The following is a 144,179-nucleotide window of genomic DNA, read 5'->3' as shown; positions in this document are numbered from 1 at the left end:
ACATGTGCAGACACCACTACCATTTTTTCCCCTTTCTTAGGCTTGCCTCTAACGACCAGCCTGGAAAACCATGGTGACATATTCGCCAGGACCATCACTACCAGGACTATGGGAGCTAACAGGGCATCCCTGGTTTGTGTGGGAGAAGCTCTCAAGGCTCCCAAGGCTTCTTCACCAGGTTCCCAGACTCACCACCCCCATTTCCCCTCCCGGACTGTGCAGGGTGGATGGCAGCCAACAATAGTGGTGCCTCCCACAGACTCCTGCAGGTTTCAGTCCACCTTGTGAAGGTCATTGAAAAGAAAGATGCTGGAGTTGTGAGACCAATGTCCCCCGCACTGCCCCCTTAGATCATCAGAGAGGGCTCAGCCTGCCGCTCTGAAGGCAAAGGCAGTGACCTGTGGAACCTCCCTAGGGGCCTCCATATCTCAGTAAAGGACCTAGCAGTGACCTCCCGGGCATTCTCAGCCTTGGCAGCCCAGCTCACTGAGCAGGCCCTGGTCACCAGACACCACTGGACCAATGCCAGTTTAGAGAGGCCTGGCCAAGGGGCTGTGGGGACCTTGATGGCTTAAGGGTAACACAGATCCCCCTAAGTCTTCTCTTCCTGGGATGTGTGAAACAGTTTGCAAACTAGCAAGCTCTGGGTTCACAGAGTGCTGTCAAAGCTCATTGCATTAAAATACTACTGGGCAAACATTTTTGTCTAGGAGCCTCACATCTCTCCTCTGTAAGGATTTTGCCCTCTTTACAGGAAAACAGCCTGTTAGTCAAGAACTCTTTCAGTAAAACACTCTTGTCATCCATTTCCCAGATTATGCTTCATCTAAAGGGTCCTTCAATTTGATAGTTAATTCACCATAATTAAATACCCTTATTTCATGCAGGTGTGGGGCTGAGGATAAAACTAACATCATAAATACAGCTTCTGGGTGCCTGGGTGGCTCAGTTGGTTGACTGTCTGCCTTCAGCTCAGGTCATGATCCTGGGGTCCTGGGATGGAGCCCTGAGTCGGGCTTCCTGCTCAGCAGAGATCCTGCTTCTCCCTCTCCCTGCCTGTTACTCTGCCTACTTGTGCTCTCTAGCTATCAAATAAATAAAATCTTAAAAAAAGAAAATAAAATCATACACATATCCATACAGCTTCTGTTCTAAAGAAGATTACACTGGATGCCTTCACCTCCCCCCATCCCATTTTTTCCAGGCTTCGCCACAATCCTGGTGGCCCCTTTCTGCCTCTACTATAATTCTAAAGAGCCTTTATTTACTTAAAATCTAGACACTCCACACTTTGTTTTCTGATTAACCACGTGATCCTTCAGGAGTGGTTTTCCATCACATCTAATACTACAACTCAGAAATCCTGTCTTCTCTTGTGGTGTGGGCTCTGACATTCTCTGTGGGAACAGGCTAAAGGGAAAACTAATGCTTGTATCGAATTCTATTTTACAGATGGAATCCCAGTTAATCAGTAAGTACTCCCGGAGTACTGCAAGGCCTTGGAATATTGCCAGTTGGTCATTTGTTCAATTGAATCTGGATTAAATGGATACATCTAGAAGAATACAGAGTGCCAAATTTGATAAAATAAGCAAAATAAAGCTTGAATAAATAAGTAAACATTAAAGAAATTGAAGTGATGGCCAAATATCCCCCCTTCCAAAAAGCCAAGAATGTTTAACAGATGAGTCGTACAAAGCTGTTCAGCTTATTGCATGAGGCCAGTGTAATTATGATGCCAAAATCAGATAATAACAGTAAATGAAGAAAAACATGTATGCTCATTTTATTTATGAATGTGGTTTTAAAATTATTTCAAAAGTAACTAAATACAATAGTACTTTTCAAAATTACATTTTTTAGAGTTCGTACATTCCTAAGAATGTAGGTATGATTTAGCACCGGAAAAAAATCTATCAATGTTACTCACCATAGTAATATGCTGAAATATAGAACTGAAATCATTATGGCAAACAATGAGGGGGAGAATTCTATTAAAGTAAGTGGTATCTGCCATGAAAAATTCATAAGTATCTAAGAAATAAAAGCACGTTTTTCAGCCTGGTGAACCAACAACAAAACATTACATAGTAAACTAACTCTAAATATGTTCCTGATAAGATCATAAATAAGACAAAGGTGACCCCATGACCAACATTGATTGACAGATTATTGAAGGTCCTGCAAGACATTATATATATTTAAAACAAAAACAAAAAAAGGACAGAGACAGCAAAAGAAAAAGAATGCAAGGGAGAAAATAATTAACTCAGTATAGCAGATATGGGAATGAGTGACACAACCTACATGATCCCCTCAACAGACACAAAAAAATCACTGGACCAAATCCAGTGTCCATTTCTCAAAAATGAAAAACAGAAATGAACTTCCCCAACTTGATAAAGAGCCTCTCTGTAAAACCTATAGTTAGTATTGTACTTAATGTTAAAAGTCTAAATTTTCACCCCCTGAGATTAAGAACAATGCATGGATATCCACTTTGAACACTTTGATTCAGCATTCATGGATGTTCTAGACAATATAATCAGTCAAGAAAATGAAATAAAAGACAGCCAGATTGTAAAGAAAGACGTAAAATTCTTTAATTACATACAATGTGATCCTGTTAAAAAATTCCTAATAAAGCCACCTACAAAATGGCTACATGAACTCATAAAAGTTAGCAAAAGCAAAGAACACAAGATCAGTTTACAAAAACTGATCTTATTTCTATATACCACAAATAATCAAACTATTCAGAAAAGAATTCCATTCATAATAACATCAAAAATAACAAAATTCTGACAGTAATATGGCAGTTGGTGGAGCAGAAAAATCCTGAGCTCACCTCCTGCTAAGGATGAACAGAGTCAACAGCTACTTGTAAGGCAATTTACTACAAAAACAACCTGAGACTGACACAGCAGACATTTCACAGCTAAAGGAATGCTTCCAGATTCATTCTTTAAGGTCAGTTTTACCCTGATACTAAACCCACACAAAGATACTACCAAAAAAATTACATACCAATATACCGCAGACATATTGAATACAGATGCAAAAGCCCTCAACAAAGTCTTAGCAAACCACATGCACATTAACAGGATCATTCAACAAGATCAAGTAGTATTCATTTGGAGATGCAAGGATAGTTCAATATCTGCAAATCAATCAATATGATATACCACATTAACAAAATGGATAAAAATCCTAGGGTCATCTCAACAGATTAAAAAAAAATTGAAAAAATTTAACCCTTGTTCATGATAAAAGGGTCCACATATAGGGAACAACAAAGTCCATATATAGGGAACATACCTCAGTGTAATAAATGTCATATATGAAAAATTCACAGCTAAAACCCTACTCAGTGTAAAAAGCTGGCAGCTTTTCTTCTAAGCTTAGAAACGAGATAAGGATGTCCCCCTCACCAATTTTATTTGACATATCACTGTAGGTCCTAGCCACAACAATCAGAAAAGAAAAAAAATCTTCCAAATTTGTAAGAAGAAGTAAAATTGTCACTATTTGCAGATGACATGACACTACATATATAAAACTCTAAAGACTCCACCAAAACTACTAAAACTAACAAAACTCAAAATGGACAAAAGACCCGAATGTAAGACCTAAAACCAAAAAAACTTCTAAAGGAAAACATAAGCAGTAATCTCCTGGACATTAGCCACAGCAATATTTTTCAGAATATTTCTCCTCAGGAAAGGGAAACAAAAGCAAAAGTAAACAATTGGGACTACATTAAACAAAAGAAAAAGGAGTCTACTGAACAGGAGAAAATATCTGCAAATCATCTATCTCATAAGGGGTTAAGACCCAGAATATTTCAAAAACTCAAACATCTCAAAACCAGAAAACAAAAAAAATAACCCAAATCCAATTAAAAATGGGAAGATGACCTAAATAGACATTTTTCCAAAGACAACATACACCCAAAGACACATGATTAAGTGCTCAACACCACTAATCATCAAGGAAATGCAAATTAAAATCACAATGATGAGTGAAATAAGTCAAGCAGAGAGAGTCAATTATCATATGGTTTCACTTATTTATGGAGCATAACAAATAGCATGGAGGACATGGGGAGTTAGAGAGGAGAAGGGAGTTGGGGGAAATTGGAAGGGGAGGTGAACCATGAGAGACTATGGACTCTGAAAAACAATCTGAGGGTTTTGAAGGGGCGGGGGGGTGGGAGGTTGGGGTACCAGGTGGTGGGTATTATAGAGGGCACAGATTGCATGGAGCACTGGGTGTGGTGCAAAAATAATAAATACTGGAGGAGTCAAGATGGCGGAGAAGTAGCAAGCTGAGACTGCTTCAGCTAGCCGGAGATCAGCTAGATAGCTTACCTAAAGATTGCAAACACCTGAAAATCCATCGGCAGATCGAAGAGAAGAAGAACAGCAATTCTGGAAACAGAAAAACAACCACTTTCTGAAAGGTAGGACCGGCGGAGAAGCGAATCCAAAGCGACGGGAAGATAGACCGCGGGGGGAGGGGCCGGCTCCCGGCAAGCGGCAGAGCAACCGCGCACAAAATCAGGACTTTTAAAAGTCTGTTCCGCTGAGGGACATCGCTCCAGAGGCTAAACCGGGGCGAAGCCCACGCGGGGTCAGCGTGGCCTCAGGTCCCGCAGGGTCACAGAAGGATCGGGGGTGTCTGAGTGTCGCAGAGCTTGCGGGTATTGGAACGGGAAAGCCGGCTACAGAAACAGAGCCGACAGTAAGCTCACAGCTCGGTGTTACCTTGAACCGATCGCAGGCTCGGTGAGCTCGGAGCGCGGCCGGAGGTCAGGCAGACGGGAATACCTGGGCGCTGTTCTCTGAGGGCGCACTGAGGAGTGGGGCCCTGGGCTCTCGGCTCCTCCGGGCCGGAGACCAGGAGGCCGCCATTTGTGTTCCCGTCCTCCGGAACTCTACGGAAAGCGCTCAGGGAACAAAAGCTCCTGAAAGCAAACCCGAGCGGATTACTCACCCCGGCCCCGGGTAAGGGAGGTGTAATTCCGCCTGGGGCAAAGACACTTGAGAATCACTACAACAGGCCCCTCCCCCAGAAGATCAACAAGAAATCCAGCCGAGACCAAGTTCACCTACCAAGGAGTGCGGTTTCAATACCAAGGAGAGCAGCAGAATTCCAGAGGAGGAGAAAGCCAAGCACGGAACTCATGGCTTTTTTCCTGTGATTTTTTTTAGTCTTGCAGTTAATTTAATTTTTTCTTTTTCATTTTTTTTTTTTTTTTTCTTCTCGCCTTCGGGTAAAACTTTTTTTTCTTTTTTTTTAACTATTACCTTTTTCTTTTTTAACGATTTTTTACTAGTTTATCTAATATATAGATTTTTTCTTTTTTACATTTTTCCCAGGTGTTTTCTTTTTTAAAAAAAAAAAAATTTTTTTTTCTTTTCCTTTTTCTTTTTTTTTTCTTTCTTTCTTTTTGAACCTCTTTTTATCCCCTTTCTCCCCACTCACGATTTTGGATCTCTTCTAATTTGGTTAAAGCATATTTTCCTGGGGTTGTTGCCACCCTTTTAGTATTTTACTTGCCCCTTCATTTACTCTTATCTGGCCAAAATGACAAGACGTAAAAACTCAACGCAAAAAAAAGAACAAGAGGCAGTACCGAAGGCTAGGGACCTAATCAATACAGACATCAGTAATATGTCAGATCTAGAGTTCAGAATGACAATTCTCAAGGTTCTAGCCGGGCTCGAAAAAGGCATGGAAGATATTAGAGAAACCCTCTCGAGAGATATAAAAGCCCTTTCTGGAGAAATAAAAGAACTAAAATCTAACCAAGTTGAAATCCAAAAAGCTATTAATGAGGTGCAATCAAAAATGGAGGCTCTAACTGCTAGGATAAATGAGGCAGAAGAAAGAATTAGTGATATAGAAGACCAAATGACAGAGAATAAAGAAGCTGAGCAAAAGAGGGACAAACAGCTACTGGACCACGAGGGGAGAATTCGAGAATTAAGTGACACCATAAGACGAAACAACATTAGAATAATTGGGATTCCAGAAGAAGAAGAAAGAGAGAGGGGAGCAGAAGGTATACTGGAGAAAATTATTGGGGAGAATTTCCCCAATATGGCAAAGGGAACGAGCATCAAAATTCAGGAGGTTCAGAGAACGCCCCTCAAAATCAATAAGAATAGGCCCACACCCCGTCACCTAATAGTAAAACTTACAAGTCTCAGTGACAAAGAGAAAATTCTGAAAGCAGCCCGGGAAAAGAAGACTGTAACATACAATGGTAAAAATATTAGATTGGCAGCTGACTTATCCACAGAGACCTGGCAGGCCAGAAAGAGCTGGCATGATATTTTTAGAGCACTAAACGAGAAAAACATGCAGCCCAGAATACTATATCCAGCTAGGCTAACATTGAAAATAGAAGGAGAGATTAAAAGCTTCCAGGACAAACAACAACTGAAAGAATTTGCAAATACCAAACCAGCTCTACAGGAAATATTGAAAGGGGTCCTCTAAGCAAAGAGAGAGCCTACAAGTGGTAGATCAGAAAGGAACAGAGACCATATACAATAACAGTCACCTTACAGGCAATACAATGGCCCTAAATTCATATCTCTCAATAGTTACCCTGAATGTGAATGGGCTAAATGCCCCTGTCAAAAGACACAGGATATCAGAATGGATAAAGAAACAAAACCCATCTATATGTTGCCTCCAAGAAACTCATTTTAAGCCCGAAGACACCTCCAGACTTAAAGTGAGGGGGTGGAAAAGAATTTACCACGCTAATGGACATCAGAAGAAAGCAGGAGTGGCAATCCTTATATCAGATCAATTAGATTTTAAGCCAAAGACTATAATAAGAGATGAGGAAGGACACTATATCATACTCAAAGGGTCTGTCCAACAAGAAGATTTAACAATTTTAAATATCTATGCCCCCAACGTGGGAGCAGCCAACTATATAAACCAATTAATAACAAAATCAAAGAAACACATCAACAACAATACAATAATAGTAGGGGACTTTAACACTCCCCTCACTGAAATGGACAGGTCATCCAAGCAAAAGATCAACAAGGAAATAAAGGCCTTAAACGACACACTGGACCAGATGGACATCACAGATATATTCAGAACATTTCATCCCAAAGCAACAGAATACACATTCTTCTCTAGTGCACATGGAACATTCTCCAGAATAGATCACATCCTCGGTCCTAAATCAGGACTCAACCGGTATCAAAAGATTGGGATCATTCCCTGCATATTTTCAGACCACAATGCTCTAAAGCTAGAACTCAACCACAAAAGGAAGTTTGGAAAGAACCAAAATACATGGAGACTAAACAGTATCCTTCTAAAGAATGAATGGGTCAACCGGGAAATTAAAGAAGAATTGAAAAAAATCATGGAAACAAATGATAATGAAAATACAACGGTTCAAAATCTGTGGGACACAATAAAGGCAGTCCTGAGAGGAAAATATATAGCGGTACAAGCCTTTCTCAAGAAACAAGAAAGGTCTCAGGTACACAACCTAACCCTACACCTAAAGGAGCTGGGGAAAGAACAAGAAAGAAACCCTAAGCCCAGCAGGAGAAGAGAAATCATAAAGATCAGAGCAGAAATCAATGAAATAGAAACCAAAAAAACAATAGAACAAATCAACGAAAGTAGGAGCTGGTTCTTTGAAAGAATTAATAAAATTGATAAACCCCTGGCCCGACTTATCAAAAAGAAAAGAGAAAGGACCCAAATAAATAAAATCATGAATGAAAGAGGAGAGATCACAACTAACACCAAAGAAATACAAACTATTATAAGAACATACTATGAGCAACTCTACGGCAATAAATTTGACAATCTGGAAGAAATGGATGCATTCCTAGAAACATATAAACTACCACAACTGAACCAGGAAGAAATAGAAAGCCTGAACAGACCCATAACCAGTAAGGAGATTGAAACAGTCATTAAAAATCTCCAAACAAACAAAAGCCCAGGGCCAGATGGCTTCCCGGGGGAATTCTACCAAACATTTAAAGAAGAACTAATTCCTATTCTCCTGAAACTGTTCCAAAAAATAGAAATAGAAGGAAAACTTCCAAACTCATTTTATGAGGCCAGCATCACCTTGATCCCAAAACCAGATAAGGATCCCACCAAAAAAGAGAGCTATAGACCAATATCCTTGATGAACACAGATGCGAAAATACTCAACAAAATACTAGCCAATAGGATTCAACAGTACATTAAAAAGATTATTCACCACGACCAAGTGGGATTTATTCCAGGGCTGCAAGGTTGGTTCAACATCCGCAAATCAGTCAATGTGATAGAACACATCAATAAAAGAAAGAACAAGAACCATATGATACTCTCAATAGATGCTGAAAAAGCATTTGACAAAGTACAGCATCCCTTCCTGATCAAAACTCTTCAAAGTGTAGGGATAGAGGGCACATACCTCAATATCATCAAAGCCATCTATGAAAAACCCACCGCAAATATCATTCTCAATGGAGAAAAACTGAAAGCTTTTCCGCTAAGGTCAGGAACACGGCAGGGATGTCCATTATCACCACTGCTATTCAACATAGTACTAGAGGTCCTAGCCTCAGCAATCAGACAACAAAAGGAAATTAAAGGCATCCAAATCGGCAAAGAAGAAGTCAAATTATCACTCTTCGCAGATGATATGATACTATATGTGGAAAACCCAAAAGACTCCACTCCAAAACTGCTAGAACTTATACAGGAATTCAGTAAAGTGTCAGGATATAAAATCAATGCACAGAAATCAGTTGCATTTCTCTACACCAACAGCAAGACAGAAGAAAGAGATATTAAGGAGTCAATCCCATTTACAATTGCATCCAAAACCATAAGATACCTAGGAATAAACCTAACCAAAGAGACACAGAATCTATACTCAGAAAACTATAAAGTACTCATGAAAGAAATTGAGGAAGACACAAAGAAATGGAAAAATGTTCCATGCTCCTGGATTGGAAGAATAAATATTGTGAAAATGTCTATGCTACCTAAAGCAATCTACACATTTAATGCAATTCCTATCAAAGTACCATCCATCTTTTTCAAAGAAATGGAACAAATAATGCTAAAATTTATATGGAACCAGAAAAGACCTCGAATAGCCAAAGGGATATTGAAAAAGAAAGCCAACGTTGGTGGCATCACAATTCCGGACTTCAAGCTCTATTACAAAGCTGTCATCATCAAGACAGCATGGTACTGGCACAAAAACAGACACATAGATCAATGGAACAGAATAGAGAGCCCAGAAATAGACCCTCAAATCTATGGTCAACTCATCTTCGACAAAGCAGGAAAGAATGTCCAATGGAAAAAAGACAGCCTCTTCAATAAATGGTGCTGGGAAAATTGGACAGCCACATGCAGAAAAATGAAATTGGACCATTTCCTTACACCACACACAAAAATAGACTCAAAATGGATGAAGGACCTCAATGTGCGAAAGGAATCCATCAAAATCCTTGAGAAAACAGGCAGCAACCTCTTCGACCTCTGCCGCAGCAACATCTTCCTAGGAACAACGCAAAAGGCAAGGGAAGCAAGGGAAAAAATGAACTACTGGGATTTCATCAAGATCAAAAGCTTTTGCACAGCAAAGGAAACAGTTAACAAAATCAAAAGACAACTGACAGAATGGGAGAAGATATTTGCAAACGACATATCAGATAAAGGACTAGTGTCCAGAATCTATAAAGAACTTAGCAAACTCAACACCCAAAGAACAAATAATCCAATCAAGAAATGGGCAGAGGACATGAACAGACATTTCTGCAAAGAAGACATCCAGATGGCCAACAGACACATGAAAAAGTGCTCCACATCACTCGGCATCAGGGAAATACAAATCAAAACCACAATGAGATATCACCTCACGCCAGTCAGAATGGCTAAAATCAACAAGTCAGGAAATGACAGATGCTGGCGAGGATGTGGAGAAAGGGGAACCCTCCTACACTGTTGGTGGGAATGCAAGCTGGTGCAGCCACTCTGGAAAACAGCGTGGAGGTTCCTCAAAATGTTGAAAATAGAACTGCCCTATGACCCAGCAATTGCACTATTGGGTATTTACCCTAAAGATACAAATGTAGTGATCCAAAGGGGCACATGCACCCGAATGTTTATAGCAGCAATGTCCACAATAGCCAAACTATGGAAAGAACCTAGATGTCCATCCACAGATGAATGGATCAAGAAGATGTGGTATATATACACAATGGAATACTATGCAGCCATCAAAAGAAATGAAATCTTGCCATTTGCAACAACATGGATGGAACTAGAGCGTATCATGCTTAGCGAAATAAGTCAAGCAGAGAAAGACAACTATCATATGATCTCCCTGATATGACGAAGTGGTGATGCAACATGGAGGCTTAAGTGGGTAGAAGAAGAAAAAATGAAACAAAATGGGATTGGGAGGGAGACTAAACATAAGTGACTCTTAATCTCACAAAACAAACTGAGGGTTGCTGGGGGGAGGGGGTTTGGGAGAAGGGGGTGGGATTATGGACATTGGGGAGGGTATGTGCTTTGGTGAGTGCTGTGAAGTGTGTAAACCTGGTGATTCACAGACCTGTACCCCTGGGGATAAAAATATATGTATATAAAAAATAAAAAGTTAAAAAAAAAATAAATAAATAAATACTGTTATGCTGAAAATAAATAATAAATAAATAAATAAATAAATAACACAATGAGATAGGGCTTCACACCATTAGAATGGCTAGAATCAACAAGAGAAGAAAGAGGAAGTGTTGACAAGAATGAAGAGAAAAAGGAACCCACATACGCAACTGGTGGGAATGTAAATTGGTGCAGCCAGTGTGGAAATGGTATAAAGTTTCCTCAAAAAATTAAAAATAAAAATATACAACCCAAAAGTCCTCCTTGGGGTATTTGCCCTAGGTAAATGAAAACACTAGATCAAAAAGACAGATGCACCTCTATGTTTATCTCAGCACTATTTAGAAGAGCCAAGATATGGAAGCAACCTAAATGTCCATCAACAGATGATGAATAAAGAAGACGTAGCATTATATATTCAAGGGAATGTTACTCAGCCACAAAAAAAAAAAAAAGAATGAAATCTTACTGTTTGTAACAATCTTGGTAGACCCAGAGGTTATTAGGCTAGGGAAATAAGTCACAGAGAAAGACTACATCATTTTTCGTATATGTGGAATCTCTAAATAAATAAATATATAAATAAATAAGTAAACAAACAAACAAACATCAACAACAACAAAGCCAGATTCATACACAGAGAATAAATTTGTAGGTGCAGAGAGAAGGAGGTGGGGAGACAGGTGAAATAGTTTAAGGAGATTATAAGGTAAACTTGCAGTTACAAAGCAGTTAAATCACAGGAATAAAATGTCAACACAGGAAATATACTCACTAATATTGTTAACAACTTTGTACAGTGATGCAAAGTAACTAGCTTTATTGTGGTGAGATTTCATAATGTATGTAATTGTTGAATCACTATGTTGTACACCTGAAATCAATGTATGTCAACTATATTTCTACTAGACATACAAAAAATTGGGTGCTTGGCTGGTTCAGACAATAGAGCTTCTGACTCTTGATCTCGGGGTTGTGAGTTTGAGCTCCTTGTTGGGTGCAGAAATTACTTAAAATTAATTAAATCTTCTAAATAAATATGCATTTGGGGCATCTGTCTAGACTGGTCCACAGAGCATGTGATTCTTATCTCAGAGTTTTGGGTTCAAGCCCCACATTGGGCATGGAGCTTACTTAAAAAGAAGTAATTTAAAAATTTAAAAATTTTAAAAATAAGTAAATAAAAGACATACAATTTTTTTAAAGAATTGGAAATTTTAAAAAGGATAAAATACTTAGAAATAAAGTTAAAAAATGGAAGACTTGTACATCAAAATTTACAAAACACTGAGGAAAATTGGAGAAGATCTGAGTGGAGAGGAATATTTCAGGTTTATAGATTTGAAGACTCGAAATTACTAAAATGTCATTTCTCTCCAAACTGATCTATAGATTCAGTATAAACCATATCAAAATCCCTGCAGGCTTTTTTGCAGAAACTGACAAGCTGATTCTGAAATTTATACGGAACAGGAAAGGATCTAAACTGCCAAAAAAATTTTTGACAAACAAGAACATTTATTTTTAGTTCTTTGAACACATTTTCCTTTAATTCTATGAATATATTTATAATAGTTGCTTTGAAGTCTTGGTCTGCTAAGTCAACATCTGGACCCATTTGAAGTCATTTTCCACTGAATCCCATTTTTCTGAGTATGAGTCACACCTTCCTGTTTCTTTGCATGTCTAGTAATATTTGGTTGGAAACTAGACATTATATAATGATGTTGTAGTGACTTTGAATTGTGTTATGTTCGTCTGCAGATTGTTGCTTTTTTGTTCTACTGGGTAGTTTACTTGCCTGGACTGAAACTGGAAACTTTGTCTTTCCTAGGTTATGCTACTACCGCTATATCTATTCTCATCTTACAGTGTGTAGTAATTGTTATGTTAGCCTGTGGTACACACTGTGCCTCAATGTTTTTGGAAATTCTTGAAGTTACTGGATGTTTTGAAAGTAATTTCACAGTCATCCAAGGATATGGACAGACATTACACTTATATCTGAGAGATCACCCTCAAGTTTTCTTGCTTCTAGGCAACCCACCCTCCAACCAACTTCAAATCAACCTGCCATCCTCAGTCCTGTCCTCCAATTGGTTTTATTCTTAAATTTTCAACTTTATCTTGCCCAAAATGCATATAATTGGAAAATGTACTTGCTTTAAAAAAAAAAAAAGTGGCAGTAAATTCATGGGTGCCTTTTTAAGTTCTATCTTTCAAGCCTCCTTTTTGTTGTCTTCCCTGGAGTCAATCAATTTGGCTGTTGGCCAGGAATTTAGGCAGAGTTGATACTCAGATTTTTATCTTACTCTTTATTACTGTCCCACACAGAGTTTCTCCTTATACTTTCATCTAGTTTTTCAATGATGAAGTGTGATCTGGCACCTTGAGGTGATAAGGCAGTGGTTTATATCTGTGGGTTTCTAACTCTGTAGCCGTGGGGGTTAGGAATGAGGCCAAACAATTCTCAAGCCAAATCACAACCTTGAAATTCTTAACACTTCAGTATTTTTTAAGAGAAAACTTTTCTCTGGCTTCTATTTCAGATGCTCACAGTACCTTCAACCCAGTGCATTTTAAAATATTTTATCCAGCTATTATTGTCATCATTACCTCTAGTGTGATTCACATAATTACAGGACACCACACACATTTACTAAAAGGTTCCCCTCCTCTCTTTTACTTTAAATTTCTCATTTTTTGGTAAGTTCTTTTAAATGTTATCAGCACTCATCTTTTTTTTTTTTTTACTTCTTTTTAAAGATTTTATTTATTTATTTAACAGACAGAGATCACAAGTAGGCTGAGAGGCAGGCAGAGAGAGAGAGAGAGAGAGGAGGAAGCAGGCTCCCTGCTAAGCAGAGAGCCCAATGTGGGACTCAATTCCAAGACCCTGAGATCATGACCTGAGCCTAAGGCAGAGGCTTACCCCACTGAGCCACCCAGACACCCCCTATCAGTGCTCATCTTTAAAGGTATTGTTAAACTTACACTGATTTCTGTTAAAGGCAATGCTACACAATGTATTCACTTCTTCCTGGTTGAGACCATCGCATAGGTGAGAGTGGTCGGTGGGAACAGGCTGAATGGACTCGGGAAATGTAAACAGCTTAGAAAATTTGGAAACAAGAATAAAACCAAGTTAAAGTTGGTCTGCTTTTTTACTATTCCCATGACTAGTAAGGCTAAACAATGTAACTCATTAAATACAATTTCCCTCTCTTTTGAAGTGTGCCATTGTTGTGATAAGCACATTTTAACCCCCATCCCTTCTCCCCTCTGATTCCCAGTTTTTCTTAGCAAGGTCAGAGATTTGAGGTCTAGATTATTACTGTGTTACTATAGTTATACCATAGAAGTTCTTCTGCTTCATCTTCTTCTTTTTTTTTTTTTTTTTGCATGTGTATTTCTTGGCTTTGGTTAACAGTGTGTGTGGCCTGAGGTCCAGTTTATTACTATCTTGTTATATTAACACCACACATTGCCTCTTTCAAGATTAGTTATATGCCTAGATCAATGCCAACTCATCATACTTAGCTTTGTTTTTTATACTTTGCCACTCTTGAGTTCTTCTGTTGTATCTATCAATAATTTTACCAAGAAAAATAGGTCATTACAGACAAACTATTTTCATTTAACTCTCAGATGTAAAAACTTGGGTATAAAATTTGGAAAACACAATCTTTCCTCATTATTACTACAGACCTTATTCATTATCCTCTGGTACATAACATTGCAAAAGAATTCTGAGGTCAGCCTGATTTTTGTTACTCTGGAATTAAGGTTTTTTTTTTTTTAACCTCTGTGCTTATATGATTTTTTAGTCTAATATTAGAAATATTTTACAAGGGCCGCTGGGTGGCTCAGTGGGTTAAATCCTCTGCCTTCAGCTCAGATCATGATCCCAGGATCCTGGGATGGAGCCCCCCATCTGGCTCTCTGCTTAGCAGGGAGCCTGCTTCCCCCATCCCCTCTGCCTGCCTCTCTGCCTACTTGTGATCTCTGTCAAATAAATAAATAAAATCTTTTTTAAAAAATATTTTATGAACATATGTTTTGGGGTAGATCTCTTATTTTTACTGAAATGCAATGTGTTTTTTTCAATCTGGACCCTTAGAGTAGAGATTTAAGATTTAAGATTAGCTTAGGGAGCACTAAAGAACACTACTCAAATGTCAGTGGCAGGATAAAAACTAGATGAGGGAATTTACTTAGAAGGGGAGTTTAAGTTTACCCAAGGGAATCTAATAATAGGAAAAGAATTCATATTTTTAAATTTTAAACTTCAGGATATTTATTCTGCTAACTTTCTATTATTTGTACTACACTATTACCTGGTGACATCTGATACGGGGATGTTGGGGTTCAGAGAGAAGAGTCAAGAAAGAAATCTGCTGATGTCTTTGGTGAAAAAAGTTGATTTTATTAAAGCACCGGGACAGGATCCATGGGCAGAAAAAAAGCTTCACTGAGGTCATGAGGAATGGCTGATTATATACTTTCAAGTTGGGAATGGCCAGGGATAGGGTAAGTCTCTAAGAGATTTTGGAAGCAAGGTTTCCAAGACCTTGGGGGGCTAGCTATTGTTAGGAAAAGGTCATTTATCACTGTCTAATAAAACCTTAGTCATGAGACCCTTCAGATATATAGCAGTAGGCCATATGCTGGAGGAGGATTGCCAAAATGCATCTTAGGGGATAGAAATAAAGGAAATTTCTGAAGGAATTTTTATACATTAAAGGAGACTTACAGGATCCAGGAAGTCAGAATAATGTAAAGTTTGCCTTTGGCCCTTAGCAAAGTATTGGCATCGAGGCAGTTGAGTTCCTAGAGCAAGATCACTCTGCCAGTCTCAAGGATTTGTCAGTGGGCTGTAAGTTGTAAGGAAATTTAATTTTTTCTTTTGCTTTTGTTTCCTACGTCAATATCCTTGTTCTATAAGTTCAGTTAGACAATGTTACTGACCATAAGTTCAGATAAGAAATAGAACTAGATGTGAATTCTTGGCCTAATATTTAAGGAAGACTCAAATTACTTATTAGTTTTCAACATTTTAGAAATTTCAGAGGATAACCCTAATAGAAAGGAACAGTGGCAAAAACTGAGAAAGGAACCATATGAAGTTATGGAAAAGAGTTCTCTTATATTCCTTTGATCTCTCTCTCTTTCAAAAGAAATAAACCAAATCTTTGATAAACCAATGCTCAAATTTCAAGCTTATTAGTTAAGATAACAATTTAAAAAAAATTTAAAGCATAGGAATGTTGGTCTCTAGAGGCCATTTCTTTCAAAGACAGACACACACACACACACACACACACACACACACACACACTTCATGCCACCCTCAAAAAAAGGTTGTTACCATTGGCCAGACAGAGGGATATTTCCTTGGCCACTTCCACTTGCGACCAGTTAAAAAGATAAAAAAGAGATGTGGACACTTGTACCGTCTTTCATAATACCATGTAAATGGAATACTTAAAAGGGTTGTGCTGGCTCAGCCAGCTTTCACCTTTTCTCTCTCTCTGCCTTTTTTCTTTTTTTAAATATTTTATTTACTTAATTGACAGACAGAGATCACAAGTAGGCAGACAGGCAGGCAGAGAGAGAGGAGGAAGCAGGCTCTCCACCGAACGGAGAGCCAGAAGCGAGGCTCAATCCCAGGACCCCGAGATCACGACCCAAGCGGAAGGCAGAGGCTTCAACCCACTGAGCCACCTAGGTGCCCCTCTCTCTGCCTTTTTAAAATTCTCTTCCTCCCAAGGCTGTGAAGAATTCACAGCTGGCTAGTACTTAATCCTTTGCTGGCTCTCTTTTACTGCCATGGTCTTGTAAAGCATCTAGGGAGTTTTCATTTTCATATAATCACTGTTCTTTAGAGTGCCTACGATGTGCACAAAGCTAGACATGTGGTGAGCACTTTCTGATACCCTTTAAATAATAAATGAATAAATAAGCCCATCATCACCTAGATTTTTATTTCAGATGCCTGAACCACTTTGGCTTTTCCTTATTCTAAAACTACTTGCTTTTCTTTCTTCCATTGTTTTTTTTTTCTTTCTTTTTTTTTTTTTTTTTTTTGGATGTCTATATATGTTATTCTAATGTTTCCCAATGCCTCTGAAAGGAAATAACAATCCTAGACATATATCAATTTATTGTGCTATACATCTATATTATGACTAATTTTTTTAAAATATGGGTTGATCTATTACCTATTGAGAAAGGTATGTTACAATTTCCCATTATGATTGTGGGCTTGTCGATTTCTCCTTTTAATTAAGTCATATAAATCTTTGCTTTATATGTTTTGAGGTTATGTTACCAGTTAGCTTCCTAATAAAGTTTTCACCACCATGGGGTGATTATCTCACATTAATGCCTCTTATTTTATTTTTTTAAGATTTACTGATTGATTGGGGGGAGGGGTAGAGAGAGTGGGAGAGAGAGAATCTCAAGCAGAATCCCAACTGAGCAGGGAGTCTGACTCAGGGCTTGATCTCAGGACCCTAAGATCATGACCTAAGCCCAAATCAAGAGTCAGACACTTAATCAACTGAGCCACCCAGGCTTCCCAGTGCCTCTTATTTTAAAGTATATTTTTTCTGATATTAATACATCTATTAACTTGAATTTGGTTATTACTTGCATGAAAGGTATTTTTCTCTTTAACTTTCTATCTTTCTGCATCTTTATTTAAATGTGGCTCTTATCAATAGCAATTTTTAATGATTTTTACTTTAGAATTATAGATATACAGGAAGTTGAAAAGATATTATAGGAAGAATTACAGATTTGTAGGCAGTTTAAAAGATATTAGCTTCACTCAGTTTCTCCCAATGATTACATCTTACATAACCATAGGACAATATCAAAACCAGGAAGCCAACATTGGTACAACATGTGTGTAGTGATCTAGGCCATTTTACCCAGTTGTGCAAAACTATCATTGTTATCAAGATACAGAACTGTTCTGTCATCACAAAGACCTAAACAGCCAAATGAACAAGATGACTTAGCCAACTAATGTTAGGTAGCCTTTGTTTGGGTCCCTTCTCTCACTGTGTGGTATGGTGGCCTCTAAATGAAGTGGTGTATTGCAGACAGGAGGTAAAACTATAGTCACCAATATCCGGTTCTAAGGATTCAAATGATGACATTATGGCTCTGCCTCCCTCTGGGGTGACTGAGTTATCAGGTAGGTTCTATTTATGTGGTAGTAAAGAGGACTATAGGAAGCTTCTGGCTTCCATTATCTACACAGTGAGTGATTACATAGAAAAGAGTTGGCCCTCTTTACCTTAATCTCTAGGCCAAATCCTGAAAGGATAGAGCGTCTTGTCTCTACCTTTGGACTAGTCACTATATCTGGGAGATGGATGTTTTGACTGTCCAAACTGCATCCCCCCATCACCAAATCATACAAAGAGAGAAGGAGGCAGCTTCTAAAATGCAAAGAGGCTTCTGTTAGCAGAAGAGGGGTGTTGACAGAAATGACAACTGCCATTGTACCAGTGACTTTGATAGATGGCTTGGGGACGGTCATTCTACGCTTTCAGAGATTTATTCTCGGGCCCTAAACTTTCACTTCTACCAGGGGACTTCTCAGACATCCATCCAGAGCCCTCATCTCTTTACTGACTTTCAGGCATGGCATTTATAATGATCCGCAAGGCTTCTTCCCAAAGAAGTCTTACCAACACCACAACTTAACACATTAAGATGCAGCCTAATTACTTCCCCACCAAACCAGCTTCTCCTCTGCATTTTCTTATTTCAGGCAACGGTTATATCATGATTCGGCCTCCTAAATTTAAAACGCTGGAAACATTCTCCACACCACCCTTCCCCATCTCTGCAGATTTTCCCAAGTATTCCTAGGTAACATCCCTCACAAATGCCCTTTCCTCCCCCACCGTGGCTTTTGAATTCCAGCTCCCATTATCTTATGGCATCAGTCGTTCTCATTCTAACCCTATCTTCTCCATTCTGTATAGGGATAGCAGATTAACAGTCACAAAACATTGCTGGACTTCAACTCCCAAAGTAAAAAATAAATAAATAAATAAATAATAAAATCAATTTTCTCTAGTGTTTATAGGATACAGTCCAAAACACTTGGCCTGATATTTCAATATCTGCTATAATCTGGCTCCAATCCACTTTCCCAATCTACTTGATTATCATTTGCTTATATAGACTCTCTGATCCAGCCAAACAGATGTACTTATCATTCCCTACACATACTACAGACATCAGAACCTTCTTGTGTTCTTGCTTCTACTGATCCCCTGCTTTGAAAGGTTTCATTATTGTTTTCTCCTCATCTCAGTCCTCTTTTAAGACCCACCTCCAATTTCATTTCTTCCTGAAATCTTTCCTTCCAACTTACGCCATGTGCTAGCTCCCTCCTCTATGGGCAATCTGGCCCATTACTCATTCAGTAACAATATGTGAGGCCACCTTTCTGAAATCAGGTAAGTCACTCTGTGTGTCCCAAGCCCACTCTACCTTTCACCCAGCGCCCCCCACCCCAGATACTCCGAGGACAGGTCGTGCATCACAATCTTCAGATCTAAAGTCAGTTTTGTTGGCAAGACCAGATGCCTGGGTGTGGGTGAGTTTCTATACCCATGTAATCGTTGAGCTGCAAACTTTCTCTGACCCCAAGAGTGTTGGCATGGTCTAGTAGCAGCAAACTCCTATTTTACATTTCTAAGTTTTTCTTCACCTCTCCAATTCCTTCTGGAAAACAGGATTCAGTTCTGTATGGCAGCTCATTCTCTGTAACCCTCTTGTCATCCTGCTTTCCTATTACCTTGTCTTCTGGGAGATGCACTCCCAACACATTACTCTCCCAGATGATACCGCCACCCGAGGGATTGATTGCCATTTCTACTTCTGTTGCTCTAAGTTCCTCATCAGCAGAAATTTACCTTGTCCTTGGATCCCCAGCAACTTGCACACAGTAGGTACATGAGTCATGCTTTTGAACAACAACAACAACAAAAAAATCCCCACTAAATGAGATCTCCATGAACTCTTACGTTCATACGAATCAGGCCAATTTTGTCCTTCCTCTTTGCACACTACATAATGGCCTGTTAGTTCCCCACCAAGGATCAGTTCTCCTTGTTTCCATCCTGTCCAGATTCTCTTCTTCCCCTTCCTTATATGTCCATTCTATTAACATCCCAGAATGCCTCAGTCAGGCAAGAGTGACAGCATTTAGCACTTGCCGTCTTAGACTGGTATCTGTTCAGATGGCTCTGAGGGTGGACATGGTGTCATCATCTAATTTCTTAGACTCCCGATTGCATAGCTCAGTGCCCTAAAAACACCAGACACTCGATAAAGTTTTGCTGTTGATGATCTGAGTTTATTATATAAAACTGAAATGTTCTGTGGTCTTTAATGTTATAACGAAGAATTATCTATCAATGACTCAATATTGGTTTCTTATTCCTCAATATAACCCTGGACTGTGCCAGATTTAGATAATTCCTCCTGTTGTACAGTACTTCCCAGTATCCTCACCTGGGAATTTTAATAATTTGCATTTAATTATGACTAGAGTAACAAGAACAATTTTATTTGTAAAAAGGAAGGAGCTAGTAGCTCAATTTAAGGCACACAAAAACATTGATAACTAATAAGGTCCTCTCCTTTTGAAAGTTCTAAATAAATCAACCTTTATTTATCTTATTTATTTTCTCTCTTTTTAGGCCTGATGTAAAAGCCTATCGATATCCATTTGCTCTTAACTAACATTGTCATGTAAGGGGAGAATCATATCTATCATTTGGATCATGGAGTCAACAGATTACTAAAGCAGTCATTTAGTTTTAAAAAGTAGTAGAGACTCTGTTTATTTGTGGGCTATACCACAAAGGTCTAAGAAGGTTGCTTTTACTTTAATCATATTATTAGAGACCTTATTATAGAGTTAGTTCCAATTCTTTGGAAATAACAAAAATGAATGCATGCCTCCTGGAGGGAAAGGTGAAGCAATGGAATTATTTTAGTCTGAAAGGAAAAAAAACCTGAAAGGTGACTTGCCATCCTTCTTTAAGGATGTGAGACTTACTGTAAAGGGAACGGTGGCCTCATTTTACCCATCGTTGTGCAACGACTCGGAGAACTGGGGACGGACTGGGCCCTGGCAGTTTTGAAAAAGCCAGAGGTACTGCAGCTGTATTTACTGCCAAACTGGAAGTCAGACACACTGTCCTTCTGCCAAGCTGCCAGAACAGAGACATCAGATAAGTCCTTCCAACTGCCACAGAAATGGAGAGAGAGGACAGAATGAGCCAGACGGGAAGGGCTGGAACCCATCTTAGGCTGAGGCTGAAACCTCCATCTTGTACTGCCCGGAAAGGGCCCTCTTATTCCCGGATTCCTTGGTGTAGGAAACCCCCCCCCCCCAATATTCCTCCATGCCTAGAAATTAAGAGACACTCTCCAGCCTCAATTCTGTCCTATTTCTGTCAGACCTTAGAAGACTTCACTACACCATCAGTTTCAAAGCCAGTTTTGATATTAATTCATCCATCTCACTTCCAGCCTGGCCACAAATGCTCTTTATTTCCCACATTCCCTAAGAAAATGGAATTAAATTGCTTCGGGGGGAAATTTAAAACATACATAAAGAATGATGTCCTGACTGCAAAGTTTCCTGGGTCTAGAACAAGTTATTGAGAGATACTTTAGAATCTTCTCCCAGAACCAGCCTTGAAGTGCAAACATAAGCCCGGTTCTCAGCTGGCCTCTCTCGTGAGAGGAATGTCACTCACCACCCTCCGATGCTTCCGAATTTCAGTCATCAGATTGGAAATTCAAGAGTTTGAATGCCTGAATCCCCGAAGCCGGCCAATGGTGTTATTTTGTGGCCCTTGGTTGATTCAATTGATTATTTTATTAGCATTATCTAAGATCTAAACACTTTAAATCTAGATTTTATTTTCAGTATTGAACAGAGATCAACAACGCTGAATTCCGATTAAGAACTCTTGGAAATATTGTCCATACTCTTCTCGTTTCCAAAAATATCAGTAGATTTCCATTCATTTGCATATTGGACCACATTCTTCCCTCTCTTCTCTGATGCCTTTTTTCTATAATTATGTGTTTTTATTAAAACAACATGTAACTTTTGCTTATCCACTGGTTCTTCCCTTGTCCTTCAAAAAATGGGCTTTGAAAGGCAAACACCAGAACCCCCGATTCTGTATCAACTGTCCTGTCCCTGTCCTTCTCATACTCACTGGCCCTTCCTCCTTACCCTGTCCTCCTTATCCTAATTGCTCACTTACCATTTGGGTTTTGTTTCTTCCATTTATTAGATATACACAACTTTCCCCAATGACCTCTCCTTGCCAAAAGGAATTTTTCTATGTCCCTTTCCTCCTTAGTATCTCTAAGACAACTTACGGCTCGCTCCCTACCTGGGACTCTGCCTTGTGCTTTGTGACACTGCACTGAGTGATTCTTCTGTTTTTCTGGCAGTCCCTTCTCTATGCCTGTGCTGGCTCCATGTCTGTCTCACCTCTTACCTGCTGACATGCCTCAGGATATCGTCCCTCTGCCCGCTTCCCTTCCTACACATATTCCTTCCTGGAAACACAGCCATTTTCCAGGCTTCAATGACCAGTTTTTCTTCTGACTTCTAAATTTATACCTCCAGCCCTAAGCTGTTCCCAGGTCTAGCATTTTCAGTTGCCCGATTCTATCAGGAAAAGCTCAATTTTTTAATCTCAGAGACTAGGAAATATGAATTCATCTTTGACTCTTTTCTCTCACCCCTGCCCTATTTTTCTTAATAGTGAGCCATCTGGAAGCCCACTCTTCCGGAGGTGGGCTGTACCCTACTCAGGGCTACTCATGTGAGCACGAGTTCTGGAACCACGAAGAGTGGAAAAGTAGTATGTGTGTGTGTGTGTGTGTGTGTGTGTGTGTGTGTGTACGTGCATGCATGCGTAGGGGATCATTACCAATCCAGAAAAGGCTACAAAGAGTCTTTGCTCAGAGGACATAAGTAAGTAGAACCTTAAGAGGAGAAACTAGAAGGCTGAGAGGTAAAAATGTATGATCAATATAGAAAGTCAAATTGGCATAATTTAAGTTTAATGATATCAAACTGGTATGTGAGGAAACCCGTACTTTTGTAAGAAGCCAGCAGGCATGAAATATGATACAGCTACTTGGGATACAAATTTCAAAGTGCCTCTTACAAATGTAAATGCACATACTCTATGATCCAGCGATTTCACTTCTTTATAAATTCTTATTAAATATATGCCTTCATATGAAGAAAAGGGCACGCTTAAGAATTTCCTTACAACACTCTTAATATTAAAATATTGGAAATAATCTAAATGTCCCAACTAGGGGATGGTTTGGTGAACGGTGATGTATCTCTTACTCTGGAATACGACGTGGCAGGGATATGTAGATATGTACTGACAGAGAACCGTCTCCAAAGACAACACCATTGAGCAGAAGATAGGTCCCAGAGTAACACATACAATGAATCATTTGCTGGGATGGTACTCAAAGGGGACTTTGCCCTTCTCTGCACTATCATTTGTTTTAGTTCCTATTAATTATGTAATTATTGGAGAGACAAGGACAGTGGGAAATGAAGAGGGATAGGGAGGAAGAGCGAGAGAGAAAGAGAGGATGAGAGGCAGCAAACAGGAACCAGGGACTAAAGCAAAGACAGGAAGCAGAATAGCCAGAAATGAGCCAGGGCACAGACAGATCAAAGGACAGTTAACCAACTGGCTCTGCAGACACAGCCTCTCCACTGCAGTGTTCCTTGGACATGTGCTTCAGCACACTTGGCAGGCCCAGAACCGTCCTCAAAGGAACCAAGTTGTGTTGGAAAGAGTGGCCACTGAAGACAGAGTTGGACAATTGGTGCAGATCAGGTTTAGACCAGAGCCATGGTTGGCAAAAACAACAACAACAAAAAAGAGGTCTTGTCAACGGGCAGGAGGTTCCAGAAGAATCCATTAACAAGGCAGGCAGAACTCTGGCCAAAGGGTACATGTCCTGGGTATACAGAAGGCTCAAAGAGCTCTACACACTGAAGGTTAGATGTTTTTTTCTGTGGAGACTGAAATGCTTGCTGCTTTTTACCTCAGATAGTTCACAATGTTTTCTAGTCAGTTCTATTATGAGGTAATGCTCTCACTATAAAAACATCTTAAATTTCTCCCCAGTTCTTAGTGATCAGTCAGATTCCCAATCTACTTGGATTATTTTAATAGCCTAACGAATAGCTTCACTCTCTCTTCATTACAATGCATCCTACCTACCACTACGAAATTCATTTTCTTAAATTATCACTTGCCTCTTATCAGATATTCACTTCACCAAGAAATAGCAGTCATTCTCTTTTGCCCACAGTCCATCCCAACACAGTGTCAGGATCAAACTCCTCTGTTTTGCTCTACAAGTTGGCTACCATGAACTCCCTCTCTGCCCATAACCTGCATCGCTGTTTTCTTAGATCACTGGAAGAGAGTCCCCAAGTCTACTCCTTCGAAAGTCTACAGTCAGTGGGAGACCTGAGTAGTCCCCTAGCGTTTCTTCTCAATGTGGCTTAATGATTGTCTTTCAAAGAAAATTGTTTTCTCTTCTTCTAACTACCATCCTCCTTTTCCTGAACCGAAGTACCTGAGCCATTTACCCTGCCTCCATGACTGGAACCCGATCACTCCCACACTAGCCCGTCTTCCTTCTGTTCAATTCAGTTCTGTTCAATTCAAATCAGGTTCTTCATGCACTCCACTCTAGTGCCTTTGCCCCTATTAGCCAACTCCTGGACAGTTCTCCCCACTCCTTCATCTATCCAGATCCTACACATACCTCCATTAGGCTGCCTCTATCTCTACCACATAGCCTGTCCTAGTTATTGTACTAGTAATGTCCTAGTAGCCTATAGAGGTTGATCCCGTCTCTAAATTCCTGCAGTATTCATATACATCAGAAAATAACACTAATACAGATTTTACCATTCTTCATTATTTCATGTATGCATGTATTCATCTCCTCAGTTCAAGTACCTGAGAACGAAGAACCATACCTTTGATTTTTTTGTATTCTCCGTAGTCAACATGTTCATGTGAATAGTGAATAGTTCATTGTTCATGGTGAATAACTACCATGATACCATAATTTGATGCATCATATACTTGAGCACAATTAGTCTTCATGTATTATTTTAATCAGAACTCTTCTGGCTGCATATTGTGGTAACTCTGATCAAACCAACTGAATTTAAAAGGAATTTGGTTCACCTAGCTGAAATTATAGGTATAAATTAAGGCCAAGTTAGATCCACCTATTCAAGTAATATTAAAAATCAGTATTTCTACAATGACATCAAAAAGAGTAAAACACCTAGGAATAAATTTAACCAATGAGGTGAAAGACGCATACACTGAGAACTTTAAGAAATTGATTAAAGAAAGTGAAGACACAAACAAATGGAAAAATATTGTGCTCATAGATTAAAAGAATTAATACTGTTATAATGTCCATGGTCTCCAAAGCAATCTACAGATTCAATGCAATCTCTATCAAAATTCTAATGGCATTTTCCACAGAAACAGAACAAAGAGGGCGCCTGGGTGGCTCAGTGGGTTAAGCCGCTGTCTTCAGCTCAGGTCCTGATCTCGGGGTCCTGGGATCGAGTCCCATGTCGGGCTCTCTGCTCAGCAGGGAGCCTGCTTCTCTCTCTCTCTCTCTGCCTGCCTCTCTGTCTACTTGTGATCTCTCTGTCAAATAAACAAATAAATCTTAAAAAAAAAAAAAAAAGAAACAGAACAAAGAGACTCCCAAAACCCCAAGCAATCTAGGAAAAGAATAAAGCTAGAAGCATCACACACCCTGATTTCAAACTATATTACAGAGATATCATAATCAAAACAGTATGGTATTGGCATAAAAAGAGGATCATCAATCAATGGAACACAGTAGAGAACTCAGAAATTAGCATACACATATATGAACAATTTATTTGCGACAAAGGAGCCAAGAATATACAATGGGGAAAGGACAGTCTCTTCAATAAATGGTGTGAGGAAAATGGACAACCTCATGCAAAAGAATGAAACCAGACCCTAACTCACAACCACACTTAAAAATTAATTCAAAATGGATTAAAAATTTTAATGTTAGATCTAAAGCCATAGAAAATATATGTGACAGTTTCCTTGACATTGGTCTTAGCAATGGTAGTTTGGATTTGACCCCAAAAGTAAAGACAACAAAAGCGAAAACAAACAAGCAGGATTACATCAAACTAAAAAGTTTTTGCATAGGGGCACCTGGGTGGCTCAGTGGGTTAAGCCTCTGCCTTTGGCTCAGGTCATGATCTCAGGGTCCTGGGATGGAGCCCCGCATCGGGCTCTCTGCTCAGCAGGGAGCCTGCTTCCCCAGCCCCCTCTCTGCCTACTTGTGATCTCTCTCTGTCAAATAAATTAAAAATCTTAAAAAAAAAAAAAAGTTTTTGCATAGCAAAGGAAACCATGAACAAAATGAAAAGATAACCTAGTGAATGGGAGAAAATATTTGCTAATCATCTATGTGATAAGAGGTTATTATCCTCTATACCTATATATAAAAAACTCTTACAATTCAATAGCAGGAAAAAAAATCCTACTAAAAAATGGGTAGGGGATCTAAATAGACATTTTTTCCAAAGAAGAGAGACAGATGGCCAAAGGGTACATGAGAAGGTGGTCAATATCACCTCATCATCAGAGTAAGTACAAATCAAAATCTCTAGTAGATATCCCCTCACACCTGTTGGAATGGGCATTTTTCAAAGGCCAAGAAATAGGGCGCCTGGGTGGCTCAGTTGGTTAGGCCAACTGCCTTAAGCTTAGGTCATGATCCCGGAGTCCTGGGATCAAATCCCACATAGGGCTCCCTGCTTGACAAGGAGTCTGCTTCTCCTGCTGACCTCTCTCATGTTCTCTCTCTCTCTCATTCTCTCTCTCTCTCTGTCTCTCTCTCAAATAATAGATAAATAAAATCTTGAAAAAAAAAAGAAATAACAAGTGTTGGTGAGGATGTGGAGAAAAGAGAACCCTCAGGCACCATTGGTAGGAATGTAAATTGGTGCAAGTTACCATGGAAAACAGTGGGGAGACTCCTCAAAAAATTTAGAACTCCCAGCAAGTCCCTTCCAAGGAATTTCATTTTCTGAAGAAAATGATAATACTAACTCAAAAAGATACATGCACTGGGGCACCCGGCTGACTCAGTCAGTAGAGCATGTTACTCTTGACCTCAGGGTTTTGAGTTCAAGCTCCACACTGGTGTAGAGCCTACTTAAAAAAAATTTTTTTTAATAAAATTTTAAAAAATAAATTAAAAAGATATGCACCCATGTATTCACTACAGCATTCTTTAAAATATCAAGATATACAAACAATCTAAGTATCCATTGGTAGATGAATGAATAAAGAAAACGTGGTATACACACACACACACACACACACACACACACACACAGTAGAATATTATTCAGCCACCAAAAAGGAAATCTTGCCATTTGCCACATCATGGATGGACCCAAAGGGCGTTATGCTAAATGAAGTGAGACAGAAAGGCAAATGTATGATCTCATTTATGTATGGAATCTAAAAAGAGATAAAGAAAAAACCAAGCTCAAAGATAACAGAGAAAAGACCAGTGGCTGCCAGAGGCATGGGGTAGGAGAGGCAAAAATGGTGATGGGAGCCAAAAGATGCAAAATCCCAGTTATAAAATAAGTTATGGTGACATCATGTCCAGCATGGCAAATATAGTTAAAACCACAGTGTATGTGTGAAAATTGTTGAAGGAAACCTTAGAAGTTCTCATCACAAGAAAAATAATTCTGCAACTGTATATGCTGATGATATCAACCCTACTCACTGTGGTGACCATTTTGCAATACAGTTGATCCTTGAACAACTCGGGGATTAGGAGTGCCTACCCCCATGCAGTCAAACATCCATGTATAACTCTGACCACCCCAAAACAACTACTAATAGCCTACTGTTGACCAGCAACCTTACTGAGAACATGGTAGTCATTCAATACATATGTGTAAGCTGGATATTTACTGTATTCTTATAAAGCTAGAGAAAAGAAAATATTAAAGAAAATCACGAGAGAAAATATATTTACAGTACCATATTGCATTTATCCAAAAAAATCCATGCGTAGGTGGACCCATGAAGTTCAAACTCGTGTTGTTCAACAGTGAATTGTTTATACCAATATGGAATCACTTAGTTATATACCCAAACCTAATACATTATATGTCAACTACATGAAGGAAGGAAGGGAAGGAGGGAGAAAGGGAGAAAGGGAGGGAGGAAGAGACTCCTTCTCCATCTCTCCATTTTGTTTTCTTCTGAGTTGCCTCTCAAGCAGTCGCTTGACCCTGAGTAGAAAAGGCTGCCACCAGGAACTACGGGCTGTTATCCTACCACCTTAAGAAACCCAACACAAAGAAACAATATTAGGGTGAAATTACCTCTGACATAGGTCAAAAAATGGTTGACTGATGGCTATTTCATATGTTTCGACCCAAGAGTTCCAGAGTCCCCAGGGTCTAAAGTTCCTTGGCTCAGCTTCAATGTCATGCCCACTGTAATCCAATCACGGTGGCCACTAGAATAGACCACTCTTTTTGACCACATCTGAGACATGTGTCCATTCATGAGTTATGTCACAAGAATTGAGGTCAGACCGATTCCTCAAAGAAAACTTAAGGAGCTACTATCAGAAAAGGAGGAATAAAAATGGAGGGAAAACATCAGATGCCCACTGTGCATAACAGACACAAAATGTGTCAATTTACCATGAAGGTATTGAAGACTCACTTCAGCAAACCTCACCTGGTTTTTCAAAACCATTTATCTAGTTTCGTATTTACATTTTTCCATCTTCTTTTCTTACGAGTGAGTTTTATTTGCACTCTGACCCAAACACAGATCCAAACACATATAGATGGTACAGTAACCAGAGCAAAATATGCTTTCTTGTGCTTTATTTCCCATACTAAACAACGTGGCAGGGTTCTTTTTCTTTAAAAGGGGGCCTCCAAATTATATAAGCTTTGGGGCCCACAGACCGTGGATGTGCAACTAGTAAAAATACTCAAACCTATTTTTGAAACTAGTAAGTATGATTCCCAGTATATTGTACTTCCTTCTGCGTTTAGTGGAATAAAGCATTTAGTAGGTAGTTTGCTCACTAAATTCTTTTCAACAACTCAATCTCTTTTGACACTAACAGGAAATAACCCGATCATTCCCTTCAAATCTCCCCAACTTCTCAGAGCTCGGCATCTTCATGAATATTTCTTTGCCTGGGTCACAGACCAACACAAATAAGGTCCTTTCTCACTTCTTTTGCTCTCAGCTTGAGCTTCACTCCCAGATGAAACCTGCCTCCCATCTGGGCATCTCTGGGTCTCAGTGTGGTTCCTTATAATAGATTTTTTTTTAAGATTTTATTTATTTACTTGACAGAGATCACAAGTAGGCAGAGAGGCAGGCAGAGAAAGGGAAGCAGGCTCCCTACCAAGCAGAGAGCCCGATGCAGGGCTCAATCCCACGACTGGACTCGGGGATCATGACCTGAGCTGAATGAAGGCAGAGGCTTTAACCCACTGAGCCACCCAGGTGCCCCAGTGTGGTTCCTTATAGCCCCAACCTGAAGAAACTTCACAGACACTCCTAGTCACTCCTAACTAACATTTTTTAAAATTGCAAATCAAAATGAATTCTCTGAAATTACCAAACAGAGAATGTGAAAGGCGGATCTTACACTGGAGTGAATCTAGGATAGGCGATGGCGTCAAAGCAAATAAACCTACAGAGGACCCATTATTAGGGTTGTGCCAAAACTGGGTCTGGACGACCAGAAAATGTGCCCTTCTTATTGGGATTTCCAACTGCACTTTACCCTTCGATTTGGCAGTCAGACAGCCCCAGGAATGTAAATTCATGCTGTTCCGAGTGTGGGGGAAGGTGAGGGAACTAAGCCTGCCTGCTGCTATTCTGATTACAGCATTTGTCCCTGGGAGAGACAGCTTTGGCACGGATGCTACTTTTCTCCCCTCTCGGGAAAATGGCTCGGGCTGTGTATCAGGGAAGGCCAAGGGGCATCGACAAAGGTAATTTCTGCTTAATCCCCCAGCAGGTTTCCAAATCTGTAGTCCTTCAGATGTGGCATTGAGTTTGAATCCATTTTTTCCCTCCCCCCCACCTCCTCCAAGAAATATGGCTAGAAACCGGGCAGCACAATTATGTCGCCTTTTTTCTTTTAATTTGTTGAAATTGTCTCTAGGCAGAAGAAGGGGGGAGTTGAAACCAGATGGTTGTAGTTGGAGTAGAAGCCTACTACTGAGGAGCTTTGAGACGCTCAAATCTGGTGACAGCCACTATCACCCCGCAGGGAAAAGGAGGAAACAAGAGAAAGGTGGCAAAAGATTTTCCAAAGAGTGACCATCAGCATCCTGTTTTCTTTATCCTCTGACCACACACATGTAAAACGGAGTCTCCTTTCCTTTAATTCCCCAAAGGGCTACCAACCTTGGGTTAAAGCCGACTTTAACTCCTGGGGGTGGAGGGGTGGAAAGGGTTCATTACTTGTTAGGAAAGGGGTTTATATTATCACCAGGACTTAAAACAGTTTACAAATGAGTATTATCCATTCTTTCTTAAGGCTCCTTAGCCTGCCTGTAACTACTTTGTCAGCATCCCCATCCTTCATCACATGCTAGCAAATCTCACCGAATCATCTGAAGTGTTTCTCAACTTCTCCCTCCACACAGAAGCCCAGAGAACATGGAAACTGAGGAAAGAGGAATAGTCAGAATTGGCTAAGAGTTATCTTTTATCTTCCTTTATCTCCCAGTATTTGGAGACACTCTGCCAACAGAAGAGCTCCACCCTGGTCTCCAAGTCATCCAAACACCTGGAGGGAAGGGAGCACACCAAGATTCTCAATCTTTGTAAAATACTAGGCAACTACAACTGAATATCCATCCAGATGTCCACCTGTTAGGGTTTTTTCCTTCCCCAACGGCCGGTGTCCCCTTCACCACTAGTTCAACTCTCCAGCAGCAGCTGGGTGTTCTGGAATTCCTCTCCACCCTGCCCCTAACTGCCTGGAGTTAGCATCAGACTCCACGGTTTAAGGGCTCTGTCTCACACAACTGCCTACACTCCAGGGACCGACACGAGTACCAGGTCCACAGATTGCCCACACTCTGGTCGCACCTGAGACCCATTCAGAGGCTCCCACAAACCCCCCCTCAGATTGCATAATTTGTCAGCCTGACTCAAAGAACTTAGGAAAGGGCTTTAGTTACCAGTTTACTACAAAGAATGCAATGAAGGAAGAGATGCCCAGGGCAAGGTAAGGGAGGAGGGGATGTAGAGCTTACCACTTTCCCAAACCTTCCACACCTCCAACCTGGAAGCTCCCCCAGTCCCACTACGTAGTGGTTTTTATGGAGGTTGCATGATGTGGATATGATTCAGAAGGTTCCTGGCTATTCATGATTACACCAATCTCTAGCCCTTCTCCTCTTCAAGGAAGTTGGAGATGGGACTGAGAGTCCAAACGTCTAACCAATTCTTCGTCTTCCTGGTGACAGAAGGCTCCTATCACCCTTATCAACTCAGGAAATTCCAAGGCTTTTAGGGGCTCTATGACAGGAACTGGGGACAAAGACCAAGTATCTTTCTTATCCCACTCCTTTATATTTACCTATCTTGTTAGAAAAGGGGGGAGGGGGACACAATCCTAGAGACACCTTCCTTAAGGTGTCAGTCTTCCTATTTCTGGCACTCCCTCTGTGTGTACTCTCCATATCCTCTTAAGAGAGTGACCAGGAACGTCTGATTTGTTCTTCATGAGGCTGTGGGACACATAATTAGTTCCCCTGTGGTAGACCTCTTCATCTGTCTCCGCCAAACAAATCATTCATGAGAACAAACATTAGAGCAGAATGCCAATTCCCCCCTCTCTTCTGCCCACAAGAATCTTCAGATGGCAGTGGTAAAAGTGGACTTAAATGGCCCAGCAACTCACTCCCACCCCCGCCCCCGCCTTTACATAGGCACCCCCTCCACTTTCCTGGACCACCTCCGCTCACTGATGTCTCATAAGGGAGACCTGGAGGCTCGCTCTTGTTATGTCTCCAACGGGAAACAGAACGGTCTGGACACTCTGGAACACAAGACCAGGAACGTTACTGGTGAAAACGAGAGGAGGACCGATTTGACTGAAACTGTGGGTTCTGCCCTGCTGGCTGCTAGTCCCCTCCCTGTATGCCCAACAAAGACAAAACAAAAACAAAAACACAACTACACCAGCAACACACTCAGGGAAACAAGGCTTTCCTTTTAGGTCAATCAAGACATTTTTCTTTTGAATGAACAACCACGCTTGCGCCTCCGTCTGGGCTTTGATTCTCAGATGGCCTGAGATGGTGAGGGCCTTCCACGCACACAGGTTGGTTTGAAAACCATGTTTAGGTCCCAGCATGTGGCAATGTGCTCCACTCTGATGACACTTTGCGCTTCTAAGAATAGCGCAGATGAAGTAATATTGCAACTGACGTTCCCGGGGATTTGATTGGGTAAGTGCATAAACTGTGGAGGGAGAAGGGGGGGGGGGTTCTCTGGCCGGATCACATTAGTATTCCCGTCCTATCAATGTGCGGGGCAGCGCACAACGTCAGGCGGACCGATTCCCGGCGTCTGCCAGTCCCGCCACGGATTCATTTGGGATCCTCAAACAGATGAGCCCGTAGAGACGGGGGATCAAGGCAGCCTATTAGAGCCGACTGCCTGCTTCGGGGACTGCCAGCCCTTCCAGGCCCGGCGACGGGGGGGAGGGAGGGGAAAGACGACGGAGCGCCGCTGCGGGAAGACACTGAAGCCGGAGCGACTCTCGCAGCCCCCCCACCCCCACCTTACAGCGCAGGCTTTGAAAGCTGCTCCCCCATCTGAATGGAAACTCAGAACCGCCTGGCGGCGCGTTCCTCCTCGCCCAGCGTTGCGATCCATGCCGAGGGGAAGGTAGTGCGAGCCCGCGCCAGCGCCCAGCTCCCGGGACAGGGCCGGCAATGCTGCTGAGCAGAACTTGACCGAGCCCCTTCCTCGCTGCTCCGTGGAAGCGATGCTGCACGGCACAGCCAGCGCTTTCCCGGCTCTCCTTCAAGCTGAAGGTTACCCACCCGCGCAGCCAGCCCCAACCCTGTGAGCGCCGCGCCTCGATTCCCGGCTCCGGCTGCTTGGCGGCGCGCAGGGCAACGACCGGGCCGCCCGCGCCGGGGCGCACTGCACCAGCGGCTTCGGCTTGGTGGATGTGTATGCATGAGTTCTGCACCGAATGGGCGCAAAAAGCGCCCCAGCCGGTCCACCCGCTCCTCGATCTTCCAGATCAGCAAGCCCCCGCTGCAGAGCGGGGATTGGGAGCGCAGGGGCAGCAACTCCGAAAGCGCCCACAAAACCCAACGAGCCCTGGACGACTGCAAGATGGTAGGTGAAAACTGCGCCTTTTTTTTTTTTTTCTTTTTTCTTTTTTTTTTTTTGGAGAGGAGGTGGGAGCATCTTGTATGTTAATCGTTTGCTTGACTGCCAGCCACTCCTCCACCCTCAGCTCCTCCATGCCGATCACGTGCACATGCACTATTTTTAAATCTGCAGTCCCCAGATTCGGGGTGACACCCGGGTCGTAATGTCCCCGCAAAGAAGTGCCACGGCAAGGGTCTTAGGGTCAGCGGCTGTAAGTCATGCCTCTACCCCCTCAGAGAATGGTGGATAGGAAAGACACGGTGAAGTGGCTTGCTCACCAGGGAGGGAGAGGATGGGAAGGAGGGGGTGCTGCTTTGTGGGGAGACAGCAGCAAATAAACCCAAACAGAGCACACGGGGCGCTGCAGAGGGGACGAAGGTTCCAGCGCAAAGGCTGTGGCCGGTCTTCCAGTCAGGATCCTAAGCCAGTCTCTGGTTCAGTGGCCTGGGAGGAGGTGAACCGTTTCCCTATTGCAACCTATCTTTGGCCTTCTTCCCCACGCAACTTAAAATCCTTATCTTAGCTGTAGTAAAGGGGATCATTATATGTGAGAGTTCCCAGCATCAAGCTCTAGTGACCTGGGAGTGGCATACGCTCTTGCTCTTCAGAAACTGAATTGGGGTGCGGGGGAGCGGGGCGGGGGGGGGGGGCGGCGGGAGGACGTCCGGAAATACAGCTTCTGCGCCCGGACTTACTGATGAAAATAAACACTCGCCTTGGACAAAGAGAAACTTGCCATCTTTCTACCTTGATCTTTAAGCAGTCTGTAGCTGGAGACTTGTGGAGTTGGCTGAGGGGTCACTGCAAACCCATGTTTGTATACACCCAAATAGGAAATGTTCCTGAAAGAAAGTCAATTCTTTTCCAGCTTGTCCAGGAGTTCAACACGCAAGTGGCCCTGTACCGAGAGTTGGTTATTTCTATCGGGGATGTCTCTGTCAGCTGCCCCTCACTCCGGGCGGAAATGCACAAGACCAGAACCAAAGGCTGTGAAATGGCTCGTCAGGCACACCAAAAACTTGCTGCCATCTCAGGGTAGGAGACTCTTGGCATTATTTTTGGTCATTCGTATACTGATGCATGGATGCTGACAGTGATTTCTGGTGGTCAAGACCTCAGAAGTGATCTGCAAATCTGGGGTTTTAACCAATCACCCTGAGCCAGGACTCTTTAGAGAGCTGTAGACAGACTAACTAGGTGCCAAATTACAGTCTGAAGGTTGTGTGATTCTTAAATATACATATATTCAAGATCTGGGTCATTACGTGACTTTTCTTTTTTAAAATTAACTGGCAGTATGCTGTCCACATATCCGGACGCAGGGCTTCGGAATTTTTTTGCAGAATGTTTGGCTGTCAAAATGAAGTTAAGTCATCACTCCTCGAGATTATTTGTCATCTGCTGAACATCTACGGCACAAAAGGCCAGTTCAGTAGAGAGAAAATCTTTGCTAAATCCTAGATTGACTAAACTATTTATGCCATGAGATAAATTCCTATGATACCATTTAAAATAAAATCTCTAAAATAAAGTCTTAGATGTAAATTACTCTCCTCACTGTAGTGTATGAGAGGAAAGTTTTAACAGAAGAAAATTTTTATGAAGACTGGGGAAATGCACAAATCCCTCTAAACCTAGGCTGTTCATGTGCCCCTCCCCATTATTTTTATCTCTTTTTATCCCCCTTATGGGTCCCAGGTCCTACTTTAGGTGCTAAGACAGTGAGCAGAAACTTCTCCTCTGAGACCCCATCTACTTCTTCCTGATCTCTCATTCTCAGGAAAGATGTTAGTCATGGATTTTGTCAACAGTTACTATACTCAAGTAAGAACACAGAGTGAGGAAACACAGGAATCCTTATAGAAATACATTAAGTGTTTGAGTCCATCTGGCTATAACCTTTATCTCTTTATCTGTGTATGTCTGTATCATAATCAAAGTTCAAGTCTATTAGACTAAGCTGATAATGTTGCAGATTAGTCATGTGTAGGAATTGAATCTAATTATCCATTTGAAGAAATCACTCTGTCATTTTTAATGCCAATAATATATGGCCGATAATATGTATCGTGACTATATACATATATATATATATATATATACAGATTAGAAGGCCCTATGTTGCCTTTTTCAGTAACTGCATTTAACAAGTGGCATTTTATATCAAGAGAAAAGACACAGTATCTAATGTCCTTGAGATGAGACAAAAAGTATATTACAAACCTATTTCATTTGGTAGAAATAGTTAGAACCCTCATCCTTTTCTGTTTTAACTGTTACACTGTGCCTCACAGGAAGTGAATCCGGGATTCCATCTAGAAGGTGAAGGGGGGTTCAGTGTTTAAGGAATTCGGGGGAAGAAATGCAGCTGTGATAAATCCCAGACAAGAAGGAAGGTAGAACAATCAGAAGCACAAAGGGGAATAGTGGTGGAATAAAAACTGTAGAGAAACAATGATTCCAAAGAGAAAACAGCTTAACAACAGGAAATGTTATGCCCAGAGCTAAAGAGTAGCACCTTTGTCAACTTTGCGTCCAAGACTGTACGATGGGGTTATATTCAGGACCTCTCTAAGGAGAAACACAAACGGTGACAAGTTCTAATCACAGAAGATAGACTGGAGAAGGAAACAATGAGTTCGATTTAGTCTGCATTACCAAACACAAGAATTTCAGGTCCTTCCAAACCTTCAGGAAAGAAGGAGTCTGAAACTACTGGCTCAAAGTTGAGTTTTGAGGATTTGAGATGGATTTAATATCTCAGGGGTTGGTAGCCCCTTGCTACTTACTTTTATGTTACCTGAGAGTTTATATTATTGGGAGCAGTTTTCTAAGACTTAGTGGGGAAAATATGTTGTTCTTAGAGCCTTGCAAAGATAAGGCCTACTCTGTACAGTGTTTTAGGAGAGAATCTGAAACATTTTCTCCTTAAAATAATGAACACAATTTAACCTTCTTCCTTAAAAAAAAAAAAAAAAAGACAGCATTATGACCGAAGGAAATCCCTTTAGCTTCTTACCATCTGGGTTTCATTAATGAAGGATGTGATGATTCTTCTCAGTGCAATTCTGTTCCTAACATCGCTAGTTATGTTGGCTCTCATGTCAAGTTTAATGTGAAAGCTGGTAGGGAGACTGTAGTATTCACCTTAAACTCTGATGCAGGGTTAAGAAAAGCAAAGGCTCCTGGGGAATGTAGAAACAAAGCCTGGATTTCTTGAGCTCCCATCACTTGCCAGCACAATCCAGATAATTCATAGAATAATCCGCTGAGGGAGAGGTGATTATTATCCTTATTTTTACAAATGGGTCTCAAAGAGGTTAAGAAACTTGCCCAAAGTTACACAACTCAGAAGCGGTAGGACTGTGATGTGGCCCCACGTTGCATGCTTCTGAAATCCACGATCTTTCCTCTACATAATGCTGCGACTTGAAAAAGTATTATGTAAAAAGAAATGAAATACAAAAACACCCTAACATATGGGTGAATCAGAAGAGTTCGCTAAATCAAAGTTACAAAATGCCACATTATTAGGATTCTTTTTACATGAAATGCTCAGGAAAAAAGCACATCTATACACCTCAAAAAGGAGATTAGTGGCTGCCTAGATCTGGGGTAGGAACAGGGAGTCTCTGCAAATGAGCTTGAGGTAACTTTCTGGGGTGATAGAAGTGTTCCAAGATTGAACTGGTGATGATTGTACAACTAAATGGTTACTAAAAATCATTGAATTGCACATTCAAAATGAGTGAAGTTTATGATGTGTAAAATATAACTCAGTAAGTGCCCTGTGAAAAGGTATAATCACCATCACCATGAATAATAACACTCGGCCTTATTCTTTTCTACATACACACCTTTTAGTGAAAGGGCTGGGAACTATAGGGATGGGGAAACAGAAAACTTGACTCTCCGTGCGTTCATCAAGATGCCAGCCTGACACCTGTCACCTAAACTACAGTGCTTTGCTTTGAGTAGGAACACTGGTGGGACAAAAGCAAGACTTGGAGGAGTAAATGAAATGACTTATTTCTTAACCAGCACAGACCCCTCCTTTCCTGTTTATCACTTGGCACTGAAGCCGGAGGAGGGAGACTGGGTTGAAGGTAGGACAGGGTAAAAAGAGGACGAGGTAAGATAAAGAAGAGGAGAAAAGCCCATGAGTTTTGATTAAGCCACAGATGCTTAGACCCCTCTTTCCTTAAATGACACCCTGAGGGAATGGTGACCACAAGAAAACTGAGACTGTGTCTCTCCCTAGCCAGCCCTGGGGAAGAAGGCCATCATCACAGACATCTTTACAACAGCTTTTCAAACTGTGTCTAGATCAGCCAAAGTTGCAGTATATCCTTTTCTTTCAAAGGCAACTGTTGTTTTCTGGACAGAGCCAGCCAGGTGAACCCCCAGTCTCTTCTGCCTGGTTTGAGTGACCACAGCTACTGTCCCTTTACGATGCTGATCCCCTCATTGGTACTTAAGCTAAGAGGGGCCTCAGGGATCCCTTGCTAGAATAGTCCCCAAACTTGTTTTAGCAGCAGAATCTTCCTTCTGTCTACATGTGCAAAGTCAGACTTAGAAGGCAGATTTCAAGTGGCATTGCTGTGTGTGTGTGTGTGTGTGTGTGTGTGTATAACATACACACACACATCAGGGGTAGGTGGCTACTGGGGCCAGTGACTTTGTACTTCCTTCTCAAAACGACTTCCGAAATACCTCTGAAGAATCCCTAGGCCTTCAGGGCACAGAGTGTACTCATACAGCACCATTTCCTTTTTTCGTATTTGAGGAGATTTAGAGGCTTTCAAGCGGCTTTAGAGGCAACTTGGGCAAGTGTATGTGAAGATTTAGCATTTAGGCAGACCTCGGCAGAGAACCATCTTCTGTGACCTTGATGGAACTACTTCACGGTCTCAATCTCGATTCCCTTCTCTGTCAACTGGCTGTCATGCTCCCCACGGAGTAGTTGAGAGGGTTTGTGGGGCCAGGTAGGTGACTCCCAGCCTCCAGAAGTTACTCTGCCAATCCAAGGCTGCTCTAAGACTGGAGCCCATGCCCATCGCCCTGCGGTCTGGCGCCAGTTCCATCAAACATGTCCTGAGATCCAAGAGAAAAGAGCACAGCGTATGTGTGCAGGCTAGGAACAGCCCCAGAGGAGCCAGGGTCCTCCAGCAGATGCTGGGAGATGATGCTGTGGCCGGTGGGCTGGGCGTTGGCAGACAGGCACACTGGCCTAAGTACACAGACTATGCCTGTGTTCAAATCTCAGCCCTGCCTTTTTACAAATAGTGGAACCTCAGATAAAGGTAGATACTGTCCTTCCCTGCCTCCGTTTTCTCATCAGAAAATGGGGTTAATAGCTAATGAGACTGAATCATACAGTATTGTTAAGGACTGAAAGTGAAGCTACATCAAGCACTCAAAAGACTGACTAGCACATGGTTACACTATTAGGAAATTCAGATTGTGTTCAGGTAATTATTCATAAGACATGCAAAATTCAGGACATCGTGATACACTTATATGAAAAATAAATGTATCCATCAAATATTTTTCAAATACTTTGGTTGAAATAAATTTTTGTTTATCTTAGTTCCTTACATTATGTTTGGAGGAATCTTCTAGGTTGAAGCTTCCCAGATGGCTATCAAAAGGCTTTTTTTTTTTTTTTTTTTTTTTTTTTGAGAGCATGATTAAAGGGGAGAGACAGAGGTAAAGATTATCTCAAGCAGGCTCCACACTCAGCATAGAGCCAGACATGGGCCTTGATCTCACAGCCCTGAGATCGTGCCCTGGGCCAAAACCAAGAGTCAGATGCCCAACCAACTGAGCCACCCAGGAGACCCAAGGCTTCTTTAATACCTTAAAAATATATGGATATGTAAGGGTTCAAAAGTAGTTTAGAAAGATTTTCTTTGCGTAAATCAAACTGTATTCCTCATAAATTACATATTTACAAAAATCTTTTGGCCTAGCTCTGGTACAGGCTGTGTGATATTGGACAAGTCTGTTAAATTCTCTGCACACCTCAATGAAAGGGCTGAACTGAGGGACCTGAGTCTTCTTCTAGCTTCATCATTCCAGTGTTCTGTGTTAATTCAGGGTGAATCACAGACCTTGGTTACAGAACTAAGCTATAAAAAATAAAATAAGCATCATGCATGAAGTTCGATGATTGAATTCCAGAGACAATTTGTTGAGATGTGAACACATGGGATCACAAGGAGAATCTTAATTTTCTAATGGATTCTGAGAGTAATGTAATGAATATCATAGAGATTCATACCCAGAGATTTCAGATTTTTTTCCTCCAGCAATTAATTTCCAACCAACCACACCTAGTTTACTCTTCTTTTCTGCTTCTACCTCTCCTCCTGGTTTTTTTTTTTATTTTTCCTTTTGGTGTGTTTTAGTTTTGTTTGACTCCTATTTGACTTTTCTGCCCCATTTTTTCCAGGCCCACTTTTAGCTGGTTCTTATTTGTTCCTTGTTCTGTTTGGTAGGAAGTCAGGAGGGCAGGGAGAGGGAGAATTCAGATTGGCAGCTCGCTCAGTAATGCTTCCTTTCCACGGCAAGGCTGACACGGCAGCCAGTACATGGGGTGGGAGAGTATGGAAGTGTTTGGTGAGCCTGGAGGCAGCCCCCTCAGCTTTCTTAATCCACGGGATGGAGGAGGCCTTATTAGTCCCAGAGGCCTGGTTGGCAAGCCTGCCACGCCCCCCACTCTGTCCTGTGTGTTCCCTTTCTATTACAGGTGTTTTTGGTTTAAAAATGTTAACTCTCACTGTTCAGATAATGAAAGGGGAGTTCCATCTGCTATCCATCAAAGAGAAGGGCCGGAGAACAATTCTCTCTTAGTGTGCTAGGGCTGCAGCGACAAAGTAGGCCCCAGTGGGTGGCAGAAACATCACGAAGTTCCTGTCGCACAGAAGGAGGCTGCACATCCAAGATCAAGGTGTAGGGAGGGGTGGTTCCTTCTGAGGGTTGGGAGGAAGAATCTGTTCCTCTCTTCTAGCTTCTGGGGGTTTGCTGACACTCCTGCTTGTTCCTTGACTTGTTGAAGTGCCTCTGTCTTCATTTTCATACATCCCTCCCCCCGCCCGCCGCCATGTATGTGTGTGGATCCAAATTTTTTTTCTCTATAAGGCAACCAGTCATATATCAGTCATATCAGATTGGGGGCACCTGATCTATTCTGGTCTGACTTCACAGTAACAGAACTAATTGCATCTGCAACAATGTATTTCCAAAGAAGATCTCATTCTTAGGTACTAAGAGTTAGGACTTCAACATAGGAATTTAGGGCTGAGGAGACTTAATTCAACCCAGAGCAAATACCTTTGGCCCATCTGTAGGAGAATGAACACTTTGGGTTGTTGGGCCCAATGGGAATGGAGGTAGAGCTCTTCCCAACACCTCCACACAAAGACTCCCCAGTGCCCAGTGCTTTATCATTTGCAAGACTTCACTTTGCTCACATTAGGGGTGGAGTTTGGGACCAAGGACTAGATCCCTTTCTGTATGCAATAAATGTGATCACAAAGGTACTGAATCCCCAATATGGTCAGCCCTTGACTCTAATTAATTTAGCTACTAGTGTATAAACGTGGAACCAAAATCCAGCTGCAGGAGAGAATATCTGAAGGGAGGGAGATAGGAGAGCCTTGTGACAGTCCACATACACGGTGTTCACATTCTCTCGTCTTCTTGGCTAGAAGTCGGCCGGTGCTGGTGGTCTCTCCATAGTACTAATATTGTTGCTTAAGAACCATAAGCAACTGACACAGTACTGACTCAGACCAAATTAAAGAACAGTGTTATTATTAGCCACAAAATGACAGGTGATATGGAATCTAGACAGGGGCTCTCCCGTTGCCTGTTGAAGTCAGCCTTTTTATGCTTTGAACAGATCTAGTGACCTTCACCCTGCTAGAGCCTTCTTAACAAATGCGCCAGTCAGAGAGAAAATTAAATTAAAATGAACTTTCGGAAAATTTACTGTCACTTTATTATTTAGATGGTGAAGTACAAGAGAGCAAAGACGTGCTTCATTCATGCTTGCTCCCTGTGTGCCAAGTCAGTGAGGATGTGTCCCTTCTGTTCTTTCATTAACTTTAGTTGGTATTGTAAAACCTATTCCAACAAAGACTTCAGTAAGAATTGACCAGTTAGACTAACTTACATTTTATGATGTTATCTATTACTTTGGACCATTATTTCTTTGTGATTTGTAGCTGTAAAACCAGTATGTTGGTTTTAAACAACAGAAGACTTAAAAAGCACACTTACGGGGTGCCTGGGTGGCTCAGTCGGTTAAGTGTCTGCCTTGGGCTCAGGCCCTGATCTCAGGGTCCTTAAGTTCTACATCAGGCTCCCCCTGGCCCCTCCCCCCTCATGCTCCCTCTTTCTCCCTCTCAAATAAATAAAATCTTTAAAAAAAAAAAAAAAGGCACACCTACAAGCACTTTCCAAGGTGTAGGTAGCAGACAGGGTGTTATTTTAAGGTTACTCAAGTCAGGTTTAAAGTTATTTGATAAAATATCACCCTAACATCTATCTGCTCAGTGGATATGGAATAGTTGAATAATGATTTTTCCATTAGGATCGCCCTTAAAAGCCATCTTCTAAAAGGATATGTACATAAAGCACAGCTCAAGAGCGGTAACTATATTCATTTATTTCCTCTGCTCTACAAGACAAGACTTTTTAAAAAAGCAAAAACCACATGAAAAAACATTTAATTGCTTGTCTATATCCATATATGCCCATATGTATAGTCCTTGTCTATATGTATATATGCATGTATTTATATATAAACAAATACTCAAATTGGTCATAAAGACTCTTGTTAGTGTAAAGTGTCTGAGCCTTTAAATGGAAGAGCTGATTTAGCAAATAAAGGTTCCCCCACCAGGTTAACAAAAATCAACTTAACATTTGTGGCTGGAAGGAAACTAATCATCTACAACCATTTAACTGAGTTTGAGCAAAGGTGGGGATATATGGATGAATCCAGAAGTCAAACCCCTAGTGTATTCTTTAGGCACGAAGAATGAGTGAGTCAGTAAATAATAAATCCTCCTCTCCTGTCAGGTAGTAAACTCTGTGAGCTTTTATCTTCCGCAGTGTCCACTGTCTCTCTCCTCTCCTCCGCATTTCTGAGGTCACCCTCTTAGCTCACAGGTGGTCCCCCCGAGGCCATCAAGCACCGCACTGTCTCCCAGTTGGTCTCCATACCACCTGTCTCTCACCTCTTCTTTTCAGCTTATTCACTAATTCTAGATGAATGCTCCTGTCATTTTCTTTCGATCTTGCCACTTCTTTGCCTTTGAACTTGAAGCCCTTGCCCATTACCTAAAGCAGTGTTTCTTCAAAGCTCATCCTCCCAGACTGGCGGTCTCAGAATCACTGGTGCCCTCACAGCTAAAGAAGCAACATCTCTAGAGAGTAAGGGGTGGAAATTCCAATTTTTAACAAGGACCACCCCATTCCCCCCGGGGATTCCTGAACATGCTAAATATCAGGGCTGGCAGCCTAAAGCCGTGATTCTCAACTTGGGCTACACACTGGAACCACCTGGAAAGCTTTAAAAAATTGCTGATGCGCGAGGTCCATCCCTAGAGTTTTTTTATTTAAACGATCTGGGATGCAGCCTGGGTGTTGAGATATTTTTTTTAAAGCTCCCCAAGTGGGCATCTGTATCAAAGTGGCTTACATTTGGCTGCATTGAACAAAAAATTCAAAGAAGCAGTTGCTTAAAGACACCAGGATTTCTTCTGTCACAGAAAAGCAGCCCCAGAATGGGAATTCAGAACCAGCACGGGGCTCCATGAAATCATGGCTCTGCTGCTCCCTCTTAGCGTAGGCCTTCCACCCTCAACGTGACTTTATGATGCAAGATTATGACAGAAGCTCCAGCGAGCAGTCCCAAGGAAAGGGTAAAGAGGGGAAAGGCCACACTTCGCAGCTGGGTCAGCTCTTTTTAAATAAACCCAAACGCTTCTTCCAGAACTGCATCCCGTGCTCCCACCTAAGCACAGGGGAGACTGGAAGTGTATTCTTCTCTGACTGGCACCTTGACTAGAAAGGAAAGGGAGAGAATGGATACGGGCCAACCACTAACTCTCTGGGCCACAGCACCCAAACTGTATTCCTGGGCTCTTCTCCTACCATCTGACGTGAATTCTTTACCTCCTCAAACGGATCGACTTCTTATTCCCTGAAAGTATATAAAGGATGGTCCCGTCCTATCAGTCTGCATCGGTGGGTTTTCTCTATAAAACTTAACCTTCAGACATTTTTTTAAAGGTTTTATTTCCTTATTTGACAGAGAGAGACCGCAAGCCTAAGCAGGGGAGTGGGAGAGAGACAAGCAGGCTTCCTGCTGAGCAGGGAGCCTGACACGGGCGAGATCCCAGGACCCTGGGATCATGACCCGAGCTGAAGGCAGACACGTAACCAATGGAGCCACCCAGGTGCCCCAACCCTTCAGCCATTAAGAGAGATCATTTACTCTCCTGAATGTCAAGGTCTTATGTGTAGTCTCCTGATAGCCCACCATACTCCTCACACCGAAATGCCAAACAGAAGGGAGAGTCCCAAGGGGATTAACAAACCTCTCCCACTTTAAATGGACCTGTGGAAAAGGTAAGAGGTGCAGGAACCACTGGGTAGGGCAGGAAGTTCAGCAAGGGTATGATTGAAGGGGGTTGAGTATAATCTCCAGACAGGATGTGAAACGGGATGGGGCCTGCAGGGAGTATAAGCAGCGGCACTCAAGAAATCAATTTGAAAATAACTACCTGAGATGGAGCAAGGCTCCTTTTGGAAGGATTTTATAACTTCCTTTAATAAACTAAAGAAAGAATTTCATCAAGGAGTTAAAATCTGACGAGCTATCAAGAATTAAAGGTAGAGGGGCGCCTGGGTGGCTCAGTGGGTTAAGCCTCTGCCTTTGGCTCAGGTCATGATCCCAGAATCCTGGGATTGAGCCCCGCATCGGGCTCTCTGCTCAGCAGGGATCCTGCTTCCCCCTCTGTCTCTGCCTGCTGCTCTGCTTACTTGTGATCTCGCTCTCGCGCGCTCTCTCTCTCTGTTAAATAAATAAATAAAATCTTTAAAAAAAAAAAAAGAATTAAAGGTAGAGAGGCAGTGCTTTCTGGTTATAAGGATAGGCTGCGGGACAACCTATGATCAAGATTGCAGTGAGGCCATTAGGAGAAACTGAACTAGAAACTCATCTAAACTATGTGAGGCAGCAGTTAGGTCCTAAAATGCATTTAACCCATTGTTTCCTAAATTATAAACCTGTGCAACATAGAGCAGTGTATTCGACGGGGAAAATATATTCTTTTTGCAACTCAGAAAGTTTCCTCCCTGTCTGGGAAACTATTTATAGAGCACCCACCATATGCCACGTGCTTTTCTAGGTGCTGGAGATACAGCAGTTCTGAACAGAATAAAGAAGGTTCCTGCCTTCTTGGTTAGGGTGATCAAGAAGTGCTATGGGTCTGAACGTTTATGTTCCCGCACAGCTGCTACGCTGAAAACCTAATACCCAAAGTTATAGTATTGATAGGTAGGGCCTTTGGGTGAAGCTCAAGCCATGAGGGGGGAACCTTCATAAATGGGATTAGGGCCCTTATAAAAGGGGCTCCAGAAAGATCCCTCGCTTCTTCCACCATGTGAGGACACAGCAAGAAGGCACCAGCTATGAACTGCGAAGGGAGCCCCCACCAGACGTTGACCATGTGGCACCTTGGTCTTGGACCACCCAGCTTCCAGACCAATAAGCAATAAATTTCTGTTGTTGCAAACCACCCAGTCAGTCCACATTTGTTATAGCAGCCTGAATGCACTGAGTGAAAACTAACAGGCAAAGGGGACTGCAATTCAGAGAGTGATAAATGCAGTGAAGAAAAGAGAATGATAGGATTAAAGAATGATGGAGGACTATGGGTAGTTCTTCTCAGATGGGGTTTTCAGAGAGCTCCCCGCCCCCCAGCCCTGCACAGGATGACATTCTAACTTAGTATCTGACCTTGAGAAGGTGCCAGTTAGGTGATGATCTGTGAGAAAAGTACTTTGGCCAGAGAGAAGAGGAAATGTAAAAGCCCAGACATTAACTGACCTAGTCATGTCTAAGGAGAAAAAAAAAAAAGAACAAATTATCAGTTTGGAATTATCTTTGGCTGCAAATAACACAGAATTTCAGTGACTTAAACACAGAAGCGTTTCTTTGCTCACATCATTAAAAACTCAAGGGTAGGGAACAGTAAACATTGGTTTGTGATGCAAAGAGATCAGGTATGAGATGTGAGAGGTCCCAAGACTGCTGCTCCAGCTCTAGAAATTGTGTCTTTATTCCCAGCAGGGAGTAAAAGGCAAAGATGTAAATAATTAAATGCATCCTTTCTGACAGACTTTCTCAGAAGCCTCACACAGAACTTCCATGAGCAGGTCACTGGCCAGGACCAGGTCACATGAATCTCCCAATCACAAGTTTCATGATCTGACTCACATACATCCCTCACCCTACTAACTGTCCAGTGGGGACAAAATGTCCCAGGCTGTAAGCCAAAGTGATGCTTCCTGAGGCCTAGGACGGGATCTTTAGCAAGACTGGGGATGGGTAGGGAGCTTGGACATGACACATGGGGAAAGGGCTGCTACAGTGGGGAGAAATAAGGAGGAGGCAACCCCTCACTGTCTATCAGCTCCCTTCTTCCATTTTCTTCTTGCTTTGTTTGTTCATTCATTTATCCGTGAAATCCTGAACACCTACTGTGGACCAGGCACAGCGCTAGGTTCTGGAAATATAAAGATAGATACAACCCAGCTCTGCTTTTGTGGAACTTAGGGGCTAGCATCTGTGTAGAGACACACATGTCAATAGGTCATCACAGAACACGGCATGGGTGATGCGATAGAGATGGGCAGGTGATACAGGACAGACACAAGGGAGGCAGTGATCAGCTGTGCTCAAGTGACTGTAGCCAGGAAACAAGACTTCAGAAAGGGGATGGTGGCGCTTGGACCAAACTTTGAAGAACAAGCAGCAATTCCTTTCTCTTTAATTTGTGTGGCTGCTGGCTCCCTGCCACAGAGTCAATGTTTCTGTCTTGAACCAAGGGAAAGGAGAAATAGCAATGTCCATGTGAGAACCATCGATGTGTGGTACCCTTTCACGAGGACATGCGTTCATCTGAAATAGTATCTACTTAGTCCAGGGAGAGGTTTTCAAGTCTGATATTTTGGATAAGAAATACACCCACCTCAAAGTCGCAGGGATTAGACTACAGGGGTCTAATCATAGACCCAACTATACAGGTAGCTGGGCATTGGGGTTATCTCAGTAGTTGAATCATAGGAGGACTATGGTCTTTGGGCTTCTGTTGTTTTCATTTTTCAGATTTTCTTAAAATATTTGAGGTGGGGGGGGCACACACAGAGGGTAGGTGCAGAGGGGGAGAGAATCTCAAGTAGACTCCATGCGGTATGTAGAGCCTGATGTGGGGGCTCGATCCCACAATCCTAAACTGAAACCAAGAGTCAGATGCTTAACTGACTGTTCCACCCAGGCAGCCCTGATCTTTGGGATTCTTGGCAGTGTTCCCTCCTGCCTCCACTAGAGTGGGGCCACCCACAGCCAGTGAGGCTTCAGGGCTCTCTCTTGAATCCAGAGGAGGCACACCTGGAGGCTTTCCAGCATACCCAGGATACTAGCTATTTTCCTAATTCTCACTTTGTAGTGCATTTATGTTGAGAAAGTTGAGATGTTTGGTTAATTGCTGGGGCTGGGGTTTCAACACTGGTCTTTATTCTTGACACTATGCCAGGCTATTCACCAGGTGGTTTTCTTTCTTGGAATGGCTCTCAAATTGGCCTACCTGCCTTCCTTCCCTTTCTCTGCCACTAAATACTATTTCCACTCAAAGTCTCTGCCCTCCCTTGGACACACTTCAAGACAAGGACCTCTTCACCTGGCACACAGCTGAGTTTGAAGGCTTTTAAGGTTTACTCAGCTAGTAAGAAGAGGAAAACAAGCAGGAAGGAAAAAAATAACAACACAGTTAGGTCTTTCTGAAGCCGCCAGCAGAGTGTGAATGGACCTCGGCTCTGCATTCTGGAAGCCTCAGCACTTCTCTCTGAGCCCCAACTCTTTCAGACTTTCTTTCTCCATGTTAGGTCTACTCAGATCTTTCCATTCTTAGGAACCTTCTTTCCTGCTTGCCCGTGCAAGTCCTAAAAATGAGTACATGCCATCAGACTTTCATTCAGGCCTGTGTAGGCTGAATTCTGGGTTTCAGGAACCAACATGGTTGGTGTGAGTAGGACATGTGAGTAGGAGTGGGACACCCCATGACCACAGTGACACTGGCAGCCTAAGGCATCATTGAGCACAGGGGTCAAGAGAGAAATGGAAGTGAGGAATGCTATCAAGTGTGAAGGGACTCAAAGGACAGAAAACTTCCCACTGAGGAGGTGATGGGTACACCCAAGAAAGGAACATTCAAGCCAAAGAAAAATATAGGAAGAACTCAAAGGAACAAGAATTGAAAGATATCATCAGACCCATCTCAAAACACCCCTTCTTAAAATATCCCAGTCCTTGGCCAGTGAACCCACAAGAGCCCATTTGCCAAGCAAATGGAGTTTAAAATCACCGTAGTTATTATCTACATTGCCCCCCTCAACAGAGTTCCAGTTTTTAGCCAGAATGACAGCTTGTTAGAGCTTCAGGCTCTGAATCTTGGACTCTTTTATTCCCTTAGTGGGTCTAATTTGGAAGTATTTCAGTTTGACTTGGAATACCTATTTCCCTTCTTGCCATCTACTTACGGAGCTGAGGAATTAGGTGAAGTGGATTTTTTTCCTTTCTCACCTATCATCAACAGATCATTTCTATTTTTTCATTTTTCGTCCTACCATTTCATCACTGTGGAAATTCCTATTTAGCTTAGAAGATAAATCACGCCCCCCCCCAACCACATGGACATATTTCTGATGCAGATTTCTGATATGTCCATTAATTAGGTAGAAGCAGACTTCCAAAAATTGTTGCTGGTATATAGTAAGCACTTCATGCTTCTTGAATTCTGTATCTCAGGATACAAGATTCCCTGTATTCAGGCCCTCAGTGGAGTAGACAAGGCCCATACACATTAGGGAGAGCCATCTGCTTTCCTTAGTCTACCAATTCAAACATTAATCTCTTCCAGAAATACCTTCACAGACAGAGACAGAAATAGTATTTAACCAAGTATCTGGGCAACCTGTGGCTCCACCACATTGACACATAAAATGAACCATCACACTGTGTCCATTCCCTTGACAATAGCAGATGGCTAAAAGCCCCATAACCCATAATTCTCCTAGCAGAGCTGTGGGGAGATCCCCTGTGGACACTGGTAAGGCCTTCTCTACGGGCACAGTGAGGAGAAACTGGACGAAACCCCTACCAGTCAGCATACGGTCAGGAACGAGGACAACATTCACCTCTCACCAGGGACTAACTACAGAGCAAACAGTAGGTTCTGAGGGAGATCGCTGGATCTTCCCAACTGGGGGGGACTCCCATGAACATCTTTCGCCAGAAGTCATGTTTTCTTACTGTCTGAGTTTTGAGCTCAAATGGCTGCATCTGTTTCAGTACTGTACCATCACTGAATAATGAGGAAACTGCTCACATTATTTTAGGCCACAGCATGCACCATAATGCAAAATCGCTCGGCAAATGTTCTCTCCATAAAACAAGCCTTATCAACCATTTTTATATTCATAGATTCAATCTTTTGTTTTCTGAGGATGAAGTATGTTTTTAGTTACCAAGTCTGTTCAGACTCAGAGTGCCTTTAAATTACACTCTGAAATTCAGTATTAGGTTATGGTACGGGCAACACTGTAGACCTGACATGAAGACGGGAAATGATTTTAGGTATCTATCTGGGTGTCATCTTTGCGAAGGAAAGATCATCACAGTCATTTGGGGACAGTCTTTTCCTCACACTTCAGCATTATAGAAGCATTCTCCAAGGAAGGAAGGAAAGAAGGTGAGGAAGGAAGAATGAATTTGTTCTTTGGAAAATGGGCTGATTAAGGAGTTGGAATGGCCAAGAGATATAGGAATGAAGTGAAGAGAAAATAAAAGGAAAGAGGCAGTCATGGGGTTAGTGGTCAGAGAAGTTCAAGCTTCCCAAACCCAGGTCCACCACAGGCACAGAAGACAATGTGAAGAAATGAAGTGGTGTTTCGGGGGAGAGAGGGCGCCCCGGCTACCCAAGCTTCACGGATTGCTGGTTCCCATGTGGAGAGGTGGGCCAAACCTGCCTTATTTGTGGCTTTTCCATTTCTTAAGAGAATCCATGAATTCATGCTTATGTGTCAAATAACCCAACTTTTAAATGTTGGCCCAGAGAAAAATTCTACAGGCTACAAGTGGCCCCAAGCCATTAGTGTCTTCCTCTGTTAATCATCACCTGCTTCTTGCGCGGAATATCCACAGACTATTGGTTATGAACAGTAAGAAACACCAGGAGGTCTTCTCTTTTTAGTTGGCATTAGTAACTCTGACCTGTATTATGTTCTCAATTTCTTTGTTGCTTTCAGAATGGCAACTTGGGGATTTAAAACTTGTCAGTGTCTGTCACCTTGTTAAAAAAAGATAACCAAATACAGAAATATATACATATTTTAGCCTTGAATTGTTAGTAAGGCCAAATACTTAATTAGCTTTAAGAACATGTTAAACATTTCTGGAATTGAACCTAAAGAGAGAAAATAGAGTATTTGTACATTTGCCCTGAAGTCAAATTCCTTGAAAGACCCTTTCTCCTTTGATAACAGGACAATTATTTAAATTATCATACAGCTGACACATTACTTTCTCATATCAAACAGGAGCTATTGATCTTACTATGATCAAGATCGAGACAAACAGCCTGCCAGATATATAACAGAGTCTGAGGTCCACATGAATGCTGAACAGGGAGCAACTTTTTTTGTCTAAATGATGGGGCCGGGGGTGGGGGAGCAAGAGTCAATCCAATTTCTTGTTATTTTTATCATTTGGCAGCTGATAGGATTTCACCAAAATCCTGTGTACCATTGTACAGAGATACTCTGTACAAAGTACTAACGAATGCCCATTAACCCAAGAGTCATGACCATTTCTAAATAGCGATTTCTGAATTCCCAGCAAAAGATACTCATTCCATGACCTGTTTGTTCTGCTTACAAGTGTGGAACCTACATCAAACCTTTCCTTTCAATACTCTATATGTCCCTATGTAAGAGTCAAGACTTAGTGTATCCCAGTGGATTATCCATTCGTCTCTTGCCCTTCCCCCTGCTTACCACACCCCTACTCCCTCGATGACCCACAGATCTGCCTCAGCCTCCAGTAGGGTTACATCCTGATAAAGCCACTATAAATCGAAAATATTCTAGGAAAAAAAATATTCTAGAAAGAAAATCCATTTAATACACCTAACCTACTGAACATCATAGCTTAGCCTGGCCTCTGTCAAGGTACTTAAAATACTTACACTGGGCAATAGATGGGTAAGATCATCGAACACAAAGCCTGTTTTATAACTGAGTGGTCAACAGCTCACGTCAGGTACTGACCACTGAAAGTGAGAAATGGAGTGGCTGCCCGTGTGTGGCGTCTGTGCTCCCGCATGTGTGCATGGCGGACTGTAAGCTGAGGCTCCCTGTCAGTGCCCAGCGTCACAAGAGTGCATCACACCGTACCTTGCTAGTCTGGGAAAAGGTCAAAATTTAGAACTGAAAAGAGTTTCTACTCAAGGTGTCTTGCTTTTTCACCATCGTCAAGTTGAAAAATCCCAAGTCAGACCATCCTGACACAAAGACCACCTGTGTACAGGTGAAGGAAGGTGAAGGTATAGGGGAGGTGGCCCCCGCAGAGGGACAGAGGTTTGGAGAAAAACAGACATTTGCAGAGAAGCTGGATCAAACAAGTGGCCAACCTGTAAGTTCAAGAAAACAGTAAGAGGCTGGGATTCTCTGGCAATTTAACTTTTTCTGAAGGGTCTGTTCTAGTTACAGATTCGGGGTCTAGAGCTAAGATTCAGCATCAACATTTGAAACATCGATGCTATATTGTTGATACCATTATACCTTTGGGATTTTGAGGTCAGTAAGGTCTCTATAGTTTCTGAGCTTTCAAAGTGCAAGAAATTTTTAAAGATCTTATTTATTTATTTGACAGAGAGAGATCACAAGTAGGCAGAGAGGCAGGCAGAGAGAGAGAGAGGAGGAAGCAGGCTCCCTGCTGAGCAGAGAGCCCGATGCAGGACTCGATCCCAGGACCCTGAGATCATGACCTGAGCTGAAGGCAGAGGCTTTAACCCACTGAGCCACCCAGGCACCCCACAAGAAATTTTTATTATTATACTAATCCCCACAGAGATAGCACCTAGGAGCCCACGGATCTGTCTGTCATCACAGGCACCAGGCTCTTCTGGCCCTGCTCCCTCTGTCCTGTCTCAGCCTCTGCCCCCGACGCCTTCACACCCTGAGCAATTGTGCCCCTCAACTCTCCCTCGCCCAGGCCCTTGGACGGAGTCTGCAGCTTTGAACTGAAAGCTGAATCGCTAAAGGCCAGAGTTCTGTAGATGCTTCTTCAGATAAACTGACCACGGGGCAGTCTTTCTAACTTGCAGTCTCTGCCCTCAAAAAGCGGTGGGTAATCTCCACTTTGCTCAGTCTTGGGGTACAATTCCCAGCTCCATTGTAGCCAGGAAGGGGCAATGGCAATGGCAGTGATGGACAGTTCTAGTCCAATAGGCACCTCTGGGACAGCTGGGGCCTGAGGCTGCAGAGGATCAGGCCAGCGGACTGTGGCAGTGAGCAACAAAAGGCAGGGCTTAGACACCTACTGATATTTTACAGAAATAACCTCAGGGTTCCTGGAAACACCTGGGGAAGGCTGGCTCCCACCAAGCAGGCAAGAGCCCAAAGCTGTAGCGAGCTGAGGGCTAACATGAAGGGGCCTTGTAGCTGTGGGGGCAGGTGGTGGCCACCCAAAAGCTTTAGCTCCTCGTTGCCCTGCTGCCCTCCTGCTGGATCAGCTCTAGAGCAAACATTCAGAGCTCTTGAGAAACTTATTACAAGAATACCCATTCCACTTTCCACCCCGTGAACATTAACTATGACGTCACCCAAGTAATTTACTCAGGGGCTGGTAGCTCCAGAAAGAATTGTAAGAGGTTTATAGTTCCACCATTAATTGGCACAAGTGAGTGCCAGGAGGATCCCAGATCACTTCTCTGTGAGCTCCTGGTTCCAGAAGCCTGGAGGCATAACCACTGTTCCCAGCCCTCCTGCATATTCTAGTTCCCAGAGGGTTTTGTTTTTGTTTTTGTTTTTGTTTTTGTTTTTAAGGACACTCTTAATCAGAGCTCCACCCATAGATCCACTAAATCGGAATACCCCCGGTGAGACCCAGACACAATATTTATTTAAAAACAAAAACAAGGGGCTCTGGGTGGCCCAGTGGGTTAGGCCTCTGCCTTTGGCTTGGGTCGAGGTCTCAGGGTCCTGGGATGGAGCCCCGTGTCGGGCTCTTGGCTCAGCAGGGAGCCTGCCTTCCTCTCTGTCTCTCTCTGCCTGCCTCTCTGCCTACTTGTGATCCCTCTCTCTGAAATAAATAAATAAAATCTTAAAAGAAATAAAATAAGAACAAAATAAGAACAAAAACAAAACAACTCCCCCCCGCCCCCCCCCCACACAAACCCCCCTACAGGTGTTTTGCAAACCTACAGCAGGGTTTGAGAACCACTGAGTAGTTGAAAGGAAAGAGGGTAGGACTGATAACCAAAAGACCCTATTTCTAGTTGAGGCCCTACTTTGAACTGGGTTATTTCGCTCAATCCCCTTGACTACTCCGGGCTGTAGCTATCACTCCTACATTTCCTTGAAGCTGTACGAATGTGTGTGTACATTACAGCAGGACTTGTAACAGAAAAGAACATGAAAAACGATCTAAATATCCAGCAGAGGAGTGGTTAATATAGCCAGGTGCTAGACACTGTGCAAACATTTACAAGGACATTAAGTGAAAAAAAGCACATTATAAGTTTTACATAACGACTCCATTTCTGAAACGAAGTCAAAATTACATAACTAGATACAACTGCAAGGATATCCACCCCAAATTTTACAGCATTTCCTTTCTAGATATGTGATTTCCATCTTCTTTTTACACATCTGTATTTTCTAAATATTCTGTATTAAATGTTAAGAGGCAAAATCTACTCACACATGTCAAGCCTTGAATATCAGTCTTAAATGCTAGCAGAGGAAATATGAAAAATATTTATTTATATAGGTAAAGTTCTAGTTCTTGTATTTCTAAGGCAAAAATCTGATGCTTCACTTCACCTCTAAGTTACTTACAAGAAAGGTACTAGCCTTGAACTCGTTTATCTTCCTTATTAGGAACTAAAGATCGGGGGAAGGCAGGGTGGGGGGGGCGGGGGGGATGAAACAAAGGAATTCTCCTACAGTATATGTTCTGGGAACTTGTGGGTCTGCCCCCATTTGCTCGGAGAGAATAATTGGACAGGAAACTGGAGTGAGAGAGTCAGGAGGCCAGAGAACCAGGGGAGAAGGCTTTTGATCTGTTTCTCTTCAAGAACATTCTGTCACATTTTTTGCCTGGTGTGCTGGTGGTTATGAAGATAAAATGAGAACATCAGTGAAAGGCCTGAGCACACCTTTAGATGCCCAAATGCTCAACAAACTCCCATTCATTCATGAATGTTTCCGTGAAGGGAATAATTTAGCTACTTACCCAAGGTGTGACCTCAGAGCATTCCCATCTCCTTCATGTCTGTTTCTATCCCTACAAAAGCAAGGAAAATAATAGCATACACCATCCCGGGTTGCTCTGAGACTTAAATGAGGTGATGTATGCAAAGCACTAAGCAAAAATTGAACATATAATAAGCACTCAATACATACCAGTTATTACTAATATTACAACTTAGTCCAGTATTCCTTAACCGAAAACACCTTGCAGTATTGATAAGATTTTCATTGTAATCCAGAGAAAGAATTTAAACAAGTGCATAGCTCTAACGGTTTGGGATGAGAATGATAAAAATAGTTTGGAAGATTATATTTTGATTAGAAAAATGTACTTTTTTCACCATTTCATTGCTAAAAAAAGATTATTATTTCAACTGCTCAAGAATAATCCCTCTGCGGTTTAACACCAAGAATAGAATATTTCATTTCAGAAAGAATGCCTAAGAGAAATGATAAGCCACCAATAAAGGTTATTACAGCACAAAATGACTTTGGGTTTAAGGCAAGTATTTTTGTGTTATAAGTGATTAGGCCTTTAGAAATGTTTTCAAAACAACTAAGTGTATGCATGTAAGACAATGAGTGCATAATGACTTTTGTTGTTGGGCTCAAGGTTTCCAGAGACCCAGGAGTTGGTAGAGGAATGGGGAAAAAGAAAGCAGACATTGATGGTGTGAGAACAACGTAGACCAAATGTTCCCAAACTCGTGATGTCCTGAAAATTACCTGGGGAGCTTCAGAAAACCGTAGAGCCAGGGTCTTCGGCTCACTGATTCTGATTTACATGGTGTGGGGCATGACCTGGGCTCCAGGATTTATTAAGTGTCTCCGGGTGATTCTGATGCATGAACAAGTTTGAGAACGCTGCCACAAAGGATCTGTCTGAGCAAATGGCACCCAGGGGTCTCCCTTCCCTTTCCTCAAGGGGACGTTCCCAGGGCATGGCGGAGAGAGCAGCCCATGCTGGGGACCCTCTTGGCTTTCCACTTTTTGCCCTGCCCTGTGCTACAGGAGTTACATCAATGGCCCAGAAACAATTTGGGTTGTATCATCCAAGTCCAGCGATCAGATTTCAGACTGCAATTCACTCTGGGCCAGCATCACACCACCTCTCTTTCTCTCCATCTCCAGCTCAGCTTGGACCCTTCCTTTAGCTGTGTCACAAAACCAGAACACTTCCATTTCTGACTTTAACTCTGTACTCAATGATATCAGTAAAATGAGAAAACATGTTTCAACCACTCATTTTTAGGAAGAAGCCAAAATTCAGGTGGTAGCTTTAAAGGATCTGGTGGGCCACAGGCAAACACCCTGTGGTTTGAGCTCTGCCCTATGTGCGTGAGTCTGTCTGTCCGGGGCTGAGCTAAGTTGGGTCAGACATAAACTTAGCTTTTGAGTTGAGAAAGAAGGCAGGCATCTAGACACCTTTTAAACAGAGTTTAAGTTTTACTGCCTTCGTGTGAAGTAATGATACAAGGTACTTTTAGAACTAAAATCTGAAGGCCCAAGTATTTTACCTCCCAGGCGATATCCAAAAAAGAAACTAGGAAGTATGTAACAGATGTGGATTATGTACAAAATGAAATTATAAAGAAGAAATTTCGTTGGCCTGGAATGATTAAAATAGCTTGACGTTTTAAAAGTGCTTTCATGATAAAAATAATCTCATCTTGTCCTGAGAATATACCTGTGATATTTTTATTCTTATGCTCCAGTTGAGGAAATGGAGGCCGACAAAGACAAAGTATCTTGCCCAAGGTCACATGGTCAATAAACAGGGTCAGTACTCAAACTCATACCCTCTTCATCCCAAGGCCACTAGATGTGCCACTCTGCCACAAGAATGCAAGTATGGCTGACTACAACTCAGATTTATGAGACAGAATTTCTAACTTGTTGCTTTTCCCTTCATTTTCTTTATAAATGCCAGGAATAGACTTAGCTCTGTTACTGTAATTGAGGAGCTATATTAAGATTTTTTTCTTCTTGCAAGGAGAGCAGGTTTCTCTGAATATCTTAAAGAGGAAGATTTATTGGGAGGTTATGTAGTTTTGCGGGGATCACGCAATCGAAGGCAACATGAGGGAAGGCTTGGAAAACGGACGTGAACCAAGGAGACTGCACAGAGTGTGTAACAGGCTGGCTAAAATTTTGTCTCAGCCAATGCCACTGCTCAATGCTGCTGCCCCAGTTAAGCCAAAACCATCCCTTTCTCTTGGGTCACACACTACAGATGCAAAGCCCTAGTTGGGATGCCTCATTGGTCAGGCGTGGCGTCCTGGCTGTAGGTGCTAGAAGAGAGGCTCTCTTGCTTTCAGCTTCCACTATGGGAAGGAGGACACTGGGACTCCTCAACACCAGGGATAAAAGGGAATCTCCCAACAGAATGATAGGTTGGATATTGGGACACCCAAAGAAATGACAATTATCTCCTGCAGAACAACACTGATTTAAAAGGATATATTTTTGTATTTTCCTGCAGTATTAGAAGAACTTTTTCTACAGATTCGAGAGAGAGAGCGAGAGCATGAGCAAGAGGTAGGGGCAGAGGAAGAGAGAGAAGCAGGCTCCCCACTGAGCAGGGAGCCCCATGTGGGGCTCCATCCCAGGACCCCAGGATCATGACCTGAGCCGAAGTCAGACGCCAAGTAAGCCACTTGGGCGCCCCAGTATTAGAAGACCTTTAAGGAAAGTTTCTAAGGAAAATCATAAGCTACTATAAAAAGTATCTGTATTTATTCTTTTCATTATGAAAAAAAATCCCTGGTTAATAACTCAAAGTCACTGGCCACATTAAGTCAACTTGCACGCTGAGAAAACAAAAGTCTGTCCCTGGGGAGTTTGCTAGGAGGTCTGTGGGGTTACCCTCTCCTGAGCGTTCTAACAACCCAATTTCACTCCACAAAAAAAATGCCCCATGCAACAGGGTCACATCCGCTGTGTAAGCCAGTCTGCTTGTCCTTCATTCGTTCAGCCTACATTTATTATGCCCTCTTCCATGTGCTAGGAATTCAGGTATTCAGTACCTGGTACTAGGAATACAAACATAAAAATTCAGATATCCTGGAAAAACATCTTGTCTGTGCATGTATGTGCCAGGCCTGCCATCGCAGGTATGAATCTGAGTTTGTGTATGTTGCAACGCAAGAACTACAGATAATCTAATTTTTCAAACCACACAGGGGATTTAGGTAACCTGCTAAAATGTTTAGACCTTATCAAAATTTATCATCTTGGAAATTCACCTCCTGCTGGATCTTCAAGTCTCCTACCTGCCAGATTTTCCCCCTTTTTGGCTATGCGCATACATACTCAACCAAAAAATAAAAATTCCTTATTGCTAAGTGCTATTTTTAGAGAGAATCTTAGGTCTTCAAAGATTTTGTTCCATAAATCTGTTCAGCGTGCTATCTTTCAGAAAAATAAAAAGGAGGGAGCTCACCAAAGACAGGTTTAAACTTACAGTCAGGGTAATTTAAGTGATAAAAAAGGAGCTAGAGCCATATATGGGAAGAGCTGAACCAGGACTTCGTGTATCAGAGTTTAAATCTTTCTCGAAACAGGACACGCACCACCACAATTTGTGGTAATATCCTTTCTTTCCTGAAGCTGTATCTGGGCTGTACCAGCTCAGGGTCTGTTTTCATAAACAGAAACAGAAAAAGCTCCCTAGAACAATGAGGCTTAATCTGCAAAACACAGAGAGGCAGAATGGGCTTTCTAAAAAGAGCATTTACTCTTAGGAGAAACTGTGTAAATACCTTTTCAAGTGTCAAAATAATAACCTTTTATTTCCTGAAGTTGGGTGGTGAAGCAACTATGCTTTTCTAGGTATTTAGAAGGCCATTTCCATTTAAAAACATGAGGTAAAACACGAGGATGACCTGTCTCTGGCTTCACAGAGAAAGTAAAAGCATCAGCTGCTGGAGCACCTTTATAAATAAGTAAAACAGAGTTTCTCTACTTCCGACTACTCTTAAAAACCTTTAGTGGCCCTCCCGCATCCTTCGGGGAGCCCAGTGCTCCCCACGCTCCCCACACTCGGGGCGAGGCTGTTCTACTCCCGGGCATTTGGGTAGCACGGGGCACGTCCTATATTCGCCACAGAGTCAGTTCCCACTGCGGACTGAATCGCCCATTATTAGTAGACTATCCCCTTGGTGTTGCTCGCGCCTCTTGGGTCTCTGGCTCTTTCCTCACAGCTTCCTCCAATAAACACACTGATGGGAATCTTGTTCACCACTCTTGTGTGATCATCTCCCAAGGCAATGCTAACATGAAGCTGCTGTTACCAATTGACCTGTCCCCCTGCACAAGCGCCCCCTGGACGCCATCCCTGAGCATTCTTCCATGTCTTGCTATGAACCAGGTGAGAACCATGACCAGTTTCTTCACTGAACCACGCAGGTGGTAGCCCCTTCATTTCTTTCCTCTTCAGCGAAACATCATTCCCCACCTGCATTCAGACGAGATCGGGCGCGTTCAGGGTGGTATGGCCGTAGACCCCACCTGCATTCAATTCTCTTATTGTGGCTTCTGGAAAGTCTTAGCCTTTGTGTTACCTTCCCAGCTTTAGAGGGACCCATGTGGTTGGTGATACTCAAACCCAGCCAGGATACAGAAGGCCTTTTCAGGCCAACCCTGGTCATATTAATGAATAAAAAACTGGTTAAAAAAAAACCTCTAATACTAGGTTCTAAGACAAATGGCTCTACTTTCCAGATTTTATGGACTTTGGGAAATTATTTCATGAGATCCAAAAATATCCTGTAGGACAAGTGTTCTCAACTTTGGATGCATATAGAATCACCCAGAAAGGGGCACCTGGGTGGCTCAGTGGGTTAAAGCCTCTGCCTTTGGCTCGGGTCATGATCTCAGCATCCTGGGATTGAGCCCCGCACCGGGCTCTCTCTTTAGCAGGGATCCTGCTTCTCTTCCTCTCTCTCTCTGCCTGCCTGTGATCTCTGCCTGTCAAATAAATAAATAAAATCTTTCAAAAAAAAAAAAAAGGATCACCCAGAAAGCTTTTTCAACCCCGCATGCCCAGGCCACAACCCACACCAATTACATCATCATCGCTGGTGGTAAGACCCAAGCTACTCAGGTGATTCCAAAGGTCAACCAAAGTGGAGAACCACTGCCCTCAAAAGTGTTAGGAGGAGGAATTCAACATAAATATCATCACATAAATATCATTTTTTCTTCCATGGACTAACTTGAGTACCTATAAGACACCTGGATTTTAAGATCAGTTTCGCACCCTTCTAAAGCTTTATTTCTCTTTGTAATTACACACATTGAAGTAAAAATGCATTACAAGTAAAGGTTAGAGGATACTTCAACTTTTTTTTCCCCTCATGTCTATTTCTGAGCTACATTACTCTTTCAGCAAAGATTGATTGAGCACCTAATATTCACCAGGCACTGAGGGTGACCCAGGAAATAAAGCAGACATGGTACACCCTGATGGAATTTATATCCGCTAGAGGACACATACAATAAATAAGAAAATTATTACAAATGTGTAATAATTTAGACAAAAAATCTAATAGAAAATAATTTAAACAAAGAATCTAATAGAAAAGGATAAAGTGGCAGCAAGTGTGTCCCTTCCAGGGACAGGAAATGGGCAGTTGGTTTAGGTGCCACTCTCTGAGGGAGTGACATATCAGATGAGACCTGAATGGTAAAGAACTGGCCAGCTGAAGATTGGGGGCACAGCATTCCAGGCAGAAGTAGGGGTGAGTGCCAAGACCTTGAGGCGGGAACAAACTTGGCCAGTTTCAGATTCTGACAGACTGGAATGTGGCGACAGGGTGGGAGAGAAGGACAAGACAAGGTCAAGGAAGGTGTTCGAAGCTACGCAACTTGGTTAAGTCACAGGGAAGAGGGGATAGGATTCAAAAACTAAGAAGCCACTGGAGGAGATTCACGTTTTTTAAATGTGTGGGGAATGGTGATTGAGGGTAAGAGAGAAGTCAGTTTCTCTGGTGATAGTGGCTCCTTGTATTGTTCTAGAGATAAGGCCAGAAGGACTTCCAGATGGAATGAGGGTTGGAGAGGGTGGGGTGGGGAGGGAGGAGGGAAAGGGAAGACAAAAATGAGCGCTCTGCTTCTGGCCTGAGCAACTGGCCGCATGGTCCTGCCTGCCGGGTCATGGAAGAGAGAGGTCTCGGCGAGGAGCATTTTGAGAGACGAGAGAGCAAAAATCAGCAGCTTTCTCTGGACATGATAACTTAGAGATTCCTTTAGGCATCCATTAATATCCATTAGAAGCCAGTGTCCATTAGGACAAGTCTGGAGCTCAGAGGAAAGGTCAGAGCTGTACATTTAAATTTGAAGGTCACTGACATGGAAGTGGTATTTAAAACTTTGGAACTGGAAGAGTTCACTTAGAAAATGAGACAGAAAACAGAAGAGAGCAAAGGACTGAGCACTAAGTTACTCCTAACCTTTAGGAAGAAAAGAGAGATCCAGTTAAGGAGACGGAAAAGGGGGCCAGGGGTTTCGAGTTACAGGGCCTTGGACGTCCAAAGAAAAAGTGTCTCAAGATAGAAGGGATGATCTTGGAGCCAAAAGCTGTTGAGATGTCAGAAATGTCTAATAAGAGGACAGAAGGACCGTGGATTCTGTGAGATGTTCTTGGTGACTTTGACAGGAGCAACCAATGAGGCAACAAGGACAAAGAAATCCAGACAGGAAGGATGAAGAAGCAGTGGTAGGTGAGGAAGGCCAAGGCGGTGACTGCTGACACACATACCATCAAATTTTGCTATGCCTGGAAGCATGTGCTTCTCCACATCCTGACTTACACCCTGAGCAAAAAGTCACGTGACAAACGTGCACACTTCTCTTACCAGGACCCAAGAGGATGCATTAGATGCGTGCCCAGTTTACACACCATATATTCAGTGTATCCCCTGGCTGGAACAATGGCCACAAGAAACACAAATGAATGTTTGGGGTAGGATTGATTCTACCCTTACCCTGTACATTTTCCTTCTGGAAAGATGCTCCCTACGGGGCCCACCTCTCCAGCTAACCACCATGATCAAAGAGCAAAATACACAGTCAGCTAAAAACCTATAAATGGAAGTTAATTATCAGATGAGAGAAAAAGCTAATATATCTTCAACCTTGAATCGCATAAAATAATACTTCCTCACATTCCTATTCATTTTCACTTAAAACTTGAATAAATTCCTTATGGCTTTTAGGTGAACTAGATTTTCACCTTCCTTCCACAGCAAACAGGAAGCTGTAATCCTCCTTTACAGAGATTAAATGGTTCTGCCAGCACTTTTTATAGGTCGTGGCCTCAAGAAGTGGTTGCATGTGTTTGGACAGTAACTGTCAGCGAAACAGCTTAATATCAGGTTTTCTTTAAAAAAAAAAAAAAGGCAAAAATCTAGCTTTTGGCAGAGAGACCTGGAAATCAAAAATGGGTATCATAGAAAAGATTCAAAGAGACTTAGTTGTCTGGGTGTCGGTGCATATGAGCCTTTGGGGTACAGTCATGACTGACATAAATTACTATTTAAGTCTCTGTTTTGCAGAGAAGGATAGTTTGTAACTTTCCAAGTCAACATAGTCTTTCTCTGCATAACAGGGCTTTCTGAGCTGGAGTCCCCAAGTCTCTTTGGATAAGTAATGTCTTCAGTAGACGTCAAGGAACAGCTAAAAAAGTGGCCCATCATCTTGGAGCAGGGCCAAGTTCGAAGACAGAAAAGCCTGTAGCCATAGTAGCAAAAGGAAGATCGTTCTGATTTTTATGGGCAAACCTCAACTGGGAGTAAGAGTAAGATCACCATCGCGGTGAAGAGATTAGAGAAATAGAGAAAATTCTGAGTGAAACCATGTGAGGAATTCAGCGGGCATCAGGGAAAGTGTGGAGAAAAAGGAATGTGTTATAACCAGGGTGATTGTGTTCCTTCTGGTGTGATTGCCATGTACATTCACATTAAAGAAATCCAAATGTGTTCAGAAGTAGTAGTCACAGTAGTAGAAGTAGTTGTAGGATGAAAATCTTGACCCTATTTGCACTCACGCCTGCAACTCATCTTTCTGCAGAGGGGGGTTGATTTCTAATCAAGGCAAGAAAGACGTACCACACACTTCAGTTTTCAAAACAAAATGTACATAAAGCAAGCATGTAGTCTGTCAGTCAATGACACAGAATATCTACATTTCAGGTACGATAGGTATTATTTTACCTTTCACTTACTTGACTTACTGGATTAAGGGATGCCCCCCATTGCCTCTGTAAAACCAACTGATGAATGCTCATGTTAGCAAATATCTTCTATACCTGCTTTGGACTTCTTTCCCACCAGCCAAGTTGTAGGTTATCAAGAGTCAAGTTTTATTGGTTTCCAAACCTTTATATTTATGCTGTAATTCTGACTGATCATATGAGATAGGAGGAGCAAAAAGAGAGCTGCTCGTAGGGGCACCTAGTGGTGATCCCAGGGTCATGAGTCTGAGCCTTGCATCAGGCTCCATCCACAGCATGGAATCTGCTTGAGAGTCTCTCTCTCTCTCTCTCTCCCTTTCCCTCTGCCCCTCCCGCCTATGCTCTCTCTCTTAAAGAAATAAATAAATCTTAAAAGAGAGAGAGGGCTGCTAGTATTAAAAACTAAGTAGTTAATAAATAAATAAAACCTTTAAAAAAAATTTAAAAAAAAACTAAGTAGTTGAATAACTTCAGAAAGTAGAGCTGATAAGAAAAAATGTAGTATCAAATTAGGTGTGGACCAGATAACAATAAAAGGCTATGAACAATAATCATAAAATTCTAGGAAGATTCTACACTCAGTGTGCATCACGAGTATCTTTAAGTTCTGGTACACTAAAAAAAAAAAAAAAAAACCTGTAACGGGAAATTGGAGATGACGTGTTGGTGGTGAGTGTGGTTTTTGCCAGATGGAGAGCTCCACACTCAAAGAGAAGTCCTTAGCTTTTCACCAGAAGACTGGTGGAGGAGTATGTAATTGCGTCTCAGCTTAAAATAACAATTTAAGATAAGAGTTACAGCCAACCTATTAACCACCGAATTGCCAGTCTAAGTGATGCTGGGTGAGTTTCTACTGTAGCTGTAGGGAGGTACACTTGGAGCCTCTGAGCTTTCCTTCTCACTAGAAGCTTGGCTAAAATCATTTATACTCAAGAGATATATCCTAGAAATATGTTAGCCGTGAGTTTCTCTAAGCTCTATCCCTGGATCAGGTCAGATCCTCCAAAAGTTATATCGCAAACCATGGTGCTCTAGACAACGATGGAAATTCCTTCAGAGAAATATGATTTTAGTGTTAGACTCTTGACTTTTATAGAGGGCCCATAAAAGGAATGATCACGGGAAGAATATCTCTGCCTCACTTGTCAAACTGATATTTAAGCTTTCTAATACACCACTCAAAGCCTGGTACATACTAGAAACACCACATGATAAACTTCACCCTGTTAAACACTCAAAGGCATCATGTGGGAAGGGTGGGAAAGAAGAAAGAAAGAAGAAAGAAGTAAGAAAGAAAGAAGAAAGAATTGGATCAGTTTAATTACAAAGCTCCTTTTTCCTTCTGCTTTACCATGTTTTCTTCTGGATTCATGAATTTTAAAAGTTAATAAACCTAATAACTATGTATTATTTTACCTACTTAACCTAAACTGTATGTATAATTCTTTTTCTCTGCTTTTTTAAAATTGAAGTATAGTTGGCACACGGTATTACGTTAGTTTCAGGTGTACAACATAATGATTTGACAAATCTCTATGCTATGCTAGGCTCACCAGAATTATAGCTCCCGTCTGTCACCATACAACACCATTATCATACCACTGCCTATATTCCCTAGGCTTTACCTTTCATCCCCATGACTTATTGCTTCCATAAATCCAAGCCTGGATCTCTCACTGAACCTCACCCACTCTGCCCATCTCCCCCCACCCCCTGCCCTCTGGCAACCACCAGTTTGTTTTCTGTGTTTATGAGTCTGTTTCTGCTTGGTCTGCTCATTTGCCTTGTCTTTAAATTCCACATAAGTGAAATCACATGGTATTTGTCTTTAACTTATTTCACTAGCATAATACCCTCTAGCTCCATCCGTATTGTCACAAATGGCAAAATCTCATTCTTTTTTATGGCTGAGTAATATTCTATTATGTATACACACCACATCTTCTTTAACCATTCATTTACTGATGGACACACAGGTTGCTTCCATATCTTAATACTATAACTAATGCTGCAACAAACGTGGGGGTGCATGTATCTTTTCAAATTAGTGTTTTTTGGTTTTTTTGGGGGGGTTGTAAATACCCAATAGTGGAATTACTAGATTGTATGGTCTATTTTTAATTTTTTGAGGAACTTCCATGCTGTTTTCCACAGTGGCTGCACCAATTTATATTCTCACTGAACAGTGCACAAGGGTCCCTTTTTTTCCACATCCTTTGCCAAAACATATTATTTCTTATCTTTTTTATACTAGTCATTCTGGCCAGTGTAAGTGATATGCCATTGTGGTTCTGGTTTGCATTTCCCTGATGATTAGTGGTGCTGTGCATCCTTTCATGTGTCTGTTGGCTGTCTCGATGTCTTCTCTGGAAAAATATATAATGTTTTTCTGCACATTTTTAATTGGACTTTTTTAAATATTTTGAGTCATATAAGTCCTTTATATATTTTGGATATTAACCCCATATCAGATATATCATTTGCAAATATCTTCTCCCATTCAGTAGGTTTCCTTGTTATCTTGTTGATGGTTTCCTTGTCTATGTGAAAGCTTTTTTATTTTGCTGTATCCCAATAGTTTATTTTTGCTTTTGTTTCCCTTGCCCCAGGAGAGCTAGCTAGAAAATTGTTGCCAACGCCAATGACAGCGATTACTGCCTATGTGTTCTTTTTTTTTTTTTTTAGGTTTTATTTATTTATTTGACAGAGAGATATCACAAGTAGGCAGAGAGGCAGGCAGAGAGGGGGGAAGCAGGCTCCCTGCTGAGCAGAGAGCCCAACATGGGGCTTGATCACAGGACCCTAGGATCATGACCTGAGCTGAAGGCAGAGACTTAACCCACTGAGCCACCCAGACACCCCTGCCTATGTGTTCTTCTAGACGTTGTATGACATCAGGTCTCACATTTAAGTCTTAAATCCATTTCGAATTTATTTTTGTGTATAGTATGACAAAGTGGTCCAGTTCCACTCTTTTGCATGTAGCTGTACAGTTTTCCTAATACCATTTATTGAAAAGACTGTCTTTTCCTCGTTGTATATTCTAGCCTTAGATTAATTGACCATATAAGCATGGGTTTATTTCTGGGCTCTCTATTCTGTTCTGTTGATCTGTATGTTCATTTCTGTACCAGTACCATCTTGTTTTGATTCCTATAGCTTTGTAATGTATTTTAAAATCTGGGGTTCTGATACCTCCAGCTGTATACTTCTTTCTCAAGACTGCTCTGGTGATTTGGCATCTTTTGTAGTTCTCCACAGATTTTAGCATTATTTGTTCTAATTCTGCAAATAATCCTATTGGTATTTTGATAGGGATTGTACTGAATCTGTAAAGGCTTTGGGTAGTATGGACATTTTAAAAATATTAATTCTTATAATCCACAAGCATGATATATCTTTCCATTTCTTCATGTCATCTTAAATTTCTTTCATCAGTGTTTTCTACTTTTTAGAGTACAGATCTTTTACCTGCTTCGTTAGGTTTATTCCTGGGTATTTATTCACTTTGGTGCAATTATAAATGGAATTGCTTTCTTAATTTCTCTTTCTGCTACTGTTATTAGTGTCTAATGCAATCAATTTTTTATATTAACTTTGTATCCTACAACTTCACTGAATTCATTTATTACTTGCAGTAGTTTTTTTGGTGGAGTCTTACAACTTTCTATCTACAGTATCATGCCATCTGCATATAGTGACAGTATAACTTCTTACAGATTTGGATTCCCTTCATTTCTTTTTCTTGTCTGACTGCTGTGGCTAGGACTTCCACTACTCTGCTGAATAAAAGTGGGGAGAGAAGACATCCTTGTCTTGTTCCTGATCTTAGTGGAAAAGACCTCTCACTTTGTCACCACTAAGTATGATGTTAGCTGCTGGTTTGTTACATATGGACTTTATTGTGATGAGATACGTTCCCTCTAGACCCACTTTGGTGAGAGATTTTGTCCTGAAAGGATGTGGAATTTTGTCAAATGCCTTGTCTGCATCTACTGAGATGATCATACGATTTTTATCCTTCATTTTGTTCATGTGATATGCCACATATCACACTGCCTGATTTGCAGATACTGAAACATTCTTGGATCTCCAGAATAAAAATGATGTTTTTACTATATTGCTGAATGCAGTTTGCTAATACTTTGTTAAGAATTCCTGCCTCTGTGTTCTTCAGGGATATTGGCCTGTAGTTTTCTTTTTGTGTGTGTGGTATCTCTGCCTGATTTTGGCACCAAGGTAATGCTGGTCTCGTAGAGGCTCTCCATCTCTTTTGTTATTTTGAATAGGTTGAAGAAGGTAAGTATTGACTCTTCTTTTAATGCTTGGCAGAATTCACTTGTGGCTCTCTCTGGTTCTGGATTTTGCTTTGTTGGGAGTTTTTTGATTACCAAGTGAATTTTGATACTAGTAATTGGTCTGTTCATATTTTCTATTAATTCATGATTGAGATTTAGCAGACTGTATTTTTCTAGGAACTTATCCATTTCTTCTAATTGGCCCAGTTTGTTGGCATACAATTTTTGTAGTAGTCTCTTATAATTCCTTGTTTATTTCTGTGGTATCGATTACTTCTCTTTTGGGGGGTTCCGATTTTATTTATTTAAGTCCTCTTTATTTTTTTCTTGATCAATCTAGCTAAAGGTTTCTCAATTTTGTCTATCTTGGTTTTATTGATCTCTACTATATGTTGCCTAAAAGAGACCCATGTCAGACCTAAAGACACACACAGACTGAAAGGGAAGGGATGGAAAAAGATATTCCCTGTACATGGAAATTAAATAACAAAAACATAAACAGCATAGCAATGATTATGAGGCAAAATAGACTTTAAAACAAAGACTATAACAGGAGACAAAGGACATTGTATAATGATAAAGAGATCAATCCAACGAGCGGATATAACAACTGTAAATACCTACGCACCCAACATTGGTACATCCAAGTACGTAAGACAGATATTAACAGATATAAAGGTGAATATAGGTTTTTAGTTCTCTTGCGTAAATGCTGAGGAGTAAAATGCTGGATCGTGGACTAGGTATGTATTTAGCTTGAGTAAATATAGCCACAGTTCTTTTAAAGGGGCAGTAACTATTACCCTCCCCAAATCAATCCACAGAAATTCTTCTCACCGAAGCTTGTTATTATTTTTCTTTTTCATTTTAGCTTTCCGGTAAGCGGACATTTTGAAAGTCAGGTTCTCCGAGATAATAAACCACAGCCTCCCGGTTGGCACAAATACAAATTTCAAAGCTTTCTACCTTAAGCACTTCCCATCATCGGCAACTGCCCTTCAGTAAACTAAATCTAATATTAAAAACATGTAAACATAATTCAAGAGGTTTCATCATAGAGAGATAATATCATTTTCCTTTAAAGTTAGCTAATTTAACAGAATGATCAGGAAAATCCTGCCAGACAGAGTCTCACCATGAAATATGAAGATGTCGGAAGTATTCCCATCCAATGTAGGACTAAGAATCGAGTAACTTATATGGTGATGGAAATCCTTCACTGATACATCTATTCCAGTTTGCATTCTGTATTAGCAGGAAATTTGGAGATAATGGTTCTGTTTCCTCTTCTCATTTTCTTTTTAAGGAACTATATTTGCAATCATCATTCGCTACGATCAGAATTACAAACAAATATTTTGAAAAATGCTAGTGAGTCTTTTGGGGGGGAAATAACAAAATAGAATTAAGTACTCACTTACAATTAAATACTGATTATCTTGTATTTGACTCACAGTTTCCCTCTCTGTGATGCAGTTCTTTCTGTGGGATGCAATATCTGAAATTTGGCAAAGAAAGCAAATATAGAACACTCAAATAATGTTATCTCTACAATTGACTGTTGAGTTAAATAAATATTTATTCATGTTACTAACACACACAAAATTGGTTGTCAACACCATCAGCTAATAATTTATTTAATTTTTACATGCATCATGGTAAATCTGTTGCAAAACCCGTCGCACATTCACCAGAATGGGATGGGTTACAGATTTAGGTTTAAAAGCCAAAGTGATAGGAGTACTGTTAAATAATAGAGACACACACATTTATATAATATAATTAAGTTTTGGAAAGGGCTTTCTAAAAATGAACCCAAGCCTGTGACCATAAATAAAATGTTGCATACGTTTAAGTATATAAATATTTTAAACGTGTGTATGCAAATAAAAGAACACCACATAGAAACAGAGAAATTCAGCATGTGTACCATCTTGCTGGGTAACTGACCCAGGCTCTTCAAAAACAAGCCAACGTTGGGGCGCCTGGGCGACTCAGTGCGTTAAGCCTCTGCCTTCAGCTCAGGTCATGATCTCAGGCTCCTGGGATCGAGCCCCAGCCCCACATTGGGCTCTCTGCTCAGCAGGGAGCCTGCTTCCCTCTCTGCCTGCTGCTCTGCCTACTTGTGATCTCTCTCTCTGTCAAATAAATAAATAAAAATCTTAAAAAAAAAAAAAAAGGAAACAAGCCAATGTCATGGGGGGAAAAATGTGAGGGACAGTCACAGATTGAGAAGAGATGAAAAGAGACTTCATACCCTGTATAAGCCTTCATAAATTTTAGGTTTGGAAAATTAAAAAAGATCTTTAGCAACTATTGAGAAAATTTGAAACCAGATAGTATTCAACATGTATTGTGTATTAACCGATGACATATCTAATGTATTTATTAATTTCTGCAGCTATTTATTTAGCAATTGAAGGGAAACCATACTATGAAAAATATTTCAACAATTGTTTCAGAAAGAAGGTAATAACTTACTTTTAAAACTTTTATGTTAGTAGAAGACAAACACTTCATGAGTAAAATAAGCCAAGGACATGAAATCCCAAATCATGAAAAAAGAAATACGAGGAGTGGAAAGCTTATGGAAATTTTACCTAGTTTGGTGGCAAGCAAAGAAATGCAAATTTGATTGCCAAGGATTGAAAAAAAAAAAATAGGAAATCTACATAGTCTCAGAAATGACTGGTACAGGACATAAATTAGTGTACACCTGATGGACAACTCCTCAGCAACATTCATCAAAATCCTGAAATTGATTCCTCCCTTTCGTGGACCTGTTAGCCATTTGCACATCTTTCTTTTGAGAAATGTTTCAACGTCATCAGTCATCAGGGAAATGCAAATCCAAATCACAATAAAGTATTACCTCACACCTGTTAGGATGCCTAATAACAAAAAGACAAAAAGTAACAAGTGTTGATAAGGATACAGAGAAGGAAACCCTCTGCACTGTTGACAGGAATGTAAATAGGTGCTTCGTTATGGAAAACAGTTTATGGAGGTTCCGCAAAAACCTAAAAATAGAGCAACCGTATGATCCAGCAGCTCCACTTCTGGGTACATATCCAAAAGAAATGAAGTCAGGATCTCAGAGAGATATCTGCACCCCCTTCACTGCAGCATTACTCATAAGAGCTGAGATAAGGAAGCAAGTGAAGTGTCCTTGGATAGGTGAATGGATAAAGAAAAGATGGTATACATATAAAATGCAATATTATTCAGCTTAAAAAAGAAGAAAATCATGTTGTTTACAACAACATGGATGAACCTAGAGGGCATTATCCTAATTAAAATAAACCTCACACAGAAAGACAAATATTCACATGATCTCATTTACATGTGGAACCTAAAAACATCAAATTTATAGAAGGAGAGAATGAAATGGTGGTTGCCCAGAGTTGAGGTCAGAGAAAGTGAGGAGATGTTGGCCAAAGGGCATGAAGTTGCATGCAGGTTGAATGAGGTCAGAAGAGCTAATGTACAGTTAATAATACTACTTGAAATTTGCCAGGAGAGTAGATCTTCCCATCACACACACACACACACACACATAAATGGTAACTATATGAGGCAATGGATACATTAATTAGCTTGACTGTGGTAATCATTTCACAAATATATACATATATCAAAACATCACACTGGACACCTTATATATCATTTTTGTCAATTATACCTCCAGAAAGCTTATTAAAAATATTCCAACCTTGAATGAGAAATCCAAATTGTAGTAATTTATCCTAAGGAAATAATCCCGCATTTTGTAAGTGTGCATGAATAAGTTTTCCATAAAATGGAATTCTGCTTGTGTACTAACATGGAAAAACCCACAATGTAGCATTACTCTAAAAACAGGTTACAAAATACTATTTATGACATGATCCCACTCATTCTAAACTTGTGGGGTTTATATATTACACATTTACTTAAGAAAACATCTGAAAAATACAATGAAAGTCAATTATTACTAGTGCTTATGGGTAACTTTTTTGCCTTCTTTATCCTAAAGTGACTTGCCAAAGATTCTGTGACGTGTATATATTCATTCCTTATTAAGGGGGAAAAAATGTTACCTTTAAAAGAAAGTAATCCATTTGGAGCTTTGCGGGTCTTTTGAGATTTTTTTTCCACTTCCTTTTGCTGCAAAGAACAGTGTTCAGAACCAACTTGATTGGAGCACCCACTTTATTTTTGTCTGATTTAAATCTGTATCTGGAAATATGAAGTACTTTCCCACATTTTACCCACACAAAACCCCAAGATGGCATTTGAACTAAGTCTGATCTCTTGTTTTTATAATTAAGCAAAGAGAAGGTCACAGTGATGAGCTGGATCTTTCCCCTCAGTCAGTGGGGAGAGTAATGAGAGGGGAGCCAGGGCTCCTGACTTTTTCCGTAGACCCTCAGGAATCACTTTTGAAACACCTGTCCCAGAAGTACATCATGCCAACTGTATCTCATTTGTTGTTCTCGGGACTGACACCGTTTACTGCAAACCACCTCGAATCAAACCTAAATATTGCTTTTTAAGTGAATTTGAAAACAAAATATTTTTTCATTAATTTTTTCTTTTCAGACTTACAAGAAAGTTGCAGAAATAAAGACCGTGTTGGTACCTGCATACCTACTGTAAATATTTTATTCACTTAATGTGAATAGTTCACCCCATCTGCTTTATCATTTGCCATATATACCATTAAATATATGACTATTTTCTGAATCATTGAAGGGTAAGCTGAATATTATCATGGCTCTCGACACCTAAATATTTCAGTGGATATTTCCCAAGAATAAGGATATTGTCTTCTATAACCCTAGCATAGTTAGCAACATCATAGATGTACATTGAAATAATAATGATGTAATCTACTGTCCATATTCCATATTTGTCAGTTGACCTTAATAACTTTTATATAGCACTTTTTCCTCAAATTTAAAGGCTTTACTTTAGGTCAGGTATTGCATTTAGGTGTTATGACTCTTTAGCTTCTGTTAGTCTGGGATATTTCTAAAGATTTATTTTTTTTTAATCTTTTATGATATTTTTTGAAGCAAAGAGCCCTCCTTTTTTCATAGAACTCATAGTTTGCTCTGGCTGCAATAACAAGATATCATAGACAGGGTGTGAAAACAAAGAATTGATCTTCCCACGGTTCTGGATGCTGAAAGTCCAAGACCAAAGCACCAGAAAGGTCGGGGTCCGGTGGGGGCCCTCTCCCTCGCTAGCCTTTGGCTCCCTTCTCACTGTGTCCTTGCACGGAGAGAGAAAGAGAGAACACGCTCCCTGCTGGCTTTTCATTTGAGGGCACATATCAGACAGGCATTGCCCTCATGGCCTAATGCAATTTGACTCATTGCCCAACGGCCGCATCTTCAAACACCATCACACTGGGGCTCAAGGCTTCAACATAGCAACTTTGAGGGGGATACATTCAGTCCATAATATGGAACATCCTTCATTTTGTAAAATAAATGCATTTTTAGATAGATTAGAAATGAAATGGCCTAAACCTATAAAGCAGTATTTTCTAAAGCTATTAAACCAGAATAAAATCATAGCAATTTCCCAAACTGAGTGCTCACGGAGCTGATATTTTATTGTGTTGAAGCCCCAGTCATTACCAGCTAGTCTCTGTATTGGACTTTCTATTTCTGTATCACCCTCATTCAAGAATGTGCCCCCTTCTGCCAACACAGTATTAAAATAGAAAAAGATTACTCTCTACAGAAACACACTGTGTCTCAAGTATTTTTATGGAAGTCAGCCTATATCAGAACCATAGAATGTACTTCAATTCATTTTTAGACATCAAGTATTCAGAAATATTATTTCAGATCAGCACTTGGCTAATAAGAAAAAAGGGATTTTTTTTTCATGCAATTCCTGATCTTTTAATTTATTTAAGAGAGAGCACACGTGCACATGCAGGGGTGGGGTGGGGAAGGACAGAGGGAGAGGAAGAGAGAAACCCAAGCAAACTCCACCCTGAGCATGGAACCATCATGGGGCTCAATCTCACAACCCTGAAATCAGACCCGCACCGAAAACAAGAGTCCATTGCTTAACCAACCGAGCCACCCACGTGCCCCGATCTTCTTTTTAAAGTCATCATAATACAGTATGTCTTTTCTGTACTTTGTTGAAATATTGCATCTTTATTTCCTTTCAGTATGTGTTAAGCAGTTATTCACAGTGAATGAATTGAATTCCGTACTAGTATACTGTTTACTGTTCTTTACTGTTAATCTAAAATCGTTTACTTTTCAAATTTTAAGACAGTTTTTCAGTTGTTCCGGTTAGGTATCACCTGGTTCAAATGCAGTTTTTTTTTATTTTTTTGTTTTGCTTTGTTTTTAGAGAGAGAGAGAGAGCACACAAGTGGGGCTGTGGTGTGGAAGGCCGGGAGGAGGAGCAGAGGGAGAGAGAGACTCTTAAGCAGGCTCCGTGTTCAGTGGGGAGCCCCACTCAGGGCCTGATCTCACCACCCTGAGATCATGACCTGAGCCAAAGTCAAGTCAAAGGCTTAACCACCTGAGCCACCCAGGCACCCCAAATGTAGTTTCTTTTTAAAATTTATTTGTTGACCTAACATCCTTACATTATGTTTACTAGTGGACCCCAAACAGTACCAAACTCCATGTTTGATACCTTAAAACTTGACCTTCCTCGGTAACTGGAATCTGGGTATGCACCTTTTCCAAATACTTTTGAAAAATTAAAGCATCTCTTTATCTTTTACCTACAGAGTTCAGTTTTCTTATTTTCAAGTTATATTCTATAACAAACTACCCCAACATTCAGGAAAATATGCCTCTTGGTGATCACAAAATGTTGATAATGTGGTCTAATTAAAGTCTAGAGAAGTTTACGCACTAAATAACAAGTTTCCAAAATGATATTTTTAAATGTACACATTAAGAAAAATTCTCATTTTTTTATTTTTAAATATCTTTTCTCTATTAATTCTGATTATTTCTTCCAAAGTTAGTAGTATTTTTAACATACTTTTCCAAAATTATCCAGTTTTTAGACTATATTTGCTACATCTCACATTTTCTTGATTATTTAGCCTTTCCAATAGGATAGGTGTTACTGCATATCTTTTCCCCCTTTCCTTTGCACTGATTTCTCAACAAAGAAGAATTTTTTCTTTGTTTCTGTAAAAACAAAAGTTCTGAAATAAAAATGACCCAATGCGCCTAACATCTATTCATTTTTATTTTCTTCTACATATGAAGCAATTATTTGACCTGATTTGTCATAATCTGGATATAGAACTTCTTCTAACACCTGGTTCTGAATTTAAGTCAGGGTTTTCTGAACTTATAAGTATTCCTTTCTTCTTTCCATCAAGCGTGTTGACCATTTCATCTATTTGGAATCTTTTGATTCCGTTTTGAAACAACAAGGTCATGATACGGCTGTAAATGCTCAGATAATCTGAAATCAGGATTTTCTATGTCATGGTCTTCTATGATCCATAGGAAAATAAATGACCAAGATTTACCTTTTTTCCTGTGTTAATGATAATGTCTATGGAAGAAGCAATGTCAAATTCACACTTGCAAGCTGTAATACTTTAATGTTAGTCCTTTTATTAAAGAATCTCACTGTTCTTGTGTTTCAACCTATTTATCTTGTCTTGTCTTCTTGGAGCTTCTTAGTTGATTTCACAGCTGACCTCATATTGCTTGAATTTGTTAGGTTTCCTCCCTCCCTCCCTTCTTTGTTCCATCCCCCCCACCCCCAAATGGCAGGCACACAGCATGCCTCCACAAGAGTATAATGTAGCATAAAGAGCCTGGACTTTGGAGACCCAGCTTACTAATTCTGTGACCCAGGAGAAAGTAATCCATCATTAACATTTCTAAGGATATCTACATCAGAGAGTCTGTGTAAGATTGGGCAGGGTAATTTGTCTCGTTTTTTTCTGGCAGTGCAGTTAGTAAGGTGACTCTAGGGCATACAACACAACTACCTTGTATAAAACCTGACAAGCAAACACCCTTTTAAATATATAACTGAGCTTGTAGGAAAGAGAAATCCCTAAGGTCAAAAATGAAAAGGGAATCAAAAGTAAGGTGGTAGACAACATGGACTGATCCAATGGCTTCCCTGAGGGAGTTTGCTGGCTCCATTACTAAAGAGCTTGCAGTGGGAAGGTCATGTGGGAGCAGGAACTACAAGTGAAATACCCACATAAAATCACATACTGGATGGATATTCTCTGCCCCTCCAGATCCACTATTCACCCATCTCCACCCTGAATCACGAGGCTCCCTTCTCCTCTGGCTTCCAGCTGGCCTTAGCCAATGAAGAATAAGTTGGGAAAGAAGGAGAAGAGTGAGGTCAGGATATTTATTCTCTTGTTTCCCACCCTACGCTGTCCCTTTGAAGTGGCCTTGTCCCTCCATACCCCATGAAGGCCCCCCTTATACAACTCTCTCCCCTGGGGTTCCAGGAACCTCTTTTCCCTCTCATTCCTCGGTGCCTATGAGTGGTCACAGCACCACATGGTCAGCTTCAAGCTGCTGTGACTCCCAGTTGCGCCCCATACCTTCATAATCTATCCGTGTATGAAGAAATGCTCCTCAAACCTTTTCTGGTTGAGATTCTGAGACAAATCAAGACTCTCAAAGGGCTATGTGTTCAGGGAAAGGGGAGTCCAGGGAAAATGTAAAACCAGCACCAAGAAATTAAAACCATGCTTTACAATGCCCTGGAGTCCAAAAGTAACCCATCTCAGGTATCTACAGAGAAAGTCTGGCTAAATAGGAGATCACAGCCTTAAATGGTAAAACAACCAGGGAAAAAAATCTTGCAACGGTGAGACCTGCAAAACAGACAGTAGGATTTAACTATGCCAGAGGGGTAGTTAACAGCATTACCCGATAAGGACTTAGAATTATTAGAGACACAGAAGAACACTTGAAAACATGAGACCAAAGAGAGTATGTAAGAAGACCAAGCACACCTGGCGAACTCAAAAAATCCCAGGAAGGAAAAACATATAATCTTTAAAAGTAAAACCAAATGGCTAGATTCTACAGAGGAAAAAGAGTTGACTGGAAGGTAGATATGAGGAAAATGCCAAGAACTCAACAACGGAAAGGTATAGATGCAGGAAACAAAAGAAGGGGATTAAGACACAAAGACTGGAATGCAAAGGTCTAACATATTTCTAATGAGAGTTTCTGGAAGAGAAAAATAGAGAAAGGATACCACAGGACACTGGGAGGGAAGGAGGCTGAAGATCTTAAAAGCAACCAGAAAGAAAAGACATTACCTACGGAAGAAATGCAGTTAAAGTGGAAGTTTTCTCCACAATAGGAATTGAAGCCATGCAGCCAATGGAATAAAAATGTGTAGCAGATTAAGCAGCACACGGTAAATGTGCAAGCCCCTTGCTACACCTCTCAGCTGACTGCTTCCTTTTGAACTGGATGAGCTCTTCATATGTTACACAAACATATTTGTGCTCCTCAATGCAATCCAGCATTGGCATATTTCTTCTAATAGGAGTTTAGGGTTTTTAAAAAAGAGTTTACTTCCTTACTTGAAAGAGAGAGAGGGAAGGAGGGAGAGAACACAAGCAGAGAGAACAACAGCAGGAGGGGGAGAAGCAGACTTCCCGCTGAGCTGGGAGCCCCACGCAGGGCTCCATCCCAGGACCCTGAGATCATGACCTGAGCCAAAGGCAGACACTTAACTGACTGAGCCACCCAGACATCCCACTAGTAGTTTAGTTTTTATCTAGTTAAACCCATTCTTTTTTTTTTTTTAAGATTTTATTTATTTGACAGAGAGATCACAAGTAGGCAGAGAGGCAGGCAGAGAGAAGAGGGGGAAGCAGGCTCCCCGCTGAGCAGAGAGCCCGATGGGGGGCTCGATCCCAGGACGCTGAGATCATGACCTGAGCCGAAGGCAGAGGCCCAACCACTGAGCCACCCAGGAGCCCCTAGTTAAACCCATTCTTAACTAAAGCTGTTTTAACCTTTAAACAAGAAGCTGGAAGTAAAAATGCAGAAATATTTTAATGCTTATTGAAAAATGCAATGGGAAAAATTGCATTGATGTTTCAGAGGATACAAACTAAAAAGAAATTAAGGAGTATATAAAAGTGGTAGGAACCAGTGCCAGGAAAAAAAATACTACTACCTGGGACTTCTTTGCAAGAAAATAGCCAAAGGGTATGGACAGATAGTTGGAATAAGCAAACATAAGAGAAAGTATTCAACTCTATTAATAGTTGAAAAAAACACATTAAAATATAGAGTTGTACATACTGTAAATTAGCAAAATGTCAACAAATTATTATAGCCAGCTCTGGTAATTCTGTGGCAAACCTGGTATACTTAGATATTGCTAGAGGCATAGAAATTTATACATAATTAAAGGAAAAAAATTCAGTTCTGTAGTGACACTAGCCCATTTTGAGTGTTTGACACAGACCATCTCCATCCTCACAGGGAGTTCTACTGAACTCCAGCGGTTGGGGACAGACACAGAAGTGATGGGTTTTTTAAGACAAATAGCTTCCCTTGTACTTGGTGATTCCAAGTTGTTCTCCAGTTCTTCAAGGCTCTCCAACAGTATCAATCCACTCTTCCACTGATATGTTACTCAGTCTCCTGAGTAAATACGCTTGGTATTTTCAGACTTATTTTTCTAATCTAATAGGTATGAGATGATATTTCTCACTGATTTAAATTTGCATTTTCCTGATTACTAATTAGGTCAAGCATTTTTTTCATGTATTTATTACCCTTTCATATTTCCTCTTCAGGGAGCTTCCCGTTTTTTTTTTTTTTTTTTCTTCACATTACCCTGTTGCAATGATTTAAAATGGGAAAATGTTTATGATATAGTGACAAGTTTAAAAAAAGAAAGGACAAGTTCTTAGTCTTTCTCTTCCAAGTCTTCCTCTTGACTCCATGTAGACGGAGGGATTATTTTTCTTTATTCCTGCTATTATTTTTATTTCACATTATTCCTTTCTGATAGAACATTGTGTGCTTGACCTAAAAAAAATCTGTGTCTCTCTGTGTGTGTGTCTGTGTGTGTGTGTGTGTGTGTGTGTGTAAAAGCTAAGATCGAGCAGTGAGAGAAAAACAACATTTCAAGATTTGTATCTTTAATTAGACTACATGTTTAAATTGCAAAGGAAACTGCCTTTCATAATTCAAGTAGAAGGAAATGAATTCGCGTATATTGCTTGGAGATTTCACATATTCATGATGTGGAAATTAACTTAAGCACACACCAGTCTAAGTAGTCAACTTGGAAAAGAAATGACATTCTTTAAAGAAGTGGAACAGCACTGTTTAAAAACAAAAACAAGATGCAGTGAAATGGGAGTGTAAAAACTGAACAGAGATTAATTCCTACCCAGCCTGAGTCCTTGGGGGAAAACGGGCCATGGTCCCTAACATGTTCCACAGCAGCAACAATATCCAGCATGTGCAACCCTAGTGAAATGCGGTTAAATCCCCATACGTACCCACGCAGATTTGTCCCCTATTGGTCCTTTCCCTCTGTTTTATTGTCAACTGGGCCCTTTTCTATCATTCTTTCATTTCCTATCTAGATCAAACTTTCCCAACATCCCTGTTACTGCTTTGTTGAACGTTTCCCACCCCTGATACAAGTGCTCTTTGCAGCAGGTAGGGAGAGAATAAGCAGGATTTTTTTTTTTACCCCTAACAAAGACAGACAGGAGCTGTCTTTCTACGTGCTCCCGGAGACCACAGGCCCTTAGGTGATGCTGCAACCTCCCATCCTCCAAGCAATTTTCGTCTATTTATCTGTCAGGGATCTCTCCAGCATTTTAGGAGTGTGAGCTGGACTGTGCCTCTATACATTCTCTACGTTTCCCACTTGCTTCCATACGAGCACCCTCGTAAGTGACTTGCTCAGAGCAGGAGGCAGAGGGCCTCTGCGTTTATCGTCCCTGCCCTTGCCCTCACCAGTGGCCTCTCCACGCTGGGCTCTTTGTGAACTCAAATAGTAATTTGTAGAGTGGGTGTTGCCGCATTTCCCTCTGCTTTGCAGTCAGATGTCAGTTCATTCTAAGGTGTTACAACATGAGTTATGGGACAGGAAATGAAAGAAGGCCACACTGAAGTAAAATATATAAAACAAGATGTTTTTAAAATGAGGATAAATCCTGGCCGGGTAAAACCTGGAGTGTGAACGAAATAGGATTTGCAACTTGAATGCACACCCTTCAGGAGGCCTCTCAGAAGAATGTGCCAAGCTGGCTTGACTTCCCAGGGGTGCTTGTATGCAGGAGGGCCTTATCACTGCAGTCCTAGAACCTCCCAGGGTCTTCCATCTGCTTAAGTTGGAGCTAAGGTGTAGGTTTGGATCTACTTACTAACACTCCCCGAATGTGTTCCCTGAACACTATCTGGGAACATTTTTCCCTCCTTGGGCCTGAAACGTGTGGGGATGTTTCCTGAAGCTACTCTTCTGTGTAACAGGCTTGGATTTGCAGCTGTGTGACATGATTTGGGGGCACTCTATAGGGGCGTCTGTTTTAAATACCAGCCTTACCACTGGCTTGCTAACTATATGACTTCTTTCCTTTGGAGGCTGGATGCCTTCCCTAAAGGATAGGCTGTAATAAGCTACCCCATTGTTTCACAAAGTGTGGCTCCTGAATCAGTGGGGAACTTATTAGAATTCAAATAACCAGGCCCCAGACCAGACCCACTGAACTAACTGGAAACTCTAGGGATGGTGCCCAGCATTCTGGAGCTTAACAAGTCTTCCAGGTGATTCTAATGCCCATTAAAGTTTGGGAGCCTCCTACTGAAGCCTGAGCTTCAAACTGACATGGGCAAGAGGACATGAAAGAAGGTATTCTAGTTTTGAACTTCATAGTCTCTGTTTCTAATTTCTATTTTTGTGCATTTTTATATATGTAACACGTATACTATTATAATACGTACATGTATGTATTCGTATTACATATATGTATGTAGTATACCTATGTATACGTACATGTATGTATGTAGTATACGTATTACATATATGTATGATTCATCAATAAATTCGCACTGTCTACTAGAAGTTCATGTTTAATTTTGTTACTGACAGAGACGCATGATATACAAAGTCTGAAGACTACTTGTATAACATTTAAAAACACTTATGCTTTAAATCCAACTGAGCTGTTAGCCACCAATAATGTCACACATTTGTGTTAATATATTTTTCTCCTTAGTTCTAAAATGCTTTGCACGTAATTTATAGCTTATTCTCCTGTGTGCAGAGAACACTCACATTCCCAGTAAAGTGAGAAAAGGGGGCCTCTGTGTTGTGTCCTAGACTCTTTCTGCCTGTCCTTGAACAAAGGAGAGACCAGCAGTGACCCATGAACAGCGTCAATGACACCTCCCCATGTCCCCCTCGGCACATTCGTCAAATCTGCATGCAGGAAAGGGTACAAAGAGCGAGAAAGAGGATTCTGTGCCCAGTCCTTGCTATGTCCTTTTCCCACTCCCATTGCTTGGCTTAGAGGAAGGAATCCCTGGGGTCTGGGGAAGCACTCTGTTCTCGTTCCTCACTCCCCAACAAATACCAGCTTGCACTAGCGCGGTGGGCCTCCTGTGTTACACACTCTTGCTCCCTTTGTCTTCGTATTCCAGAGCTACCCAGAAAATACCGCTGTGTGCTTATTATAAACGGGAAAGTGGAGGAACTGGGAGTAGGGCTGACTTTTAAGCCACAATAATTTAGGAGCTCAACAAAGAAAAAGGAAAAAAAGTGGTTATTTCCTTCTTAGTATAATATGCACATAAAGTATGCTCTCCAAAGCTATGCGTGGCATGAATGAACAAACACATAAATATGGTTCGGTTCCTGAGCGCTGAGTTCTAATACATAGCCGCTAAAAGCATAAATCCAGGTTTGAGTCTTCTCACGGCACTTAATATTTCTGTGACCTTGAGGAAGCCCCATTACCTCTCTTAAGCCTCATTTCCTTTGCTCTGTAAATTAGGGATAAGGATACCAAACACTCCATAAACTCATTGTGAGAATTAAATGAGATATAAGAGCTTAGCTTAGTATCTGGCACAAAATCAATCCCCAGGAAAGGAGAGCTATGTTGGATGTTGCTAGCGCTGAATCAAATGCTGAAAAGGAGTAAATTGTATTCCTCCCCTTCGGTCGTCTGTCAGGGAAGCTCACAACCCCTCTTTTTTTTTTTTCCCTAGCTCAGGCCAATGATCTTACATAATCTATGCTATTTTGAAATCACAAGTAATGCCTTAGGGCGTGGCTCAGTGGGTTAAGCCTCTGCCTTCGGTTTAGGTCATGATCTTAGGGTCCTGGGATCGAGCCCCACATGGGGCTCTCTGCTCAGCAGGGAGCCTGCTTTCCCCTCTCTCTCTCTCTGCCTGCTTCTCTGCCTACTTGTGATCTCTTGCACTCCGTCAAATAAATAAATAAAAAATCTTTAAAAAAAATTGTAATGACTTTACTAGAGAGACTGACCTAAACATTTGTTAATCACTATCCCCTCCAGCCTCTATGTCTGTATACCTGGAAGAGCTGTTTTCACTCTGAGCTACTGTAACTCCTGGTCGAGGTGCAGAATCCTTTCATTCCGTTTCACCTCACGGTGCACTGTCCTTCATCATTAAGAGAGAAGGGGGGAAATTCTGTATAGATCTCCACGCAGAAGCCATTCAGTTGAAAACTGGATGGCCGTAAAATGATACCGCATGAAGGAAGGGATAAAAGACTGCACGTTTTCTATCACTGTTTAGAAAAATTAATTTGTCTCAGAGGAGACTTGATAGCATGTTACCATCAAAAAAATCACAGGATAATAATGGAAGTTTCCATGAACTCTGAAAAAAAGGACTCAAGGAAAAGTAACTCTTCTTTTTCCCCCCGATTCACCCTTTGTGAATAATGGGAAATCAATAAATATGATTTGATTTAATAAGGAAGAAGAAGGCCTGTGACAAAGGTGTAAAGATGCCAAGGCAAAAACACCAAAATTGCTTCCCTGAGACAATTCTGCTCATTTGTGCTTCTTATAATCACATAATTCCCATCTGGCTTGATTTAAATATTTTCAGTACTGTATGAAATAGGTATTACCATCTTAATTCAGTATTTCAGGCAGCAAGAATTTGAGAAATTTGCCCAAGGTCACAGTTAAAGTCATGAAATGGAGATATAAATCCCAAACCACTTACGGCTTCATGTGGAGGAGAAAGGGACCTTTATGTTCATCTCTTTTCCTTCTTCGAGAAAATGCAAATTACTGCCATAAAGTGGACCCCTTGCTCCCCCGATCACTTAACCACTGCTTTTCCTTCACCAACTAGAACACTCTGAAGTGACCAGCCTTGCCCCTCTGAGACCGCTGGATCTCTTGCACAGACTCAGATAAGGGTCCGCCGTGAATGTTCAGTTTGATTCATTTCAAAAAACAGGGACTTAGAACCTTCAGTGAACCAGGCACTATGCTAGGGGTTTGGGGACCAGAAATAATGGATAAAACTTCCTGCTCCTAAGGCTATCGGTCTGGAAGGAAATAGACCAAAATGATAATAATGGAACCTCTGGCATTGGTTTAAGTCATCTTTTCCTCTTTTCTCTTACCTGCATAAAATGTCTAGTAATGTGTGCTACTTTTATAGACTAGCTTAAAGAAAAGGGGGGGTGCTGCAAGAGAAGAAAGTATTAAGGAACTGATCTCTAACAGTGAAAAGAAGATGACAAAGACAGAGCCAGCAGTGTAACCCCAGTCTTCTGACTCCTTACACCCTAGAGGCGTTACTGTGGAAAGCCACTTTGGGGAACTCTTTAATTGAGAACCTGCTATGATGCAGGCTATCTGAAACATAATCTGGAAGTCACAGAGATAAATAATATCAACTTTCCAGTGGAAAAATGGTGGATTATGATATTTTCCAAGTGTACAGATACTGCTCTTACCTGTGTGCATGAAGCTTTTGCCTTTTTTGGCGGCAAGTATCTATTATATCCGTCTAGAAATGCAAATGGCCATACTGGCATGAAAGATGTCATCTTTTGAGAGCTATGCAAAAAACACAAATTATCATTGCATGCCAACAGAAAGACAGAATAACCCCACAGAATCCTATTAGATCTAATATCCAAAGAACCTCTGCAATCAGGTGGGAGTCTAAAGCTGAGAAAGTCAACTGCAAAATGCTACGTAAGTCTTAAGGCTTCTCAAAGTCCTTCACATGAACAGAAGAATGAAGCGGGGTGGGGGCGGAGGGGGGTCACCTGGGTGGCTCAGTGGGTTAAGCTTCCTCCTTAGGCTCAGGTCATGATCCTGGGGTCCTGGGATCCAGTGGGGTTCCCTGCTCGATGGGAAGCCTGCTTCTCCCTCCCTCACTCCCTCTGCTTGTGTTCCCTTTTTTGCTGTGTCTCTAATCATCAAATAAATAAATAAAATCTTAAAAAAAAAAAATGAACCAGAGGGCTGAAGTCCTAACCCATAGCGGAAGCTCTGTTGTATCTGTTGTTATAATATGACACACAGATGCCAGAAATGCCAACTTTCTACTCTATTCCTGAATCCTCCCCACAGAGCCTTCCTGGTTGAATCCTTTCATGACGCCAAAAAGGGATAATTTCAGGCTGTGTGAGCCACACTTTGGAGTCCCCTTGTCTCTTGTCACCCTTCAGCCCATCACCCTAAATAGCCTCTCGCATGTAGGAGGAGGCCTTTGGCACTGACGACAAGGGATGTGACTGTTTTTCTCTAATTATACAACCCATACGTCATCACTACGTATTCAAGTATTGGTCAAGTATTGATCATTTTGTGCTGTTACAGTTAAATGAGATGAGTTATCAAAAACTCTCTTGTGGATAAACGGAATGAGTTAAATTTGCTCAGCCGGGTTATCTGAGGTTGTTTTAAAACTGTGTTATCATTTTGGCTAGATCACTGAACCCCTAGTTTTAGCTAAAGGGAAATATGATATCCCCTAAATTAATGACATGATTAAGAATGAAGGGCTGAATGCCCTTTAAATAAACCAACAGTTTAATATATTGAGCCCTAAAATTCTGGGGGATAAAAGCAGGAATTAACTACAAGCTGCAATTAATGACCCGGACTTTGAATATAATGAAACGTAATGAGCTGAATTCTTTCCAGTGTAACACATGATAATTGAATGATAATTGACCTTTGAAGATCATTGGTATCAGGTGAAAACAGGACGTATCAGAGGATGAAAATCTTGATTTTCGACTCAAAAAAATATTTTCCAATTATAATGTGAAAACCTACATATGCTTAATTTAAATATAAATATATACATATGTACATATTTAAAATTAAACTGATCCCTGCTCAAGTCAGGGGGCTACGGCTTCGTTGGAAGCACAGAACCCCCTGCTGACTGTCACCCCAGCAGACAGGCCAGAACCCAGGACTCATTAGACTATCAGCCACATGCTTCTCTTTGCGAGCCGGTAGGAATCACGAGACCTGGGAGACCCGAGCTTAAGAGCTATTTGCAGACCCCGTATGACACCCAACCAGAGACCATCAAGAGAAAAACACTGAGAGGTTCAGAGAGGAAAAATGGAAGTTCCAGGAGAGTCTCAAGCCAGAAAGGATAAAGGGCAGGGAGGCAGGCCAAGACAGGATAAGAAAGATATTTCATTTTGGAGAGTGAAGAAATATTGCTTTGTAAATGTTAGCTTTCCCTGATCGATAAACAGGAGTCTCGAGTATCAAGCAAGGGAAGTCATAATGTGCAGCCCATTAACTCCTTCAACCTCTAATGCCCCGAGAAAGGCCCAGAAAGTCCCTTCACAATCACCACAAAAGTCATCCCCTCTCCCCACCCCTGCCCAAGAACGCCTTAAACGGTGACATTTAAAATAAATAAAAGATGATTTATAATTCAGGAGTCATACTTTTAGTCTTCATTATTAAGTATTGTAATGTCAGGAAACTGATGGCTATTGATTTTTTTAAGTGTTTAAATACAGTTTTTACTCTTCAAATGGAAAAAAAAGAAATGAGTAAGATGCTCAGTAATACTACCCATTATTTATCCACTCTCCCTTCTGGCTTATGGGGAAATGCCAAAGGTCCTGCTGGAGGGCAAACCAAAAGCCACAGGCAGATGAAGACCAGAACATGAGGCCTCCATCAGAAAAGGCTCTCGGGCTCCCGAGGCTTTGCATAAAGGCACCTGAAGAAACCACCCACAGATAATTAAGGTACACTGCACATTTCACTTTGCTGTTCAAAGTCACGTCTCATTTCTGACTGAACCCCGAACAGCTCCCAGGCGGAGTTTCATCCCAACTCTTGTTCAGTGGTGAGGAAATCCCGGAGCCCTGCGTTCCCATGGAATGGCATGCTGACAAGTGAGAGGAGTTATTGCAATGACTTCTTCTAAGGCTGCTGGCGGGAACCAGACTTGCTAGGACCCTCTCTGAAGGGTCTCTCTGAAGAAAGTTTATGAGAAAAATGGAAACAAGTGGGAAAGTCAACTGTTAAATACACAGATACCTTGAAAAATGCTTCTGTTCTTCTGATTAACTAGGCTCCTTTTTTATTTTAGAAAAAGATTTTATTTCTTTATCTGAGAGAGACAGCATGAGCTGGGGGCGGGGGGGTAGGGAGCGTGGGGGACAGAAGGAGAAGGAGAGAGACAAGTAGACACCCCGCAGAATGCAGAGCCTGACCTAGGGCTCAATCCCAGGACTCTGGGATCATGACCTGAGCCAAAGTCAGAGGCGAAACTGACTGAGCCACCCAGTGGCCCCTAAATGGATTCCTCTTTTTATTACAGTGCTTACTTTGGTGTAAAAGAGTACAGTCATTTAGTAGGTACTCAGACCTTATTCTGTTTAGGAACTTGGCTAGAACTTGTAATCATGCTTAAGAATTTGAAACCTAAAATAATACCTGGGGGACACACACACACATGCATTTGTGCCTTCTCTGTCCTCTAACTATCCATTGATGACTTGTGCTATGAAGCCACCTTGAGAAATCTCCTGCATGGAAAATATGAGAAGGCAGGCCTCTGCATCGGTCACTGCATGCGACCTAGACCCAGGGTATCCTGTTGTTAAGTGGAATCCATCTGAGAGGAAACCACTGGGGGTACTCAGAGACATCCTGGAGCTTGCTATCCTGGGGTAAATCAGTTAATCCCCATCCTCCCTCGCTATTTGCTCTGAAAAATAAAGCAAAGGATATCACCCCCTTCCCTCGTGCTGTTTGGCTCCCTGAGTCTTTCCTTGCCATTTCGCCTCATAGCCGGCGACAGAAGCGATTCTGTTAAGAGAAACTGGGATCTCTCTCTGCAGCAAGCTTGGATTCTGGTTTTCGTCTCTGGGAGCTGACAAACCCCAAGTGCTCATCTGTCATCACCCAAGTCTGTGAAATGCTGAGGGGTTGTCAGTGGGGTCACATCTTTTTTTCTCAGTCTAATGGCATGTTTATTTAACCAAAGTCCATATTTGGGAACTGTAAGCAAATAAAGAATGTTACAGAATAACAGATAATTTTTAAAACCAAAGACTGCACTCCAGCAGAATGCTAAGTAAACACAACTTTGATGTGTTAAGATGGACGGCAGCCAGCTTCGAACAATCCGTCACAGTTGTTCCTTGTTTTCCCTCACAGGATCTCACTTGATCCTTGCGAACCCCTTGAAGTACTTCAGTCGCGAATTGCCGTTACCCCTATTTCACAGCTGAGGAAACTGAGTCTCAGAGAAGTTACCATGGTTTTCCTAGGATCACAGTTCTAAGCAGCAAAGTCTATATTTAGAGCCGAGGGTTTTTTTTAAGATTTTATTTATTTATTCGACAGAGAGAGAGATGCAAATTGGCAGAGAGAGAGAGGGGGAAGCAGGCTCCCCGAGGTGCAGAGAGCCAGATGTGGGGCTCCATCCCAGGACCCTGAGATCATGAAGTGAGCCAAAGGCAGAGGCTTAACCCAATGAGCCACCTAGAGCTCAGTTTTCTGACTCCAGACCCACTCCCCTGTTTTTATGTCTTGCTGCCTTCGAATGAATATACAAATCATGACTTCGGGCACAGACTTTCAAAACAACAAAAATTTTGCTGTTTTTTAAAAAGCCGGTAGCAGCAACATAGAACGCCAAAATCTGGCAACCTTGACCAAAGAACTGACAGATGCGGGGCGGAAACATTTCCCTAGTGTGTCCACGCCGGAATTTGACCTTAATAGTCATAAAGTTTCTTTTTTTTTTTTTAACTGATTTGTTCAATTTATGCCATGTAATTATTTGGGGAACTATAAATCCTTGGACGGCAAGTAAATACCCACCACCTAGATTCTACAATTAACATTCTCTTACACTTCCTTTAATGGGTTATCACCCTGTCTGTCCATTCCTCTAGCCACCCCGCAACCCATATTATTTTCCTGAAGTTGCAGGTATCAGTAACGTTTACCCCTAAGTAGTTTGGCTTGCATATCATTCATTAGAATTCAGTATTTGATGATGGTTCTTATTTTTTTAAAGTAAAATTTGCATATAATCAAATATATAAATCTTAAGTGTGCCATCCAATAAGTTTTGCCAAATGTATATACCCATGTTATTCAAACCTCTATCTAGACAGAATCTTAACCCCCCACCCCAGAAAGTTCTTTCTCCTCATGCCCCATCCCAAATTCCCTCTGCACCACTATCCTAATCTTTATCACTGACAATCAGTTTTTTCTCTTCAAGAATGACATATAAATGGGGTCATACAGTATTTACTCTTCGGTGTTAAGGATTTTCTCTCTCAAGATCCTGTGTTTGAGAGTCATTCATGTTGTTTTGTGTATCACTTTACTCCTTTTAAGTGTTGAGCATTACTCTACTGTAAGAATATATTAGGTTCTTTATATCCACTCTCCTCTAGATGGGCTCTTTGCAGTTTTTAGGTATTCTAACGAAGACTACTAAGAACAGTCTTATAGAGATCTTTCTGTGACAATTTTTTTTTTATTGCTCTTGTTAAATACCTAGAAATGGAATTGCCAGGTCAAAAGGAGGTATGTTTAGTGTCGTAGGAAACTCCCCAAACCCTTTTCAAAGCAGTTGTACTGTTTTAACTCACATCCAGTATATGAGAGTCTCTGTTGCTCACATCTTCAGCAACATTTGGTGTTTTCAGTCTTTTTAATTTTAGCCGTTCTGGTGGGTGTTTATCATATTACTTTTTGAATTACCCAACAAGAATATCCACCAAGTATACCTACACTTGCATTATCAAGGGGCATCTTGGGCAATATTTATATTTATAGCCCACTAGTACTATATACCAGTTCAGGCTTCTTAAGCCATGTGATTAAGACATTAAATCCCAGGTGTTTGGGCGGCTCAGTCAGTTAAGTGTCTGCCTTCAGCTCAGGTGGTGATCCTGGGAGTACTGGTATCGAGTCCCACATCATGCTCCCTGCTCAGCAGGGAGTCTGCTTCTTCCTCTGACCCTTTCCTCTCTCGTGTTCTTTCTCACTCTCTCTCAAATTAAAAAAAAAAAAAAAAAAAAAATTAAATCTTGGTTCTCCTCCTTTAGGACTAAAAGGTTCATTATTTGACAGTTATTTAAACAATTTTGGCTTCAACCTGAGCTCCAGTTCACTGAATATCATTAATCTTTCGGATGGTTTTCATTAACACTAAGACTTTCAAATTCATCAAAATGATCAGGTTAGGTCTTGACTTACACTCATTAGAAAAATAAGGAAATAAGCACAACCTAGTCACTAACCTATAAAATGGCTTTGACTGAATTACATGGGCACCACCACAGCGGTCACTCTCTTAGACCTAAACGTGTTTTTTGTTTTTAAGATTTTTTATTTATTTGACAGACAGAGATCACAAGTAGGCAGAGAGGCAGGCAGAGAGAGAGGAAGGGAAGCAGGCTCCCCGCTGAGAAGAGAGCCTGACGCAGGGCTCCATCCCAGGACCCTGGGATCACGACCTGAGCCGAAGGCAGAGGCTTTAAACCACTGAGCCACCCAGGCACCCCTAAATGTGTTATTAATAACAGTGAGTCCATTTAGATGAAACTTAAGTAATAGGTGGTAAAGATTTCTCCCAGTTAAATTGCTTTCAGTTGCTGGAGGAAGTCATAGGCCTAATTGTTTCTTAATGCAAATTCTTCCTCAGGCCTTCTAATTGATCCTTAGAAAGTTTTCAAGCTTTTACACCACTGTTTTCTTGGCTTTTGCTGCATTCTGCCTGCTCTAACTTTATTGCTTATTTGTCATGAAAATAACCTACATGATCTTAATGCTCATCAAAAATGTATTTCAGTCCACTGCTCATAACATTAGATGTAAGTCATCTGGCATTCTGTCTTTTAATGAACGTTTAGTGAGCAGTAGCAGTAACGCAGCCAAGAGCTCAGAAGTGGGAGAAATAAACTGTACACATCTTGAAGCCGACGGAACCTGGTCAAGGCATCGCATGGAACACTAATACGAATGATAGGTTAACTTTTCCACTGCTCTTTTTTTTTTTTTTAAAGATTTTATTTATGCATTTGACAGAGAGAGGGGTCACAAGTAGGTAGAGAGGCGGGCAGAGAGAGGGAGAAGCAGGCTTCCTGCTAAGCAGAGAGCCTGATGCAGGGCTCGATCCCAGAACCCTGAGACCATGACCTGAGGCAAAGGCAGAGGCTTAACCCACTGAACCACCCAGGCGGCCCTTCCACTGCTCTTTAACTAACTTTTCTTCGTACTTCAATTCTCCAAGATATTAAAGGCTACTGTGCAAGGATTCATAAGAATTTTTGAACTGGAAAATTTATAAAGCAACCTTAGTATTGATTAATTTTTGTTGGGCAGATTATATTTCTGGTGGCACCTATTAGGTTCCTTCCCGTAACACCTAGAAGAGCAAGATGCTTCCACAGTTTGAGAATTCCCCTGGTTACAGAGGCAGTAGGGAGATGGCACCTGAGGGAATGTGATGAACTAGGCATTTTAATCTCTGTCCTGACTTGCCTTTTTCAGGAGCGCTGAATGCACAGCTTTATCGCTCACTGTGTAGCTGTAAGATAATAAAACATACTGGTTCTTATGATATGTTAATATGGTAATCATTTGTGTAAATTACATAAAATGTCACCTATACATGAGTTTGCCTATTTGGGGAACTAACCACTAGGCACATATTTTGTACTTCTGAAAATAAAAATACTCCATGACTTGAAATGATATTACAGTGACTAATTGTCCCACACATCAAATGTGCAATATATATCACAGATTTATCATAGGTTTCTTCTTCTTTATTTTTAACATGCCTATGTGCCAGCAGGGCCAATGTTATACACAGGTGAAAAGATTCTGGGATGACACTCAGGAAAAACCTGACTGCCTTAATATATTTTTCCGCTAGCCTGCCTTAGGGATGAGGCACTTATCTTCAGATTTTCCTATCAAATTTCCTATCAAGTCAATGTATTATCAGGTAATACATGAATATCACTTTTTATTAAACAAACCATTAATGCCCACTATTCCTCCAGAGTCTGGCAGAACCCGAAGGGATGGAACACAGTCAGAGACATTTGAAAGGCTGAAGGTGATATGAAGGAGCGAGACACTGTGTCTGTGCGGTGGTGGTGAGGGGGGAGGAAGAACCCCGGGGGAGCGGGAGGACAGCTGGAGGGTGAAAGGCACCTGTGGGAGGAAGCTCTGAAAGAAAATCTGGAACTTTTGCAAAAGAGACACTTGTTTGCAACATTAGCCTAAGGCTGGACCCACCAGACACAAATAAGAAACTAACATCATTTATTTTTCCAGAGAAAGCCAAATTTTGCATGTAAGCTCTTTTGGGGCACTTTGTTGTGACATAGGAAAGACAGAATAACTTTGCAGGCATCGATTGTACCGAGACCAAAAAATGGTGCATTTTTCTGTTACATAAGCCAGATAGTTAGATAAACTCTACTTCATCTACTAAATAAGTATGGAAAATGAAAATTGATTATTATTGTAAAGGGCTACATAAATGCAAATTCTTTTTACTGTGAGTCCAGAGCTTAAATAAAAATCAAGTCATCATTCTTTTCTGATAATTGTCCCTCATATTGTGCCAGCGACCACTTTATAAAGGAATCAAATCCAAACGCTGCATTATTTAATCAGATTTCATTGCATACTAAATGAACGGGGATAGAAATAAAGGTAACACATTAGGACATGTGACAGAGCTCACTTCTAGGCTACTTCCATTTCTAATGTATCTCTAAATTTTATCCCTTTTATTTAGTTTGCTTTATTCAGTACATGCTATTTTAATGGCATAAAAAGATTTCAATGACAACTAATTATTCCCTTAATAAAAATAAAAGTGATCACTCCATGTTTTATCATATTCCCATTTATCCATTTTTGTAAAAGAGTTTATTTATTTCTTTGAGAGAAACAGAAAGAGCATGAGTGGGGGGGGGCAGGAGGAGGCAGAGGGAAAGGGAGAAGCAGACTCCCCGCTGAGCAGGGAACCCAACATGAGGCTCAATCCCAGGACCCCCATATTGTGACCTGAGCCAAAGGTAGATGCTTAACTGACTGAACCACCCAGGTGCTCCCCATTTGTACATTTTATCAGAATCAATAGAGAAAGGCTCATGGACTTGTGAATAAATTTTAGAGCATAAGTTCAGTAATTAATTAGCCTTAGATTGTTAAGCATAATTATTAGAATTGTATAACTTTTCTTTTTCATGAAATTTTTATGTTTTCATTAAAATCAGTTGGCCTTTTTTAAATTAACTATAGCAAACAATAAAGGAATATTCTTCAGACTGAGACAAAAGACCTTGTTCAAAATAATTGATATCTTGGCTCTCTAATCATATTATTCTAGGGTCTTAATATTAAAAAGCTCTCATGGTTGACAATTGAATAGCTCTTTGTTAGTTTCTCTAAAAATAAGAGTTTTTAATCTCTTTTTGTGGCTAGGAGAGTCTTATGACTTAAAAATATTTTGGAAATTTGTTTCAATGCTTAAATGGAAAATGATACTTTCAATTACTTAAAACATTTATAATTTTAAGCTCCCAGCAGAAATCTGCTGCTAAGGGGAAAAAAAAAAAATTAAAAGCTGTTAGTCAGAAAGACGCTTATGTAAGAACTGTGACATTGGTCATTGCTATGAAAGCAGGAAGTCATCCTATATTTTAGAGTCAAGGCTTAACAGAATTTTTATCGAGCATTTTCCCCTCTCGGAGCTGAGACAAATGGCTGAGGAGTGAAATCTTAAGAAATGCTCACGGCTTTTCTCCTTCATTCTGTTGCAGCCCAGAAGATGGTGAGATCCATCCAGAAATCTGTCGGCTTTATATCCAGCTGCAGTGCTGCTTAGAAATGTACACAACAGAGATGCTCAAATCCATATGTCTGCTGGGGTCTCTTCAGTTTCACCGAAAAGGTATCTGCCTTTAGCATACTACCATAAACACTGATGTTACACAAAAGCTTATCTTTTCCAAAGGCCTGGAAGCACCCTGCTGTACACACAGTTGGGATGGATGTCAGTGTCCAGGAAGCATCTGATACAAATTAATCAAAGAAGTCTATACCAGTACTAAGTGCCTAGGAACACGGGTCATCTTGAACAGAACCTGTGGTAGAAACTGTTCTCAGATGTAGTCTTTTACCACTTGCGAACATGACTTCGGTTACAATTGGCACAGAGAGCAAAAATACGTAACGATCTTCCTAGGGGTAAATGCCATCCAAGACGGCTGCTCTTTCCCTAAATGAATTTGGCTGCAAGACGACAAATTACATATTATGTCTCAAAGATTTAAAAATAGGGGGAACTCAACCAACAATAGGGAGGCATATGAGTAACAGAAAAATCTCCTTCCTTGACTTAAACGATAAAGGAACATACTGGCTAAGATGGCTGAAACGTCCAGAGATGGCAGTGACTTTAGTGTGGTCTCATCAAGCTTTTGACCCACACACCGAAGGATACCCTGCCTTCTCCTGGGTGGTGGCCTTACCCTCACACTGCTTTCCCCCACATGAGCAGAGGGATCCCCGCAGTTCCAGTCATCACATCTGCCTACTAAAAGATCCATACAGAGAATTTCTCCCCACCAGAGACTCAGATGTGTTGTGAGCTTCATTCTGATTGGACCAGGTGGGATCATGGGTCTGTGCCTGAACCAATCGCTTTAGTCAGAGGGATGGAATTATACTGATTGATTTTAAAGCCCATTCCTGGATCTAAGATAGGAGTCCACACTACCCAACCATTGGCCATTACGTGATGGGAGCAGGTGGAATAGAACAGATGCTGGGGAGGAAACCAGAAGTTTCTGTCAGTGGAAGATTCAAGCTCTATTTCTTTCCTCATTCATTGCACAATAATTTATTGGAAAGCTCCTGAATGCAAACACTTCTTGCTTGAGCTCAAAAGGATAGGATGATGTATAGAAGGTAATCCTTACCTGTAATTTAAATCCAGAGAGAGAAGAAACCCCTATAATATTCGGGGAAAATCTTATAGAAAGGGTGAGGCTTGAGCTAGGTTATGAAGATAAAGTTGAAGCAGGGAAGGAAAAAGAAGGACCTTGCAAGGGAAGAAGCAGTTAAAGTAGAGATTAGAAATCAAATGAGCATGGAATTTGTGGGGAAGTAAACGGCATGACAAAGAACTTGTAAAAATCAAATCTTGTGTATTCATGGATATATGCACAAGGCAGAACTAAAAATAGGATTATGCTACACTGCTCCCAAGAGAGAACATTTTCTTAAAACACGAGTATTATTTTTTTTTCCTTTTTCCTTCTTTAAAAAAAAAAAAAAGATTTTAATTATTTATTTGAGAGAGAGCACACAAGCTGGGGAGAGCAGTAGAGTCCCACCAAGCAGGGAGCCTGATGGGGGACTCGATCCCAGGGCCCTGAGATCATGACCTGAGCTGAAAGCAGACACTTAGCAGACTGAGCCACCCAGGTGCCCTCCTTTTTCCTTCTAAAGGCAGAACTTTCAACAGCTTCTTCTTTTTTTTTTTTTTTAAACTTCTGTTATTACTGCAAGTGAACATGTTAGGAGAGATGAGGTCCTAGACACTCCTGATGCCTGATCAGAAAACTGAATACTCATATACACTGATGGCCATTCAAATAAGTTGTCCCTGGCCCAGTGTCTTCTCTTTTCCTGTCTGCTCTCAATCTCTGTCTCTGTCTCTCTTTCTCTCTCTCTCTCTCTCTCACACACACACACACACACACACACACACACACACACATTCTCACATAAACTCACATATACAGATTATATACAGAGTACATTTTCACTCTTTTTAATTATGGTTGAACAGAACATAATAGTTTTTTCCCGAGGTCTGCACTGGCTCTTACATATTTTATTTCACGGCCACGAGGCCACAGGAATCGTCCTTGTTGATGACATGTCCGCAACACCCAGTGTCCTCCAGCTCCACTATCGCTCTAACTCCTCAGAGTGCCACTTGGTCTCCTGCTGTCCACTCCTACTCTGTCTTCTCACGATTGGCTTTTGAAAGACGAACCCTTCTCTGCTAGCTCTCTGGTCAGAAGGAAAAGGTAGGGGCCCCTGGGTGGCTCATTCCGTTGAACTTCCGAGTTGATTTCAGCTCAGGTCATGATCTCAGGGTGGTGTGATCAAGCCCCTCAAGGAGCCTCACTCAAGTGCAGAGGCTGCTTGTCCCCTCTCTGCCCCCCTCTGTTCCTCCTCCCCCTTACCCTTGCTCATGCACTCTCTCTATATAATAAAATTAAATTAAATTAAAAAAAGGAGTCCCTCATGCCAGTTTATTCCTTACTGTATTTGGTCTTGAGCACACAAGTAAAAAACACATCCCCTCTTGACTGATCAGCTCATTTGGTCTTCACTTCCTGCTGCCTTCACTGTCAGTCTCTGATCTGCTTCTTTCCCTGCCTCTTCTTTTAAAAATAAGTCCCCCTGGAAAAAGAAAAAAGAAAAAAAAAAAGTCCCCCAGCTCTCTGCTCTAGCACCCGGCCTTCTATGTCCGACTCTAAAAAGAATCTGTCTGATAATGTCGTTGATTGCTCCCACATGTAGGATTAAGGCTGTGCTTGGACATCTATTTTATTCTTCTAAAATCAGCATTACTTAAAGTGCAAATCCTTAGCAAATCTGCTTCAAAATTACCCAGGATGCTGAATAAACACGCAGGCTTATGGACCCTGCCCAGGACCTACCGAATCAGAATCTCCAGGGGCATTCCAGGTGATTGTGAAACACAGTGAGGAATGAGAGCTGTTGCTCTACCTGCGAAAGGAAAGGAAATCAAATCACCCCACCATGTGACTAAAAATGAAAACTTCCAATTCCTTGACTTGCCATTCCCTAGTCACCTAAGTGTATGCTTTCAACTTTGTTCTCTGCTTTCTTCTTTATCACCCAAGGTGATTAAAAGCAAACACCAAAGTAGTAGGCATCTCTGATGCACAGAGCTGTGGGTGAGGACTGGTGCTTTCTCCGCCAGCCCTTGACATGACCTTGACATCAAGCTGTGGTTCCCAAAGCTCAGCCTCTCCACTGGCAGCACCAGCTTCCCTTGTTAGAATGCAAATTCTTGGGCCCCACCCTAGGCCTACTGAATCGGAAACCCCTCAATTTACTTTTTTGCTTCTTGACAAAAATTAAAAGAACAATTCATGGAGACGTTTCTTTAACGGAATACATTTGTAACCTTCTCGACTCACCATCTATAATCAGCAAACCATACTTCTTTACTCTTTTCGAGTATGTATATACCATCTACACCTAGTCAGCCTCCTGTGTTTCCAGAAAACCCCTCCAAGAGCTGTCTTACAGATGGTTGCCTCTCTATGAGTACCCATAGAGGTAAGGCAGCAATGAGGAGAAGGACATTTTCTTATCAGTGAGACATCTTCACACTAGATATAAAGACAATAGTCTTACTTAAAATCTAAAAACAACACCAAAAATGGAAATAAGTCATTAAAAGTAGACCCCCCTCCCAAAATGTCATTAAACCAGACAAAATAAGGCACTAGAAAACATGCATGAAAATACACACTGGACAAATACCCTGAAAATTTCTGGAATGCCAAATAAAATACCAGCTCTTGGGAGGGATGGTTCCATTAAAGAAATCATTTTTAATTTTCCTGGCCCCATTTTTTTTATTACACTTCTCTATTTCTTTACTTTCCTCATTAATTTCCTTATTACACCTAAGAGATTAACCCTCTAATTGTTTTCAAGTCCTGGCTTGTTTATACTGTTCACTAGTTTATATTCCCACCATCAGGATGGCATAGAAAATGTCAGCTGATGTCACTAGTTTTTGCTTTTTCTATCTTTGATGTCATTGGAAAGTGGAGAGTAACCTGTGTCCAGAAGCCTTCAGCTAATACACAATAAGTTTATGATATCTGCTGCTAGCAATCTGGAAGGCCTTGGCTGAAAAGAATAGAAACACTTGACTCCAGTGACCATGGACTGCCAGAAATAACTGGAAGAAATATGTCCAGGGAGCCTGGCTGGCTCAGTCAGTAAAGCATGCGAGTCTAAATCTCAGGATTGTAAGCCCGAGCCCCACTTTGGATGTAGAGATTACTTAAAAATAAAGTCTTTTAAAAAAAGAAAAAGGAGGGGCACTTGGGTAGCTCAGAGGGCTAAGCCTCTGCCTTCGGCTCAGGTCATGGTCTCAGGGTCCTGGGATCAAGCCCCACATCAGGCTTTCTGCTCAGCAGGGAGCCTGCTTCCCCTTCTCTCTGCCTGCCTCTCTGCCTACTTGTGATCTCTGTCTGTCAAACAGAAAAAAAGAAAAAGGAGTAAATATATTCATAGACCACAGCACAAGTTAAGAGATGTAACATGTATCTTGTCCTATAAACATAGTACCACACGTAACAGTAGACACTGGGGAATGAGCAAAGTCTAAGCCTTTTGACTGCATGAGAACAAGAAATGGGGAAGGGATGGGGAGGAAGGCTCTACCAGAGGAACTTACTAAGAAATGGACTTAGGATGTGTGATTATGGAAAAATATATAAAGCCTTAATTTTTTTTATTTAAGGTTTTATTTATTCCTTTCAGAGACAGAGAGCACAAGTGGGGAGGTGAGGCAAAGGGAGTGGGAGAAGCAGACTCACTGCTGAGCAGAGAGCCTGATGCAGGGCTCCACCCCAGGACCCCAGGATCATGACCTGAATTGAAGGCAGACGCTTCACTGACGGAGCCACCCCAGCGCTCCACAAAGCTTTTTTTTTTTTTTTTTAACATTTTTTTTTTTTAAGATTTTATTTATCTATTTGACAGAGAGAAATCACAAGTAGATGGAGAGGCAGGCAGAGAGAAAGAGAGGGAAGCAGACTCCCTGCTGAGCAGAGAGCCCGATCCCAGGACCCTGAGATCATGACCTGAGCCGAAGGCAGCGGCTTAACCCACTGAGCCACCCAGGCGCCCCATCCACAAAGCTTTTAAATGAGCAATGGAGTGGAACCTGAAGTGTGAGTGATTTCCAACCTCAGGAACCGTGGTAGAGGTGGCAGGGGGAAGCACGGATCAAGAAACCAGCCCCTTCCACCAGATATACACACGTCTGTCTCCCAAGACTTAAGATGCCAGATAATGTAATCTTTTTCCAAATATAGTGGTATCTCTGGTGTGGCCTCGAGTTAGGGGAGTGGCCTGTCTAGAAGATCTCACTAAGTCCCTTCTTTCAGGAAGTCAGTAGTCCTCCGAGTCTCAGTAACAGTGACTCCCACTGTAGTCTGTGACACTCGAAATCTCTTTCTGCTTAGAATTTCCTTCTGTTATGCTTTCCCTAATGAATGATTAAAAAAAAAAAAAAAAAGAAGCATTTGGCTGACTCTTAGGTTAGCTAATTTCTTCTTGCTCTGTGTGAGTGTCACCAGCTGGCCACCCTCTTCTCCTTCACTATTGTGTTTCCACCAGGGAGAGGGAAGGACTTGTAATCCGATCATCCAGTCTGGCCAATCTTTGTTGTTGTTGAGATTCGATACTGAAGCCAAAGTGTTTCACAGTTATGTGGACTTTTAATTTATTTTCATTCTCCTCCCCTCATGGCTAGCACCTAAGTGTCGCACGTACTGTGTATCACATTTAGTTTCACCCCTGGGTACGCATGAGCTTACCCTTTGGAGAAAAAGGGCACACGCAGTTACTGCAAGGGCAAAGAGTATGGTTTCTTCCTGGGAAAAATAAGGCTCAGATCATTTTGAAGCTCCTTCAAGTGAGCTTGAATTTAGTACCGATGATTGTTTTCCTCTCCCAATTAAGCCAATTAGGAGTATCCTGAGTCCTTAACAGTATCTTCAGTGGAACTTCATGCTCTTTCCATGCACCATGCTTCCGCATTTTCGCTGTCTCATTAAGTCTCATTGGTACAGTCTACTTGGAAATCTTTTTTGTAATTTACAAGATCACGCTACTGCCAAAAAGAAGGAGAAGGAGGAGGAGGTAGAGGTGGAGGAGGAGAAAGAGAAGAAAAACAGCAATAGAATGCTTTTTTTTTTTCATGGCCAACAAAATTAAAGGCAATTACAGTAATGGGAGGTAAAAATCCAGATTTAATAAAGGCACTGGGTTGTACCACGTAGCGTGTGGTTCTGAAGAATTGTTTGTTTCGAGAAGATGACAGATGGGAATAATTTTAGTCATTTTGTAGTTTCATATTCTAACATTTAAAGTTGTAGATTGGACCACTGCTTGACAGAGTGTAATTTCTATGTTTATAGTGCAAACAGTTGCTCTCCCTTCTTCACACTTAGTTAGGTAGGCAATCTTTTCCCATAAGTGAGCCCATGTATCGCATTGACCATCAGCGCCTGCCGCCTGCCTCCCGAGGAAATGAGATTGCAGGTCTCATTCACTCTGTTGGCAGAAAGTAGAGCCACATTTCCAAAGGAACTCAGTGATCCTGCTATTCTGACTGTGGCTTTCCTCTCTCTCACATTCTTCCCCCATTCAAGCCATTTTGGCAACATGGCCATTCTCAAAGGAATACACACAATAGAACACTCCTGTGCCCCACCCCCCACGCATGAACTTGAGCTTTCCATCTGTGTTTTTGTCTCACCTTGCTCTGTCAGTGGCCCTCTTTGACTCCACTCCACCTCTCAGCCCCAGCTTACAGCAAAATTGCCTCCGGGTCCTTGGAGGCTATAATGTAATCACCAAGGGAAAGGACAGCGGAATGTTAAAAGTTGAAAAATCTTAATTCAAAATCTAGTGGAAGCTGAGAGCTCAAGATACTATAATGAGAAATTAACGAACTGCTATCCAGCAAAATACAGGATGCACTCAAGACAAAGAAGAGAATATGAGCAGTAAAGACTCCGAAGTATTCAAGTCTCCTATTAAGAAATGTAAAGGTAGGGGCGCCTGGGTGGCTCAGTGGGTTGAGAGCCTCTGCCTGCGACTGGGGTCATGGTCTCAGGGTCCAGGGATCAAGTCCCACATCGGGCTCTCTGCTTCCCCCTTTCTCTGCCTGCCTCTCTGCCTACTTGTGATCTCTCTCCCTCTCTCTTTGTCAAATAAATAAATAAAATCTTAAAAAAAAAAAAAATGTAAAGGAAATGACCCACACCAGTAACGGAAACAAGCAACATAAAAACAGAAACAGAATACTGCCATAAACAGAATCTGCCACAAATGAAGACTTTATTTTCCAAAGTAATGAGGCAATTGATACTAAAATAGTGCAGCAGGTTAGAAGAAATGAAGCAGAATGAATCTTAAAGGAGACTATGATTCAAATTCTGAGTGAAAACATACATTCATTCTTGGAACAAAAATTTAATGAGACTCTGTCGTATCTAAGGCTCTGTTATAGGTGCTAAGGGACTTTAACAACCAAGGCTGAAGAGATCTCTATTATTGCGGAGTATATAATCTAGTGCAGAGAAACAGTTTATAAAAGGGGGGGGGAGGAAGGAAGGAAGGAAGGAAGAAAAAGAAAGAGAAAAGAAAAAAAATTTAAATGTTCTAAAAATCCCCAATACTAATAAGTGCAATGTCAGTAATGTCGCAATTAAAACAGAATGTGTGATATCATACAAAGTGACTAGGGAGCTAGCCTAGAAGGGATGGTCAGGAGTACAGAGGACTATGGGGGAAGGAGAAGAGTCCTGAATCTCTTCTGAATTGAAAAATGTTTACTTTCTGATGTATGGGTAAGAATGGGGCTCTGTTGATGAGAACATTTTTATTTTCCACTATGAGTCTTATGGCACTGTGCATATCTTCCTAGCACAGTGTAGAAAAGCCTTTGAAACTACTTTTTAGTACAGGTGAACAACTAACTGAATTAGTGTAACTTTTTTCTATGCAAATTACATGCTTTTTAGAAACATGGGTGTAAAGGTGGATTACCTCACAAATAGCCTCCATTTCCTCCATGTTTTTTCACAGTGCACCTCCCAGTTATAGAAATCCTTGAAAGTGAGAAGAACTATCTAGATAAGGTTCCATACATGCTTCTCATGTAGACCGTGTTCATCTCGCTCACAGTCGGGATGAAACCCGTGTGAAAGCTTTCCCTGAGCATAGCAGATAACATGTCAGGAGTACAAAGAACATAGGAAATTTGCCCCCATCATCAAGGAAATGATAGTGCAGTAGTATAATATTAGCTCAGAGAAGATTGGTTTGTTTTGTTTTGATTCCTGGGGAAATGTATGCAATTGGATAATACTGACATTGCTAGACACCAGAGGTCAAACTCAGGGCCTCCAAAGAGACCCTGTCGAGAGCAGCGCTTCCCAGTGTCACTGGTGGACTGCAGATGGGCAGGAGAGCAAGAAGGAATGGAAGGGAGAAAGGGAAAAGGAACCGAGAAAAATACAGAGGGAGAAGGAAAAGGGTGGAAGAAATAAGAAATCAAGAGAATGAAAGTCAAAGTCAAGTATGATAAAGAACCCCCTACATCTGTAAATAAAGGACCCCAGCCCCATCTGCCAGCGCCAGTGCTGAGGACTTCTGACATGGAGGGAGCTCAGTGGAACTCTTGAGGCTGCCCCACAATCAGATGTGTTTTTTATTTCTCCCAAACAACTGACCATTTCTCACGAATATAAGAATAACCAGCTTTCCAAACTGGTATGTGCTTCATGGGTGGTTTCCCTTAACTTTTCCTCAAACATGCCTATTATATTATCCATAAACAAGCTAAAAATACATGGAAATCCCAAAGGAGCTAAAGGCAAAAAGCCCTGAAAGGCCCTGAGGAAAGTGGCCAACTTTTTGATGTCCTAGTTCTTAACAGTGATAAAGCCAGCTTAGTATGATTTCAAGGTACTCTACAGACTCTCTCCCCTACCCCTGTCCCCTCCTTGAGCAAATATCTGTTCACTGAGGCCTGAAATTGATTTTTCAGGGGCCAGGGTTTTTCACTGCATAATCAGAAATGATTTTAAATGCATATTTGCTCTCTTGGGAAAAGTAAAACATTGACTTGAAGTTACCATTTGTAAGCTGGTTGGTCCCTTTCCTGAGAGCAGGGCAGAGAGCCCACCTGATGTCAGAGAACGGATACCCACTCTGAGGACACCTGGTCAAAGCCGGGAAGTGAGGGGTAAAGAACTCCAGGTGGCCACTGGCCAGGGTTGAGGAACGCTCTTCTGCTGCCTCGTTGATGCTGTTCAGAAGAACATGCATGCATTGACCTTAATGTTTCCAGCCTCCTCTTTCACTAGCAACCCCCACCTCACCTGCCTCCCATACCTTGCCATGCCACTCTCCAGGCATCATGAACTACTTATAGGTACCTGAACTTGCACCTTCTTTTCAGTTGCTCCTTTTACCTGGGACATACTACCCATTTCACATTCATCCCTTTCATCTGGCCTAGTTTCTGGGTCAGAACAGAGATGGACTTCCTATAGGAAGCTTTCGTTGGCCCTGCAACCCTGGGCTGATACAGCCCCAACATGGCCCCCAAGCATTTCCATGGCACAACCTTTAGCACCTTTTACACTGAGGGGTAGTTGTGTGGTTTCTTGTCTATTGTCCTCTCTAGATTTGACGTCCTTGAGTGTGTTCACCTCTATATCGCCAGAATTTAGCATAGTGCCTAGAGCAGGCTGAAGTTTCAATTAATAACTACTGAATGAAAGAATGGACTGCTTTTATTTTGCATCTGTCATCAAAAGAGGAATGTAATGGGTGGAAAAGCTTGTCCAGAGACGTGAGACTGAACTCATACCTGTATTTCCCCTTATAGTACCAAAAAAAATCATTGAAATAACAGAAGAAGATATAATGAAAAAAAAAAAATCCATCGTAGTTCTTAGATTTGTCAGGGTAGAGTCACTACGGCAGGAAACAACAGCAAATCTTGGCAGAAGAGAACAATACAAGTTCATTATTTATCCACATCATAGTCCAATGCCAGAGCTGGGGTGGGTGAGCAGTGTTGCTCTTTCCATTATACACATCCACTGAAAGGTCGGGAAGAGAAAAGAAAGCAAGGGGAGTCACATGGGAGGATTTTCAGGATCCAGTTCGGAAGAGGCCTACATCACTCCTACTGACGATCCACGGGCCATAGTTCTGTCCCGTGGCCCCTCCTAATTGTAAGAGGAAAAGAAAAGAGAGATCCGCAAACACAGCACAGTCTTCTATGCCCCTGAGAAACAAGGTAGGATGCTCTCTACAAACCAGAAATTTTGGAGAATTTCGCAAAGCTAACAAAGCTCTTGGGAACGGATTGGTGGATATAAACGAACAGGAGAAACCATAGCTGATAAGACACTCAAAGAGAAACAAAAGAAATTCAGGCAGAAGAAAAGGACTGCAAAAATAAAATCAATTCCAGAAATACTTTGAAGCTGGAATCAACAAATGCAAATCACAGGAAGGATTTCTGGAACTGCTGTCAGGGAAATTAAGGTTTGAAATTGCATTCAGAACAAGCTGGCTTTAAAAAAAAAAAAAAAAAAAAAAGGCTGGGCTGCCCCACAGTGACCAACAGAGACCATCACTGCTCGCCCCAGGAGGACATCTGGTGTATCTGGTGTGATTGTCCAGAAGGGGCACCAAAGCAGAGCCGAGTGTGAAATAACTCTGTGCCTCCATAAAGACAGCTGTAGAAGAAGAAGAAGAAAGTGAGCACATTACTCACGTTTTTCCCAGGCCTAACTGCTCAGTATATCTCGCAGTAGTAAGTTTTAAACAGAAAACTCTGAATAGACAGGGGGCCCAAAAAATAGGCAGGTGCCCAGGTAACTTACACTGGAGATGAGAAACACCCAGAAGACAAGCCTGAAACACACGTTTTGCAGCCATACATCCTGTTCCTTCTCCACAATAACAGGAAGGAGCCTCCCTATAATCAGAGTGACGGGCAAACAGAGATCCTCACAGATAAACCTGGATACACATCCCAGGATGACAAATTTAAAAATCATAAAGTGGGAACAGATGAAGAATTTAACATATATGTAGTCGATATTCTCAGAGATTTATGAGTCTACCATATCCATAGAACAATAATAGTCTATAACGAAAAGGAAGCAGCCAGATTTGTTGGGGATAAAAATATTATCAATCAAATAAAAACTAAATAGACAGGTTAATTGGTGTTGGGAGACAACTCTCCAGTCTCTTGCATTTCTGTACATCTAATACAGTGAGGCACTGACTGCCCTTTGTTTCATACTATCTTTTCAAGGATATTTACTTAGTAAATGCCTTGGAAAATAGACATAGTGTCTCTCCCCATGGCAGGCCATACTGACTATTCAAGAATAATGAAAATGTTTCCCTCTGGGGCAAAGAGCAGACATGCTTTTAAAGGCAGGATCCCTAAGCTCAGGGTTCCTCTCCTGTCACATAGCCCTGTGTTCCACAGGTAGTGATCTGGCCCTTTGTGTGTCTCCCTGTGGGAATTAGGACTCAAGAAACCAACACAAATGCTTATAGTCTGGCCACTGCTGTTCTGTAAGTAACAAACTGTTTTTGTATCTGACTTAGACGTCTCAAGTCCTCTTCCAGGACCCATGAAACTGTGGCAGGCTAACTCACAGATAGAGTAAAACCTCAGACCCTTCGCAGTTCTAAACAATTATTATAATGAATATACTGAGACCCTAAAATAGTGAACTATAAGATCAAGTCAAGGTATTCTCCCAGAATTCAGCCCCCAAAATAAATGTGGAGTGTGGGTGATAGTTAAGAAACATATCAGGGGCGCCTGGGTGGCTCAGTGGATTAAGCCGCTGCCTTCGGCTCAGGTCATGATCTCAGGGTCCTGGGATCCAGCCCTGCATCGGGCTCTCTGCTCGGCAGGGAGCCTGTTTCCCCTTGACTCTCTGCCTACTTGTGATCTCTCTCTCTCTGTCAAATAAATAAATAAAATCTTTAAAAAAGAAAGAAAGAAAGAAAGAAAGAAAGATATCAGATGGGGGATACCTGGATGGCTCAGTCACTGGGTGTCTGCCGAGAGCTAGGGTAATGATCCTAGGGTCCTGGGATGAGTCCCACATTGGGCTCCTTGCTCGGCAGGGAGCCTGCTTCTCCCTCTGCCTGCCAATCCCCCTGCTTTTGCTCTCCATCTCTTTCTCTCTCTCTCTAGCAAATAAACAAATAATAAAATCTTTAAAGAAAAAAATAGAAAGAAAGAAAGACAAGAAACATATAGGATGGTTCCAGAGACTCCAGTAAGAAAGAGGAATTCTGAAAGAATGGAGAGAATAGAGAAGGAGATAATCAAGAAAAACAGAAAAACTACTTAAACTGAAAATGCTGTAACTTCTCAATGAATCACTCCATAGAGTACTTAGTAATCACTAAGGGAATAGGGTACATCTATAATGGTGGGTCCCTTTTTCCCACTGGAATGAAAGCTTTGAGCAGAAACCAAGCAATCAATAATACTTAACAACAGCGGGACAAAGTGACTCATGAGCTTTCAGATGCACTGCTCTAAGAAGGATACAGTATCACTTCTGTCATATACTTGCCAAAAAATGTTTACTCTGAACCCAGACATGCAGAAACAAGAAGACAAATCCAAACTGAAAGGCTCTCTATAAAACAACCAGCCTGAACTCTTCATTCAAAAATATTAATGACATGAGAGACAAAAAGACTAGGGTGCTCTTCTACACAACAGAAGAAAGAAAAACAACGACCAAATAGAAGGCACAGTCCTTAACTGGAGCCTTTGATTAAGAAAAAGCTAGAAAAAACATTATTGAAACAACTGGGGAAATGCGAATACAGTCCACAAATTAATTAATAGTATTGTATCAAATTGTATTGGATATTTAATCCAAGTTAAATTTTTTTTTGGTGCAATTATTGTTTTGAGCTTATGGACGAAAACATACTTGTTCTTTAGGAGATGCATGCTGAAGTATTTAGAATAAAGTGTTATTAATGTCTGCAACTTACTCTTAAATGGGTCATAAAAATGATATTTATTTATAGTTTTAAATATAGAAATTATATATAATCCATATAATCTATATATATGAGACCTATATACATATCGTATATATAGAGAAATTAAATTATTAAATTAAATTCAAAAGAAATAAAATACAGCTAAATGTTAACAGTTGGTGAGACCAGAATATCTAGGTGTCCGTTGTGTTATTGCAAGGTTGCAGGTGGTTTGCGAATTTCCAGAACAAAAAAGGGGAAGGTTGCAAATGCCAATCAAATGCCAACAAAGATGAACAGAAAAAGAAGCTACACTTACACAAATTTAGGAACTGTCTCATAAATCAAAAAATTTAAAGATAATACCCTACAAATTTTTCAGAGAGCCATAAACAGGCTCCATACAAATCACTGTGGAAATGGACAAGAGATAAGGTATGATAAGATAAGCTTTGAGAGAAATTTACTTTTAAGATAGATTTCTACATCCAGCCAATTAAACTTTAAGTGTGAGCACAAAGAGAGAGAGGGGAAGAGAGAGATAGAAGAAAAAAGTATTTTCAGTTACTTAAAGAGTAAAAATTTTACATTCCAGATAGGCTCTGAAATCAACAGTCAAGGATATGCTGCAACAAAATGAAAACTGAATCCAAGAAAGCTAAAGATGTGGAACCCAGGAGATGGTATACAAAGAAATCAGGAGCCATGAATACACAGCATTAGAGATATGAAAGAGTTACAAGAAAAAAGCATATTCAAATTTATGTACTATTAAAAAGGTATCGGGGTGCCTGGGTGGCTCAGTGGGTTGAGCATCTGCCTTTGGCTCAGGTCACACTCCCTGGGGCCTGGGATAGAGCCCTGCATTGGGCTTCCTACTCGATGGGGAGCCTGCATCTCCTTCTCCCTCTGCCACTCCCCCTGCTTGTGCAGGCACTCGCTCTCGCTCTTAAATAAATAAACTATTAAAAAATAAATAAATATAATAAAAGTGTATTTAATTTGTTAACCAATACATAAGCAAGATAATTTCTAAAAGAGATAAGTACCATGAAGGCGATAAACAGACTCCATACTGGGAAGCGATGCCCTCCAGAAAATCAGTGCTCTGAGTACATGAAAGCAGTTATTACTTACAAGCAGAGTGAACGTGACCCCACAAATACTATGGAATTGAAAACCCCTTAAATTCATACTGATCCCTTCTATCTTTTCAAGATGTTTCAGCCAGAGAAAATACCATATGATCAAAATTCTGCAGAGATTGTGTGAGCTGCTAGAAAGCACTAAACTACAAGTCCAACATCCAAGGTTTTTATTTTTGTTCATCTACATTAGCAGAGTTAGAACTAGTTCCTGAAAAAGGAGGAGAAAGAGGAGATGACTTGGCATTACAAGCTCAAAGGTGTGTCACGGGTGTGTTTCAGGAATATATGAACCGTTATTTTACTTTGAAAAGGTTACAGAATGATCTTTGTCTTATAGAAGTAGTAGAAGCATTACGGGCAGTAAGTGTAAACACACTGCTTGTGGAAAGGATTCTATTTGCGCCTTTTTTACGTAAAAATGTATCATCTCTGTGTGTATGTGTGTGTGTATGTGTGTATATATATATGAATGAGATAAAGAGAGGGCTCTGAGAAAGAGCACCACACTACCTTGTGTCCTCTCCTATCCTCATTTGAATGAAAGCTTTGACCACAGGACAGGGGCTATGGTGGCCCCAAGCCAAGCAAAGCAGATACGCGGAGGACTGGGTCTGTGTGTGTGTCTTCTTCCTCTCCCTTTGCTGCCCAAACCATGCTGTGTTCCCCAAGGCATTTCTGCTCCACAGAAGGACCACAGCAGCCATGTGTGCTTTCAGATGGCCCAATCCTTCAGAACTTTAGGGACACCCCCTCCCCTGCTTTTGCTTCTCTCTCAGATTGCAGCCACCCCTGCAGAACTGCTTCCTAAGGCCAACCCTGCCCGGCAGGGGGTGGCAGATGGACTGAATTTGTTGCACTCTCCCAGGAAGCGCAATGCAATTGCTTTTAAGAGGTCAGTAGCCTCCAACTGTGAAATGATAATATGCTAAATTACGTGCTTAATTAAATTTCACCCCAACAGCATACCATAAAATTGGAAAAGCCATTCCATCACTCAGGATCAATGAGCATAAAGTACACACAAAAGGATCAAAAGTTCTCATCAGCAAACTTGTGTTTGAGCTTTGGCTGAATATTCCAAGGTCCATTTCAACTATAGGTTGATGAATGGTGAACAGTTAATTACCACTTAATGGCTTGTCTCTGTTTCCTGGTGTTGCTGCCATATAGGTTAGAATTGTCAGGAATGAGGTTTTTGTTTTTTTTTTTTTTAAGATTTTATTTATTTATTTGACAGAGAGAGATCACAAGCAGGCAAAGGGGCAGGCAGAGAGAGAGGGGGGAAGCAGGTTCCCTGCTGAGCAGAGAGCCTGACATGGGGCTCCACGCCATGTGGGACTTGATCCCAGGACCCTGAGACCATGACCTGAGCCGAAGGCAGAGGCTTAAACCACTGAGCCACCCAGGCGCCCTGGGATGAGATTTTCTGCTAGTCTCCTTCAGCCAGGAATCCAAGGGAAAATCTTCCTATTAGATTTTACCATTCTGTTCACAAGTGTGTTTGTTTTATTGTTTTGTTTATATTGGGGTTTTGTTTTGTTTTTTTAAGATTTTATTTATTTGAGGGAGGAGAGAGAGCCTAAGTGGCTGGGAGAAGCAGAGGGAGAAGGGAGCAGCTCATTCTCCACTGGGCAGGGAGCTCGACGCAGGGCTCTATCCCAGGACTCTGAAGTCCTGACCTCAGCCACAGGCAGACAGCTTGACCAGCTGAGCCACCCAGGCACCCCTATGTTGTTTTTTTTTAACCATGCAAAACACACATCAGGAATAGGTAAACAGCTGAGCGGTAACCTGGTGTAGCTGCTATCTCATGGATATTCAATGATATGGACTATAACAAATTCTTAACAACTCGTCTCCAGCTGCAGCTACACACTACGAATAACACAGCATAAAAGGGTAAAAGAAACAATCCAGCATCAATCCCAGTACCTGATACTTGGCTAACACTCGGGAAGTATTTGTAAGGGAATAAATGAATGAAAGAGTGAATGAACAACTGACAAAATTCAGTTCTCTGACTTCATGATCAGTCATTTCCATGATTTCAGGACACAACCCTGCAGAAGACAAAGTTCATGGCTGAATCAAAGATGTTAACAGAGGCTATTTGGGCCATAGACTATAACTCCCATTTGACATCATATGAATTTATTACTGAACCAATTTGGAGATTTGTCTCTAGAAAGTACTGATTTTTTCACTTGAGATTAGGCATGCTAAATACAGTCCTAGTGGATTGGCCGTGCATTGCCATGGACGGCTACCCAGTAACTCCATGGCACTTTAGTTGATGGCACATTATGGTCAATACCCTCACAGAAGCATAAACTAGAAGCAGTTGGAAAGACAAGGAAATGGAAGTCAAGTCCATAATCTTTCCTGTTTCCCACATACTAAAATAGTACTACTTTTCACATACTGGGTCCCAAAATGTATATTTGATTAAGAGATATGAATCCAAGACAGCCAACGTCAGAATCAGAGAAAAGGGCCAGAGCTCCCATTCTTCCTGAGGGCTATCATCTGTTCCTGGCCATCTTAGTTGCCCTTGAATCCAAGAACCAAAAATCAATTTGATTTCACAGGCTGAAACCCCCCCTCCCAAGGTGACCTGATCTACCTCACTAAGAATGGATTATAGAGGCCCCATATTCCATCAAAGACTGAACCCTTATTTTGCCTTGATCTTGTTGCACTGACCTCAAACTATCTTCTGCAGAATATTGTGAAACATGCTATACACACACACACGCACACACACACACATACATACACACACACAAGTACATGTATTTATATAGCTAGAGATAGAGATATCTATATTCATGTTATTCAGAAACTGAATTAGTATTATATTTGGAATTCAGAAAGTTATTAGGGTTAATGGAGCCTATAACTCAAAGCAGATGACTCTTGCAATGGTGTCTTGGCTACAGAATCTGAATTTATGATTTCTTTTCCTTTTCTTTTTACCAACATCCTCCCCTCCAACTGCCCCCGACATAGGAAAGGAGCCTGGCGGGGGAACCAAGAGTTTGGATTGCAAAATTGAGGAGAGCACAGAAACACCTGCTCTAGAGGACTCCTCATCATCCCCTGTAGATATTCAGCAACATTCCTGGCAGGTTTCCACAGACATCGAGAACACTGAAAGGTAAGTGGGAAGTTACCTTAAATAGACTGCCAGTATTCTTCCAGCAAATACTCTTAGGGGCTATAAAAGTTGAGATTTTTCTCTTTCAGATTCAGCTTTTGTCTTTCAGATTCAGATTTCAGAAATCTCAGAATATTGAGGTAAAAGAAGGTAAGGAGTCCAAACCCTGCAGCAGAATGCTAACAGGATTTCCAGTAGTCACAGGCTCCCAGGCCTCTTTTTATACCACTGTACCACACTGTGTCTCCATGGAAATGAAAACAGTGTGCTTCCTTGGGAAGGGAGAAAGTTGAATCTATATACCATCACATCTCACCCACTGGGTAGGGACCAAAATTTCCATTTGTTTAAAGGAGAAGAATCCAAAATCATGCAAAGATGTCACCAGTAGACTCTTGCATTTCAGGTGTATGGAATGGCCTGCTGAGCTGTCAGTCAGGGGCTAAGCATTCTGTCCAGTTGACAGCTTTTCACAGAGCTCCCTTCTCTTGCTTTCCCAGAATATAGCTGAATGCCTCCTTAGTGGTCAAAGCCAGTTAATGCGTTTGTCTTACCAAACAATAGCTCACTGATAGGGAGTTTCCTTCTAGAGAAGAAGAGATTCTACAGTGATTCAATTTCACTTGGGAAAAGGAAGGAATAATAATATAGCATTACATGCCACGGCTCATCTAGATGCAAAAAATGCCATTCTGGGAGGCAGGAGGATGAGGCCCCTGTTTACTGGCCTTCACAGTGATATCATGTCCTTTGCTACTAATGTCCCTAGAGCTGACACAAAGCAGTTGAATGAATACTGGGCAATTCCACTGAGTGCTTTGTGTGGAGCTGAATCACTGACAAGATAATGAACATTTTATTTTTTTTTATTTTTAGAAATGTAACACACAATGGCATTTATAGCCATTGTGGTTCTACTTTCATATTGTCATATAATTCTAAAGCTAATTACTGAATTTCTGTGTTTATAGAAAATTGAAACATGTGGTAATTATGTGCTATTAATAAAACTTGGATTTTGTATAAGCTTGGAAATCTAACAATTCAAACAATAAAGCTGTTTGGCATGGTCTGATACAGCTATAGACAAATGGTGAGGGAATGATTTATCTTAATTTATGAAAAAGAAAATGCTTTGCTCTATTCCCAGGAAGAACTATCTGCCAGAGTGCCATGATTCAGGGCATAATCCATCAGCAAAGACATTTGCCCTTTCAGACACCTTGCACAGCAGCTGTATCTAAGCTTTTTGACCTTGTAAGAAGGTAAAAAAAAAAATAAAAATAAGAGAGGGTGCAGTTGGGTTCAAGATGGTGGCATAAGAAGATGGAACTCACTCCTTCCCATGGATCCAACAAATATACAACAATAATCTCCTCACAAAAAGACCAACAAATTGGATGAACAGAGCCTCCACAACAAAGGACAAAAAGGACAGCACTGAGATGGGTAGGAGAGGCAAAGACCCTACCTTGCCAAAAAAGACTCCATCATAAGTGTTGTGTTCCACAATGAGGCAGGGTCTCAAAATACAGAATTTTTTCCTAAGAAGTGAGGGGTCTGTGCTGCACAGCAGGCTTCTAACCCTTAGATCCTGCATGATAAAGGAAGAAGCAAAACTGTCACTATCGGCAGATGACATGATACCATACAGAGAAAATTCAAAAAAACTGTTAGAACTAATAAATGAATTCAGTTAAGTGGCAGGATACAAAATCAACACACAGGAGTCTATGGCATTTGTATATACTAATCACAAATTATCAGAAAGAGAAATTAAGAAAATAATTCCATTTAAATTGTGTCGAAAACCTAAGCATAAATTTAACCAAGGTGAAAGACCTACACACTGAAAACTGTAAGACACTGATGAAAGAAAATGAAGATACCAATAAATGGAAAAAATATTCCATGATCACGGATTGCAAGAACAGAGTTAAAATGTCCATACTATCCAAAGCAATCTACAAATTCAGTTCGATCCTTATCAGCATTCCAGTGAATTGTTTGTTTTTACATAACCAGAACAAATAATTCTAAAATTTGCATGGTACCACAAAAGATCTGCAGTAGCCAAATCACTGCTGAGAAAGAAGAACAAAGGTGAAGGTATCACAGTCCCTGGTTTCAAACTATGCTATAAAACACAGTAATCAAACAGTATCATATTAGCCTAAATATCATATCAGAGATGAAAAATGGAGAACCCAGAATTAAGCCCACACATATATGGGCAATTACTTTATGATAAAAGAGCCAAGAACATACAGTGGAGAAAAGGCATTCTCTTCAACAAATGAAGCTTAAAAGGGGCCCCTAGGTGGTTCAGTCCTTTAAGCGTCTGCTTTCAACTCTGGTCATGATCTGGGGGACCTGGGATTAAGCCCCACATAGGGCTTCGCTGCTCAGCAGGGAGTCTGCTTCTCCCTCTGCTCCTCCTCATGCTCACTTTCTCACTCATTCACTCTCATAAATAAATAAATAAATAGATAGATTTTTTTTTTATATGGAGCTGGAAAAACTATATATATATTTTTTAATGGAGCTGGAAAAACTAGACAGCTGCGTGCAATAGAATAAAGTTTGACCACTATCTTACACCATGCACAAAAATTAACTCAAAATGGATTAAAAACCTGAACGTAAAACTGAAACCATAAAATTCCTAGAAGAAAACATAGGCAGTAAGCTCCTCAACATGAGACTCAGTGGTAATTTTTGTGGATCTGATTCCAAAGGCAAGGGAAACAAGCAAAAATAAACACATGGAATTACATCAAATTGAAAATCTTTTGCACAGTGACAGAAATGGTCATCAAAACAAAAAGATGATCTACTGAATGGGAGATTTTTGGAAATCATATATCCAATAAAAGGATTAGGATCCAAAATACATAAAGAACTCATACAACAAAGTAAAAGAAACAATCCAATTTAAAAATGATCAGACAGGGGCGCCTGGGTGGCTCAGTGGTTAAGCCTGGAATCGAGCCCAGCATCGGGCTCTCTGCTCAGCAGGGAGCCTGCTTCCTCCTCTCTCTCTTTGCCTGCCTCTCTGCCTACTTAGGATCTCTGTCTGTCAAATAAATAAATAAAATCTTTAAAAAATAAAAAAAATAAAAATAAAAATAAAAATGATCAGACAATCTGAATAGACATTTCTTCAAAGAAGACATCCAGATGGCCAACAGACACATAGGATGTTCAACATCACTAATCATCAGGAAAATGCAAATCAAAACCACAATGAGGTATCACCTCCCACCAGTGAGAAGAGCTAGTACCAGAAAGACAAGAAATAACAAATGTTGGCGAGGATGTGGAAAGAAGGGATCTCTCATACCCAATTGATGAGAATGTAAATTGATGCAGCCACTATGGAAAATAGTACGGATATTTCTTAAAAAAAAAAAAGAGAGAGAGAGAGAGAGAGAGAATAGGATTACCCTATGATCCAGCTATCCCTCTTCTAGGTATTTATCCAAAGAAAACAAAAATGCTGACTCAAAAAGATATATCACCCCTCTGTTCATTGCTGCATTATTTACAAAACCAAGAAATTGAAACAACCTAAATGTTCATCAGTGGATGAATGGAAAAAGAAGAGGTGTGTGTGTGTGTGTGTGTACTATAATAGAATACTACTCAGCTTGCTATTGGCAACAATGTGGATAGACCGTGAAGGTATTATGCTAAGTGAAATAAGACACACAGGGAAAAACAAATACGGTATGATTCCACTCATCTGTGGAATCTACAAAGGAAAACAAAACAAAAACAAACTCATAGATACAAGAGAACAGGTAGATGATTACAGAGCAGAAGGGTGGGGGATGGAAGTGGTTGAAATGGTTGAAGGGGGTCATTTATAGGGTCATAACCAGACTTGTAGTGGTGATCACTTTGTAAGACACACAGATGGCAACTTACAATGTTGTACACCTGAAAGTTAAATAATGTTATGTATCATTTTTACCTCAATTTTATTTTATTTTATTTTGTTTTTGTTTTTTTTGTAACCAATTTTACCTCAATTTTTAAAAGAAGAAGAAGAAGAGTATAGCCGAGTTTCAAAGTTCAGCCTTAAAGTCCAGATTCAGGTCAAAGGAAGTGGGAAGGACTAAGAAAAATAGGCACAAGAGACCTGGTCTGGGAAGGCACCTTCCTAAATTCTCCCTCTCTCTACCCTAAGAGATCAGTGCGTCTCAACCTGGGCTTGTACATTAAAATCACTAGGACGGCTTTTTAAAAACATTGATTCCTGAGCCCCATGCCCAGAAACCAGCTGTATCAGGTTCTCATGGGGTGAGATCTCGGCATATGGTGATTCTGTGTAGCCACCTGAGAAGTGGTGCTTTCTGGGGAGACCTTGCCTCTGTCTCACATACAGCGTTCCTTACCCATTTGCACTATGTGCCCGCCCACTTCCCAGCCCATCCATCCTTGAACATTTGATAGGAAATCAGAATGTGCCCCTTGCACTTCTGGATGTATGGGCCCTGACTTTCTTTTCCTCCCTCCCCCGCTTGCACCTTCTGTCTCTAAAAACACCCTCTGGGACTTATCAGCATCAACGCCCCAACGACATATACTTAAGGAAAAGAATTCTGATTTTTTCTTTTTTTTTGTAGGTTTATTTCTACAGCTGAGCCACAAGGCTGCTTTTTTTCTCTTTCTAATCAGCTATTGCTGAGAAAGAGATCCTTTTTACATGTTAGTCAATACTCAAGGAAAGACCCTATGGGGTCTCTGGCCTCCCCCAGGACAACTGGTCCTTAAACTATACTCAAAAGAACAGGTGTGTATGGAGAAATACACTGAGGCAGGGGCGCTGGCTGGCTCAGATGGTAAAGAGTATTCAACTCTTCATCTCAGGGTTGTGAGTTCAAGCCCCACACTGGGTGTGGAGCCTACTTAAAGAAAGAAAGAAACTGAGGGATTTCAAACCTAAAGTTAAATGGCGATTCTTTTTTCTTCATACAGCAAAAGGAAAATAAGTTAATAGAATTTCCTCAACTTTTGGACTATCCTCCCCCCAAAACTTTCTTAAATTCTTAATACTCGCTGCTATTGTTTGCCTATTCTAGAGTTAACTAAAAGATGTATCTGACTTTTGCTCTTGTAAATGAAATCTGCCACTCCATCCTGTGATTTCAAGAGCACTAACTCCAGGGGATGACCACCAGAACATGTGGAGAACTACTGCCCCAAGGATTTGAGAAGTCCAGCTGATCCCTGTCCCAAACTAGAAGCCCTCGGCATGGCTTCCTGCTCCACAGTTGGGGGATTTTATGATCACATATATTCTGAGAGAGTGGAGATGTTGTAGGGATGCAGCGGCTTACCGACATGGCCATGTTGCAGCCAGGGGGGGCTGGCGGGGGGCTGGCGGGGGTCTGCAGAGGATGGCTTTGAGCTGCCTCTCCTCTCCCGAGGCCCCAGAGAGCTGTCACACGTGTGGGCCACCCGCGGCCATTGGGACTTGCTCAGGGAATGTGAATCACTCTCTCGAGAGCCGCGGGGGCTCGGTCAGGATCGGCTCCCGGTTCACATCCGCTCCTCGGAAAGGCTCAACCTCATGACGTCCGTGACAGCCAGAGAGAATGATGGCCGCTGGGTCCCCAGCCGCCCCGCTCACACTAGGGCCACCCCCTCCCGCAGATTCATCCCACCCTAGTGCCTAGAGGGGCTAGAAGAAGGTCCGTCTGTCCATCTGTCCCAGGTGCCCTCTCTCCCTTCTTTTCCCTCTCCATGCACCCCCTCCCCACGCCCGCCATCATGAAGAGCTCTTCTCTGAAGGTTTTAGAATTCATCAGTTTCCCCTTATTCCAAGTCACTTTAATCAGTGCTGAGCCTTGTGAATCCCTAACACCTGTGTTATACTGACTTTCAATCGCAGTAATGAGGCAATAGCGAGTGAACCAATATAAAACCACGACAGCCATCAGACCTTAAAGCCTGAGAGCAACATCACCCAGCCTCCGCTTTGCCCAGAGCACCCCTGTTATCCTACTTGCATGTCCTTGATCTCCCTCTTAGAAATTCGCAACACCGGCCTCATTATCAGACTCTTCTCTGACCTCAGCCAGGTCCAACCCAAGGCAGAGATGAGGGCTCCTTCGGCAGAATGCCCTGTGGAAATGTTTGCCAGAGTAGTTCCCATTCCTTCCAGAGCCAGCAATCTCTGATTTTTTTCTTATAAAAGCAAAATAAATTCAATATTTGCCTACTGGAAACTAGAGCTAGTACAATTAAGCGCAGACTCTCGTCTCTCAATTGTCTCACAGAACAGACTGTTTGGGATTGCATTTCAAAAACTTACAGCTGATTTTTTTTCTTTTTGTCACTTTTACAGAGACATGCGAGAAATGAAAAACCTTTTAAGCAAACTCAGGGAAACTATGCCTTTACCATTGAAAAATCAAGGTAAGTCTTGTCATTTCTCTTTGAGGCAAAGGATGTTTGTAACATGATAACCTTGGGACTTGTTTCTTGAGAAATTACAAATTTGTTTTACACAAACAATAGAAGGCACTGAGTGTACATTCCTCACTCTTTAAAATGATACAATAATGAAAATGGAGCCTCTCAGGAGAACACAGTCATGCTCCAAGGAGAGCCAAGATACACTCTGACCCTCAGAGGCCTCTTCTACTGGCCCTGTCAGTCAAGAGCATATATTCATTGACAAGCCCTGGAAAGCACTATCCCAGGTATAGCAAATATAAAACAACTGAAGACTTGGCCCTTGCCTTTAAGAAGCTGGACATTAGGGGCGCCTGGGTAGCTCAGTGGTTTAAGCCTCTGCCTTTGGCTCAGGTCATGATCTCAGGGTCCTAGGATCGAGCCCCACATCGGGCTCTCTACTCAGTGGGGAGCCTGCTTCCCCCTCTCTCTCTGCCTCCCTCTCTGCCTACTTGTGATCTCTCTCTGTCTATCAAATAAATAAATAAATAATCTTTAAAAAAAAAAAAAGAAGCTGGACATTAAGGAGGGCACACGTGGTAATGAGCACTGGGTATTATTTATAAGACTGAGGAATCACTGACCCCCCCCACCTCTGAAACCAGTAACACCTAGTTAACTGAATTTAAGTTACAAAAAACAAAAAAAAGTTTACAGCCTAGAGGAGGACACTTAAAGAAATTTCGAAAGGGTGGCTCAGTCCATTAAGCAACCCACTCTTGGTTTGGGTTCAGGTCATGATTTCAGGGTCATCAGTTGTGGAGCCCTGCCTCAGGCTCTGCACTCAGGATGGAGTCAGCTTGAAATTATCTCTCCCTCTGCCCCTCATCCTCCCTCCAGTGCACTCTTTTTCTCTCTCAAATAAATAAAATCTTTTAATAAATAAATGAATGAAAAAAGAAATTTCCAAAGAAACTCCTCTGCCATCTAGATGTTTAGTTATCTAAAAGAAGTAATAGTAATTAACAAATTGAGACCTTACAGTGCGCCACTGGATTCTGCACCTAATTCCAATGTGTGGGAGAGTTTTCCCACAGCACCAAGCAATTCGTGGACACCAGCATGGTGTACTGCAATTCATCTGAATTCTGAGATGACCTGGTGGACAGCACCAGATCCCCTAAGTTAAGGGCTACAAGACCGCCCTCCTCCACCACTTGAGATGTACAGGTTGGAAGTTCCAAGGACCCCCTGCATGAGTCTATTTAATTTGCTAGAGCAGCTCATAGAACTCAGAGAAGCATTTTACTTACTAGATCAGCAGTTACCACAACAGGGTATAACTCAGGAACAGCCAAATGTCAGACCCAAGCATAGGGTTTGGGGAAGGACAAGCAGATTCCATCCCTTCCCCAGCATGCGCTGCTAGGTACATCACCTGTTCACCTACCCAGAGGCTCTCCCAACCTGTCCTTTGTTGGTTTTTATGGAGGCTTCATTACATAGGTGCGATTGATTAAATCACTGGCCATTGGAAATGGAATTCAATCTTCAGTTCCTCTCCTGTCCCAGGAGATTGGGGGGTGGGACTGAAAGTTCCAACCCTCTAATCACACTTTTGGTTCTCCTAGCAACCAGCCCCCATCCTTCCGTGGTTTTTGTGAAAGTAATCTCATTAACATAACAAAAGACGCCTCTATTGCTATCATCCCTGAGGAAATTCCAAGGGTTTTAGGAGCTTTGAGCCAGGAATGAGATGCAAGACCAAAGGCATGCCTTATATTATAAGCCACAATGTCACAACCACTATCCTAAATACTTCACATGTGTTAACTGTATTAACTTATTTAATTCTTGGGGCGCCTGGATGGCTCAGTGGGTTAAGCCGCTGCCTTCGGCTCAGGTCATGATCTTAGGGTCCTGGGATCGAGTCCCACGTCGGGCTCTCTGCTCAGCAGGGAGCCTGCTTCCTCCTCTCTCTCTCTCTGCCTGTCTCTCTGCCTACTTGCGATCTCTCTCTCTCTCTCTGTCAATTAAATAAATACATAAAAATCTTTAAAAAAAAAAAACGTATTTAATTCTAATAACAACTTCGAGGGAAAGGCTATTGATGTTTCCCAACTGGCAGGAAACTGAGGCAAAGAGAGGTTAACTAACTCAGTCAAGGTCGCACAGACTGTAAGTAGAAAGGCTGGGCAGTAATCCCAGACAGTCTGTCCGCAGAGCTATTCTGTGGGACTATACAGCTTCACATAGGAATGGAGAGGTATTTTCACTAGAATGTTAACTTCCATGAGGGAAGGGCCTCTACACGCTTTTGTTAACTGTTACTGTATCTTCCGTATCTAGAGCAACGCCTAGAACACAGTAGAACGACACAGTAAATGTTTGTGAAATCTGCGCGGGACTTGGCTGCCCGGGGGCATCTGATGATACGTCCCGAGGACTACCCGCAGCACTTACTGAGCATGCGCGGGACTTGGAGGCCTGGGGTTGTGGGGGGAGGGGAAGGTCTGATGATGCGTCTGAAGACCCGCAGCTCTTACACTGAGCATGCGCGGTCGCAGACGTCTGCGGAAGGGCGTCCGCTTCCGAGAGCGCTCCGTCGAGGGTGGGGAAAGGGTTTTTGGAGTCAGAAAGCGACTCCTCTGGCTTCCACTGCAGAGCCGAGGGAGGACAGGGTGCCGCCTGGCTCCGAGAGGACTTGGCAGCAGAGCTGGAGAGCAGAGCTGTTGGCTCGGGGGGGGGGGGGGGGGGGCGGCGTGGCAGAAGGTGGAGAGGTGGAAGTGAGAACGCCAGATGAAGAGGCCGAGAAGTAGCGTGGCCTGAGCCGTGTGGGCTGGAGCAGGGTGTCAGCAAGGAAGATGCTGCGCGTGGGGCGTCCGTCACCTGCCGCGAAGCGCGCCCTGCAAGGCCTGGGATCAGACTGATGGGCTTGAGCCCTGCGCGTGGTGCTTGGAGACCTCTCGGCGGTTTCAGGAAGCAGATCGAGTGGAGTGAGGAGCGAGCCGTCCGGCGGCAGCTTGGACGCTTGTTGCTAGAAATACGCAGAGTGGTGGGGACATGGGACTTGGGATGGAGACGAGACGACCCATGGGTTCGAATGCTGGCTCTGCCACTTACCAACTTGGTGCCCTGGAAGTCTGTTTAAGATCCACTGGTTTCAGTGTCCTCATCCCTGAAAAGGAGATAAGAGCATTACTTACTTCGGCGGGCTGTTGGGGTCTAAACGAAGCACCGCAGGTCTGGTGTCTGCTCCCGACCTTGTAGAGGACAGACACTGGACAGATGCTTTATTGTGATGACTGTTGCTGGTACTGGTATTTTTTATTTATTTATTTATTTATTTAACAGAGATCACAAGTGGGGCTTGTGATCCCAGGACCCTGAGATCATGACCTGAGCCGAAGGCAGAGGCTTAACCCACTGAGCCACCCAGGCGTCCCGCTCGTACTGGTATTCTTTACCAGCCGGTCAGCCGGCCTAGCTCAGGAGAATGCCCCATCATCAACAGAACATCCCGGGCTTCCGCTCGTTAATCTGGAACCCGCAGTGCAGAACATTGGTCCCTGGGACTTTGGAGTTGGAGTTCATGTCTGAAGCTGTTCTTAGTTTCTTTGTGTTTGGCAAATCCCCCATGGGCAGTGTGGGGCCCCCCTCCCGTACCTCACTATCACTGCCCAAGAGGACATCTGCCAGGGCACGCAGAGTAAATGGCATGTGGGCCATGTAGTTTTTAGTATAAATCAAACCATCCCAAACATCCCCTCTACATTTCATGAAAATGCATCCAACGGTTCCCAAAACACGCATTAATGGAAAAACAGAAATTTCAGTTTATTTACTTGGGACATTTTTATAATCATGAAGAGTAGAAATATTTTGTGTGACTTTGTATTCCCTTTATAAACAGAAAAAAGAATTTTAAGTACAGTTTCAAAATATAATAATAGCAATAAATGAGCAATACTGTGACTAAAAACATGAGTAAAAAGGGAATAATCCAAATAATTTGATACTCAGGACTGAAACCCTAAATCTGTATAGAGGATGAAAAGGAAAAAGCTAGGAGATTCAAGGAGCTGTTCAGGAGGGAATGATGCAGTAGGATTTTGAATAATAAGAAAGAAAAAATGACGTGAAGGCTTCCATTCAGGGGAATTCAGGTTTCTTCACTTAGGGGAAAAACAACCCTTGGCATGAGATGCCACATCTCTGTTTTTTGCAGGTTTTGTGGGGACTCATAGCATGATGTCACTATGAGCTGACCAGTGGAGACAGGGGAGTATGAACCTGAACCACAGGGTTTGAGAAAGCCTGAGGGAAGGAGAGCAGATCCCTTGGGTCCCTCTGGGAACATTTTTTTTTTTTTTTTTTAGCAGATGTATATGGCAGCGTTTTAATGAACAAATCAGCCAGATGCCTCTGACTCTGTATACCAAGCTAGACCATAGGAGCCTTCCCATGACCTTCCTGGAAATCTTTTGCCACTGATCTGTTTAGTCTATGGGTAGGTGAACAGTATGGAGTAAAATGTGGAAAAATATATTCCAGTTCTTTTCTCTAGGACCTTATTGTCAAAACATCTTTGTAAGTGGATGAAAACCATTATAGAAAGCCATCTGGTTATTTTCTGGCTTCTTATTTCTTTTCTCTTTTTATTCTATTTACATGTGTGATTGAGGCAGAAAGAAAAAAAGGGGAAAGATACCATGCCTGGTTCCCTTTGTTCCTACCTCAAACCCTGACCATGTGATGGTCCTGGCCGGCAGGCCCTTGGGGGAACATCCCTGGAAGGAAGGGCTCAGAACTGCTTTCTCCCAGTTCCACCCTTAGTCCTCACCTCAGAACCTTCCTTATTCACCTTGTTCACCTTAGCATTGAAAGAGTCAGTCCTATCTTCCCCCACCTTCCTACCACAACAGTTTGTTGTGAAGTGACAACAGTTTGTTGTGAAGTGATTTTCAAGTGACAAATAAAGGAAGGTAGCCAAGAGCAGGAATTTTAATGGTTCGTGATTGCTGCCTCCTTTCAGACAGCGCCTTTTCTTTCCCATCCTTCAGTGTGAGACTGGAGACAAAGAGAGGCACAAAAGAAAGGCGAGCTGCCCTCTTTCTGCAGAGCCCCACAGCAGGCTCCTGACCACGTCCAGGTCTCTTGGCTCTCAGCCCACTGTTCTTGCCATTGCTTCAGCGCCTCTCCTGTCCCACATTCTGGGTCACTGGCAGTGCTGTAGGGAGCTTCATTAATTATGATAGTCTTGCTGTGTCAAATGGATTACAAATGGAACCACCTGTGGAGAGCCTGCAAGGTTACTGACAAAGGCTAAAAGGAGACTGGAAAGTGAAGGGCAAGCATCTTCTAAATGTATGTTACAATCAAACAAAACAAGTTGGCAGAAATAAATTAAGCCCGAAAGACAGTTGCACCTTTTCCAGAATTCTGACTTATTGAATGCTGTGGGGTGTGTTTGTACGTTCACCTTTGCCTAGAATTTGGTTGTTGAGACCAGGCATTGGAATCAGTCTGAGGTGGATCCGTTGGGAATTGAATCTACTCTAGAATGGGTCCCTTCCTGGGGACAGTGCAACTCCAGACTCAGTTGGATCTAGGAACATTTCCCCCAGAGTCATACTCTCAGTCCACCCCAATCTGGAGCCCCAATATCCACTCTAGCTATGTCACACAGCAGTGTCTGACATCTGCCTGGAGAACATGAGGCAGTTATGGCACCTGGTAGCCTCAAGATGATCCTTTAGGTCCTCTCGCCAGGGCCTCCTAGAAAGACTTTGTATACTTCAGTCTGGTGTGACTCTGAATGTTACTCTGGGTAGTTTTTACTCCAGCTGCTCCATGTCCTTTGCAATCTCTGCAACTTTCCATCCAGGATTCAGTATGCCATATGTATTTCCTCTCTCCTCCAATTAATTCACACATCACTGATCACACATCACTTTCCTAATGCATTACTCTGTGTTCAGCCCCTACTCACAAATGTTACCTTCCTACTCATCGTCTACTAGAGGAAGAACAGACGTTTTCTCCTTGCATCTGGCGTCTCTGCCATCATCTGTTATGTGATGGTAACCTAGAATGTGCCAAGTTCTGTGTCAGGGACTGGGAATATCTCTCCTTCTAGAGGTTCTCTATCTTAACAGAATAGACTGGAGGAGAATCACCTGGAATGAAAGGCCAAATGACAGGTTTCCCCTCTTAGAGATTGGGATAATGTTTTTGGGGTAGGGCATGTGAATTCTGGAAACTTTCTCTCTCTCTCTCTCTCTCTCTCTCTCACACACACACACACTCACACACACACACATACACACTTGGACAGACAAAGAAACTGCTGCTTAGAATATAACAGTGCCATAATAGCTAGACTCAGGTCACTACAAGGGTATATGGGAATCTCACCTAGCCTGATGTGAGCTGTAAGGAGTTGGGGTGTGGGATGGAGGAGAGGGTTGCTGGTATTGAGAATTGCTTTTTGTAAAGTGAGCTGAGATTTCTGAGGATGAATCAGAGTTAGCCAAAGAAAGAGATGGAAAAAAGAAAAAGAAAAAAGAGGTAGGGGGGAAGAAAGAGAGTCTATGCAGAAGGTTCTGGATATTGAAGGTACACGAGGAGATGAAAGAATAGGGCTTTTTGATGAACTGCAAGCACTTCATTAGTTGCAAAAGTGGTTAGAAAAGAGGTATGAAAGACTAGAAAAGTAGGTGGGTCTATATCATTAAGACCCCTATAATTCATGTTGAGAGGTTCGGACTTTATCCTGAAGCCACTGGAGAGATTAAATAAGGAAGCAGGTGCAATAATCCAAGTGAGAAATGCTTAAGATCTGACCGAAAGCCAGGGGGTCGGAGAAGAGGATATGAACAACTGGATGGGCTGCATATGAGAAAAGGCAGAATCAAGGATGAAAGCCAGGTTCCGACCTGGAAAGCAGGGTGAATGCTGGTTCTATTCACTAAGTCAGAGAGAACAGAGGAGGAGCAGTAGAGACAGAAGACGATTAAAGTTTTGGAGATGGAGGACCTCCAAGAGTGACGTTCAGTGGTGAATAGCAGATGTACCAGTCTTATGCCAAGGTGAGACGTGTGAGCTCGGAGGCTAGAAATACTCATTTAAGCATCATCGACATAATGGTAATTGAAGCCTTAAGAATGGCTGACTCCACCCCAGGAGTGTGTGCGTAGAGAAGAGCCCTGGGATGACACAGTTTAAGTTTCAAGGGGAAAGAACTGCAGTTTACAAAGGGCACTGAGAAGAAAATCAGAACATTATGAAAGAAATCAAAGGAAATTGCAAGCTAATCTTGGAGGGACTGGCATTTGTCTAAGAAGGGAGGACTTTTCTGGAAAAAGGAATGGTATGTGTAAAGCTGGAGAGGCAAGATAGGGCACAGTAATATTTAGGGAATTCTTTGTGTTTCTATTTTGTACTATTCCCTCCTTCATATACCTTTCAGTTCACCCTGAACTGTCCCTGAACAGACTGGACTGTTTACTTGGACCCAAATTCAAGTTCCCTCTGATCTCCATGACTGTTCTCTCCAACCAGAAAGCCCATCTCCACCTTCATCAAATGTACAAGTTCTCCTCACACCCGGCATGAATACCAAGACCTCCATGATTTTCCACAATTATCTTATTCCTTCTCCACTTGGGAGTAATTCCCCCCTTTGGATTTCTCATAGCATTGTATCTGTATCTCTCTTATGGCATTTTTTTTTTTAAAGATTTTATTTATTTATTTGACAGACAGAGACCACAAGTAAGCAGAGAGGCAGGCAGAGAGAGAGGAGGAAGCAGGCTCCCTGTTGAGCAGAGAACCCGATGTGGGGCTCGATCCCAGGACGCTGGGATCATGACCTGAGCTGAAGGCAGAGGCTTTAACCCACTGAGCCACCCAGGCGCCCCTCTCTTATGGCATTTTAATGAAGCTTCGTAGTTACTCAAGCAAACATTCTTGAGATCAAGAACCCTCTTTGTATTAGGACCCATCTGATATAATCCCCACCCAATATGGAGCCTGCACTTAGCAGGCCTTTGATCAATGCAGGGCTTCTCAGAGTGTGGCCTCAGGACCAGCAACATCAGCATTTCTAAGAAATGGTAAGAACTCTAAATTCTCCAGCCCCACCCCAGACCTATTGATTGGGAAACTCTGGAGGGAGGGCCAGGGATCTATAGTTTAAGATGCCTTCAGATAATTCTTAGTGCAGCTTAACGTTTGAGAAGCACTGGGTTAGCTGAAAGTGTCCTTTTTTTTTTTTTTTTTCTGGAATAGAAATTTGCAACTACGGTTACATTACGAGCACTTCTCTAGATTCTATCTGAAAACAGAGCTTTCAAGTCAAATGCTCAGTGGATTATTTGAAAACTTATTTTTATGTCCTTCTGTTTCTTAACATATCATCCATGTAAGAAATCTCATATCAGCAAAACAAATGTGAACAACAGAGAAATGGTATCATAGTGCCTTGGGGGATTCTGGTGTCCCTGGCTTTAGCAGTATCTAGGAATTAAGCTTCAAATAACCAAGATCTGAACTTGCTGGTGGCTGAAGTGCCTATTCTCCTTTCCTTTCACTTTCTCCACTTTTCATTTTCACATCTAAAACGGTCTCAGAGCATGCACTTTGGAGAAAAGATGCTATAAAATTCTCAAACATTCACAATAAAAATCAAAGGTTTCCCAGCAAGGTCAGGTGGATTAGCCCAGAAAGCTGAGAACGAGTCGGGAAAACATTCCATTTTGTCCACAGTCTTTTGGCAGCCCATAACTTCAGAGACAGGATTTCAATCAATATGAAAAGACATCTTTCCTTGGACTTGAATTCACTCCAAACCATTCCAGGCGTACTTACTGCTGGTGAATTTCAGCATTTACTGCCGGTGTCCGCTTCCTAGGGTGGAGAAAGCTGCTCTGAATTCCTGCCAAGAATTTTCAAGCTTTGTGTCACCTCAACCCTAGGTGATGATCAGACAAGCTCTGGGCTAGGCGAAGGTGTCACAATGCTCAACAGAGATGCCCCAAACCAGCAGCTGTCCTTAATAGGCAGCCAGTCCTTTGCTTAACATCTGAGCACCTTCTCATCAATTCTAACGCTTCTTATTCATGCGAATGCTGTGTGTTTGTGTGTGCGTATAGCACTCACAAATGAACATATATGTGTGTATCTATCTAGCTATATATAGATAGGTAGATAGGAGAAGAAGACTGAGGAAGGAGAATTCAATAGCACAAAAGATTTTTTGATTCACCGTAATGAGTGCACAGATACAAAGGTCAGTTTTGATGTGAATCTCATAGTATCTGTGTATAATACCTGTTCTTTTCATACATAAAAAAGGGAACATGGGAGCAAACTTCCCGCCACAGCATACACCTACCAGAGCATACACATACACAGTTTATTTATAAATTCAACCTGTAGTAGACATTTCCTCATGTAGTGGGAACAATACACATCAGCATTGCCTTTTTACAAAACATAAATACCCATTCCATCACTCCCCAAAAGTGTTTGGAGAAAGGGAAGGATATATAGACATTCAGGAAATAGATCTTCCAAATATAAATGGAAATAAAATAAATTTTTCTTCCCTATAAATATCTCCATAGTTTTGGTGATTCTGTTCAAGGAATCACTGAATTCCTGGGGGACTTGTGTTTCAGAAAGTATAGTCAGTATCCCAAGAGATACCAAAAGATGCAATTCTTTAGTTTTCAGAGTCTGCTGTAACTTTGCCATTTCCACCTAGGTTAAGTCTGTTGACAGTCTGGTGGTTTAAAAAGTAAGGGTCCTAAAACTGATGAGAAAGTGAGTTATCATCTCTTTCTGTTCTAAATAGACCATGATTCATCTCTGAGAGATTCTCCTGAGAAATGAGGCTCACATAGAGTGTTTGACTTTGCTTTCTGAGTCTTAACTGTTTGGGGCAAGTGTAAGTATAAAAGAGAGATGTCCTATTTTTAGTCTCAAAATGGTGACATCCAGAGTATAGTGAAATGTTTTTCACCACAGAGGGGACAACGAGCATCCTGTTTTTCTCCACACTTGCAGAATATGAATCTTAAGAGAGAATATTAATCTGTGGAGACCAGGAGAGGGCACTGTGTTTGATTAATTTGATGTGCTCAGCTGGGGCACCTGCTTTCTTCCCTGACTCTGACTTGCTACTCTGGTTCTATCTAAAAGTATAGCATAGGGCACCATTCCAAGCAACACTGTCAACTTGGTGAGTGAGGCTCATGTACAAATGAGTATGACACATGGCAGCCTTTGGGGAATGGAAGGAAAAGCCCAGATACTTGGATGACACAATCCACATAAGAGGACTGGGAAGCCGGAACTTGTTATTGTTCTTGACAGTTTACTGAACGTCTAGACTCAGTAATCAAGAAAACCTACCCTCAGCTACAAACTAGTTTTCTTGAAGTGGGACACATCTTTCCCTTTCTGCCCCCTTCATCCAATTCCTGATTCTGGGCTCTTTCCCAAGGTCCTGTATCTCCCAGGTTGGGATGGGGAAAGGAGGGAGCCCCTTGGCTCTGCTCTGGGCTGGCAAAAGCTTAGGTGCATAAGAGTTACCAGAGCCCACCAATCATTTTGTGGTGCCTCGCTCCATTCTGATCACATCCTAGTGCTCCCCTCACTGGCAATTTCCAGATCATGTCTGTGTGGTCCCTCTCCAGCCTCTGGGACCAACCAGACTGCCAGTTCTGTTGCAACAGGCTATTTCGATCCAACCTCTCTTTTGGGCTGTACTATTTCTTTAAAACCCAGCTCCCTCAACTGAACTTGGCTTACTGGTTTATTTCCTCCTCTCCTTGTCATTGTGTTAAAAATTTCAACCAAAACTTATAAATTCAACAGCTGGAAACCTTCTCGGAATGCCCTTGTGTACAGAAAATCTATAGAAATCAGGGACACCTGGGTGGCTCAGTGGGTTAAGTGACTGCTTTCAGCTCAGGTCATGATCCTGGAGTCCCGGGATCGAGTCCCACATCGGGCTCCCTGCTTGGCAGGGAGTCTGCTTCTCCCTCTGACCCTCTTCCTTCTCATACTCTCTCTCTCACTCTCTCTCTCTCTCAAGTGAATAAATAAAATCTTAAAAAAAAAAAAAAAGAAATCTATAGAAATCAGTAGGCAAAAACTCAACAAGGAATAGTTGAGAAACTTCTTCCTGAGGCATAAATAGGTGAGTGGAAGCAAGACAATGGTCCTCTGTAAAGGAAAAGAGTTAATAAAAGCTGTACTTACTGAGTGCTTCCTCTATGCTAGGCACATAGGATACCAGCCAAGCTTCATGTTTTCATAGATAATTTCATACAATCTTCATCTAAGGTAAGTGGTATGAAAGCCTGTCTCACACATGGGAGAACAGAGACTTAGCAAGCTTCCAGTTACATGTTCAAAGTCACAGAGCTAGGAATTAGCCGAGGTGGGTTTAGAAAAGAGGCCAAACTTACCCCAAAGCAGGGGCTCTTTCTAAAACAGCACCTCCAAGTGGCTTATATTTAATTCTAAGCCATGATTCTCAACTGCAAGCTACAGTGCTGGTCCCATGCCCCACCCCCTTCCCCACACACACACCCCTCCAACCACCACCACCAAAAAAGAACATTTCGTTGCTATCTGGGGGACATTTTTGGTTGTCACACCTGAGTAAGTAGGGCCAGGGATGCTACTAAATATTCCAGTGCTCGGGAGAGCCCCAACCAAATAATTATCTGGTCCAAAATGGCCAATAGTGCTGAAGTCAAGAGACCTTGATTCAAAAGCTGGTCGATTTTAAAAGCCAATTCATCAAACCGAGGTTATTTTGTCTGTATTCACTCATACGTACATTCTGTCCCATCACAGATGACAGCAGCCTTCTAAATCTAACTCCCTACCCCCTGGTTAGAAGACGGAAGAGAAGATTCTTTGGGCTGTGTTGTCTGGTGTCAAGCTAGACGACTCCTCCTGGAAACCCACCATTGCGAAGACCCGAAAATATCACAGAACCTGAGGACCTCCAGACAGCTGAAACACAGTTATTGGTTTTTGACTATGTTTTCTATGCTTCCTTATTACTTTTATTCACCTCCCCCTACCGTTTTAAATGATTTTACATTTGAAAGCAGCTGCTGTCAAGGGAAAAAAAGATTCAAAAAGCAGGCTGTTTTTAAAAGGATTTTTAAAGCTGACATTGTGCATGTCTGCTCCAAACCATACCATGACAGATGCAAGAATTATGGTTTTTAAATTATTTCAAGGTTTTTTTAAGTGTATTATACAGAGAAAAATTATTTCATGTACAATAGTATATCTTTAGCTCTTGCTATTCTCATGTGAACAATTTATCGTATATGAAAGTCTTTAAACATAGAAATCTATCTAAAACTGCAAAACTGTGTTCAAAAATCCAATCTATCAATATTATTAGGAATAATATTATAACCAAACATATACCACCTCACCTATTGCTTTGTCTGCACTCATTTACATTCAGTCTTCCATTCTGTCAGAATCCAAGAGCTTCTACATACAGATATCTTAATTTATAATGCAACAGAAACCATATATAAAACATATTTAAATTTTGTAAATACACAATAATCCTATTATCTTCGTACAATGCATATGGGCAACTAATTTCCTTTCGATCCAATGGTGTCTTTTTCAGCTTCTTGGAGAATGAGTAATCCAGTTAGAAAATGGTGTAGTAACATATACAATTACCCTCAAATGTAAAATTGAATATTATCACATTTTGTTCTAATTGAAATCTGAAGCATGATGTCTGCGCATCAGCATAGTGTTAAATCTTATAGGGCATGCTGGAATTAGCTCAGATCGTAAAAATATTTAACATTTTACGTTAATAAAATCTTTTTAGTTAAGCTAAGCTTGTCTCATTTTAGATGACTATGCAGATATGACTTTTCTGATGTGTACTTGGTGTCTTGTCTTATGCTTAGAATCTTGAAAGCAGGACACATTAAGCAATACTATATTTTAGAAAGGAGGAAGCCACACGCTTTGTTTTTCTGCTCACAGCTCTCTTACGATCTTCCTCACTAAACTTGTAACATGGTACAAATTGTGTTGTATTTTCCCCTGTTCTTCCTTGGCCCGTTACCTGAACACGATTTCCTATGGGTTGAAAGATCAGGCCTTTGGACTTCTCTTCTTGCTTTTCAAAAATCTAAGGACTCCTCAAGACAGACAAGAGACACAAGTGTCTAATCCAATAAAAGGATGAGCTACATGCCTATCGGTGGTTTATCCAAGATGCATCTTCAATCCCAACCCTATACTTTCTCAGTACTTCTGTGCACAGGCATTTAGATGTCCAATATATTTGACCCAACAACTAAATACATTAAAACTAGCTTTAGTGAAGATGAAGATAGGTGTTTATGAACTACTGGAATAATTATTGTATTAGATTGACCTATATGAAATTGCTGGTATTTGACTGTTTGAGCTACAAAAATGGCAATTTCATATGGTTCAACCTAGTATCTGATGTTGTAGAGATTATACTTGGAATTCTCTTCTAGCTTTTGTGATCGAAAGCAAAAGGATTAGAGGGTTGGAAAAGATCTCAAAAGGCTATGCAGTCTCTTAGATCATACCAGCTGATTTTTGGCCTTATTCTTGGAGTCCAGAGTTCTGTTCCAATGAACTTGTAATTGACACATGGTTATAGGTATGCCTGACTTCATATAAAGAGGTATCTTTCTGAAAGTTATATGAAAAAATCACAACTTTCTAAATCAAATAAACAACTGTAAAACAGTTGTTGGAATATGCTCTTTAGAGACTCTTAGAATGAATACCCCCTTGCAAAGCAGGTAACCACTCCCAGATTTATCTGGTCTGCAAACCCTGGTTTCATAAATCAGGTCTGATTGAAGTTTAATATCTTTTTTGAATATGGTTCATTTTCATCCCATGTAGTCAATTCACTTAAGGTCCATTGTTTTAGAAATGATAAAGTAGCCCAGTTGGGCACATTCTCAGCTCCCGTCTCTGCCCTCATGCACCTTTACTTTACACTATATTGAACCCTTAGCTTCAATCTCATTCCTCTTAATTCATGCAAAGGTATTAACCGATAAATCCAACCTTGGTGTTCAGCACGTTCCTCTAAATGCTTGACCTAAATCACTTCTACTGGGTTAATTTGGGCTCACTCTCGCCTTAGTCTCGGTATGAAAGGAACACTTACCTCCTGTGCCATTGTCCTTTGTACAACTGAAGACTGTTAATAAATTCAGGTCTCACCTCCAGGTCTGGGAGGGCTATGGTAGCTGTTCATGGAGATGGGAATTTGTCTAATTCCCCAGCTAGGCTTTCCATATCTGAGGTAAATAAATTCAGCCACCTTATCTTTTATTCATAGTGCCTGTTTCCCAGACTTTGATTGCTTTTATAGTTCATGTGGACACACTCCAAGATTTATAGATCTTCTTTCACTAGCAGGTTCTAAAACGAATTTCAGTGCTCCAAGTCGTGATGACCTGCACTGGCTCATAATGGCAATAGATATAGCTCACCACCTCCCACTGGATACGCCAATGCCTCTCTTTAGGGGCTGACCCCACTGTCCTCTCACCTACCAAAGGACTTTCTCAGGTGTAGTCCATGAGATACAAGTCTACCACTCGGCCTCCTGCTGGTAAATCGCTTCCAGATTAGCAATAACACTGAGCTGATCTCTAGGGGTAAGGAGAAAACACTGAACCCATTCCATTGCATGTCCTCACATGCTGAAACTGGAAAAGGATGTCAACTTTTTCTAGCACACCGTCACCCATTTTACCCCCCCCCCCCAATTTTAAAATCCCCTGTTGATTCATTATTTTCTTTTTTCCAGATTACAGAAGCGATATATGTTCTTTGTGGGAAATCAGGAACAAACCACCAAGTATAAAGAAAATAAAAACCACCTGAATCCCACCACAATCCTATTGTTAAGTCAGTCAGTGGCGGGGCCCAGAGGCACTTGTGGATAAGGTATGTGAGCGAACGCCCACAGGGCCGAGGTATCACTTTAAAATACCTGTCCCCTGATGTCTTGCATGCCTCTAGGAACAGATGGACTGCAAAATTCTGGCTGAGCCATTGTTCAAGGTACAAAGAAGACTTTAGAAGTAGCACAGCCCTGATGCCTCCTCTCATTAAAGCTCTTAGGGAAATTCTAAAACCCTGCCGAATGATTGTTCTTCGGTGCTCCTCTAACGGTTGGCTACTTACTGTAGGGCAATACTGCCACCTACCGGATGCTGAGCTTTAGAATAAGAAGGGAAAAGAAATGCACAGAGTGTAAAGACAGCAAACAATGGGCCAGATTAACAAATCCCATATAGCATTCAGATTCTGGAAGTCTCAAAGTTGAAAGGATTAAGAATATCATCCAGACTCACTTCCCTTGCCACACGCATATACCTAAGCACTACCATTTCTTTGTGTTCTAGAACGTCACCAAATGCAAAATGCTCAGCTTTCAGATGACTATAGAGAGGATGAGGAAAACCAGTGATGCTATTGGCCTGTAATAAATCATTATAATTAAATATAAAGATCAGAAATAAACCCAAGAACACAGAAGCATTGAGTGTGTTATAAAGATGGTGTTTCAAATCAGTGGGAAAAGTTTGGATTACTTAACAGTAGGGATGATTGGTTGGCTAATTATTGGGGGAAATACTAGATCTATACCTCATAACTTCCATCAGAATAAATTCTAGGTGAAGTTAAGATTTAGACGTTAAAACACATAAGCACATAAAAGGACCAGCAGGCAATATTGACAAATATTTACATAATTTTACTATGAAAAAAAAAAAAGCCTTTCTAAGCAGGACAACAAAGGAAGAAACCAAAAAGAAAAAGATGGATAGATTTGACCAATTAAAAATACAGAACCCTTATACAGTAAAAAATAACAAATCAAAATGAGAGAAAACAAAATTTGAAATATACGCAACAAAGAGCATAGATCTCTAATACGTATCAAGACCCCATTGCCCTTGGAAACTTTCTATGATCTACAATCTGCGCAACCAAGTGTTCCCATTTCATTGTTTCCTCATTGCACTTTTAAAATTATTGCTTGTTTGTCTGTTTCTCTTCACTAAACTGGAAGTTCAAGAAAGCAGCAACTATGTCTATTTCGCTTACTGTTATATCCTCAATACTTAACACAGTGCTCGACACAAAGCAAATACTGAAAACATATTTATTGTGTGAGTGGATAATGAATGCATGAGTAAGTAACATTTTATTATCAAAAAGAATCAAGCTTTTGAGTAGAAAATTGAGCCAAGGACACAAACCGTCAGTGTACCATAAATTAATGAACTAATAATAAATATGAAAATATTTAACTAGTAATTAAAAGTGCAAATTCTTACAATATATCCTTTTTTATGTATCAGACAGACAAAGGGTATAAAGAACTATAGTTCCCAGGGACAACAAGGAAGTATGGAAATGAACATTTTCTCACAGAGTCAACAAGGGTGTAAATTGATCTGATCTTTATGGAAAATATTTTGGCAATATATTTTTTGTGTATGCCAAATACTTCCACTTTAGGGAAATTCTCCTCAAAAAAAGCCAAGAAAAATGAACTAAGGTACATTCATGCATTATTCAAAAAAATATATTTAAAAAGGATGTTTATAGGAGCATTATTTGGAATAATGGAAAAAATACAAGTAAGCCTACAATATAGGGTTGATTAAATAGGGTATATCCTTTCAATGGAATACTGCCCACCAGTTAAGAGTAAGCACTAGATGTATATTGTTACATGGAAAAGGAAGTTACAGAAGAATATAGTGTGTTTCCATTTTAAAAGTATACATATACATGTGTGCATTACAGCATCTGAAAGGATATTTGCTAAAATGCTAATAGCATTTATCTCTGGGAGGTGAGATTTGGAGCAACTATATTTTCTTTTTGCATATCTGTAATTTCTGGTTTTTCCACAGTGAGCATGTAGTATCTGTATAATTTTTTCAGGGAATAAACAACAATGTTCACGATATATCTTAAATGAAAAAAAAAAACACGTTATAAAACAGTATGTATAGTATGACACAATATTTGTAAAAAAGAAAATTATATATAAATATTATCTATGTATGTATATATATATGCATAAGAAGCTAGAAGGACATACACTAAAATGTTAATAGTAGTTATTTATGGGTAGTGGGATTATGGGTGATTATTTTTTCTTTTTGCTTTTCTGTGTTTTCTAATTTTTCTACAATGAATATGTAACCCTTGTGTAATAAAAACTAATAATAAAAGTTTAAAAAAATGAAAGAGTGAGACATTGTGACCCCACTTGCTCTCATCCTCCCCACCAACCCCTGGACTGACTCCTCATTGTCACTGTGTGGGCAGTGGGGGCATGGAGAGGAAACACCAGGGCACCATAACCTTGGGAAGACAGAAGAGTGAGCCAAAAAAGAGGGGAATGGGGACGGGGAAAAGAAAGGAAGAGAGAAAGAACGAATTAAGTGACGGTAAAGTCAGTAGTGGAAGGATTAAAGCAGGCTTTGGAAACATTTTCTCTGACAAGAGCAGTGCGTATCGAAATTTAATCAGTTTTCCTGATTAAAAAATAAATAAAAATAAAAACAAAACCAAAAAACACTGAGTTAAATAAATTTGTTTTCTAATCAAAGGAATTCTATACATGTCTGGAGAGACATCCAGGAATTCTGTTCTGACAGGAAGGTATCCTGAAGTTTCTCAAGAAGACAAACTGTGGCAGTCCGGTTGGTTGTCGAGGGCTGTACAGTAGAGCCTGGAGGCACACAGGCTTTTGTCTGAATCTCAGATGTGCCACAACCAAGGATTCAACGATGGCTAGCAACTCCCATATCCGTTCTCTCCTTCCTCCCTATCGAAACAGAGACCCCAAATCTTGGCAAGATGCTGGCCACCTAAATTAAAGACTCCATTCTGCCAGGCCCTCTTGGTTTGATGGGGCTATGTAAGTGAATTATGTAAGTGAATTTTGGCCAATAGGATACAAGTAGAATTGTGTAATTTCCAAGTAACATCCCTAAAATAAGAGGCATGCATTTCCATGCTCACCCTCCCATCCCACTAAGGTGCAATGAGAACACGTGAGTGGGAGCTGGAACAAGAGGCTTGGACCCACTAATGGACACCACATAAAGACCACAAAGTGCCGTAGCAGACCTGAATCACCCATCTCCATACTGGTTAATTAATTAAAAACTTCTATTTTATTTAAGGCACTCATAATGAGAATCTTCGTTCAGGAGAACCTGCCCACTTAATTAATTAACTTCTATAAGCCTCAGTTTCCTTAGTTAAGTGAGATGATAATGTTACTATCACAAAAGGGTCAGCCAAATAACTATTCACTGTTCACTTGCTTGCCTAGATCCAAAGTTCTTTCATGAGAAAAAAAAATCCAACAAAGGAAACACTGCATGATACTGAGAGTTGCAGGGCAGCGCACGAAGAGGACTCTTTCAAATAAACAGTCTTTTAAAATCAAATGGTCAACTGATTTCCATATGGAAAACATTGAAACTTCACCTTTACCTCATTCCAAGTTGACTACTGATCTAGAGATGAAAGGAAAGCAATAAAGCTTCCAGAAGATCATACAGAAAAATATCTCATGCCCACAGAGTGGTGGGATAATTCTTCACAGGACACAAACCACTTCAGAAAACACTCAGACATTATCTACTACTGCGGATCTGATGTGCATCTTGTGACCCCATACTTTCCTAGGTAGAAACGCGACAGATATGTATGTGTACATTCAAAGACAGGTAAAAGAATACCCATGGGGACATTATTTGTAATAACTCAAACCCACTAACAATTTAGAGCTCCATCTATAGGAGAACAGAGGAGTAAATTGTGTTCGATTGAGAACACCAACTACTACAGAGCAGCGGAAAAGAAATGAACTCCATTACAGCTATATATAACCAGATGAAAGAACAAAACCATTATACTGTTGAATGAATAAAAACTAGGTGTTCAAAAAAAAAAAGCACATATTGCCATTAGCAACCAACATTTACAGCGAGTGAGAGAGGGATGCGGTGGCTCAGTTGCACACACCTGGGCATGTACCACAGCGCCCCCTACAGTTCACCCCTGGCACTGCTCAGACCCACCCACCACATTGATTTACTCCACCCAGGTATAGCTTCTTCTGGATTCTGTTATTGCAGTTCACTATACAAAAAGAGGGACAGTGGGATGAACCATAGCTTCCTCTTAATCCATGCTAGATTCCCTTTATCCTAGCACTTCTGAGATGCCTGATAAAATGATCCAGACCCTGACCCCCAACTGGCCTGAGACCCTAGTTATCCAGCCCTTAGTACAATGTAGTTGCTATCCTTGCCCATTTACAGTTAAACCCGGGCATACCAAGATGTGACCCGGTGGGTCATATGAGTGCCAAACATACTCCTCTGTGCTCTCATCATGTTGCAATACTCTCCCTGCTATTGATGATCAGAGCCAATAACCTGTTGGTATGGTCACTTTTTTATTTGCCTATGAATTTTCTGGCCTTAGGAACCTTAAGTCACCATGTAGCAATGGTAGCTTAAAACTTAGTGTGACTCTTTATTTTCTCCCTCTACAACTCAGGACCTCTAGATACACAGATTCTGGACCCCCAGATAGCTCAAATTCTTCAGTGGATCCTAAAGCCACTCCTACTCTTACCCCTTGGTTTTTGGACCCATGACTGTAGAGCTATACAATGACCACAGATTGATGGAAGGAGTGGACTGCATCCCATCAGTTGCCCTGTCCCAAGGCTATAAGGCATCCTCGCCTTTAAGAGGTTGCATCACCACTCCACCAGGACAGCAGTTTCTGCTCGGTGGGTATGTGTAGGAACAGCGGGTCCCACAGTCATGTCTTCACTGATGCTTGGCTAAAAAATGGTGCCCTTGGTCTTAGGCAATGTTATAGAGCATCCCATGCTGGTAGACCAGACACTTAGCGAATCAATGAATACTGGGGCTGCCTGAAGCACCGCTGGCAATAATGGCAAACTCCTATCCAGAAAGTGGGTAAATTCTAGTCAGGATGGATGTGGTCTCCACTTGTCACCATCTGGCAGTTTGTTCTCCTGAAGGAATGATATTATCTGGAGCGCACAGAGTCAGTCTCTAATGCCAAGATGAGGGATGTTCAAGAACAGCTTCAAATAAACTTTGCTGGAAAAGGCTTGTATGAGTATCTTATTGCTGCTGCTATACCAAATTACCATCAACTTCGCAGCTTAAAATAACACAAATCTATCACTTCCATTTCTGGAGCCCCAAAACCAGCTTTCACTGGTTTCAAGTCAAGAGGTCAGCAAGTCTTCTGGAGGCTGCAGGGGAGAATCTATTTCCTTTTCTTTTCCAGCTTCTAGAGGTTTCTGGTACTCCTGGGCTCATGGCTCCTTTTTCCATCTTCAAATCAACAATGAAGTAGCATAGCTTTAATTCCCTCTCTGTGACTCCTCCTTCTATCTTTGTGTATCCTTCCTACTCTGACTCTCCTGCCTTCCTCTTAGAGGGAACTTGTTTTGTTGGGCTCACCCAGATAATTCCAGCTAATTTTCCCACTTTAAGAGTCTTAACACAATCATATCTGCAAACTCCTTCTTGCCAAGTGACATATTTACAGGTTTCAGAGATTTGGGCCCCATTACTCTGCCAGTGCTGTTGGACCCATTTATAGCTTCCATCTCTGCCAGGAGCTGCTTGTTGAATGGTCTATCTTTTTCTGCTCCTGATAACATGGTCTTGCTCTAGAATTCCAAGGGTCTGTGCTTTGTTAGGGCTCCTTTATTGGAGTTTGCCAGAATGTCTGTATCATCCTTTTACGCCCAGATACTTCCAGCATGACAACCTCAGCCAAATGATATGGTCCATGTGACTACTTATACTAAAGACTAAACCTGCTGCAGAGGTCCTTCTTGCTCTGGGACCAACCTAAAACTAGTAGTCCTAATATAGCCCAAAGGTAAGTCAGAGCTCCAGCCCACATATGAAATATGCTGCATTCCAAATGTAAAGATGCTGCCCAAACTTCAGGTTTCTATCTTGGTGGTAGGAGATGCAGGGACAAAAACTTGTTTTTGCTTTGGAGGACACGTTGCAGCATTTCCCAGATCACTCAACTAAAAACTGCACTGACATAGTGTGCCCCCTCATCTCTGCAAGGTCTATCTCCCATCCTCTCAAGGTTGTGGTTCTTACCAAAGAACCATGTCCAGGTAACTTGATGGGCAAATGTGATGAGAGTTCTAGAAAAAACTCTCAGATCAATAGGATTGGACTATGCTGTTGTGAGCCTTGGTAAGTTCATCTAAGCTACCTAAGCCTGCTTCCAAAGGTCATCTGCGAAAGCAAAGTCTAGTAAACCCTCTGTACCAAAATACTGAATGATGAAAACAAATATCATACAATGAGGACATAGCGTGCTATAGACATGTGAGATCTACTAGTGGTAGAGAAGTTTGGTTCCAAAAGGTCATCCGGGAGCATGGAATGGGGCTATACCCTTGTACACAGCTGCTAAGTTATAATATTATAGAATGAGTACACAGAGTTCCATTTTCTGTGTTCTCATTGTTAGATAAAAGCCCATAACAATTTGGCATAATTTCTAATAGTGTGTATGCATTTGCTGGTTGATAAAATCCAGCCGGGGCTTTTAGGGACCTCATCTCCACCTGCTTCCATAAAACCTCTGCTGGGAACACTTAAGGCTAGTTAATGTGTTGCAGGGAAAATAAAAGTAGCAATTCCTATGAGGGACCCACAGCGTCTCTAGAATCCTAATGCTCTTCAAAATTCTTATCTTGATCCTCTTTTAATTTCTTACAACTTTTTTTCTGTCCATAAAGCACAGTCACTAGAGATATTTGGAACTGTGTTAAAGCCTCATGACATATTCTTGAGGCTGTATTAATCCATTCTAGTAAAGATAACCACAATGGGAACCACAGCTCTATGGGAGCTTCTTAGATAAGCCTGTGGCCATGCTCTTCCTCTGCCATGATCCATCCAGTGTTTGAAGAGGCCAAACTGGTGATTAAAATGGGGAATATGCCAAGAACCACCACCTCTGAATCTCTTCCACCATCTTTGTGATAATGTTCTTGATTAAATACTTATAACAGCTTTTCTTCTGTATGTCAAGAAATCAGTGTGATTTCTGAGTGTGTCCATAAACTTTTACATTTAGAAACTAGAGAAAAGATTGCTGGGTGGTTCCATGGGTACAGCTGGCCCATGGTAAGGCAGATATGGGCCATGACTCCATTTATGAACCTTACCTCCCTCCATTTTTCCCCTGACAAGTGCTGGATCCCTGGGTAGTAGTGTCAACTCCGACCCTTCAAAGATCTAGGTATTTTTTGTTGCAATTGTTTGGTTATCTAGGTGAATGGATACAGGACCCTTTGTGGAACGACTAGAAGCATCACTACTGTATAAACTTGGCAGTTTTGCAGGGTTTGTCTTGAAATCTATGCAGCTCCTTCCATAGATGGATTTGGGTTCAGATGTCTCAGGTCTGGAAACTGAGTAAGAGATTATCACTTTCCTTTGGGGGAGGCTATGTCAGTCTTCTGCTTGTCTATTCTTGATCTCTTCAAACTATATATATATATATATATATATATATATATATATATACACACACACACACACACAGACACAGTAATAAAACTTATCTATTTATTTATATAGTAATATGAAATTATATATATATATATATATATATATATATATAGCCTGTCTAACCTCTATGAATACATGATCACCATTATTGACCATCTCCAAAGATGCCTGCAGGTCAGCCTCTCCTGTGCTTTTCTGATCTTGTTGACCATGACAGCAATGATGCTCACCTTGCTTACAAAGGTTATGTCCTCTCATCTAGCCTTTTCCAATCCAGGATCCTCTCCATTGCAATGAGCAGCCCTGTTCAAGAACAGCCACTAACTACCAGCCTGGCCTATAAAGGAAAGACACTACTGAGCCCCTTACCGATGCTGCTGTTCCCCTCGTTAGCACATTCCTTATTGTCTTGGAAAGTAAATGGTTCATGGGTCCTCCCAAAGAACAGAGTCAGCTGGGGGATTTTCCAGTCTCAGAGGGGATTTACTTCAACAAATTCTTTCCTCTCTATCAAGCCATGAGAGTTTTGGTATCTCAACCTTATTTAATGAAGCTCATCATTTTTTTCAAGCTTCCAAGTACCATAACATTAGCACATTTAAACCACCATCCAGAGCCCTTACCAAAGTGTTAAATCCTACCTTATGAAAGAGCGTCCTCATATTCGTCTTTTGTATTCTATCACCCTTGATCCAGCCCGCTTTGTACCCACTCCTGGGCATGCTTTCCTGGGTTCTACTAGTACATGTGAGTCAGCACCTTTGATGTATCATCCATCACCTCTTTTCCTAAGCCCAGGACTTGCCTATTGTACAGCTGACCCTCATTATTGATTTTTCAACCAGAAAAGGAAATGAAGGCAGATCTTGGGAAAAGCTAGCATTGTCTTGTAAGGCCCCTGTCTCATTTGAAGGGTCCGTATTTTCTTATCAAAGAGGGAACAAGGACCCTATCTTCCACAAGGTAGAGGAGGCCATGTCTTCAGGCCCAGAGAGCTCAGAACAGTCTAGGGATTTAAGAGGCTCACTGAAAATATTCAGAAGTACCCTTTACAGATCTCCATCTCTATCAGGACTTTAACTCTGATACTGAGAATTCAGCCTGCTCTGAAAGCCTGCTGTTCTTACCATGAAGTCTAGTGTCTGGTTTTCAGGGATGTCTGCCCTCCAGCTACAGGACATGACAGCCTCTTTAAATTCTTACCCAAAGGCCCACTGACTCTCATACTCAGCTTGAAATTGTTGACTGATTACCCTGAGCCTGTCATTTTCTCCCAGTGATGTCCACCCAATTCCACAGCCCCCCTAACTGCTAGCTCTCCCATGTAGAGACATCACATGTGAGCCAGTGCATTCCCTCCTACCTCTGTCCCCTCCAAGTTCACCAGAGGTGAAGGTCTTAGCAACTGCACTGCTACACCATGCCAGAGCTCAGTGCTCCACGTACCATCATGGCTGGAGACCTCACTGCCCTCTGACTGGTGAGGAGGACCATCCTTAGAGACAGCTTCCTAAGACTGCTTGAGTACCCACCGTCTTAGGTAAGTTTCATAGGAGCAGATCCTAAAATAAGGATTTATGTATTTCATCTTATCTTATCTTATTTTGGAATGCTCTTTGAGAAACACCTGTGAGGGAGAGAAGGAGGCAGGACAGGAAAGGGGTAAGGGCTGAGCAAAGCCATCTCGGGTAAAAATCTAAGCTGTCAGGGGCAGGAGAGGAGGGATCTGCAGCATGAAATATATCACCAAATATGTCACATACGTGGATATCTGTTCAGTCAACAAAAACCATCATTTCTCCACCATTTCTCTTTCCTCAGAGTATCTGACATGCTAATTGGCCACTCCTGTCTTCTCATCAACAGGGAGGCTGAGACTGCCTAACAGATTTCCCTATATATTCATCTAAGTTCTTTAAGCTCTGTCCTCCTCAGTACCTACTGGGGAAAAATAATCCAAAAGCAATAAATTAATATAGTTGTCAAAAGATGCCACTATGGAGTTACAATTTTACAGTACTTGGGTCTCAGCTGTTACTTTTGACTCTGTAAGAGAAATTTCTATACGAAGAAACTCTTTCACTCTTCCACAAAATTTCCACACTCTTCCACAAAACTTCACAAGGTTACAGTCTCCATTATATTACTCCATATAGGAAACTCTAGCCAGGAGAAGACTGCTCTGAGTTTTCTATGGGTTTCTCTTCTAGTTCTTGCACGACCGCAGAAGCCTACTTTCTCCTCATTCTATGTGATGCTGGGTTACTTTGCGTCATCCAGAAAGTGGAATAACATGCCTAAGGAAAAGCCATCAGAACTATATACTGCACTAGGTATCTCAGAGAAAAGAGAGGGGGAAAAAATTGCACAGGAAAGCTTTGTCAGATTGAATTTGTTCCAATCTAATTCCATTTTTTTTTAAACCTCCTTGACTCTCCTACTATAAATTTATGCACTAAAACAGTACACTGTATGTCTCTGAAGTTTCATTTTGTCCCTTATTCACATCAGAAGTTATCATCCATATGGATAAACCCCACATTAGGGTAGGGTGGCTCCAGCATTCATGTTACCCCAAAAGCTCAGAACCCCAACTGTGGTACCTGATCCAGGCTTGCTCCTCCCGCCTCCTCCAGCAGCCCTGTCCTTAAAGCTTTCTTGCTTCCCCTCTGTCACATCAGAAATCACTTCTCCTGTGTTTGACTTTCTCACAGATTTGAAAGGGATTTCTACATACCCATGAGTTTCTAGAACACTAGTTCAATTGCATACTTCAAACTGTAATCAAGTACATATTTCCCCTTTGCTACCTAGTGCTATGGTGAGTCTATCAATGAGCTGAGATTAAATGACTTAGTATAGAGCAGGGTAGCACCTTCAAATAAGAGGTAAGAGGCCTAAAAGACATCAAACTGGAGTCAAAGAAAGACTGTATGCTTACTGAATCTATAATTAGCTTTGCTTCATGGATATATAACACGATATGGTTATGGAAGTGAACAGTTCTACCAAAAAGTGGCATACTGATGATTATGGGAAACCTGGTAAATTGTTCAAATCCTATTCTGCCAAAAAAAAAATCCTAATGCTAAAGCCTGTGGTGTGCTCCTTATACATTTACCCTAAATTGAAGCCATTAGTCAACAGATAACACTCATAGTCAGTTTTACTACTCATTTTTAATCACAAACAAACAAGGTTCACTGGACATAGGGAGGGAATAGTCTATAATTTGAAAGAGAAAGACGATCACAAAACAAACAAATCAAAAAACATTGACTTTGGCAGGTACCTGAGTGGCTCAGTCCATTTAGCATCTGACTCTTGATTTCATCTCAGGGTCGTGAGATCAAACCCTGCATTGGGCTCATGCTGGGCATGGAGCTGGCATCTCTCTCCCCGTCTTCCCCTCCCCTCCTCCTACATGTGTGCAGGAGCTCTCGCTCTCTCTCTTAAATTAAAAAAAAAAAAAAAAAAAAAAAACATTGACACTGGAGGAAACAGAGATAGTGCTAGTTATATTCAAATAAATTTGAAAAGATATTCCAGCCCCATCAAACAAGCACAGGATGTTCAGAAAAAGGAACAATGAAATAAGAGCTAATAAAAATTCCAATCAACTGCTGCAATAAAAATTCAAAGGAATTACTGAACAAAACACTAGCAAAACACAATATATAAAAGAGATAATTCCAGCTAGACCAAATGGGGACTGTCCCAGGAATACATGGGTGGTTCATTGTTTAAGAATCAATCAATGTTGGGCGCCTGGGTGACTCACGTGGTTAAGCGTCTGCCTTCAGCTCAGGTCATGATCTTAGAGCTGGGATTGAGACCCACATTGGGCTCCCTGCTTGGTGGTGATTCTGCATCTTCGTCTCCCTCTGCCCCCTGGTCATGTTCTCTCTCTCAAAAATAAATAAATAAAATCTTTTTAAGGAAAGACTCCATCAATGTTATTTCCCATATCAAGAAACCACAGAAGGAAAACCACATGAAAATCTCCAAAAACGTGGGGCGGGGAGAATCATGTAATAAAATTCAACATTGACCCATGATTTAAAAAAAAACTCTCAGCTACAAAAAGCCACAGCTAACATTATACTTAATGGTGAAAAACTAAATGCTTTCCCCTGAAAAAGAGAGACATCTACTCTTAACATTCCTATTCCTATTGTACTGAAGTTACAATACAAAACAGAAGATAACAGATGTCAGCTAGCAATGTGAAGAAACTGAAACACTAAGACATTGCTGGTGGGAATGTAAAATGGTGGGAGCTGCTTTAGAAAACCATCTGGCAGTTCTTCAGAACGTTAAACAACGTTACCATATGACCCAACAATTTCATTCCCAGGTCTATACCCAACAGAAATGAAAACATGCACCCACACAAAAATCGATACACAAACAATTATAGCAACATTTTTCATAAGAGCCAACAAATGGGGGGGAAAAAACCAGCATCAATCATCTGATAAATGGATAAATGAAATTTAGGATAGCCAGACAATGAAATATGAGGTCACATGAAAAGGAACGAAGGATGGACGCACACAACATAGATGAACTTAGAAAATATGCTAAGTGAAAGAACCCAGTCACAAAAGACCATATTTTGTACGGCTTCATTGATGTGAAATGTCCTGAACAGGCAAATTTCTGAGAGACAGAGAATAGATTTCTGGCTGCCTGGGGTAAGGGGGCTGGAAGAGAGATGGGCAGTGCCTGCTCATAGGTATGGGGTTTCTTTCTTGCAGGGGGGTGGGTGGGGTTGGAGGCATCCTCTTCCCCAGGCCTGGCTGGGCTCTGCTAACACTTGGCTTCTGCAACTCTAGTCTTCCTAAGCTCAGAAGGATGATTCAGCTCACTTCCGACTGATACATCCTCCCTCATAAATGGTCATACCGTCAAGTGAGTCATAATTGAATCTGGCCGACCTGGGAACAATGGTGCTCTTTGAGGTGACACTGCATTTCTGGGCTGTAATTTATTCACAAGCTAATACCATAGTTTAATTCTTAGAGGGCAAGTTTACTTCCAAGTCCTTAGGGGACTTTTCCTTTTCACTTCCTTGTATCATTTGTAAGGTGACAATGGGGTAATATGCAATCATTCACTAAATTATTTTTTAAAATAGAATATGGATGATGAATTGTCATAAGCCACAAAAATGACCCCTAAGGGCTGCAGCGTGTTAGAGTAGAGAGCCCTGGACTGTAAGTCAAGAGTTTCAACCTTAGCTCCACCTGCAGCACTGACTGACATGACCCTGGCCTCAGTGGATCACCCATCGACCCTACAGAGATAGTGATATCTGTCCTCCTGGCCTCCAGAACTATTACAAAAGGTCTGTAAGTTGTAAAATTCCATACCAGTTTAGAGTCCAGGGATAAAAGAATTTCTTCAAGCAACCAGAGAAAGCACGACCATTCTACGGGGTATTTTGATAACTTCACCACATCCTCTGTGCGTCTCTCCCGAGCCCTGCCTGCTCTCAAGCAGCTCACCACCCAAAAGGCAGACAAGCCTTGAGAAGAGTAACGTGGTGTTCACAGTAAGCGAGCACTTCTATGATGAGAGCCAACCTGCCTACTGGGGGAAAGAGCTCTTTGCTGCTCTAAGCAGCCATGTTGGAGTGTCTCCTTTTACCCCCCTCCAGATCTTGCTCCTCTAAGCAGCCATGTT

General features: G+C 41.4%; 1 protein-coding gene across 2 annotated transcripts; it reads left to right on the top strand.

The window, feature by feature from the left end:
* Nucleotides 1-32,374: 32,374 nt before the first annotated feature.
* Nucleotides 32,375-131,736, top strand: RGS7BP (regulator of G protein signaling 7 binding protein). Of its 2 annotated transcripts, none has more exons than XM_082723093.1 (6): nt 32,375-33,245; nt 34,150-34,316; nt 91,965-92,095; nt 109,224-109,371; nt 115,727-115,797; nt 127,651-131,736. In XM_082723093.1, exons 1-6 carry the CDS (start codon nt 33,081-33,083, stop codon nt 127,740-127,742), a joined length of 774 nt encoding a protein of 257 aa, XP_082579219.1. In that variant the 5' UTR covers nt 32,375-33,080; the 3' UTR covers nt 127,743-131,736. The 2 variants fall into 2 exon arrangements, with proteins under 2 accessions (XP_082579219.1, XP_082579220.1); XM_082723094.1 differs by lacking the exon at nt 32,375-33,245 and adding an exon at nt 33,432-33,492.
* Nucleotides 131,737-144,179: the final 12,443 nt, after the last annotated feature.

This window comes from Mustela nivalis (genome assembly GCF_964662115.1).
Source record: "Mustela nivalis genome assembly, chromosome: 3".
NCBI classification, from domain to species: domain Eukaryota; kingdom Metazoa; phylum Chordata; class Mammalia; order Carnivora; family Mustelidae; genus Mustela; species Mustela nivalis.
The sequence above is the reverse complement of the archived record's forward strand: the minus strand, read 5'-3'. Positions and strand labels throughout refer to the sequence as shown.

Excerpts from the sequence above, each read along its gene's own strand:
- RGS7BP (XM_082723093.1), top strand. The coding sequence starts at position 33,081 with ATGAGTTCTGCACCGAATGGGCGCAAAAAGCGCCCCAGCCGGTCCACC. Across the intron at positions 33,246-34,149 it reads CCCTGGACGACTGCAAGATG|CTTGTCCAGGAGTTCAACAC; the intron begins GTAGGTGAAAAC and ends ATTCTTTTCCAG. Across the intron at positions 109,372-115,726 it reads GACATCGAGAACACTGAAAG|AGACATGCGAGAAATGAAAA; the intron begins GTAAGTGGGAAG and ends TCACTTTTACAG.